Here is a 141,116-nt window from a genome sequence, read left to right on the forward strand (position 1 = left end):
CATTAATCTGCAGATTCTTGATCTCTATATCATGGATGTGGCTTCTTCGTCAGGTAAAACACTTGTATCTATGATCTTCATCTGCTTCTTTTCCTTTTTTTCTTTTTTTCTCTCTATGAAGATATTCAACATTCTTCTTCTTCTCCCCCAGAGGTTTTCCTGTTTCTTGACATCAACTTTCGAACAGATAATGAGCCTTTCAAGGTGTTCCTCCATCAATGAATGTAATTCCCACAATTCCTATGTTAATCTGAGTTTTGGTATTGACACTGAAAATGTAATGAATGAAGGCTGCAATGGAAAAATTCACCAAGAAGATAGTGGATATGATGAAAGATGAAGAGTTGTATGAGTCACAGGGGGCCCTATTCTGTCGTAGGTTCCTCCTTTGAGATAAAGATTAATTATAAATTCCTTTCAATTGGGATCTAGGCACTGTAGCTGATTTGAAAAGAGCCTAATGACAGATAGAAAATGAATACGGTCCCATGGAGTATGAAATTGGGGCGCCTGGTGTAGAATACACGAAATGGGCAGCAGAGATGGCGGTGGGGCTAGAGACTGACGTGCCTTGGGTAATGTGCAAGCAAGATGATGCACCTGATCCTGTTGTAAGTTTCTTGTCTTAAATGCTCTTATTTTTCCTCCCTGTTGAATCTGTCTTTGTCTAATAATGTATAAATTAACACTTGTAATGGATTTTATTGTGACTATTTCTCACCAAATAAAGCTTATAAACCCAAGATATGGACCGAAGCTTGGACTGGCTGTAATGTGCAAGCAAGATGATGCACCTGATCCTGTTGTAAGTTTCTTGTCTTAAATGCTCTTATTTTTCCTCCCTGTTGAATCTGTCTTTGTCTAATAATGTGCAGATTAACACTTGCAATGGATTTTATTGTGACTATTTCTCACCAAATAAAGCTTATAAACCCAAGATATGGACCGAAGCTTGGACTGGCTGTAATGTGCAAGCAAGATGATGCACCTGATCCTGTTGTAAGTTTCTTGTCTTAAATGCTCTTATTTTTCCTCCCTGTTGAATCTGTCTTTGTCTAATAATGTGCAGATTAACACTTGCAATGGATTTTATTGTGACTATTTCTCACCAAATAAAGCTTATAAACCCAAGATATGGACCGAAGCTTGGACTGGCTGTAATGTGCAAGCAAGATGATGCACATGATCATGTTGTAAGTTTCTTGTCTTAAATGCTCTTATTTTTCCTCCCTGTTGAATCTGTCTTTGTCTAATAATGTGCTGATTAACACTTGCAATGGATTTTATTGTGACTATTTCTCACCAAATAAAGCTTATAAACCCAAGATATGGACTGAAGCTTGGACTGACTGGTAATTAATTAGGGACTTTGCAGAGTTCTTCTCTTAAGATTTTTTGGTTTTTCATTTATGATTTTTTATTAAATATTTTTATTCGCAGGTTCACCGAATTTGGAGGTGCCGTCCCATACAGACTTGCAGAAGATTTGGCATTCTCGGTGGCAAGATTTATCCTTTCATTAACTATTACATGGTAATTTTTTACTAAATTACCAAAAATTGTGTTGTTGTTTCTTTAGTATAAATTCTACAAAATCCACTAATAACAACACCATGTTTTTTCTTTTTTTGGTATTCTCTCCAGGTAGTGGACAAATTCCAACTTCTTCCTGAATTTCTAAAGGTACAGTCTTTCACTACTTTTTTGTTTTACTAGAACTTGAAGTGACTTACAGTCGTAATGGGTATGATATTTCAAGTAATAGGTATGATATTAGATTAAGAGATTTTCATATTTGTGAGAAAGCAATATGCTGTCTTTGTTGGAGGTGATTACCATGGCATCGTTTCTTAACATTTAGTTTACATTAGTTAATAAAACTTGATACATTTTGGATTGTGAATGCTCTTGTGACTTGATGTTACCACTATAGGGAGGACAATGACCTACAGATTTTATCACCTTTTACATGCTTTTGTAATTGCCTGAAAATTAGAGAATGATTAAATGGGTTATGATTCCTATTAATTTTCCCAATGTGAGAGAATGAGAAGAAAATAGGAAGAGTGGGGAAAGAGAATTGATACTGTACATTATTCACTGTTCAATGAAGTCTATTGTGATTGTAAAATATTTCCCATGGCCTGATGAAATAAATGTGACAATGATTATGCATATGTTTGTTTGGATTTTAAGGGGAGAGGTTTGGTGAAGAAGCACTTGGATTCATATAACTACTTTGTCAAGATTGAATAAAAAATATCATTCGTGCAAAATGAGAAGATTGTGTCAAAAGTAGATCTTAATGTCTGTCTTAGGTAAGATTAGTATATATTCTTATGACATGGATTTAAGTCAATTCTTCTTACTTGACCTCATGGTTGAGATTTGATGTACCTGATGAAATAAATGTGACAATGATTATGCATATGTTTGTTTGGATTTTAAGGGGAGAGGTTTGGTGAAGCAGAACTTGGATTCATATAACTACTTTGTCAAAATTGAATAAAAAAGATCATTCGTGCAAATGAGAAGATTGTGTCAAAAGTATATCCTAATGTCTGTCTTAAATAAGATTAGTATATATTCTTATGACATGGATTTAAGTCCATTTTTCTTACTTGGCCTCATGGTTGAGATTTGATGCAATCTCATGGTCTCATGTTTAAGAATTGGTAAAGAAGATGATTTAAGCAAATACACACATTTGTAATTCGTTTTTAAGTGCAGATTTGTGATTCATCATAGACCTTAACAATTGAAAAAGTGTCCTTGTAATGTATCCTAACTTCTTATTGGTCCTTTCTCTGTATAGGTACAAAGATATATGGATTGGTGAACCTATTTTAAACGTCGATGGAGTGACAACTAAGCTTAGTCCACAAAATTGTCGACTTTTCTGATATGACGTAAGTTTACCTTATTATTAAGTTGTGATAACTGTTCATATGTTATTCTTATTGTTACCATGCTTTATGGAATGGATCAGTATGTTTGTCTAGCTCCATTTCAATCCTCCTTTACCAGTTGCTGGAGGGTTTTCTGTCGATGAAGTATTTTGATTGTGTTTATATGTATACTTTGTTTGATTTACTAGAAATATTGTATATTAATCAACACTCTCTTAAACAAATTTCAATTCGGTTCACTAAAGTTTTTTTTTTTTCCAAAAGCAGCTTCATTATTTGTTTGAATGAAAGTGTATCCTAATTGTGTTTATTGGGAAAATAAGAAATAACTTAATAAATATTATGATTTATAATTCAGGTTTTATAAGAATATATATATATATATATATATATGTTTTATAGGTGAATATTTATTGTATAGATTTAAGAATTTTGAACTTCATTTCATTTAAGTTCCTGCGTAAGAGAGAAGGATCAAGTTGGGAATGCAGTTTGTGATTTTGTAGGTTTCTTTTCATCATTCTTAAATTATGTCAGGAAAAGTATCAAACCTATTTAATATAAAAATAAAAATATAGTATTAATTTAATAAAAAATAAAATATTGTAATTTAGTAAATTACATTATAAATTTTAATTACTCTTTATCATTTAACAGGAAAGGTTTATAATTTTTATTTATATACAAATTTATAATTTATTATATATATATATATTTATATAATAGACTTATGTCAACTTAATCACATTAAATATTTATAACTCTCAAAAAAAAAATATAGTAATTTAGTAAATTATATTATAAATTATAATTACTGTTTATCATTTAATTAAAGATTTGTAACTCTCATTATTAATAAATTTATAATTTATTATCAACCTCATTTATAACTCTCATATACATATTTCCTTATGGGTTTTATAAATTTCTTCATTCTTAAACTTGTTATTGTTAAAAGATTGGATCTTGAACTCATAAAAATAATTTTGAGACAGGTGCGAATGGACACTCTCGATTACATTATTAGGGAGGAGCATCAATTTCAAACAAAGCTGTTAAAGAGGTACTTTTTCAATTTTTTGTGATCAAATAAATTGTTTTTTTTATTATCTATTTTAATATCTTATTTAGGTTTTTGAAATGTGTTCTATATGTTAATTAAATTTTATTAGGGAGGAGGAGCAGCAGACAAAGTTGTTGAAGAGATAGGACGAAAAAGACAAAAAAAAATTAGTTTTTATTTTTTAATTTTTTAATTTCATTTTATGGAAGTTGTTTTTTTATTAGTATACATTATTAACCATTATTATAATATAGGATATCTTAAATTATACTAGAGTTATACATTTTTTTTTATGAATGTTTGTTTAATATTGTGTTAACTTAAATTTTTATTTTACTTTCAGTAGTTTAAATTAAATCAAGCCTTTTGGTTTGTATTGTATTATTATTATTTTCAGTTTTAATCAATCATTCTTTTTTTCTCACATCATGTATATATTTCATAATTAATTTTATATAAATATATTTTTCCTTACATAATTTTTCTACAATTATTTATATATTATTTGTTTATTATTTATTTTTATACAATTTACTTATATTATGAAACAATTAATAATAATTAATTAATTTTTTCTATTTTTTCTCTAATTATATATATATATATTATATTTTCTCTTCATATAAATATATTCTCTTTTATTAAATTAAATATTTTATAAAAATTTCGTTTATATTTTTTCGTACAATGTAGGATTTCATAGTAGTGTAATGTAATACAATATATTTATAATATAGGATATCTTAAAATATACTAGAGTTATACATTTTTTTTTTTTATAAATGTTTGTTTAATATTGTGTTAACTTAAATTTTTATTTTACTTTCAGTAGTTTAAATTAAATCAAGCCTTTTGGTATTATTATTATTTTCAGTTTTAATCAATCATTCTTTTTTTCTCACATCATGTATATATTTCATAATTAATTTTATATAAATATATTTTTCCTTACATAATTTTTCTACAATTATTTATATATTATTTGTTTATTATTTATTTTTATACAATTTACTTATATTATGAAACAATTAATAATAATTAATTAATTTTTTCTATTTTTTCTCTAATTATATATATATATTATATTTTCTCTTCATATAAATATATTCTCTTTTATTAAATTAAATATTTTATAAAAATTTCGTTTATATTTTTTCGTACAACGTAGGGTTTCATAGTAGTGTAATGTAATACAATATATTTATAATATAGGATATCTTAAATTATACTAGAGTTATACATTTTTTTTTTATAAATGTTTGTTTAATATTGTGTTAACTTAAATTTTTATTTTACTTTCAGTAGTTTAAATTAAATCAAGCCTTTTGGTATTATTATTATTTTCAGTTTTAATTAATCATTCTTTTTTTCTCACATCATGTATATATTTCATAATTAATTTTATATAAATATATTTTTTCTTACATAATTTTTCTACAATTATTTATATATTATTTGTTTATTATTTATTTTTATACAATTTACTTATATTATGAAACAATTAATAATAATTAATTAATTTTTTCTATTTTTTCTCTAATTATATATATATATATATATATATATTATATTTTCTCTTCATATAAATATATTCTCTTTTATTAAATTAAATATTTTATAAAAATTTCGTTTATATTTTTTCGTACAACATAGGGTTTCATAGTAGTGTAATGTAATATAATATATTTAAATTGTCTTAATATGTGAGAAGATGCTAATTGGAGTCCATTTGAAATTTTAATATCCACTAGCATGTATCCCGTGCACGAATAATAATATAAAAAACCGTGAAAAAAATATTACGTTAGAATTTTTATGGACGGGTCAACCCACAATCCGACCCAAGTATCCATTTACTTTCACACATATCCAAATTAACCACAGCTCTCGACCCGGCAATCCGGACACTTTAAAAATTAAGCATCATTATATATATATATATATATATATATATATATATATATATATATATATATATATATATATATATATATATATATATATATATATATATATATATATATATATATATATATATATATATATATATGTGGATTAGTTAGTTAAAAAGTTGAACTTATATTGTTAAAATGTCACGCGTTTATCAAATTTTGAGTTGAATTTAAAAAATAAAGTGTTAATAGCCTAGTTGGTTAAAAGATTGTACTTGTTTTATTAGGTTGCAAGTTCGAATTAACCACAGCTCTCAACTCGGCAATCCGGACACTTTAAAAATTAAGCATCATTATATATATAGATACCATTTAATATGTCAAAAATAGTAGTTTAAATATTGTATTGCATAAAAGTGATCATATATTTAAGCATTTTTTATCTTGTCTTATGAAGTGTTTTAATTTATTTTCACCTATATCGTATCATCTTAAAAACAAATTTTAAAATGGTGTCCTAAAATTTTAAAATTGCTCTGGCAACTTCTAAATTGTTTTATTTTATTTTGGATTTTGAGTTCCCAAATTAACACGGTTAAAATCGAGAGTTTATTCGAGAGTTTATGTAAAATTATTTCTAAGTTATTACGAGTTTAATTTTAAAAAAAAAGATTAGTTATATATTATTATTATTTATATAATTATGTATTTCTTACTTCGTCAATTTTAAATTTATATATTTAAATATAAAATTAATTTAATAATAATAAATAAATAACATTATAAAAAATTCTAGGTATAGAATTAATTATATTAATTTATTTATTTGAATAAATAATAAGTTTTTTTAATTTATAAATTGATTTTTTTCATGTAAAATCTTATAAAAATAATGTAAAATTAAAAATTTGTATATGAAATTTTTTTTAAAAAAAAAAACTCGTCAATCTTTTTTAAAATTATAAAATTTAACACAAATTTCATAGGCCCAGTAGCCCTAGCCCACTTTTTTCTTCTGTATCATTCATTCAGATTCGCGCCTTATTCTCTAAACCAGACTAATTTCTTCTTCAATTCTTCCATTTTCAGGTTTTTCTTTCTTAAAATCTTGCTTATTGCCTACGTGATTGATCTGAAAGTTCACATGAACATCAATTTGATTTGTGAATTCTAATCGAAACGTTGGATTTTTGTTGTTTAATTAGCGATTCATAAGTTTTTTTATGACGCTTGTGAAAATCATTATTTGGTAATTCAAGATCGTTTTGATCTGTAGTTTATAATCGATCTAAATTCTACATCATCTGGAAATGTAATGAACAGGACGAATAGTCATATGTGCTTAGAAGATACTCACTAAGTGTATTATTCTTGGAAGAATATTGTTCTAAAACCTGAAATGGTTACCTATCAGTTGATATTTTATATTGAAATGCAAATATGGAAAAAATGATTGTTTTGTTTATCATCAACTGTTGAAAGCCAACCTAGGTTTACTTAGATTATGTCTTATCATGTTATCCTTATAACTTTGCAATATCAAATAGCTTCAATTTAGTTCATAGGCTTTGAAATCAATTTTGAATCCAGAGTAGTCTTAGGTTTGATTCTCACTCAGAACGCTTTAATTTGAAGTGTAATAGCTTCAATTTAGTTCATAGGCTTTGAAATCAATTTGAATCCAGAATAGTCTTAGGTTTGATTCCCACTGAGAAGTTGAAGTGTGGCATACCTGCGGGTTTTAGAAGTGGAAAAATAGTTCTTTTCTTCTTGAGAATGCCTTTGAGTGGTTTACTTCGTCCAAAGCTTCAATCAAACAAGCTGATTCAAATAAATAAATTTGATTATTTTTCTTTGTTTGTCAAAATCTGAAAATTGATTCAAACTTATACTATAGAGTATTTGAGGAAATTACTCTAGAAACACATTATATGATTGATACATGACTACTCTGTTTTATTTGGTCAGTTTTTATGGCTTTATAAATGCAATTTTTTGTGATATGATTTACACATTATAAGCTTGTTTTCTTCTTCTGTTTAAAGGAGATAATGGCTGAACAAATAAACATGGGTATTCTCAGCGACATTGTTGATCAAGAATGGATGAGTGATACACTTCCTGATGATGGTAATAAACTATATGAAAATACTAGCTGTATATATGCCTCATTTTGATGACATCTCTCTCTTTCAAACATCTACAGATCTTCCATTGCCGCCTGTCCTCCTACCACAGAACGATGACACTGAAGATGCAAGTATGTATCTTAGGCTCTCACTTCTCATATCATGCACCAACAACTTGTAGATATTATTTGTGTATGCTGATGGTTGGTTGAGTTTATACCTTATATAGTGTCCAGCATTCCAAGGAAGTTCTTTTATGCAATCTAGAGTCATTTACATAATGCATAATTCCTATATACTTTTGATACACAACCTATTTCGCTTCTCCTTTGTGCAAAATGTAGTTATTTTGCTAAGTAGAGTCAGCCAATAATCAATGCAATAGAAATCATTTTCATCTAAAACACCAAAATCATTGAGTTGTGATCTTACCATTATAGGCACATTCCCATTGGAAAACACCTTAATACAAAAATTATGGATCCAGAAATGTATCTGGTTAAGATTCCCATTTGAAAACTAAACATAGTTAGTGACAGATCAAAGAATTAGTGGTTGTTTCTGGTCAGGAACCCAAATGCAAAAACATAATCTTTAAATGTTTCTAAATCATTATATAAACCCTAATAAATCATTGTCATAAGTTTGGAGTTGAGATCTTCTTCTTGACCATTATGGACACATGTGAAGTATATAGGTGACCATCTAGAATTTATGCTGCTTAATTTTTGTTTGTTTCAATTATGATAAAAATGAAGCAAAACACTTTGATCTTCCTGTCTTTGCTTCTTCTTTGACTGAAAAAACATGTCTTTCTTCAATCGATTCTTTTAATGTTTAACATTAGAGTTTCTTCTTGTATTGATGTTATCTTGTGTTTTGATATATGTGTTTGTGATGTGTTCATCATCGATATTATCTTGTATTTTTGATATATCTACTTGTGATGTGTTTATTAGATCAAGACGTCAAACTACCTAATGATGATAGTTGGCATGACCTTGCTTTGGGAACTCACTAAAATGATTTGAACATCGATTGAAGAACATGTTTTGTAACTTCTCAACAAGGTTATTTGAACTTATAATTGATATCTGAATTGCACAAAACTCTAGAGTATAGTATGTATATTAACATCTATATTCAATTGAATAGTCGGTTTGAACTCAAAATTCTATTTTTATTTTTTGGAAAATGACAATTACAACTTGCACATAAAATGGAGAAGAAGATAAATTTTAAAAAGAAAAAATTATTTATAATTCAAACTAAAGTTTGAACAAACTTAAACAAACACTTTTCCATGAATATTAAATTTATCTTTTTGCATAATGAATATTTTTTTATGTTTGATTTGTGGTATAAGAAATTAGTAAAAAAATATAAAATACTATTTTAAAAATTACATTGGTTTGGTGGCACTTCAATTAGAACAGTTTCCCAAACTAACCTTGTTTGGTGTTCACTTTCCCAAACTAACCTAGTTTGTTCATTTATTCCCAAACTAACCTAGTTTACTATTCAAATTCAGTTGTTTTTTTTTTTTTTTTTTTTTTTTTTACATTTCAAATTTATTATATATATATATTTAAATTATTATTTATATAAACTAAATTATTTATATTTTGATATATATTTTAAATTATTGTTTTTATAAATTTAATTATTTATATTTTAATATAAATATTTAATAGTTCATTAACTTAAGACATATTTTTAGAAAGACAACACAATAAAAATTGATAAAATTTTTATTGTGAAATTATATCACAATGAAAAATTGTTAAAATTATTTTAATAAAAGATAACCCAATAAATATAAATAATAATTTGAATGAAAAGTTGTCAAAATTATTTTAATAAAAGACAACCTAATAAATATAAATAATAATTTAAATAGTAAAAAAAATAAATTTATGGGGATGAAAATTATACTGCCACATATATATTGTCACATATATATATGTAAATATATATATAATAAATTGTCACATATATATATATATATGTAAATATATATATAATAAATTTGAAATGTAAATATATATATATATATATTAAATTATAAATAATTAAATTTATAAAAAAATAATTTAAATTATATATCAAAATATAAATAATCAAATTTATAAAAATAATAATTTAAAATATATATCAAAATATAAATAATTTAGTTTATATAAATAATAATTTAAATATATATATATATAATAAATTTGAAATGTAAAATAAAATAAAAAATAAAAAATAAAAAAATTGAGTTTGAATAGTAAACTAGGTTAGTTTGGGAATAAATGAAAAAACTAGGTTAGTTTGGGAAAGTGAACGTCAAACAAGGTTAGTTTGAGAACTGTTCCTTCAATTACTAAACTTATAGCACTTCAATTTCTGAGGTATAACTTTAACAGAGGATGCACAGTTGTATCACAATTTACTAAATATCAAATTAATTATATCTTTTATTACCTTGGAAGTTGGGACAAGTAGTAAATAATAAAGTGATAAATAGTGTTACATGTTAAAAGGTCTATCTGATCTAATAATACAATTTAAGGCCCTAAGAAAAAAAACATTCAGATCCATTGGGCTTTTTATTGGCTGTATTGGTCCAATCAAAGCTTTTTGCTGTAAGTTGGATGAAAACAATTTCATTTTTTTAAATAATAATTATTAATTTAATCAAATAAATATATATATATATATATATATATATATATATATAATTTTAGTAATGATATAGAGCTAAAATTTAGTGTCCTGAATATATTGTCCATATATGACAATATGCGAATGAAATTAAAAATAAAAATTTTCTTTTCTATTAAATTTAAGTTCAATTATATTGTTGTCACATCATTCATTACACAACACCAAATTTTCGATTTCTATCATTAATATTAATATCTGAAAAATCAAAACAACTAGACGAGAACTTATATGTTAAATAATATAAAATTATAATTATATTAAAAAATTCAACAATTCCATCTTTTATATATATTTTTCAAATAAATATTCACAAATATTAATAGGATTTTTTTTGTTTGAATAATCCGTTCACTCTTAAAAAGACCCCAAATCTCACCACCAAATAAAAATAAAGAAGATTGTCACAAGTGTAATTAAGGATTCTTTAAAAAAATCATAACTCTCGTGTTTGAATCTTCTTTTCTAAAGTTCTAAAGGAAAATAAAATTTAATCCAGTGAAAAATGAATAATTAAAAAACAGTTTATAAATTTACGATAAGATTTATCATAAATGTTTAGAAACAAAACTCAAAAGATATGAAAATAATCACCTATATCTCTTTTAAAACTATTTTTTAAAAGTGTTGTTACGATAATAAACTAGTAAGTAACTATTCCAACAATAACACCCGATAAATATTCTTATATTCAACAATGATTAAGAACATTATCTTTGCAACTCACATCACTTTTTTGAAATACTTTACATGCAGTCGTCGAATCTTTAGACACTATATATGCCATACATTGGTCATAATTCATACAGTTATCATTGCGATCTCATTATAATCTTATTCATAAAAATATCTTAATAAAGATGATTTAAATCTAATAAATATTTAGATGCCAAGAAGATTGCCTTTAGAAAGTTGATAGGTAATAATCATGAATTTGATTTTTTCTTGGAATTTTTTTTACATAGCATGCAAACAGAAGTAAAACAGTAATTTTCCAATAGTGAATGTAAAAAGAGAGATATTCTTTAACAGGGAATGAATCTACAGGTAAATTTTCAAAAGGAAAGCGTGCTTCATTGGTTCTTCTAAAGGCTGCTATATTTCAAAAATGAACTTCTTTTTTTCTACCTTTGCATATTTCCACCATGCATGTACCATCCAATTGCATTATTTTGTCATTCATAACATTCATTTTCCCCTCTAATTTATTCCATATTTAAATTTCACCCTTAAATTATTTTTATTTTTTATTGCTACCGTCTTTTTATTGTTGGGCACGACCCATTTAAGATTGTTTGTTACTTAAACTATCTTAGTAGATTGATAGTTCGGTTTTAATGCTAAATTACCTTTTAGTGCGACATTAAAAGTTTTACAATATAAATAAGTTTTACCATGCATGAGAAAAATCAATATTGTAAGAAGAATTATAACATTAGTAGTCATAAAATTCATGTCTAACATCAAAATATAAACACTCGATCAACATTAAAAAACTTGTAAATGAAAAAGTAATAAAAAAGAAAATGACATAATGGAGTTAATAATCATGCGTCTAAAACAAAGTCGACAATTATAGTTAAATAATGGAAAAAAAAAAAAACTCACAATAATAGTTTAAGTGGCGATAAATGTCACAGTAAAACATCAAAAGTCTTAATTTCGAATCTTACTACAAATAAATTCTTTAATTTAAAGAAAATTCGTGTTAGTAATTCCAGGAATAAACTGAAATAATAAAAGTTGGTAGTAAGGGTGAGGAACTATTGGATACACCTGAAAATGAAATTATAGTGGAACTAGGTTTGAAAGAAAAAAACCTTATATTTTCGAACATTATTCATCTAAATCAATACTAAAATGAGACATTTAAAAAAATTATTCAAACTCAGATCTGATTCGGGTTTAGACATTTTCAAACAAGACAATAAGTTCTTGTAATGGGTACAGGTCTGCGTCGGGCTTTCTTTATGATTCTCTCCGGTAGCATTTTAGAACAATTAATGTACCACTTTTTTTAATTTTTTTATTAAAATGGTAGATTTTAAATTCAAAAGCAATTTCATTTTGAGTATAAAAAGGACGTCACGGGAATTAATACACTTTCTGAATATATTGATCAAAACCATATTTATTCATTTCTTAAAGTACTTCACAGACCTACAATTGTAATCTTTTTTTAATTTTACAAAAAATAAAATAAAAAAGTGAGATTCTTTGTATGTTTTGATTATACTTTAGTGTATTTATTACATATTAAATAAACTAGGTGTAACGGTAACGAAAATTAATCAAATTGTAAAAACTCAAAATACAAATTGTATATATAGTAGACTATTATAGAACCTCATTTTAGTGGTTCGGACAAAAAATTTAAAAAATATATGTAATAATTTAATTAAATCCAAGTATTGATATATAAATGTCTCAGATGGTTTGATCTGGGGTTCTTATTTGATTTGATTTTTCAGTAAAAAAATATTTTACTTTATTTTTATAAAACTTATTTAATTTAGATAGATGAGACAGAATATGAGAGAGAAGATATAAAGTATTTTAATAAAAAAAAAATTTTTTTTTGATAAAATGAGTGTTATAATAGATGAATTGAAAAAAAAAAGTGTTGGGGTAAAATATAATATAGTATAAATAATAATAAAATAAATTGTTCTTTTTTTTTAGTAAAATTAAATAAATCAATTCATATGCATGATAATTATTATATTTTGTAAATAAATTTTATATCTACTGAAATTTAGGGATATAATTAAAGCCTAGTCGAATTGAATACTACTAAGTCTTACGCTCGACTCGTTTAATATTATGCGAGGTCGAGCCAAGCTCGAGCTTTTAAGGCTCGTTTAGCATATATTCGAGCTCGAGCCGAATTTGAACCTTTTATAGTTGAGCTCACAAGTTTTTGATTTAACTTTAATTTAAAATAATAATATATGCATTTTTTATTTTTAATATAAATTATTTAGTTATTAACACTATATACAGACTCATTTTAATCTAAATTCATTAAAAAAATTATTTAATATAATATTTACAAGTTGCATTTAAACGAGTCTTTAAATGAGTTTGTAAACAAAACATGTTCGCGAACCTATAAACGAGTCTTTAAGCGAGCTTATAAACAAACATGTTTGCGAGCCATAAACGAGTTTTTAAACGAACATGTCCGCGAACTAATAAGCCGAATGTTTAAAAGCTCAAGCTCGGCTTTCAAGCTTTTTAAATGAGCACAATACATTTTTGTGATATCTTGTTATGCTTTATTGCACTTGTGATAAATTAAATTTTTCTCCATTTTTTTAAACAAAACAATAATTTATTCGTGTTTAAGAAAGTTAAAAAGGACACAATTTAGTTGGTAAGAAATAAGATAGAATTCAAATTGTTAAGAGAGTTTTAATTCACAAGTTAATTTATAAACATGAATTATTATGGATTTAATTAAGAAATGGGAACCAATCTAGCTAAGATCTACTTGATGTGATTTTGCAAGCTATATTTAAACCATTGGATCTAAGATTTCTGAAAGAGAACATTATGATAATTTAGTATTAGATATATTCATGAGTGTAAACATTCTCAATCTGGATTTGAATGAAAACATAATTTTAACTTTAAAAAAAAAAATTCTAATTTAAATATTTATTTATAGATGTGATAGTATTTTAAAACACATGCACATTAATTATACATATATTCATGCATCAAATAATATTTTTTAGTTCAAATCCAAATCCAACTTCAAATGTAATCCATTAGTTAATGCTCAACCAAAAAATAAGATGAAAAAAAACCAAAAATTCAAAACATTTATAACAAGTTTGCCAAGAATGACTCATTTAAATACAAAACAAATAATGAATTAAATAAATATGTAAATCTAACATAAAAAAAATATATTGCAAGTTATACATAATGTGAAGTGCTATCATCCTTGCAATGTTTTTTTTCACAATGATATTGCCATGAAATAAGAAAAGATTATATATTATTGATTTATTTTACTATTTTTCAGTATTTTCTTCCCCGCGTACCTATATTTATTTAATATAAACAATAAGTTAAAAATAGTTTGAAAAAACATTCAAAATCAAAATGAAAGTAAAATCAACTATATAATCAAATAGAAATTAGTGATAAAGATCAACCAGTATTCAAATCTTTGTTATTGTATTTAATCTCGTGTAATCGCTAAAATCATAACAAAAAACTATGAACCCATAAATTATGACATGATTTATAATAAATTAATTAGGAAGAACTTAAACAACAATCTATCAAAAGATCATCATTTATAATCACTAGACAATTAAACACTCATAACCAATTAGTATCAAGATCTAATTTTGCATTATAACTAGATCTTAAAAGTTCATCAATAAATGTTTAGAGCAATATTAACCCACTACCCACTTATGATAACATAGATTTGTAGGAGAAAGACTAACCATAGCTCGAATTGTATGGTTGATTGAAAATTGGCTGACAAAAGTAACAAAGAACAAAGAAAGAACAGTATATCCTTCTTATCTTATGATCTTTTCATGATGATTATCATCTACTATACATGTTAAAGTTATGCACTTTTCTTTAAAGATTCAAAAATGTCTTTAACTGAAAAAAGCACTCTCTGAGGATCTTATAAAATATCTCTCGATTCATTCCAAGAATGATTGATCATACATATACATATTTCTTTCTTCTCTTCAAATCTAACTACTATACTGTGTCTTTCCTCAGCGTGCATGATTTCTGAGAAAGAAACATACCAAAAAGTGTAAAGCTTTAATGAATTCCTCCAAGTTGGAATTACTTCTTTTCTTTTTCTATACAATTACAACTTTTCAAATAATCAACATTTGTTTTGTAGAAACAAATCTGGACTCTAACAATTCACACAACATTATTTTAGATTATGTTAAATCTAAACATGGACCATTAATTGAAATATTTTATCTTATAAAGTAAAGGTTGAGATCGAGTTTAGATTGAAAAAATTATTTCTATTATTAGATTTTTTTTTTTAAAGAAACAAATTATTTCAGGCGTGATATAAAAATTATTATTTACAATTAAAGAGAAATCAAATATGAAATGGTCTCAACTTCATGATAATACTAATTTTAACTTCATGATAACACTAATTTTAAGTAAACAATAGATTAAGATATATCAAATAATGGGCATATAGATGGAATGTTTTGTCCTAGCTAGAAAGTCAAAGTTGAGGATGAGTTTCACACTAGAGAAGATCCCAATATGTATTTTATAATGTGAAACATAGAAAAATGGACAATACCCAACAAAAATAAAAACAAGACCATTGTGGTTAAGAGTGAACTTTGGACGATTCGAATTGGGCATGCTTGATCATGGCTAACTTTTATTTATCTCCGACAAGACGAGTCACTAAATGATAACGGGTGTTAGATGTTGTTTATTCTCAAGGAGGAGAACCTTGTATAAAATCGATCCATCCGGACCTCACAAAAAGTTTAAGGTAGACTTTAGCATAAAACAATTCATTTTCAAATAAATTCACTGCATGTCTCAGATGGGTCACAAATAGAGTAATGAAAGAGGATATGATGGTATTTTTTCTCGCTAAAAAAAATTATGAAAACAACTCACTAAGACGTTATTAATCCTACAATTGGTTAGACAATCGAGTTTAATAGTGAACTAATAGTCTTTTTTTTTTATTAAATTGACTCTTAATTTGTCATAGATTCACTACACTAGGAAGGTCACAATGACCCGCGAAAAAAACATAGACCCGACCCGATTCATAAGGTTTATTTGTTTTTTTATGGTTAAGAGTGATTCAATTTAAAATAAATATAAACTAAAATATAAAACAACTGTAAAATTATTCAAAGATAAAGTGTCCATAAATAGAACCAAGACAGATAGAAATAATTGATTATATTTAGAGGGATTTGAGGGAAATGGAATCAAATATTGAATGCTTTGCATTATCAATTAACCAAATTTGGTAAAAATGAGTTGTGTGGGTATAATTATGAAAATAAGTATAATGACATGTCCACAAAAATGATGAACAAGATAAGATCTTAAGGACATAAGATCTTGGGAGGATTTAAAGCATATCATGCAAAATTGACATATGATCTTCATAGAGTGTAATATTATAAGATTAATCATTCCAATAAATACTTTTGTAAATGAACATCAAGGTGGAGTAAGATTTATAGGCCTATTTGTGACAACATAGCTTTGTATTATCATCTTTCCTTATACCCTCGTTCTCTTTTTCTTTTTTCCCACAAACTTTTGTATAATCAGTTTCTAGAATTAGAAGAAAGAATGAGTGACCAATAGAGACTATATACTCAACTCAAAGGGGCAAGTAGTGGTTGAGAAGTCGCAATCAAAGAGTTTTGAGTTATCTCGTGTCCTACTGGCATTTGTGCAATCTAAATCAATGGAAGAGGGCACAACGATACTATAAAGTTATTCGAGTGGAGAAAAAAGTTTTTAAAATGAATAACGTGGCTTAGTTGAAAGTCGTTGAATCCTTTTATTAATATATGTGTTTGACTTATGAAAGTCGTCCACTTTAAAATATTTATAAAAATGGTTAAACATAAAGTCAAGATGTTCAAATAAACATAGGAATGACATATTAGCTTTTGCAATATCATATAATGGTCTTTTCAAATTGTTTATTTCCTTCTTTGATTCAAAGTAATTTTTTTATTTATATATATTAGATTAATCTTGATTAGACTTACCTAGCTATTTGACATGTGTTATTGTACTACTTAAAAACATCTTTCCTTATGTGAGTAAATTTTCATTTTATAGTAATGGTTTTTTCTTAAAAGATGATAGCTAGACATACATAAAAATTAGAACTCTTTCATCTAGTTCTAAGGAAAATGATTAATCAATATGTCTTTTTAAAATTGTTTTATGATTAATATTTAAGTATTTTCTTCGTCTTCTTTGGGAGATAGTAGGTTATTGTGACAAGGCTTTTAGACCTAGTCGGGAGGAATAAGATGTTGGACACAAGTAAAGGATGATGATGACTTTTTTTTTTTGTTGGAAGGGCATACTAACATTTTCACTTGAGTAAATATGATACATGTTTTGTTTTATTATGATATAATATGTTATTAACATTTTTCCGCCACTTAAAACAACTTATACTAAAGTAAATAATATATGAAAAAGAGACCCACAATATAAAACCATGTGATTAGTAATCAAATTTGCATCATAACAAATGATGTGACATAAGCACATGAGCATATAAGAGAAAGCATGTTTGAGTGATGTGACTAATTTTATGATTCTTTTTTTCGTATGTAACTAAGTATATGAAAAAGACATCAAATGTAAGGGCTTGTTGGTAGGGATATGGGAAACCTTCAAACGCATCTTAATGAATCGACCAAATTTTAGGCAAAAGAGTGTATTTATTCATGTAAGGAATCATCAATTAACTACCTTTCCTTTGAGACATGTTTGTCACATTATATGCTGCAATGATTGAAGTCTAAACAATAAGGATTATAGAATTTTTGTGGAGATCTACCTTGTTCGTATTACATTTCATAATACAATAGTGTAAAATCAGAAAATACTAAACATATTTTGGTGATCTCATTTGGACTTGTGTAATATACTAAGTAAAGTGACATTATTAGACTTGATATAGGGGAAATAACACCATGACAAATAGTAACCATTATATATTTGCCCAACTAATGCATTCTTAACAACAATGCTGAGTTAATAATATGTAACATAATGATTACCACATTTTCAGATAAGACATTTGATTATACCAGTAATTGACAACTAAATACCTATTTTAAAGCAACATTTTGTGATAATCTCAAATATACCCACATGAGAAAAAAAAATGGGCATATTCTCCCTAAGATACCTATGCAATTCGTGTGGACCATCTACCCACTATCAAACATTGCAGATTGACTCTCATTTTGAACACTAGAGTCCATGCCTAAGATGGTTAGTGTTGATGCTCAAGATGTTGTTCTTGATCAAGATACATAATTCTCATGACTTTGTTGTACTTAAGATTATTTGTAAAATAAAAATGGTTAAATAGAACAATGAAAATGAAATACAATTTCTTCAAAAGTTTGCAAATGATCTTATTTATTAGTAAACAATTATAAATGTGAAACAAGAAATATGGATAGAAATTCGAATAACATCTGTAACCACCGGAAAACCCTTGTTTCGGAAAAGTTCGAAGTTCGAAAAATCCTACATCGGTTTGCGTGTCAGAATATTTTTTAAAAAATACATAATTTTAAAAAAATTATTAATTAAAATATCCTGACTTTTGGAAATTTATTACAAACAAGTAATTGAAATCAAATTTCAAATAATTTTTTTAATTTAAATTAATCAAATTAAATTTTATTTTTTAAAATATTTTGTTTAAATTAATTTAAAAGATTATTAATTTGATAGAGATTTGTCAATTGATTTTCAGTTTAAAATCAATAAAAAAACATACGTATACAAACATATTTTTAACTAGAATTTTATTTTGATTCGTAATTTGGTGATACACGTGAAAGGACTTTCGTGCTTCATCTTACGTACCCGTTTTAAAAACGGTCAAGTCTTTTAAAAAATTAGTTGCATAAAGTTTTATGTTAACCAATTATTTTTCCAGTCTTATGTGTGTTTTATTGAAATTAAAAGTGCAACAAAATAGACCCTATGACCTGTGTCCTCGGTCCTATGTGTGTTTTTATTGGTCGGGGCTAAAACCCTCGGTCATAAATCGGAACTCCCTTGGTCGAGGTCGGAGGGTTCTCGATTGGGGTGTTAGCATCCTCGGTCGGGTGCATATGTCCTTCGGTCGAGGTTTGGGAATTCTCGGTCGGGTGCGAGAATTATTGGTCAAGCCTCTTAATCCTAGGTTCAAAGATCCTCGATCGGGCCTTGAAAATTCTCGGTCGGACCTCTCAGTCCTCACCGAGCCTAGGCTAGGGTCCTCGGTCCTCAAGAACACCAAAATTGCGAATTTTGCAATTTTGATTAAGGCTCGGATCCTTTGATCTAAGGGCATGTAAGCTTCACAAAGCTCCTAGGAGTATTATGAATATCATCTTAAAGTGTCATTCGATCGATATGATGATCCATTCAACCAAAACAGTTTTGATGTAAAAATCGGGTTTTTGGTATTAGATTTATTGAAGTGTAAAGAGATTGTCAATAACTTTCTTATGTTTCATATGATTGATTAGAACTAAAACGTGAACAGTGACGATTCGTTTTAACCAATTCAAAAACTTGAAATTTTTAATTTTTATGAAAAATTTTATTTTGATCAAACATGATCCAATTAGACTTCCAACATTATTAGAAACATGTTGGAAAACTTTTTGGATTCCTGCTTTTTGAGCTCAAGAATAGAAAACCCAATTTTGAATATTTTTAAATTCAAATTTGTTTTTTTTAATTTAGATCGATTGATTGTGTTTGACTTCAACAGAAAGCTCACAAATGATCCTAATATCATTTCCCAATCAATAAATTGAATAACCAGACAGTATACAAAATTGTCAAAACTAAAATGTAAAAATTTCACTTTAAATTGGTAATTCGATATAAAGGATGATTGGAAGCTTACAAATGACTGGAAAACATTCCTTAGACCTTAGAGAAGTTTTAGGAATGTTTGAATTCAAGTTTTACTGCCTTATAGAGAATTTCCTAAAATTCAGAAGTTTGAAGCTTTTTTGGCGGAGAAAAATTGATTGAGGGCTTGAGAGTGGATCTCTTGCCTTCAGATCAATCAAGGGAGGCTATTTGTAGCCTCCTGAAGTCGGTTTGTGAAGCAAGTGGATCATATTTAGTCAAAAGATATCAATGACATTTTGGTTGTTCTTGATCAAACTTGCCCAATCAGGCCATGATGAGGCCTATGATAGTAGGGTGATCATTTCAGCTTTCGAATCAGCCGTTTTGATGGACTATCGACGGAGTTCCATCTTTATTAACAAATCAAAAATGAGATACGTTCTTAACATATTCGTCGTCGCGAGAAAGAAGACAAATTAGGAGCGAAACGATGTCGTTTCGGGCGTAATTCCAAACGCAAGACGCTCCATTGGCGTTTCGTTTGGGTTCTGTCCGCAGTTGGGCATTCGTTGCGTTTCAGCTAACGACGTTGGGGCGCTCGTTAGTTAATCCCCTACTTTGCGAGCGCGCCTTTGCTCCGTTCTAGTGGGCAACGCGGACAGTTCATAGGCGTTGGATGCAAATCCAGTGCTTATCCGATGGTTGTGACTCCTGCTGCAGTAATTCCTTCGGGTTTCAGCTTTACTAGATTACAACTTGATTTATTTTATTTAACCTTAAAGGTTTATTTGAAATTGATTTTTTTTTCATCTTTTTGACTTTATTTTTAAATCTTGAAAAATATACAAAATATTTAAAATAAATATGACATATATTTTACCAATTTATTTTATTTTTATATATTTTTGAGTTAAATAAATAATTTATTTGGAATAAAATGGATAAAACATTTATCCTAAATTATTTATTTTAATTCCTTTGATTTTTTAAAATTAATTTGAGATAAAATGAGTATAACATTTATCTTAAATTAATTTATTTATTTTTCTTTGGCAATTATCCTTAATTGATTTAAGATTAAATTATCACAATAATCTCCTATTCTAACGTAACGACAATAAGACGTGGTCTGAGCCCGTCATGCGGCAAGTTATGCACATAGTTAAATGGTTAAGTGTGTTTGCGGATTATGTGTTTAATCTGTTGTCTCATTTTTTTTAAATTATCACAATAATTAATTTAATTATTTATTTATTTAGATTTTGCCCTTAATTTTAATTATTATTATTTTTATTTATTTTTATTTTATTTATTCAAAATAATTATTTTAACATTCATAAACTCTCAAGAAATTTACATCATTTAAATTCTAAATCAATCATACAAATTACAAGTATACTGCATATAAAAAAATTATCAAAATATTTAAATTAAGAAAGTTATAGTATAATTTAAAATGTATTAAGTTGTTGAATTAAAAAAAAAAAACAATATTTTTTTTCAGTTGAAATTGACTTGTGTCATCTCGTGCCTAAATAAGAAATATTGCGATATTTCTGGTAGCTCTGTGCGTATGTGTGATAATGAGCTAGTTCGATTCAGTTTATTCGTTTCACCTTATTTAATAAATGTTAATTACATTTAATTAATATTCGACTTATTCGAAACACTAACATTGAAAATGATTTATTCACTTCATAGTTCCAACTTATTATTTTTTATTTATTTCAGATTATCGAATTTATTCGCTAACATTTATGTTTTATTTATACTCAGGTAGCTTAATTATTTGTTAAAATTAGCCTACTTAACTTTATAATCAAACAAGCATATTCTATATTTTAAAATGAATCAAATTAATTTATGTAATTGAGAAATTATTGAGCCTGTACTTTGATATTCTCGATGTTTTTTGAGCAGAAATATTTGAGAAGAATTTCAGTTTTTGATGGACGGAATTTAATGCTGGATTTTGCCCATTGCTCGCAAGTCACAGCAGCGCGAGGCCCCAATTTATTTCTGCAGACTGATAGAGAAAAAACAAATCATTTCCTTAATCTTCACGCCTCCATTCAACAAATAGGAGTCCTTTTTATTACAATTTTGGTCAATTTTATCTGGATATAATTTGAATTTTTCTATCATTTTTTATTTTATAAAATAGATATTTATAATATTATCTAAAAATAACCTATAAAATTAACTTCATCATCAATTAGGTCATGGTGGTGAGAATTTTATCTAAAAACTCAACAATTAAATTTTTTATCTTTTTATTTATTAAATTAATTAATTCATTAAATAAAATATTAAACTATTTTTATTTAAATATTTTATTATTTATTAAATATAAGGGTATTTATATAATATATACTTAAAAACCCATTTTTTCAAATTATAACAAACTGTTTTTTTTAACCCAATATTTATCCCCAAGATCAAACAAGCTCCATCTGTTTTCATTTTTTTTGCTTGTTAAATTCACATCAAATGTTATATATTTTCTTAACTTGAAAATTAAGATAAATCATTGGTTTGCATGAAGGTCTCAAATTATAATAAAATATATTAATGCAAGAAAAATATATTTTTTTAATAAAGTAAAATATTAAAGTATTAAAATGTTGAGAAAATATTTGAATATATATTGAATGTAATAAATATTAGGATCTAAATAAAATCATAACTTTGTTTTTTTACATTTTAAAGTTAGTTATTTGATATTATTTTATAAACAAAACTTTTTAAGGGGTTATTAAGATAAAATAAGAAGGTTTTTATTATATTAAAATATTTATTATTTAAATTTTAAATTTTAAATTTATTTTGAAAAAATAGATGTATTTTAATTTTATTTTTTAATTAAGTAATTTAATGATTGAAAAGACAATTGATGTATTTTCTTTTTAAATTAACTTAATATTATCCATGTTTTTAAAATGTATAAATATATAATAAAAAAAGTATTTTTTTAAAGAAAATATATATGTTATAATGATAAAAAAAAATTTACAGAAAATATATATATATATGTTATAATGATAAAATTTTTAAAATAATTTTGAGATAATCAAATCAAATATATATATATAAATATATATATATATAAAATTATTAATTCAACTTATTCGTTTTACCTTATTTTCAGATTCGTTACATATAATTTATACTCAGTTTATTCGTTTCAGTTTATTAGTAAAAAGAAATAGACAAAGAAAAAATTGTGTTTAAATAAAAAAATATGTTTAATTATAATTTGTTGTTATCTAATTATTACACAAATTAGTGTTACCTTATTACACAAATTAGTGTAACATATTATTATGCAAATATTATATGCCCAAATTAAAAGCCAAATCAAACCCGTCTAAATAAAGATATAATCACTTAACATCAACATTAAAAAAAAACTCACTTAATATAAGCCAAACTAACAAATTAATTGAAAATGGGGTTTTACAGATTATTGGCATATCTATAGTTATAGTTGTTATGTGTTCAATTTGATTTATTTATAATTTTTCAATAAAATCGTTTAACCCCATTTAATTCTAAATATTTGCAATATTTATTTATCTAAATTATCATAAACAACTTAGATGCAAATTGGAAGAAAAAAAAATGGAGATAGAAACAATGATTAAGTTTATGGGCTAAACATTCTACTCTAACATGTGAGTATTAACTTATTCAAGTAATTTAAATTTGAAATGTTTAATCACTTTATTTAATCATTTGTTTTTGTTATAGATTATCATTTTAATTCTTAAACTCTTTTTTTATTTAATTTTGGATAAATTTATTCAGCTTATACTTAACTTATTTGTTCCAGTTTATTCTTAAAATTTTCGATAAAATAGAGATAAAATTACGTTTAAAAGTAAAAATATGTTTAATTATAATTTTTTACGTTAACTTATACCAAATCAACGCAAACGCTATACATCCGAACTAAATGCCGAACCAAACGCGTCCATCACTTTAGTTTATCAATTTTATTTGTTCTAAATTATTATTTATTCTTAAACTCATATATATATATATATATATATATATATATATATATATATATATATATATATATTTATTTATTTATTTGTATTTACTCAAATCCACTTATTACCCAATTAAGACTATTTGAGATTAAATAGAAGACCACTCTCTTATAATTTTTATGATTATAAAATATTTAATTTTTTTATTTATCTAGGAGACTAGGTATAGGTTTTAGGTTGACACAACATAATCACAAGATGGCACTCCATTTTATGTATTTAAAAGCTTCTCAAACCACACTCATCTTCTCCAAACAAAACATTCTATCAAAAAAACAGGGGAGATCTAAAAAAACACAGTTTTCTTCTTCTCTCTGTTTTGTTTATCTTCAGATGGGTTCTCTCAAAGAAGAAGAAAATCAAACAAACATTCAATGGGTTAAAGGACCCATCATCATCGGCGCCGGACCTTCTGGTTTAGCCGTTTCTGCTTGTCTGAAAAACATCGGAATCCCCACTCTAATCCTCGAAAGAGACGATTGTATTGCCTCCCTATGGAAGAAAAAAACATACGATCGTCTCAAACTTCATCTCCCCAAGAAATTCTGTCAACTACCCTTCCTTAATTTCCCCAAAACCTTTCCAAAATACCCAACAAAGAAACAGTTCATCTCCTACTTAGAATCCTACGCAACCCATTTCTCCATTTCTCCTAAATTCAATCAGGAAGTTCAGAATGCTGAATTCGATTCCAAGTTTGGGGTTTGGAGGGTGAAAACCCAGGATTCAGAATACGTTTCCAGGTGGTTGATTGTCGCCGCCGGCGAGAATGCTGAGCCGGCGGTGCCGGATATTCAAGGGATTGAGAATTTTGAAGGGAATGTTATTCATACAAGTGGGTATAGTTCTGGTTTGGATTTCAAAGGGAAAAGGATTTTGGTTGTTGGTTGTGGAAATTCTGGAATGGAAGTTAGCTTGGATCTTTGTAGATTTAATGCAATTCCTCATATGGTTGTTAGAAATACTGTAAGTATTATTAGGTTTAAAAATTGAATCTTTTTCATTTCTTAATCTGGGTTATGTTTTTATGTGTCAGTTTTTGGGTTTTAGATGAAGTTCATGATCTGGGCCGTAAGTACATCTGGATAATTCTGATCACTTTTTTTTTGTGATTTTCAGGTGCACGTATTACCTAGGGAGATGTTTGGTTTCTCGACATTCGGAATAGCTATGACAATCCTTAAATGGCTACCCATTAGAATAGTAGACAAGTTTCTTCTTCTAATGTCAAACGTTATTTTAGGAAACACAGAAAGATTAGGTCTAAAACGACCTAAAACTGGTCCTCTTGAGCTCAAGAATGCCACAGGAAAGACACCGGTTCTTGATGTTGGAGCTCTCTCTCATATTAAAAGTGGCAAAATCAAGGTTAGTTCTTTAAGTTGGTGAAAATATGATTATTTTGATGTAAATATGTAATATAAAGTATCAATATTATTAACCCAGTTGAAATAAGAAGAATTTAAGCTAACCCATGTTATTTTTAATTTTTTTAATATTTTTTTTAAAATAGGTGATGGAAGGAGTGAGAGAAATAACAAGAAATGGAGCAAAATTTGTAGATGGTCAAGAGAGAGAATTTGATTCAATCATCTTTGCAACTGGCTACAAAAGCAATGTCCTTTGTTGGCTCAAGGTAAACACAAACTCCATTATTAGAAAAAAAAAAAAAAAAAACATAAAATGCCATGGCTCAAACTGTCTTTTTCTATCTCTCCTCATTTAGTTTCTTGTTCTATCCTTATTCTCAATCTCATGTCCCTTTCCTTGATACAAGCAAGCTAGCCTGTACCCTACAAAATGAATTTTTAATATATATTTCTTTATTTTTTCACATGTTAGAAAAAATTAAAAAAAATTGGACAGTACCTTTCTTCATCCATCCTGTCTTTTGGGTAAAAACCCTGAAATTATAAATTGATGACATGTTGCTTTCATCACTTATTCCCATTTGCTTGAACTTATTATAAACCTTAACCTAGAAAGTACCCTCTTTGGTCTTTTTTTTTTCAATGTCAATAAAAGCCAATGTTTACAATTTTTTCATGTTTATACTATAAATTTATTGATATTTTTCGATGATGAAATGGTTAGGGGAGTGATTTATTCACGAATGAAGGACGACCCATGATGCCATTTGCGGATTGTTGGAAAGGGGAAAAGAGATTGTATTGTGTCGGATTCAATGGGAAAGGTCTTTTGGGATCTGTATCGAATTCGATTAATATTGCGAATGATATTGCTGATCAATGGAGAATGTCGAAAGATTGTATGGAGAAATTCACATGTTGAATTAGAAAATTGGAGTGGGTATGAAAAAAGGGGTATATTATTGACATCTAGGGGTGAAATTGGGTTTTCCTTTTTTTCTAGGGGTTTGTTTGTAAGTAACTCAATTTTGAGGTGTTTATTATGTAATGTTTTCCTTGATTTGTCAATTTAGTATGTGACTTAGCATTTTGCATTTTCAAATTATCTTGTTTAAACTTAATTATTATAATATATGATCTATTTAATTGGACATGAAACTAATGAGACTTGGTTACATTTACAAAATAAAAAAAATTACCATATTTTTTTAAACTTCCTTCTACTAATCTTTAGAGCAAATTAACACAACAATAATAATTAGGTTACTCAAGATGGGTGATGGATGATGTGATTATATTGCCTCATTTTAAATTACATTTAAAAATTTCAATTTTTGATACAAATATATAAATAAAGGTATACCAAGTAAAATAATATAAAATGATAGGAAGGATTATTCCTTTTATTGATTTACATGTAATTATAATTTATAACATCATATATAAAGACCATATATAAGATCAATACTTAAAGGTAATAATATATTAATACTATATAATAAATTTGAAGAAAATTAATTAAAACAATTTTGTTTTATAAAAATGATCACTCATAAGCTACTTAAAGAGACTTAGTCCTAATAAATTTATTTGTTAAAAGTTTAGTAATAGTTAATGTTGAATATGAAACTTCTAACTCTTTTTTTATAATTATTATATACAATAATATTCTCACTAAAACTAGCTTATAAATTACTAAATCAAACTAATCCAAAATTTATAATCATAATTTGGTAATGTCAAATATTTTAACATAATTTTTATACATTTGTGTTTTGTGTATCTAAGTATATAGAAACATAAATAAATAATAAATTTATGAAAATAGGTCATTATTAGTGAATTATGACTTATGTTGTTTGGATAAAAATAGCTAAATTATTAATGTGGAGTACACCAGATATAAAGAAAATAAAGGGTAGTTAGTGGGGCCCATTCGAAAATAATAATAAAATTTAAAAATATATGAATCAATAATTTTCTTTAAATCTATATGGGAATAAGATATTTGATAAAAAAAAAATGTTTGTAAATAAATTATTAATTTTTTTAAATTTATATTAAAATAAATAACAATAAAATATTTACAAAAGTACCCACTGTATTTAGTGACGTGTTTGGTGTCAATCGAATTTAAAGATGGCGAAAGAATCTTCTTTGAAAGCTCCTCTTCAAGACACTGACGTCATTACTGACCTTATATGACATCACTTTTTTCTCTATTCAGTCTTTCGTCTGCATGGTTTGTTTCTGTCCAACTGTGAATTTATTGGAAATAAATTAAATTAATGAATTATTTTTTAATAAATAAAATAAAATGTAAATATCTATAAAAATTAATAAAGAAAGTGGATACAGTTTTTATGGGCTTTGTCCAACCAACAAAATATTTTATTTGAAATTGGATAAAAACTATTACTAAAATATTATATATATATATATATATATATATATATATATATAAATTTAATAAAATTAAAGAAAAAATATTTTGTGGTTTGTTCTGTATAGGTTAGATTTATTTGAATAAATTTTTAATTTTTTAATTATTTTTTTAATGATATTGATTTTGAGAAAATAGTTCTTTTATAATGATAAAATATTTATAAAAAATATATATAATATATTTTTGTTAAGGAATTGTGAAATTATTGATAAAATAGTGGATGAATATTTTTTATAAATTGATACGGTGTGAAGTTTCAAACCATGAGAATATTAGTTTTGTGATGTATCTCTAAATTAGCGCTTAGCGTGAGAAAATCATGAGTTTAATATAAATGGTTAGCGAAAAAAATTAGTTTGTGAGTCTCAAAATAATGTTTAATTATATAGTGATTTTGTTTTTTAATTCAATTGTATAAAATTTTTATATTTTAAAATAAATAATTTAATAATTAAAATAATATTGACGTAATTAAAAGAATTATAATAATAATAAATAAATAATGCAAGATCAAACTCATTTAAGATTTCAAACAAATATATTATTATTCAGCTTAATTATTCAAAATAATTTTTATTTGTTGTAATTATTCAGTTTATTGGTTAAATACTTGTGTATGTTAAATTTATTTAATAAAATTACTATAGGAAACTCAATGCCTAATCACAATTTATTCCAATTTATAAATTAACTCAAACTGATACAAATTGGTAATAATTGAGACAATGATGGGGCTGTGATTGTACTAGTATTACAACTGAATTTCACTCTCCAATAATATCCCTATTTTTTTTATATAATATATATAATATATGATGCAAGCAAGCAACCTATTTCTCAGATTTTTCAAATGTCGTACTAACAACTCTAATTAAAAATACAGTTGTTATAGAGATTCATTATACAATTATCATTTTTTTTTATAAGTAGAGTTTATAACAATTTAATGTTATAATTCAATGAAAAATAATATAATAAAAAAAATGGGATAATAGGTATAATCAAGATCGACCAGAAGTTTGGGCTCTATATTTTTATATTTTATTTAATTTATATATTATAAACATTAATAATTTTATCTTAAATTTAAAATGAGTAATTTAGTTTAATTAGTTAAATCAGTTAAATATTATATTAATTTGAGTTAGGTCTTAGATTCAAAATTTTGTTAGTAATTTTTTAACTTTTTTTTTAGTGGGAGGACTATTAGCGATTATCCAGCTAGAATCACTTTAGAGACTTATAAGATTCTATATACATTGAATTAAGTTTGAAATAATTTTTTATAATATTGTTTTAAATTGTTACTTATATATTTATTTTTGTTTAAAATAGTTCTTTATACAATATTTTATTTGACGTACATAATGATGAATCTAATTTAAAGTATAAACAAAATTCTTATTTTAGGTAACTTTTGATATTTTAGAAACCGTTTTTGTCACACATTGAGTTATCGAATAACTTATTAATAGTTATTTTGATACAATTAATAGTTTACTTATCTATAGCTAATGTTTAATTTAGTTTATTAGTTGAATTATTTGTTTATTGTAATTTGTAATAATTTATTTAATGTTGTGAGTGGCTTATATGAATTTTCATCCACCTTGTTTCATACTTTATTTAGTTTTCATGAATAAATATATTATTTGGACTAAATTATTTTTAAAAATTGTAGATTTTATAAAATAATTAAAACTAAAATAATTTGATAGGTAATTAAATAATTATAAGTGATTTAACCGTTAAATAATTTATATTCTATAATTAAGACCCATATAGTATATTTACTAATTGAGTTGTATATGTATGAAGAATAGGATTTCAATCTAAATTGTTAGGTATATTTTGAATTATTATATATTTTTTTTAATACAAACTTGCCATAGTAGAGATTAAATAGTTTTTTTATACTTAAAAAAGAGTTTCAACATTTTCATAAGAGTGAAATATATATACATTTTTCTTTAAATCTTGGTATTTTATTTACAAATAAATTTGGTAGGATTAAACAAAAAAAATTAAAATAGATACATACGAGTATATACATCATACTATATTGTTAATGATTAATGAAAAATCTCATATTCACCGACAAAATGTAAGTGTAGATAGATATAAGTAACTCGTTGGTTAATATATAAATTAATTCGCATGTCAAAATTTACTTACAAAATATTTCTACACAAATTATAAATGTAATTCAATAATCGCAATTAAATTAATAGTTAAAGTGTTCGAATTTTAAACTCGTACAATTTGATATTTTTCATTTGAAAAGGTGTTCTATTGTAATTCACATATATCATTATATATAATAGAATAGTTAATAATTCTACATTATTAAATACATTAGAATAGTTAGCGAATAAGTTGAGCAAATAAACTAAACAACAAGTTAACTTAATAATTGTATCGATCAAAACAATTAATAAATCAAATCAAATGTAAATAAATGCATTAAAAATATGGTCTTAATTTCTTCCATATCACACAAATCTCTAGAGTGAGTAGTAATTATTTCTACTGCCAAACCTTAAATTCCATCTCCTAGAAGTCACGTCTTCATCTTATCCATTCATTTAAAATATTGCCAGATCAATTATTTATACATATATTTACTTATTTTAAATTATAATTATATATTAATACTTTTTTTTTAATATTTTATAAAAAAAAAAACAAAAAAAACAAATCATGGACAGAAGGATTATGTCACTACTTTCCAATCTCACAAGCTTACTGATCATTCCTGCAGCAACACACAAAGCCAAATTGCCTTATTCTTTCTCAACCATCTCTCTTGTGCTGTCACTATTCTTAAATATATATATGTATTTTTATACTTATAATAATCTAAAATCTAAAAAAAATACTTAATTTTTTTTAGCTAAAGTGTGAAACATATAATTGGTAAGACAAAATTTTACTAAGAAAACAAAACAATTGTGATGTTAGTTGTAACAAATTAAATCTACGAAAAACTTACAATATTAAAAACATTAAATTCCAATTAATCATAAGTAAAACGCATGTTGCATACATATATCTGAAAAAGTTGTATAAAGAAATCACAAAAATGTATGATAATGATGAAATTTTTGGACATGATAAAGATATTGATAATGAAATCGCCTTTCAAGAAGAAACAAGTTATATATGGTTAGCAAAACGAAAAAATAAATAAACTTTATTCTTAAAATGAGTATATATATGTTAAGTCTTCTCCTTTTCTATGGCCTTGAAAGGCCTTTCTAGGCCTTCAAATACAGTCTTTTATGGTAAAAAAATAAAATTAATAGTTGAAAATGAGATACATAGTAACATTATTTACTAGGATATATAATTTAAAGCAGATCATATATAATATAGTCATACTCACTCAATAAAGAGAGTTCATTTATGTTTTATTGAACATACTTTTTTTTTGTTAATAATAATTTTCAAATAATATCATAATGGTATATGTTTGATTTTGTCTAAGCTAATTGTGATCTAGGTGGTAAAGTACATTGAATCAATAAAAATAATTTTATATTGTCAGCTAACAAAAGTTTGTAAAAATACAATTTTGAAGTTACAAAATAAATTAACACCATTTAAACCATTTTTTCCAACAAAGTTTGCGAAAAAGTTTCTCAAATAACTCGACTATCTCACTTTAAATATGTATTATATATAAATCAAAAATACATTTTTTTTATTAATTGTTTGTTTATGGTAATAAATGTGTGTATAACAAATTTATGAATTTTGATCAAATTAATTTAATAATTCTCATAATATATATATATATATATATATATAATATAATATAGGTAGGGTTACATATATTTTGTCATCTTATGGCATGCAAATGTACTGTACATTAGAAAAATGACAAATGTGTGCATGCATGCCATTGTTGATGCAGAGGACAAAATTGACCTTTTGTTTTTATTATCTCTATTCTTTTGGAATTTTCTTCTTACAGTTAAACTTCATTTTTCCTATTTATTCTTTTTGCTATGCATCATATGAACATTTAAACAAAAAATAATGTTTGTTTCCTACATGTAAAGTAACTCATCTACAAGTTAAATTTGAAACAACAACAAAAATAAATAAAAAAATTTATTTACAAGTTAATTTATTAGATGTTTATTAATTGTAATTATCAAACACTATAGATAGTTTAATTATCTCTTAATGATAATTAATTACTATTGTTTTATGCATTTTTAACTTACAAAAGAGCTATATATTAATTACTTCGTCTTTTATCCAAATAATTGAGTTACATGGTAACGATAGATTATGATTTTGAATCGACCATTTTTTTTTTTTTTTTGTAAGAAAATGATGATTACTTGTTTTTGTTCATTCTTTAACTAATCTCATATCTAAATAGTTTCATTTTTGTTATATTAATTTAATCAATCAAAAACCTAAATAATTATTCAGCAATATTTAAAGAAAAACAGCAATATTCTTAAATAACCGAACATCAAACAAGCTTTTAGAGTGCCCCGTCAACAAAATAAGAATAAACTACTAACAGTTTCCTCGTTGAAACGAATAAGCTCTTGTAAATAAGCTAAATCAAATTGGTCTCAAATTTTTTCTAATTTTGTATTCTCTCAATAAACAAATAGATTAGCCAAATTGAATAAATTAAAAGCTATCATCGGCGATTAGCGAATAAGTAACTCAATTGAATGCGATCATAGCAATTAACGAATAAGTTATGAATAGATTATACATGTCTCTTTTAAGCCTATTTAGAAACATTTATTTTGTATAATCACAATACATGTAAATAGAAATTGACATTTTCTTGTTTAGTATAGGGTTGTTTTTAATTATGATGTTGTAGGTGATACTTTAATTGTTTCAAATAAGATCGTGAATTTTTAAAAATGTAACAAATGAATATTCAAATAAATTATTATTTTTTTATTTTGTTCACACCAAAATGGACCATTATAGCCCAATTTAGACATCATTTATGGGCTTGGGCTATTGCTCTTTATCTTAAGCCCAAAAAAAATAAAGTAGACCCATTTCAAAAACTTTTGATGAAAATTTATCATTTTTTTATATCAAGTGTTCAACTAATTTTTATTTCTAAATATGATATCATTTAAAATCGATAAAATACTTCACAAAAATAATAATTTATAATTTCTTATCTAGATCTTAATAAAGACCAGGACCAAAAAAGTGTTTATAAAGGCTGAAATTTGATTCTAAAACCCTAGATTAAAATAAGAAATCATGATTGTACTAACTTTTTAAATTAAAAAAATATATTAAACATACCATTTAATGATTGCAAACAAAACCAAATGTAAAGCATTTACTCAAACTTAAAGAATTTGATTATATTCTTATGTATATTTGTTTACTTTTTAAAGAGGAATAAAAATAAGTTGAATTTTTAATTTTAAAGCTTGTATTAATAAAATTATAATAAAAATTATTTTAATAAATACAAATATTATATATATATATATATATACACTAAATTTTGAATAAACATTAAAAGTTTTTAACAAAATTTCAACTAATTTATCTAGAAATATTTTTTTTAAGAAATTAAGAAAAAAAATCTTATTCTTATAATGTTTTTAGTAAAAATAATTTTTTATAATTTTTTAAAATAATTATTTATTTCTTATTTTAATTTACAAAATAATAAGTCTAACTCTTCAGCTTTAATAGACTCTATAATTTGACCATAAAACTATCACAAACTTATTTTCTATTATCTTACAAATTGTACTTGAATGTAATAAAATCTTGATTAATCCAATTTACAATTTATTTGTCACAATATTGCACAATTTTTTTTTTATCAAATTATAAATTAATGTCTTTTTTTTATAATATAATCAATAATTATTATAATCAAAAATGCATTTCTCAAGCAGATGTGACATTTTAACCCTTTTGTAAAAACAAAACTGTATATATTTTCTAAAAGTAAATTAACAGTTTTTTTCTTAAAATTAAAGACAATCTTTGTTTTCAAATGAGCTTATTTCTGTTTTATTTTTTTAATTGAAATAAAACATGAATCTGTACTAACTTTTCAAATCTAAATAAATAAAATATTAAATAGGTGGCCTTATTTAAACACACAAATTTTTAATATATTTGTATTTGATTTGAATGATAAATATTAGTTTTTTATTTGAAATAGTTATATTTATATTTTTAAATATAAAGATAGAGACAAAATTGATTAATAAATTAAAAAAAAAGTATCACTTTTAAAAGGGTGGGATAAGGCTAAAAATGCTTTGGGAGACGGTTTTTAACAACTAGGGGCATAACAGTAATTTCACATGCCTGAACATAGCCGACCCAAATTAGCCAATCAGGTAAACATACAGCCAAAAAATATAAACTTTTTTAAAATTTCAATAAAATTAAGGCGGTTAGTTTTTTTTATTTATTTTTTAATTTAAGGGTAGTTTGGGTAATTGGAGAATACTAAACATAAAAGTTTGAACACTAGAGGTGTGTTTTTATTATTATTATTATTATTTATTTTTAAGTTTGTTTATGTGTTATTTTAGTTAATTGGAATTATTTTAAAATAATTTTATTTATTTAAATTTAAATAAAAAGACATATCGGGTTAATAATTATATAACAATAATAATAATACCTTTTAAAATATAAAATATTTTATTAACAATTTAAATAATAAAATAATTATATAAAACATGATAATAAATTATTTAAAATTATTTTCAAATAATTCAAAAATAAAAAATACATTAGGTAAAAGAAAGTCAAATTATGTAACTTTTATATGGCTTCATTTTTAGTTAGTCTGGAAAACATTATGCAAAAGAACAAATGTTTTTAAAAAGATTAAATGATTTAGTTCTTCTAGTGATTAGAGAAGAATAAAATTAAGAAATTAATAAATCTTAATTGTAGCTTGTTATCATAAGGACTAATATTTAATAGAAATATTATGTGGTATTTTATTTATGAAATATATTTAGAATAAGGTGAGATTGACCAATAATTAATAATTACTAATAATTATTACACCAATTTATAATAATTAACTAAGACACAAAGAAAACCATTTCAAAATTTCTCTATCCAAAATTTTGACTCTCTTAGAACTTATTTATGTTGGAGTTATTTGAGATTTTTATTGAATTTTTTGAAAATAATTATTCGATGAAAAGTTAAATTATTTAGAAATTTATTGGTTGGATTAGTATAAGTCTTTTATATTTAAAATTTAAATTTAATAAAAATAAAATATAAGTATATATTTTTATTTATTAAATTGAATTGTATTTTATTTTATTTTATTAAAAAAATATCTCCACTAAGAATTGAGACTAAACAATTCTAATAATTGCATATATGTTATTTAATAACTTAACAAAACTGACCAAAATAAGATAAAAATAATTTATAAAGTTCAAAATCAGAGCCCAACACATATTTAAGAAGTTAAAAATATTTTTTAAAGTTAAAAGAGAACTAAAAGAACTTATTGCCTTTTCAAAATATAGTAACAACACATAGTTCATAATTAACATTTGAAGAAATAAATTTACATACTACAATTTTAATTAAGATTTTATTGAGTACAAAGACATTTTTATATTGAAAAATGACATCTTGTCATATTCAAAATTTTATTTTACAAAAACAAATCAAATATAAAATTGAAAGTAATTTTGTTTGGTTTGATATTAAAGTTATGACTAATTTTTTTTTATAATAATTCAAATTAATTTTTAGGTTATTATGATGGTTGAAAAAATAATATATGTAGATATTTAATACATGATAATCCAAATCATAATAAGTGATAATTTTGTTTTCATTAACCACTAACAACTCCATTTGATAAGAGCCCATATGTATGTTTTTCTTTTATAAATAAATAAATGGAGTTATATGATAATATAAAATAGTTATATTTCATTATAAAATACAATTATTTAAATTATGAAAATATAATCAAAATAAATTTTAAAAATAAATTATAATAATATATATTCCATGTTTAATTTTTTTAATAAATTACGAATAATATATTAAAATAAAAGATAGAATACTCTCATTTCACATTTTATTCACTTCGGTAAAACAACTCATCTTCTCACATATCTTATCATTTTTTTTCCAATAAACCTCTAATCCCGTGACCTTACCTTTCACTCTGGTCTATCAAATATCTAAATAAGATGTTTTAATATTTAGCATCGTCACCTCACACACTTTGGTTAATCAAAATTTAATTTAAATTTCTTAACCACTCTCAATTGTTACCGACCAATTATCCCTCGGCAAACCACATCCCAATTACAATTAGTTAAAATGTTGTACTTGTTTTTGTTAGGTTGCAAATTTGAAACATACATAATCGTTTTAAGTTTATGGACGAGTCAACTCACAACTCGACCCAAGTATCCATCAAATAGTTATATTTCAGTATAAAAGACAATTATTTAAACTATGAAAAATCTCGTGCGATGAACACGAAAAAAATATAAACAAAATAAATTTAAAAAAAATTATAATAATATGTATTTAATGTTTAAAATTCTTAATAAATCACGAATAATATATTAAAATAAAAAATAAAATACTCTCATTTCACATTTTATTCATTTCGGCAAAACAACTCATCTTCTCACTTTTTTTTCAATGAACCTCTAATCTCGTGACCTTACCTTTCACTTTGGTCTATCAAATATCTTAATCATATTTTTTAATATTTAGTATAGTCACCTCACACACTTTGGTCAATCAAATATTTAATTTATATTTTTTTAACCATTTTCAATTGTTACCGATCTATTATCCCTCGGCATACAACATTTCAATTATACTTGGTTAAAAGATTGTACTTATTTTATTAGGTTGCAAATTTGAAACATACATAACCGTTTTAAGTTTATGGGCGAGTCAACCTACAATCCGACCCAAGTATCCATTAAATAGTTATATTTCAGTATAAAAACAATTATTTAAACAATGAAAATTCTCGTGCGATGAACACGAAAAAAAAAGATAAACAAAATAAATTTTAAAACAATTATAATAATATGTATTCAATGTTTAAAATTCTTAATAAATCACGAATAATATATTAAACTAAAAAATAGAACACTCTTATTTCACATTTTATTCACTTGAGTAAAACAACTCATTTTCTAACATATCTTATCACTTTTTTTTCCAATGAACCTCTCATCCTGTGAGTGTGACCTTACTTTTCACTTTGATCTATCAAATATCTGAATCATATTTTTTAATATTTAGCATCGTCATCTCATAAACTTTGGTCAATCAAATATTTGATTTATATTTTTTAACCACTTTCAATTGTTACCGACATATTATCCCTCGGCAAACCACATTCCAATTACACTTGATTAAAGGGTTGTAGTTGTTTTGTTAGGTTGCAAATTTGAAACATACATAACTATTTTAAGTTTATGGGCGAGTCAACCCACAATCCGACCAAAGTATCCATCAAATAGTTATATTTCAGTATAAAAGACGATTATTTAAACTATGAAAATTCTCGTACGATGAATACAGAAAAAAAATATAAACAAAATAAATATTAAAAAAAATTATAATAATATTTATTCAATAGTTAAAAATCTTAATAAATCACGAATGATATATTAAAATAAAAAATAGAACATTCTCATTTCACATTTTATTCATTTCGATAAAATAACTTATCTTCTCACATATCTTATCATTTTTTCCCCAATAAACCTCTAATCCCGTGACCTTATCTTTCACTTTGGTCTATCAAATATCTGAATCATATTTTTTAATATTTAGCATCGTCACCTCACACACTTTGGTCAATCAAATATTTGATTTATATTTTTTAATCACTTCCAATTGTTATCGACATATTATCCCTCGACAAACCACATCCCAATTATGCTTGGTTAAAAGGTTGTACTTGTTTTGTTAGGTTGCTAATTTGAAACATACATAACCGTTTTAAGTTTATGAGCGAGTCAACCCACAATTCGACCCAAGTATCCATTTATTCTCACATATATATCCAAATTAACCATAACTCTCGACCTGACAATCCGAATACTTTGAAAATGAAGCATCATTATATATGTATTAATTAGTTAAAAAGTTAAACTTATATTATTAAGAATGTCACGCGTTCATCAAATTTAGTGTTGAATTTAAAATATAAATTTTTATTAGCCTAGTTGGTTAAAAAATTGTACTTGTTTTGTTATATTGCAAGTTCGAAACATACATATAACATTTTTAATTTTATTTTTAACCGTTTTAAGTTTATGGGCGGGTCAACCCACAATCCGACTCAAGTATCCATTTATTCTCACATATATATCCAAATTAACCACAACTCTCGACACGACAATTCGGTCACTTTAAAAATTAAGCATCATTATATATATAGATTAGTTAGTTAAAAAGTTGAACTTATATTTTTAAAAATGTCCCGCGTTTATTAAATTTAGTATTAAATTTAAAATATAAAGTTTTATTAGCTTAGTTGGTTAGAGAGTTTACTTGTTTTATTATGTTATAATTTCGAAATATACATATAGCATTTTTAATTTATTTTTAACCATTTTAAGTTTTGGGCGAGTCAACCCACAATCCGACTCAAATATCCATTTACTTTCACATATATCCAAATTAACCACAATTTTCCACCTGCCAATCCAAATACATTGAAAATTAAACATCATTATATATATTTTTAGATTTGTAGTAAATGTTTTTTAATTAATAAAAAGTATAATTATTTAGATAAACACGGATTGATTGACACTTACTAAGAAAAAAAACTAATAAACATTGATGATGTGGTTGAAATAAAGATTTTAGAGAATGTAATATATTATATTTATTGTTTGGTAAAAAGTAATTGAATACTTTATTTTTTTATATCACTACTGAATTATCTGACTCACAAAATATTCTAAAAATACTGATTATGAATTAGGTTTATATCAAAATAAATTATTCTTTCCCTTTTATCTACATGAAAAAGTTATATAGAAGTTAAAAAAGATATCTTCTTGGTCCCTTAGATAGCTTTTATAGCGGAAGAGGGTGTTATGATTTTTTCCCAACTTAGATTTGAGTTAGTGTTGTATTATGTTCGATGTGGTATCTTATTTAGTCAAATTGATTTTTTATCTCGAATTTTTGTGATACGAATAATTTTCTTAAACTTCGCTGGATCGTTTGTTGTTCATATCCTCTAATTGTGTTGGTGATGCTTTATCAAGTTCATGTTCGTTCCATTTTTAGCAGTAAAGGAGATGGAGTTACCGAATCTGGAGTTGATTTTTATTTTTTCAATAAAGAGTCACCGAATAAGATCTTTCAGTCGAAGACCCCTCTTATAGGTATCCTCCCATTATTTCTACGGGTTTCTCACTTTTTTGATTATATATGTAGATAATCATTTATCATTTTGCATGTCATTTTTCGGCACTGCTTACCAACCATCGGTTAATGACACAATTCAGTGTCGCTCAAAATATTTTGTATAGATTTTTACAACACCGTTTGATTGGTTTGTTCGACTTGCTCTACTTCATCACTCATCCTTACAGATTTTTGAAGTCACCCTAAAAAAATTACAAGATTATTCAATTTTTATCATTATAATTTTAATTATTGCAAATATGTCATATTATTTAACACATATATTTTATTTAGTTGTTTTGTTTTTGTTGACATTATTATGCAATTTAGTTTTTGACAAGTAACTCGTTATTTCAATTAATGATAAATAATTTCTTTTTGAAAAAAAAAGTTTATATCTTCTTATTTTTATTTTATTTAATATAAAAAACTAGCATTATGGACAGATCTACGTTGGAGTTGAGGTGGACTCCCACTTTGTAACACTTGAGAATGTCCATAGTCCTTAGATTATGAAATGTGGCAGTACGGGGAATCTAAAGTGAATCGAGGTTCGATGCATTTCAATATTGGTTTGTGTTAGATATTTTTTAAAAATAAAAGATTTATTTTTAAAAATGTTGACAGTAGTTACTGCTTTTAAAATTAATTATATAAAAATAATTAATTTTATTCAAATTTTAATAATATGTGAATTTGTTATAATCAAAATGATAATCTAATTAAAATTCAGTTTAAACTAATTAAACATAATTAATATAATAAAAGATTATTTATTTGAAAACAAAGTCACCAAATAATTTTAGAAAAATCAGTAAAATATACGTATATAAACGTACTTTATACCAGAGTTTCTATAAGGGGTTTGTTATTTAGTTATGTTCGGGAAAGAGTTTTTGAGCTATGTCCTACGCTCCCGTGGAAGACCATTTTATTTTTTAAAAGTGGCTATCAAAAGATTTATATTTTAACATTTATTTCATTTAATTAGTAGTTAGTGAGTCCTAAATAAAGATATGTTTATATTACGCAAATAATTATACAAAATTATTTAGAAGTGCATAAATGCGATTGTGTTGATATAAGATTGAGTAAAAGACCTGAAAAATATTAGAAAAAATATTAGAATTTAAAAATAAATTCTAAATGGGGCCTTAATTAAAATATTTGTTTGGAAAATACTCCGAAAATATTAAAAATCATTTTATGACCTCTTGGGATTATTTGAAAATAGATTTGGGTTCAAAAATTACAAAAATAAATTGGATTTTAAAAAGTGGAACCAAACAGACTTTAAGACTGGAGTCCTAAAGCTTGGGTCTGTTTTTATTGGTCTAAGCTTAGATGGGCTTGGTCTAGATCGAGAGTGGTTTGGATCGGGGCTCGGGACACTCGTTCAAGGGAATGGATGGGTCAACCCTAGGGTTCAGTAGGCTCGGTTTTGAACTCAGATTGCTCAGTCCTAGATCTAGGAGTCTCGATCCTAGATTTAACTTCCTTGATCATGGGACCTAAGAGTCTCAGTCCCTAGTTAGACCTCTCGGTCATAGGTTATAATCCTCTGTCAGATTCCTCGGTCCTTGCTCAAGAACACTAGTCCTATATAACTCAAGAACATCGGTTATTGGTCTCAGTTTGGTCTCGGTCCTACTTCTCGGTCCTACAAGACTCGGTCCAAGAGGACCGAGTGGTCTTCATTTGGTAAGAAGATTGCAGGTTTGTATTTTTTGATACAGATCATGAAAACATGATATTTATGTTGCTAACAACTCATATGGATATAGGGATCATCTTTGATTGCAGTTTCTACGAGCTGTCTTCTATGTAGAGGAAATGAAGAAACCATAGATCACCTATTCGGGAGCTGCTGTATTGATTCGGAACTTTGGGACAGATTCTATAAATGCTGGAGCTGATCAGTTTCCCGAGCGAATGGAATGAAATCAAAGATGCAACACTACTCAAAGCCAAGTGAAATATATTTGCAACAAGCGTGTTCAAGTGCGGCTTTGGAGCAGTGGTGTATAACATTTGACAAGAACGGAATGCAAGGGTATATGGCAGAACCCGCATGAGCGTTGAAGAGTTATGGAAAGATATTGTATCGGATTGTAGCGCCCTCGCGGGAACGTGGAGAAGAATTCCAAGCACGGAGCAAAATTGGAATATCTGTAGGAATTGGAATTTACCATTTTTTAAACTCACTAGAATTGAAAGCATTGTAATCAGATAATTCATTTACGTTTTTAGCTTTTTAACTTTTATTCAGAATGTTACGTCTTCAAAATCATTATAGGCCTGTCTAGAATGGTCTCTTAAACTCGTGGTTTTTTTTCCCATTTTTGGGATTTTTAATGAAATGACGCTAAGTCGTTTTTCCAAAAAAAAAACACAATCAATCGAGCTTTAAGATGATCAATTTCCCAGCCCGATTTTTAGGACAAGAATTGTGAACTTTTGATTTATGCAATCTCATGGCATAATTCTTGTTCCAACAACTTTGAAATGATGTTTATCGTCGAACACAACTAAATCAAAGATATCAATCAAGCTCTGTAACAATTTTTAAAAATTGAAATTCAAACTTATTTTTAAAAAAAATTCAGTTGGATCAAACATGATCGGAATGATTGTTTTATGATTTGGAAATCATCCTAACATATTTAGAAACATGTCATGCAACTAATTGAATCAAAATTCCACCTTAAAAGCTCAAGAACATGAAATTCAATATTTCTAAATTTTCAAATCAAATTTGGGTTTTTTCGATTGAGATTGAATTGATGAAATCTCTTTCGACATAAAACTTATAAATCATCTAGAGATTGGTTTCCACTAAAGAAAATACAAAATTGAACCCTAAATAAGATTAACCCGATCAAACTTGGAAAAATCTAATTTTAAATCATAACTTGAATTAAAGTGGGTCTGGAGTTTACAAGTGATTGAAGAACACTTCATCAAAAAGACAATCGCCTTATTTTTTTTTTGTAGATCTTCAATCAAGCTGTAATGTTCGGATTTTGTTTGATGGATTGAGAGAACAACATTGAGGGACTATTTATACCCGAGCTAAGTCGGTTTTATAGTCGAATTCAACTTCAATTTTACATCTGAAATGATTTCTTCTTCGTTCTGTTTTGTCCTCGCCAGCCCATTCTAAGATAAGATTTGAAATCTTATCTTAGGGGTAATGATGGTGAGGGAGGGGCGTGCACGAGGGCAAAATCTAAGAGGATAAGGACGAGCAACGAGGGAGATGGAGCTTCTAGAAGATCGTCGATGTCGGGTGCATTTCTCCAGTCTCATGAAGAAGATGAATAAAACGACGTCGTTTTGTTTAAAAAAACGTACATTTGCGTTCCGTTGGTTGCTGAAGCATCTAGGCTAACGGGGGTTAGCGTCCAGTTAGCTGATCTCGTGCAGACCTGGTGCGCGCTTCCTTCATTGAATCTAGATGCGTGGAAGCATCTAAGGCGTTGGATGATGCCTAGGCACTCATTTGTTGGCCACGAATTCTGGTGCAACAGTTAAACGTAATTTCTGTCACACTAGATCGTCAATTTAGTTTTTTAATAAAAGAGTTATTTGAAATCGAATTTTTAATTATTTCTTGCGTTTTTTTTCACAAAATTAATACACAAAATATTTTTTAATAACATAATCAAAATTATGTTTATTTATTTTATTTTTGGATATTTTGAGATATTTATTTAATTGTTTAAAATAATAAATTATACATAATTTGTGTTTAAAATCATCATTAAATTATTTCAATCCCTTTTTGAGTTTAATTTGGATAAAGTAAATACAATATTTTAACCTCAAATTATTTTATATTTAATTAATTTTCTAATTAGGAATTAATTATTATAATAATTAATCATATTTTAATTTTAACCTTCTCTTCTATTTATTTTGAGTTGAAAATTTCAAAATATTATTTTAATATTTTTATAAATTGGGGTATGTTAATTTTTTATGCTTACACATTTTAAAAGTTTTTTTCGTTTACACTAAAAGTGTGACCTAACCCCTTAATTATTTAATTTAATTTATTATTTAATTTTCTAATTTAAAAAAATAAAAATAAAAACAAAAACTAAATTGATCTGCCTATTTTATTCATAATTTTTCCAAATATATTTTTGAAGTACATCCCAACTCCAATTTATAAATTTGTTCTTAACTAGCATGATCAATAACTAATACTTCCATTTTCATTTAAGGTTACCCATTAATTCATGTTAATAGGATTATGGTATCGAGTCTCTACCCAATATCATTTAAAAAAATAATAAAATTGTTAAATAATAATGAATAAAAAGAATTGGGTTGTTATCTATTTAAAGAAAAATGATACATAAAATAATGTTATTATGTTCAAATATATATACATATATTCTTTCATAAAGATGTACCTTATTTAGAAACACTTTTTTTACATGTTTTTTTTATATGAATTTGAATGTAGATAAAAATTAAAATTAAATTTATAAATCAACTTACCTAAATTTAATTTCAAAACATTTCTATATTAACTAAATAAAAATGTTTTATAATGTAGTAATATCTTTTAATTTTTGAATGATATAAACTAGCCTAACTTCTGCTATCACGATTATTATCTTAAGAATTACTCGTCACTTAGATATGTTAATGAGTAAACAAAAGTAATAATATCTCAAAATTTTATAATTTTATATGTAAAAAATAATGATTTGAAATCAACTTCATTACTCAACTTATGCAAAGCCAATTTTGTTTGGTATGGAGTTCTTGTAAGACCAAAATAATAATATTGAGCATTTTAAAAATATTAGTTAATGAAGTTGAATTTAAACAAAAATATAAATAAATATTAATATCTATAATTAATTAAATTATATATTATAATATTATCTCATTCAAAATTATAGTTATTATATTTGTTTAATTCTCACTAAAATATATAAAAAGATTAATAAAGAGTTGTCACCAATTACCCAAACTTAAAAATAAACTTAAGGCATGGTTGGTTCGAGTGTTATTTATATAACTCACGGTAATCAAATATCATTTCGCAATATGTTTTATCATTATGTCTAACTCGTTTCATTAACCAAAATTCTAGAATATCATTTATTTAAAAATTTATTTTATCATTATATTTTAAAACAATTTAAATATTTTTACTAAAAAAAATCCACGGATTCTTAAAACTATCGTAAATCATTACTTTATAAATAACTCGAATTCGAGGTAAAACATTACCAAAAACTTATTAAATAAATCTTAAAATTTAATAAAAAAAAAAACCAATTCCCAATAATTTTAATAATTTTAAATAGAAGAAAAATGAAAGTCATATACCCCTAGATTGTGATAAAAACCACCTGTTAAACCAAACAAGGCTTTAATTTGCCCATTTTTGCCAGAGGGAAAAAAGCTTTTGTTCCCTTTCTCTTAGATTTATACTTTCTCCCTCTTCTATCTACCAACCCTCATCTCTCTCTCTTTCTCTCTACACCCTGTAAATGTTCATCTCTGAATCTACTCTTCTCTAGTTCACTACTTGTTTCCATGAAATGTTCTTTCTTTTAACCTTCTTCTTGAGCTCATCTTCAGAGGTGAAACAACCAGAAGTTGAAGAAACATCTTCTTCTTCTTTCCTTTTTCTCTCATCGATTTGAGAGTTTCTTGATCAATAAACATGTCTCAGACCAACTGGGAAGCTGATAAAATGTAAACATTTTTTTTTTTTTCTTTCTTTCTTTCTCAATCTACCTAGTTTCTATCAAACATTAGTAATAGTACATTAATCTGATTGATTTTGTTCTGGGTTTTCCTTTATTTTCTTTCATTTTTCTTCTATAATGAAGTTATTGTCTTCTTTTACTTATTTTTCAGTCTTTGTGAAGTTTTAGATTCCAGTTTTTTTGATGGGTTCTGAGCAAGTTTTACTTGTCTTCTTAGGGTTTTCATGTTTTAGCTCACTGTTTCATTTGCATGTCCTTCAATTTGTGTTTTTAGGGTTTTAATCTTCTTGAATTCCATTATTACAGGCTTGATGTGTACATCCATGACTACATGGTGAAAAGAAATTTGAAAGCATCTGCACAAGCATTTCAAGCTGAAGGAAAAGTATCATCTGACCCAGTTGGTAATAAGAAATGAAACCCACAAAGTTACAAACCCTATATTGATTCAGAGTTCATTTTTTTTTATGTTTTCCTTTTCAGCTATAGATGCGCCTGGTGGGTTTCTATTTGAATGGTGGTCTGTTTTCTGGGATATATTTATAGCCAGGACTAATGAGAAACACTCTGATGTTGCTGCATCTTATATTGAGGTTTTTTAAATCGAAACAATATAGATTTGTTTAGAGATTTGAAGATTTTGATCTGTTTTTCTTTTTTTTTTTAATTTGGAAACTTCAGACTCAGTTGATTAAAGCCCGAGAACAGCAACAACAACAGCAACACCAACAATCCCAGCAACCTCAGCATTCACAACAACAGCAGCAGCAGTTACAAATGCAACAAATTTTGTTACATCGACAAGCTCAAGCACAGCAACAACAGCAACAGCAGCAACAACAACAACACGCTCAGGCTCAACAGCAACAGCAGCAACAACAACAACAACAGGCTCAACAACAACAAGCTCAACAGCAGCAACAACAACAACAACAACAACAACAACAACAACGAAGAGATGGGAGCCACCTTCTAAATGGAACGAGTACTGCTAATGCTTTGGCTACAAAGATGTATGAGGAAAGATTGAAATTGCCGATCCAAAGGGATTCTTTAGAAGATAATGCAATGAAGGTAGCATTTTCCCCCTTCATTTGAAAGCTTGTTTGATGTGGTTTTTTTGAAGGTTATGAAAATAAAACCTTGTTTGATGAAAAAGTTGGAGTTTTTGGCATTATTTGGGTTAAATTACTAAAAGTTTTCATTTGTAAAAATAAAAATAAAGTTAAGGGTATTTTGGTTGATGTATTAAGTGATTTGATTGTTAAAATGATAGGTGGTGTGATAAAGTTTTTTTTGATAAAACCCAAGATCAAGCAAGCTCTAAGCTTTAAGTTTTGATTTGTGCATTTCAGCAAAGATTCGGAGAGAATATGGGACAGCTTTTGGATCCAAGTCAGTCGTCGTTGCTGAAATCTGCTTCAGCTGCTGGTCAGACATCGGGAGGGTATCCACATTTATTTGTTTTCGATTAATTTAATGGAAATATCATTTTCAAGTATATATTTTTTTTCTCGCTTAATGATTGGTGCATGGATTGACACTTACCCTTTTTTTATGTAATGGAACTCTTATTTCTTAGGCAAGTTCTTCATGGTACAGCTGGTGGAATGTCTCCTCAAGTTCAGTCTCGGAATCAACAACTTCCAGGGTCAACACCGGTTAGAGATTAATTGTTCCTATTGAAGAGAACATATTTTATTTTATTTTTCTTTGATTCTAATGCAATTTCCCCCCATCTTATTTAGGATATAAAGACGGAGATGAATCCAAGGGCTAATGGACCTGAGGGATCGTTAATTGGAATGTCAGGTACCCATTTGTAAACACTTATAGTTTATGTTTTTGTATCCATATCCGGAATCAGATGAGATACAAACCAGTGCCTTTTCTGTTATAGGGTTCTTTGAATATCCAAGGGGTTATTTCCAAATAATCTTGTTTGATGCACATTATTGAAAACCTAAAGTTATTTGGGTAAACATATAATTATTTTTTGAAATAAAGGGTACTTTGGTTGATGATTTAAATGATATTATTGATGAGTATATCCTTAGATCAGATAGAGTTATTTGAAATAAATTTCAAATAATCAAACATCAAACACAGTCTAATAAATTTCTGAATCTGTCTCGAACTAAAAGTTATAGTTTCCAAACATAATCTCGTCCTGAAGAAATAGTTCAAGTAAATATCTGTGAATCTCTCCTTATTCTCTCTTTCTCTAAACTGAAGGTTCCAATCAAGGAGGCAGCAACTTGACATTGAAGGGATGGCCTTTAACGCCTTTGTCAGTAAGTCTGTCAAATTACAAACTTCTAATAATACAAACAATGTTTATATCAAGGATTTCATATTTGATAATTATTTCCATTTACTAGGGCTTAGAGCAGCTACGATCTGGGCTACTCCAGCAGCCGAAGTCTTTTATGCAAGGGTCACACCCTTTTAACCAACTTCAGATGTTGACGCCTCAGCATCAACAACAGCTTATGCTTGCACAGCAGAATATGACTTCTCCATCAGCAAGTGAGATGGAAACAAGGAGGTTAAGGATGCTTCTTAATAACCGAAGTATGAATCTAGGAAAAGATGGCCTTCCAAATTCTATGGGAGATGTGGTTTCTAATGTTGGATCGCCATTACAAGCCGGTTGTGGTGTTTTGCCTCGAGGAGACCATGATATGTTGATCAAGGTTCTTTTTTTAGGCGGATTTTCTCTTTATACTATTAATTGATCGGTTTTTTAATGGTTTTTGATTACTTTTTTTTATAGTTAAAAATGGCTCAGTTACAGCAGCAGCAACAACAGAACAATAACCAACTTCAGCAACATGCTCTCTCTGGTCCACAACAGTCCCAGAGTTCTAATCATAGTCTTCATCCCCAAGATAAAATCGTTGGGTCGGGAAGCTTAACTGCAGATGGTAGCATGTCTAATTCCTTTCGAGGAAATGATCAGGTGTTTAATTGTACCCTTGCCTTTATTTGATGAAAAAGTGAACGAATTATTTAGAGCTTGTTTGATGGTAGTTTTTGTTATATATTAAATAATCTAACTTTTTAATAAAAAGTGGATTATTTGGGGGTAAGTGACTAAAATATCTTTTGCAATTACTATTTTAAATTATTATAAAAAGTAAAGTAAGGTTACTTTTTCATTTTAGCTGATTATTTGAATGATTTTTTGATGATGTAAAGGTTATTTAGGTGGCTTGTTGAGCTTGGTTTATTTGAATAACCAATTGGAGCTTGTTTGATCATTTAAAAAAATCTTTATCATATCACCTATCACCTATCAAATCATTTGATTCTTCAATCAAAATTCTAAAATACCTTAATTTTTTTTACAAGTTTTATTTTAAATACAAAAGTTCATTTTAGTAATGTAACTAAAATGATCCTACTTTTCATCAAAAGAAATTTTGATTTCATAACCAAGATTTTTTCAAATAATCCCACATCATGCAAGCTTCAATGGTTATTTCAACTAATTTCGTTTGATGCAGGTTATTGAAAGTTAGTTATTTGGGTAAAAATGACATGGTATAAATGTATAATGAGTTTTTAAAAATAAAGGGTAATTTAGTATTTTTGTTGATAATTTGAATAACTATGTGATAGTGGGTTATATGAGATTATTAAAAGAAAAAAACGAGGGTACTTTAGTGTTTCTATTGACGATTTGAATGATGTGATACAAAAAAGTATTCATATTCCAAATATACTTATATCTAACACATCTGGTGATTCATTTCAAGACTTCAAAAACCCAGACTGGTCGAAAAAGGAAGCAGCCTGTATCATCATCGGGTCCTGCCAATAGTTCGGGGACTGCCAACACTGCTGGCCCTTCACCAAGTTCAGCCCCATCAACTCCCTCAAACAATACTCCCGGTGATGTGATTTCAATGCCTGCCTTACCACATAGTGGTGGTACTTCTTCGAAACCAGTGATGATGTTTGGGAATGACGGTTCTGGAACTCTCACATCTCCGTCTAATCAGTTGGTAAGTTTAAATTCAATTGAATTCTTTTTTTTTTTGTGCAGAAGGATTCTCATCATTGACTAATTGAGTCCTTCATATGTTGGCAGTGGGATGAAAAAGATCTAGTGCAGGCTGAGATGGATCGGTTTGTGGAAGATGGATCTCTTGATGATAATGTTGAGTCTTTTTTATCGCATGATGAAGGCGACCACAGAGATATGGTTGGACGATGCATGGATGCAAGCAAAGGTGTGTGTGTGTGTTTCTAGTTTCTACCTTTTTGTTCTTATCTCAGTTAGCTTCTTTGTGCTCTATTATAGGATTTGCGTTTACAGAAGTCAGCTCTGTTCGAGCTAGTGCGAGCAAAGTTGTTTGCTGCCATTTTTCATCAGATGGGAAACTACTAGCAACCGGTGGCCACGATAAAAAGGTGTGGTTATTTTTCTTCACTTTTAACTGCTTGTGTTTAAAAGTTAATACAATTTTTTTGCAGGCTGTATTATGGTACACTGATACCCTAAAGCAAAAGAGTACACTTGAAGAACATTCAGGGTTGATTACCGATGTTCGTTTCAGTCCCGGGATGTCTCGACTTGCAACATCGTCTTTTGATAAAACTGTCAGAGTTTGGGATGCTGACAATGTTGGTCAATTTATTAGTTATTTTTCCTGATTTTTATAACTTGTCATGGGCCATTGGGATTTTATTTACTAGATTTATCTGTTATATGCAGCCCAGTTATTCTCTTCGAAATTTCAATGGACATTCTGGTTCTGTTATGTCTCTGGACTTCCATCCAAACAAAGATGATCTCATATGCTCTTGCGATGGAGATGGCGAAATAAGATATTGGAGCATTACTAATGGCAGTTGTTTGAGAGTATTCAAGGTATGGTTTAGAAGTTTAAGTCAAACCAAACCCGAGAAAAACTAATAACCAATCTTTTGCCAGACTGTACGGTTAAAAAAAAAAAGACAAACCAGATACTTGCGGTTTGGATGTAGATTTTTTAAACATATTATTCCACAGAGGGTATATGGTTGTATATTTAGGAAATCATCAAAGAACTTGTTTGATGTTGGGTTATTTGAAAAAATATGTTTTAATGAATTTAAGTCTTAGGTTTGGATGAAAAATAAAAGAAATACTTTTGACTGAACCAACTGCTCACACTTTGAATCTTGAGTGTAGGGTGGAACGACACAGATAAGATTTCAACCTCGTCTTGGAAGGTATCTAGCGGCAGCTGCTGAGAATGTGGTCTCTATACTAGACACGGAAACTCAAGTTAGTCGGCTTACATTGAAGGTAATATTAGTATTTTAGTTAAGGCTCAAACATATTCTTATAAAAAAATCTTTCTTTATTATTTTTTGTTAAGAGTTGGACTTTAGAGACTGAGGATTGTAAGTTTGATTCACGGTATAAACCATAATAAATCCAAAATTATCAGAATCCACATCCAAATTACTTGACAAAAGAAAAATTCCCTAGGTTCAATTTTGTTGGTTAGTGCTTGAATCGTTATTTTATTTGAATTGCATCTTAGAAGTTGATTATTATTTTTTATTGGTATGATGAATGAATAGGGGCATTCAAAACTAATTGATTCCATCTGCTGGGATCCAACTGGTGAATACCTTGCATCGGTGAGTGAGGACTCGGTTAGGGTATGGAATCTCGGTTCAGGGGGAGATGGAGAGTGCATGCACGAGCTGAGCTGTAATGGAAACAAGTTCCATTCTTGTGTATTCCATCCTGCATTTTCCTCTTTGCTGGTCATTGGCTGTTACCAGGCAAGTTTCTTTCTTTCCTATTTTTTCTTAGTAATAAAAGAATCAGGTTAGATAATTTGTCTTATCTATTAATGGGCAGAGTATGGAACTATGGAACATGTCCGAGAACAAGACGATGACACTAGGGGCTCATGATGGACTGATTGCTGGATTGGCTGTTTCGACTGTGACCGGTTTGGTTGCTTCTGCTAGCCATGATAAAATTGTCAAGTTATGGAAATGATTTGACTTCTTTTCAACTAGTTAGTAGTTAGCTCTCTGTTGTTCTTATGTATCTATTTTTAACTCTCTTTTGATCATCTCTGCTTTTCTAACATGTGTTGTTAGTTAACTTGAGAGACTAAGAACAAATACTCCAAGTCTTAATCTCCAGACATCTCAATTGTTTTTGGTCTCCCGTTTTTCTCATCAATTTAATATCTTGATACTTTCTTGATTCAGTTTGTTTTCATTGGTCTGGGTTATTTGGATGATATCCAGCACTCTTAGGTTATTTTGGTCAATTTAGATATCAAACAATTTCTTTCAAATATCACTCTCTACATCAAATAAGCCTATCTTAGTTGCTAATAACTGTTGCATAAGGAGTGACAGTTTGATATTTAGAGAACATCTATTTGAGTGTTATATTCCAACATTCAATAAATGACTTGTATAAAAAGTCAAGCTGTTTCTCCCAATATATAGACATAGTTTTGATATTTGAGTGTTATATTCCTAAGAAAGAAAGAAAAAATGACCTTTCATCTCCTCTGAAAGTTGAAGGCTTTCATGGAATAAGCAAACGAGACAGCAAAGATGAAGCAGAAACCGATTACTACACCAGCTGCAACTCCGACGAACTCGTGCCTATATCCAAACTGTTGTTTCAGCAACTGTTTGATTGAAATGTAGTTATAATCAGATAGCTTCACTTGTTCATCATTCATGTCTCCATATTGTGATGCCAACATTCCGTACAAGCTCCATGCTACTGGATTTCCCCAATAGTACCATCTCCACCATATAGGTATTCTCTGCCAAATCAGAAATAAAATAAAATTAATACCTATTTTCAAAGATTAATTTTTTTAATGTTTTAAGTCGCGCACCATCCTGGGAATCATGAATCCGCTAAAGAGGTTCCACAGCATGTAGAATGGGGAAGCGATTATGACAGCGATGTTGTGATTAGGCGAGATGGCAATGGTCATCATACCGAAAAATGTGAAGTAGAGCAGAGTGAAGTACATGAAGAACATATACCAAATGAACTTGGAACAGCTCCATTCAAATTCCGCCATGTAGTAGAAAATCGTGCTGTAAATAACCGATTGGACTAGTACATATGGGAACTCAATAACAACCTAATAAGAACACATAATTTGGCTTAAAACTAAAATATGATGAAAATGTGTGGGCATTATTAAATGCCCAAAAGGATATTTACATATTCAATTCCATTTGAAGAAGGGAAAAAAAGCATACCTGTGAAAATGCCAATGGCAAAGCTGAATACATCCCTGCAGCTCTTTCTCTATATGAAACTGACCTCTCGACATAAACAACCGGTTGAACGGAAGTGGCGTTGGTGATTCCGATGAATAGAACCGCCGCATACATTGATCCCATGGCATTGAAGATATCCTGCTGTGTTTCCCTACAGAAAAGTAGATAATATAAAGAAGAGATGAAACCAATTTCATTTTAAATTCATCTCAAGTGGAAAGAATCTTACTATAGATTTCAAGTTCGATTCTCACAATATTTTAGTGAGAATCGAGTATGAGACCTCAATATCCTAGTTACACTTAAAGTTGCACTGACTGAGTAGATAAAATCATATTTTTTTACAACCAAGGTTTATTCTGTGGAATAGGCTAGCACAACATTGAATGGACATCAAACTTCTGCCTCTAGTTCAACACTTTTACAGTTTCAATAACCTTGGGTGGGTAGAAAAGAAAAAGCAATTTTGATAAATAGAGAAAGTGGATGAAGAAGACCTTTTAGAACCGAATCTCCAGCAGATTGTTCCAAACATCAAGGAGATTATAACGGTATAAAAGAACCGTACTGCAGTATACTGCGGATTCCGCCAGTACGACAGCCATTGCTTCCAAAGACAGCCTAGAAACTGGCTAAAATATGTCTGTGAGTATATTGACGGGAAACATAATTCTTTATCATCAAGATCTGGCCGGCTTAGGATTTCAACAAGTTCTTCATTTTTTCTATAACCAGAAGAAAAAAGAATACAATTTAATTGGAGAGCAGAATGAAGAATTATATCACATGGAGACTGGAGAGACAATGTTGATGGTGACATACTGAAAGAGAGACGATTCACGGTAAATTTCAGCAAAATCGACGCCAAGTCTGGTTTCTTCTGATGGAGAAGTAACTTCTAGAATCCAGGAAGCTGGGTTATAGCCTGGTCTAATCCTTGGAACTCCGTTAACAGCCTGAAAAATTCATTATATTTAAAGGTTGTAACAAAACAATTGTCTGTAAATTGATCGTTCTTTAAAATCCCACCTCGAAAAACCGAATAACATTACAAGACCTTTTGCCCAATGAACCAGCATAGATAAGTTGGCCTCCACGTTTCATGAGCACAAGCTGAAACAAAGATAACAGTTCAACTTTCAAAGAAAATCATACTTTCTTTTATAGGAATTCATATATGGTAGGGAGGAAGAGTAAACCTCATCAAAGGATTCGAATATATCAATGCTGGGCTGGTGAATTGTGCAAACAATTGTCCTACCAGTGTTCACGATATTCCTTACGGTTCTCATGACAATGGCAGCAGATCTGGCATCAAGTCCTGAAGTAGGTTCATCCATGAAAACTATGGAAGGATTGGCCACCAGCTCAACTGCAATTGTCAACCTTTTCCTCTGTTCGGTTGACAACCCATCTACGCCGGGTAAACCCACTAAAGCATCTCCAATAGAAGTGAGCTCAACAAGTTCCATAATCTCATCCACAAATTCCTGCATACTCATTTGTTATTATCAACAATTTTGTTTTTCCAAGTAAAACATGTTGAATACTGAATTTTAAGGATATAATTAGTCAAGTGTCAAAATAAATGCTCTATGTTTTAAAATTCGTGGTGTGCTTTGGATTCCCTATGATTAAATAAACAAAGATTTACTATGGCTACAATGTTAGGATGCAAAAGAAAAACCTATGGGGTCGCTTTTGTAACTGATATCCAGCACCAAAAAACTGCCTTTGCATGACATGGTTTAGTGTTTTATTGAATGCAACTTTTCTATATATTAACATCTTTATTGCTGACCCTCCTGCAGATATTGATGAAATTTATGATTTTGTCTCTAAATCTCTACACATTACTTCAGGTGGCATTATTCCTATTCCAAAACCTATAGGTTTGCACACTTACTCGACATGGGAAAAGGGAAGTGGCATCCGTTGATGAAAGGTTATACAACGGCAGTCCTTATAAACTAATTGTAAGTTGAGTGTGAAACTAATGTCGAGAAGCTACTTAAACACTATTTGGCCCTTATAATAAGGTAATTTGATGGATAATATGGACTAAGACGTTGATTTTAAGTAAGATTTTCTACCTATGTAAATAATTAACTGATTTTAAATAAGTGATATCAAATGAAGTTCATTCAAAGTAAGTGAGTACTGAAGTTGAAATTTGAAAGAAAGCAAAAAAAAAGATACCTTTTTAACTGTTGAATCGATATGAGAACCCAATCGAAGCCAGGATGAGAAAATAAGCGACTCGTGGACAGTTAAACATGGAGAATGGACATCACTCTGTTCACAATAACCCGATACCCGAGCAAAAGTTTCTTGTTTCTTAAGGTAACCGGAGATATATACGCTCCCTTCAATATATCCACCAGTTTTCCTGCCAGATAAAACATCCAATAGAGTAGTCTTTCCAGCTCCACTAACACCAACTAGAGCAGTTAACACGCCTGGACGAAATGCAAAAGTCACATCCACCAACAATCTCAGCCGGTCAGACACAACACCTTGTTGTCTCAATTCTATTGGGACATCAACATAGTAATTAAGGTTTTTGAAACACATTGAGATTGGTTCAAAAGGAAGAACCATCCCTCTCTTCCTTCTAACTTTATTGCCTGAAAAAAAAAAGTATCCAAGATTTTTGTTTAATTTTATCAGAATTTATGAAACATAAGCATTAATGGCAAATGGCACATACTCATGAATGAGTGAGAATGTTCTAAGTATTCTCTCAGCTCAATAATTGTGGTTCCTTTATCATCGACTTTCTCTTCTTTGTTTTTGTTTCTTTTCTTAGAAGAAGAATCAATGAATTGATGATTTCCATGTGCTGACAAATCAAGAAGAAAGAATGATTTCCCTTTCATAATCATATTTATTGATGTTATAAGGATTTTAAGCTTACGGTTAAGATAAGTCAAGGCAAGTGTGAAAAGGACGTTTAACAAGATTATGTAACCTATCAAGGCACCTATTCCAATCCAGTACCAATAGCCTTCAGGGAACAAACTTCGGTCTTTCAATAACATTTTTCCAACAGATAATGTTGTGTAATTCCCTGCACTCTGAAAAATCAACGAAAAATATGAAAACCTTTTAAATGGACATTAAGTAATTTCTTTTACCCGAGTTTATTCTCTGGGATGGCTAACATGGCCCCTTAAATCATAGCATTCTTAATGGAAATCGAAGCTGAGGCCTTTGGTCTCTTAGGTAAGACATGAAGTAACATTATTATTACCTTATCCCAAGAATGGCCAAGAAATTCATTAACTGAAGCTGCATTTTGAGCATACATAAGAGGAGAAACCCAATAACCCCAAATCCACCAAGAAGGAATTCTATCTGTTAAGGTTATAAACGATAAATAGATACCAATGAATCAGAATGTTAAAAAAAAAACTCTGAGCAAACTAAACGGTTCAAACCTCTTGACAGTATAAATCCTCCAAGAATCATGACAACCAACAGAGCAAAAGATCCAAACGTATTGGCCACAACCAGATTACGACCCAGAGAGGCCATAACCCGAAAAAGTGCAATGGACATTTGGTGGAGAAAAAAGTATAACAAAAACTGCTGAAGGAATCTGCAAACAATAGTGTTAAAAACAATAGTTGAAAACAGAAGTAATGGTGAAACCTTGTACCTAGTAATCTCAGGATCAAAGCCGACAACATAGTATGTTCCTCCCACCCACATAGCGGATTCAAGAAACGATGAAGGAATGCTCAAAAGCCAAGAAGGAAGTGTATAAACCCAACACGGATAAAAATGTGAGTCACGATGCTTGTACAATACAGGAAGCTTTGATATCAACATAGGGACTTCCATAAATCCATTGTAGAGAATCATAACCATTGTAAAGTAGAGTGCTCCAAGGAAAACTCCAGCATCTTCCAGAGTATCGTGATGCATTGTTGTTCGAAGAAATACAGTCATCGTGATCAAGATATTCAACACAAGCTGCAAAAATAAATACAGTACCATCTATGAATCCACAAGCATCATATGACTAATATAATTAACAAAAGCGGCTTGGATTCAGGCGAGGAAGTGTTTCCAAATGGGTATTTTGTATTTCAACTGAAAATAACTGTTTTTGAGCAGGAATTCTTTTATCTATGAATTTGGATGACAAACAAAAGAATTCCTGCACAAATATGATCCCCTGGTATTTTTTTTATCAATGAATCTCACAAGCAGCTAAAAATCAAATAAGAAGATACCTGCACAAATTTGAAGATATAGACAAAAGAATTCCGCTTCATTAGAAGCATCTGCCAAGAAAAGCTGATCTTGAGAAGATCTAACCTAGATCTGCCATATGTGGATGTTGATAAAGCTGCTGGATGATTACATTTCTTATCAAAAGGAACGGCAAGATCCTTCAACAAGGCATTTCCAACTCGAAATCTCCCAAAGGCTTCTGAAAACTTCTCCAAAGGTACATATTGATAATGAGTATCACTAAACCAATATTGTTCTTGATCTTTCTCTGATATAACCTGCCCATTAGCAATGGAAAGATTAATTTCATATAGTTTTTTAAAACATGTATAATTAGGATCATTAGTTCATTAATTCTACCTCCTGCAGAAAATCAGCCACATTTTTCCTATCAGGACAATGAAACCCCATAAACTGAAAAAAATCAAGAGCAGCTTCACGTGGTCCTTGGTATACTATCTGACCATCAGACAGAAGGATAATTTCGTCGAAGAGTTGGTAGGTCTCAGGATCTGGTTGCAGAAGTGAGATGACGGTTGTTCCATTAAGAGTGTGAGTTGCGTATCTCAGATATTTGATCATTTGATAGGTTGTTGAACTATCAAGTCCAGTTGATATTTCGTCCATCAACATCACTCTAGCCGGACCGACTAGTACTTCAGCTGCAACCATATATCATTCGGAATTTTCATCTATTTCTCACCTTTGGAAAGAAGAATTAACAATGTAAACAACATTGAATACTTTTTGTTACCAGTTGTAAGACGCTTCTTCTGTCCTCCGGAGATTCCTTTAAGCATTTCATCCCCAACTAATGTATCTGCACAAATATCCAATCCCAATACCTTCATGATATAGTCCACAACCAAGCTTGTTTGAAATTCTCCAAGAGCTAATGCCTAAACATGAATAATAATAAGAGAGTAAGTACAAATAAAAAAAAGTCTCAACACCACAAAAGCAAGTTAAAATAAAAACCAGAACATCAAAATAACAATTTTAACCTGAAGAAAGACAACTTCAATGTTTTTTTAACCTACCAAATCTTGTCCCCAAGGTAAGGGAGAATGCTCAACCTTATTCAAGAGGGCTTAACAATTTTTGACACTAAAATATTCATTAGAGTTCCACCATCATGATTCACCCGAACTCAAGCTTCCTAAATCAAAATAACAAAGAAGTTTAAAACTTACCTTAATGAATATATCAAGATCTTCATCGGGTATTATCCTGCTATCCTTTTCTCGATTCAAAAGCTCAGAAAGCATATCTGAATCCAATTTTCACAATTTTAGAGAACAAACAAAAATAAAATTCCAATGAAATGTAAATTCAATGAATACCAAGCTTGAATCCAACACCCTGGCAGGAGCCTGCAAACTGAAGTGTTTCTTTCACTGTCATCTCGGCTATATGCCAGTCCTGCTGGCTTACATAAGCTGAAGTAGTTTGAGGTACAAATTCCTTTAGCCCATTACCGTTGTATGTAATTCTCCCAGACATCTTAACAGTTAATTAATTAACTGCATTAATCAATATTTCTTTTTTCAATGATAAATTTCAATCAAAGATCATAAACAATCTCAGATACCTTCACTCCATGATCAAGTCTTCCAGCCAGGGCCCGAAGTAGTGTTGTCTTTCCAGAACTTGGCGGACCCAACAGCAACGTCATTCTACACAACATAATTACTCAGATAAATAGCTAAAGTTTGTATTACAAAAATTGTCTCACTCTTAGTTCACCATCCAAATATTAATTTGGATGTCGACTGATCAGAACAAAAAGGAGAAGAACATTCACCAAATCAAGTTAAATTCAAAGATGAGTTGAGTTAAAGTTTGTATTAACAGAGTTGTCTCGTGAAAATAGTTCTAATAATACAAACAATGTCTATATCAAGAATTGAACACGTATTTGTTTGATGTTCATTAAATTACTCTACCATCCATGTTGAATTCTGGTAATTGATACCTTGAGGGTCTAATGATTCCACTGATGCCATTCAAGATTGAGAATTTTTTCCTTTGATTAGGGAAAACCCTCAATTTCCCCAAGAAAGCCTTTAAGAAGATGAATTTACATCGTTAGAAACCTAAACAGAATTGTATGAGCTAGGGAAATAAGCATATATCTATGGAGAATTTTACTTACTTCAGCCTTATTAAGAATGAAATTGGGAATTGTAGGCAAAGCTCTCCCTCCAACATGAACAAATGTATCTATCCATAAGTCCTGAAATCGAACCTCAACTTCTGGAAAATCTAAATCAACCCTAGAATCATAATACCCAAAACAACCATTAATATCAAAATACATTTTCTATAAACTTGACAATAATTCTCTTAACACTTACGCATTAAACCTCTGTTTGATTCTATTGAAAAAATTCTCAATATCATTGTTAACTGATGTGATCAATTTCTCCAATATCAGTTTCTGCTTTTGATCTTCCATCTTCCCAATGTCCACAACTGATACCTCTCCATTAAGATTTCTGAAAAATGACGTTCGTACCTGAACATGAGTTGGCGAACGCTGCAACGCCGCCCACCGGATAGCTGCGTCTTCACCGTCTCTTCCATTTTCACTTGTTCCTGGGAAAATACTGCCAGAAGATTCCCACATTGAGGGTTTACGTGAGAAAGAGTAATGGCTCTAAATTGAAAAGTTTGAATATGAATATAAAGAAGAAATAGAGTGTAATGATGTAGCCATTCAACCACTTAGTTGGCAAAGTAGTTGTGAAGATCGTCGTTATTAATTGGTGCCCTAATTCTCTCTCTTTCTCTCTCTCTACAGTATTCACGAAGGCCATAAATTACAGAGTTCTTACCTTTCTCGTGTATGAAATCAGATGATTTCTCACCAGACGCATCAACATTCACAGAGAAAGAGAAAAGAAAAGTGGAATTTAAGCTTTGTAGTTGAGATTTTTGAGAGATGAATTGTTTATTTCTGGAAGTAGTTAATATGGTTGATGAGACTTTCTTGCTATCACCTGCTCCCACCATCTTCTTCTTCCTCACTTAGAGCTTGTTTGATCTATGGATTGTTTAAAAATCACTTATTATATTTTATATGATTTCAATAATCTTATAACCTTATTTATTAATTAAATATATATATTTTTTAAAATTTATAATACTATTTTCTTAAGTATATCAAATTTTGGCCTCCGAAATTGTCCGTAATGATTGTGACTTGAAACCTATTTAAGAACATGAATAACATTGAGTGAGTGATATTAAGTCAATTGTCGGTTGATGAGAAGTTTGGATTATCTTTTGGTGGTGGAATATTTGGCTCGAATGGATAAATATGACGTTCATTGATCGCGGTCGACCGATACGTTAATTCCACAATCGCTTGATTAGAAGTTAAGCGCCTTATCCATTATGCCACGGGTGTTTGTGTTTGTTTATCTTAGTTATAATCTAGTAGATTATTTGACTCGAAAGGATATGAAGTTCAGTGATCGCGGTCGACCGATGTGTTTATTGAACAACGATATTATTATCGGAGAGTCTCTACAGACGGTAAATTCATTGATCTTCTTGAGTATCTTTGAGTTCGTTAACGCTAGTTTTTATGTTTGTTTGTTGGTAATCATTTTTTATTTATGTTTTCAATATTGTTCCCCCAAATATTTCGATACACCTACACCTAAACCTACAATCGCTTGATTAGAAGTCAAGCGCCTTATCTATTAGGCCATTATATTCTAACGCTAGTTTTTTATGTCTGTTGGTGGTGATTATCTCGAACCTGATTAGAAGTCAAGCGCCTTATCCATTAGGCACGGGTGCTTGCTAAACCTACAATCGTTTGATTAGAAGTCAAGCGCCTTATCCATTAGGCGATTATATTATAATGCTAGTTTTTATGTTTGTTGTTGGTGATTATCTCGAACCCACAATCGCTTGATTAGAAGTCAAACGCCTTATCCCTTAGGCTATTATATTCTAACGCTAGTTTTTATGTTTGTTGTTGGCGATTATCTCGAACCTGATTAGAAGTCAAGCGCCTTATCCATTAGGCATAGGTACTTCATTACTTGTGTTATATTGTTCCCCAAATTTTGACATTATCATATTGAATTACTTTTTTTAGACGGTGCATTTCAACGTTTAAAAATTCACACCCGGAGGGACTCAAACCCACAATCGCTTGATTAGAAGTCAAGCGCCTTATCCATTAGGCCACAGGTGCTTATGTTTTGTAATCTCATTATATTCTAACGCTAGTTTTTATGTTTGTTGTTGGTGAATATTTTTTTATTCCGCAACGTTTAAAAACACACATGGTGGAACTCGAACCCACAATCGCTTGATTAGAAGTCAAGCGCCTTATGCATTAGGCCACGGGTGCTTGTATTTTGTAAACTCAGTTATATTCTAATGCTAGTTTTAATGTTTGTTGTTGGTAAATTTAAAAATACACACACGGTGGGACTCAAACGCACAATCACTTGATTAAAAGTCAAGCACCTTATCCATTAGGACAAAATTGCTTCTGATTTTTAATCTCTGTTATATTATAACACTAGTTTTTATGTTTGTTGTTGGTGATTATTGTTTATTTATGTTTTCAGTATTGTTCTTCAAATTTTGACATTATAGTACTGAGTTACCTTTTTTAGATTGTGTATTTGGTGCTTGTATTTTGTAATCTCAGTTATATTCTAACGCTAGTTTTTATGTTTGTTGTTGGTGATTATTTTTTATTTATGTTTTAAGTATTGTTCCCAAAATTTTGACATTATAACCCACAATCGCTTGATTAGAAGTCAATCACCTTAGGCCACGGGTGCTTGTGTTTTTTAATCTCTGTTATATTATAACTCTAGTTTTTATGTTTGTTGTTGGTGATTATTTTTTATTTATGTTTCGGTATTGTTCCCCAAATTTTGACATTATAGTATTGAGTTATCTTTTTTAGATTGTGCATTTCAACGTTTAAAAATACACACCCGGTGAGACTCAAACCCACAATCGATTGATTAGAAGTCAAGCACCTTATCCATTAGGCCACAAATGCTTGTATTTTGTAATCTCAGTTATTTTGCAATCACCTTATTCATTATGCCACAAATGCGTTTAAAAATACACCGGTGGGACTCGAACCCACAATCGCTTGATTAGAAGTCAAGCGCCTTATCCATTAGGCCACAGGTGCTTGTGCCTTATAATCTCTGTTATATTCTAACCCTAATTTTTATGTTTGTTGTTGGTGATTATTTTTTTATTTATGTTTTTAGTATTTTTTCCCAAATTTTGACATTATAGAATTGAATTACCTTTTTCAGATTGTGCATATCAACGTTTAAAAATACACAGCTGGTTTGGTGGGACTCAAACCCACAATCGCTTATCCATTAGGCCACATGTGCTTGTATTTTGTAATCTCTGGGACTCAAACCCACAATCGCTTGATTGAAGTCAAGCGCCTTATCCATTAGGCCACGGGTGCTTGTGTTTTTTAATCTCTGTTAAATTTTAACGCTAGTTTTTATGTTTGTAGTTAGTGATTATTTTTTATTTATGTTTTTAGTATTGTTCCCCAAATTTTGAAATTATAGTATTGAGTTACCTTTTTTAGATTGTGCATTTCAACGTTTAAAGCGCCTTATCCATAGGCCACAATGTTTGTATTTTGTAATCTTAGTTATATTCTAACGCTAGTTTTTTATGTTTGTTGCTGGTGATTATTTTTTATTTATGTTTTAGTATTGTTCGCCAAATTTTGACATTATAGTATTGGATTATCTTTTTTAGTTTGTGCATTTCAACGTTTAAAGCGCCTTATCCATAGGCCACAATGTTTGTATTTTGTAATCTCAGTTATATTCTAACGCTAGTTTTTTATGTTTGTTGCTGGTGATTATTTTTTATTTATGTTTTAGTATTGTTCGCCAAATTTTGACATTATAGTATTGGATTATCTTTTTTAGTTTGTGCATTTCAACGTTTAAAAATACACAAGCGGTGGGACTCGAACCCACAATCGCTTGATTAGAAGTCAAGCGCCTTATCCATTAGGCAACGGGTGCTTGTGTTTATTAATCTCTGTTATATTCTAACCCTAGTTTTTATGTTTGTTGTTGGTGATTATTTTTTATATATGTTTTCAGTATTGTTCCCCAAATATTGACATTATTGTATTGAATTACCTTTTTTAGATTGTGCATTTCAACGTTTAAAAATACACAGCTGGTGGGACTCAAACCCACAATCGCTTATCCATTAGGCCACAGGTGCTTGTATTTTGTAATCTCAGTTATATTTTAACGCTAGTTTTTATGTTTGTTGTTGGTGATTATTTTATTTTATTTATGTTTTTAGTATTGTTCCTCAAATTTTGACATTATAGTATTGAATTACCTTTTTTAGATTGTGCATTTGAACGTACCCACAATCGCTTGATTAAAAGTCAAGCGCCTTATTTATTAGGCCACAGGTGCTTGTATTTTGTAATCTCAGTTATATTCTAACGCTAGTTTTTATGTCGGTGGGACTCGAACCCACAATCGCTTGATTAGAAGTCAAGCACCTTATCTATTAGGCCACGGGTGCTTGTTTTTTGTAATCTCAGTTATATGAATTATTTGGCTCAAAAGAATTGTATGTCTTTTAAAGAGCCTTTTCGAGAAACCTGTGGAATCAATTAGTAAGTTTATTAATCTTCTTGAGTATCTCTGAGTTCGTTAATGTTAGGATTTATGTTTTTTTAAAAACAATTTAGCATCATTTAATTAAAAAGCTCAAAAGTGGGAGAAATGGACAAAATCAAAGTTAGATAGTCACTAACTTTAATTAAAGGATGATAAACAACGACCTTAAAGTATCTGATTGGAAACAAACAAACAAACAAACAGAGATTACAATAACAAACAACAAAGGTATACAAAACCTACAGTTTTAAATTTCTGATTCTATTGTAAATTTCTAGTTTAATTTGGCTACTCTTACTCTAGTTTATAAACCCAATCTACATTCCTCAAATCCCAATTTGTATTTCACGAATCTCAGCGATTATATTCACGTTGCATCCTCACATGTTTAGCTATAGACTTTACTATTGGTGATTGAATGGTTGTATATGATGATGTCTGTTTGTGAGTTGTGTTTACGTCATTACCTTGGGTTAACTTTGATTTAGTTGAGCCATCACTTATATAATAGAAGGAGTTATGTTTTAGTATTTCATAAACTTCACATTTACCTACGCATTCTTTGACTTTAACTTTGTCTGAGTTGTTTCGATCTACTTTCTTAGTCTCTTCTTTACTTTCTCCACTGCTTTTCTATCACTTCCATATTTTAATTTCCATTGTCTTCATTCCTTGATTCTTCACATTTTTCTTCCTCTAATGCTTCTTCATTTTCATCATCTAATTCTTTTTCTTTATTTGATTTTTCATCTTCTCTTTCCTCTAATTCTTCATCTTCTCACTCCTCTAAATCTTCGACATTTTCATCCTCTATTTCTTCATCTTTAGTTTTTCTCTAAATGTCTTCCAATTCCTAATTCTTTAGTTTCATTTTCTTGGGTTTTCTTATTCTGTTTCTAAACTTTCAGGCTTTCCTTTTGCTCATGGACTTTCAGGTTTTTCTACTGTTCTTTAATTACTTTTGCACATTTATTACTAACATGTTCAAAAGTATTGCAGAACATACATATGTTTTGTCTTCATTCATATGAAATGTCCATGACTGTGTGCTTACCTTTTTTTGTCAATAATTATCATTTTTGCTGGTAGAGTACTTCTAGAATGCACTTCAATGTTTATCCTAACATTTGTGATGTGTTCTCTTTCATCTGTGATTGAGTTCAAATACAATGGTTTTCCCATGAGGCTAGCAAAATGACTAAGTGTTTTTGCATTGTACATATGAGCCGAGATGTTCATCAGTTTGAACCAAATTTGAGATGTTTCTTTTGGTTTGATAAATAGGTTTATTCATTTAGACCAACTTTCTAGATTCATGCAGTTTGACGCAACATAAGTATGTCTCAACTTCAAAATATTCTCTAGATTTGTTCTCTGCTTGAACTTCAGGAAATAATGATCATTGATATTCGTAGATACATTTTACAGTCCAATGTGCTCTCATTGTTTTAGCAAGGTATCCTTAGTGACCAGGAAAGATACACGTTTTTTTCCTATGTAGTTCCCAACGACTACATATTCTCACTCTTTAATGCACATCTCTTAAACTTAATGAGGTAATTTAAACTCAAAAGGAGATTTGAGAACCTCAACCTTTGGTTTAAAATTCTCAAATAAGTATTGCCTTTTTATTGTACCTGAGTTTCAACTTTCTATTTAGTGTTTTTCTTCTAGACTTCATTACTTTTCAACTAGAGTTACTTCTAATAGTGTAAGTCTTGTTTTTTTTGGTATTTTATTAGCTCCCGCATTGTTTCTACGGACCAACTAACTATCTTATCATATTCTCCTTTTCGAGTAAATTCCAATCCTAAAGATATTGAATATTAAGTTGGGCTACGTACTATTGGGTTTTTTCTTTGCTAAGAACAATAACTCATTTTTTTCGCTTGAGACAACAGTTTCGTAATTTGATTTTTTAGTCCGTAGCATCCTCTATTTTCCATCTTTGTTGACTTATGTCTAAACACTTTCTGTCTTTTTAGTTTTATTCTGAGATTTTTCTTTGTTTTCCTTCTATTCTATTTCATCATTCTTAGAACTCTATTTCTGTTTTGTTTCAACAATTGTTTTCTTGTTTGTATCAATTTTTCCAAATTATATTACTTCTTTCGCCTTATTTTTGTAAACCCGAAGAAATTTATTTTACTTCCAACAAATCTGTAGAATTATAGCCTCCAACAATACTGTAGCAATAGGCGAAATCCAACGACGGAGATTCTATATTTCAGAAGAAACGGCACGACGAACACACAATAGCACGACGTGCTAGCTTTTATGTTTGTTTGTTAGTGATTATTTTTTATATATTTTTTCAGCATTGTTCCCCAAATATTTATAGTTATCAAATTACATGAATCTTTTTCAAATTGTGCATTTCGACGTTTAAAAATACACACCGGTGGGACTCAAACCCACAATCGCTTGATTAAAAGTCAATCGCCTTATCCATTAGGCCAAGGGTGCTTTTGTTTGTTTATCTCAGTTATATTCTAGAGATTTATTTAGTTCGAAAGAATTATACGATATTTAGAGAGTCTCTTCGGGAAAATCGGTGGAAGCAATTGATAAATTCATTGATCTTCTTAAGTATATCTGAATTCGTTAACACCCTAAATTTTGTCATAATCATATTGCATTAACCTTTTTTTAGATTTGTGCATTTTGACATTTAAAAATACACACCCGGTGGGACTCAAACCCACAATCGCTTGATTAGAAGTCAAGCGCCTTATCCATTAGGCCACGGGTGCTTATGTTTATTTATCTCAGTTATATTCTAGTGGAACATTTGGCTCGAAATGATAGTATGATGTTTAGAGAGTCACTTTGAGAAAACTAGTGGAAGTTAGAGAGTCTCTTCGAGAAAACCAGTGGAAGTTAAAGCTAGTTTTATGTTTGTTTATTGGTGATCATTTTTAATTTATGTTTTCAGTACCCCAAATATTTGTAGTTGTCAAATTACATAAATCTTTTTCAGATTATGCATTTTGACGTTTAAAAATACACACCGATGAGACTCAAACCCACAATCTCTTGATTATAAGTCAAGCAATTTATCTATTATGCCACAAGTGCTTGTGTTTGTTTAACTCACTTATATTCTATTGGGTTATTTAACTCGAAAGGATAATATGACGTTCATAAAGTCTCTTTGGGAAAACTGGTGGAAGTTAAAGCTAGTTTTTATGTTTGTTTATCAGCGATCATTTCTTATTTATGTTTTCAGTATGGTTTCCCCAAATATCTATAATATATAGAATGATGCTTAATTTTCAAACTGTCCAGATTGTTGGGTCGAAAGTTGTGGTTAATTTGGATATAAGAGTAAATGGATACTTGGATCGGATTGTGGGTTGACCCACCCATAAACTTTAAACGGTTAACAATAAAATAAAAAATGTTATATATATGTTTCGAACTTGCAACCTAACAAAACAAGTAGAATTCTTTAATCAACTAGGCTAATAAGACTTTTTATTTTAAATTCAACACCAAATTTGATGAACGTGGGACATTTAAACCATATGAGTTCAACTTTTTAACTAACTAATATACATATATATATAATGATGCTTAATTTTCAAAGTTTCTAAATTATTGGATCGAGAGTTGTGGTTAATTTGGATATATATGTTAAGGTAATTTGATACTTGGGTCAGATTGTGGGTTGACCCATCCATAAACTTTAAACGGTTAAAAATAAAATTTAAAATGTTATATGTATGTTTCGAACTTAAAACCTAACAAAATAAGTATAACCTTTAACCAACTATGCTAATAAGACTTTATATTTTAAATTAACACCAAATTTAATGAACATGAGATATTTTAACAATATAAGTTCAACTTTTTAACTAACTAATATATAAATTTATATATAATGATGCTTAATTTTTAAAGTGTTCAGATTATCGGGTCGAGAGTTGTGGTTAATTTGGATATATATGTGAGAGTAATTGGATACTTGGGTCGAATTTGTGGGTTGACCCGCCCATAAACTTCAAACAGTTAAAAATAAAATTAAAAATGATATATGTATGTTTTGAACTTGCACCTAATAAAACAAGTACAACATTTTAACCAAATATATATATATAATGATGCTTAATTTTCAAAGTGTCCGGATTGTCGGGTCGAAAGCTCTAGCTAATTTGGATATATATGTGAGAGTAAATGGATATTTGAGTCGGATGTTGACCCGTCCATAAACTTCAAACGGATAAAAATAAAATTAAAAATGTTATATGTATGTTTCGAACTTGCAACATAACAAAACAAGTACAACTATTTAACCAACTAGGCTAATAAGACTTTATATTTTAAATTCAACACCAAATTTTATGAACGTGTGACATTTTAACAATATATATATAATGATACTTAATTTTCAAATTGTTCGGATTGTCGGGTCGAGAGTTGTGGTTAATTTGGTTATATTTGTGACAGTAAATGGATATTTGGGTCGGATTATGGGTTGACCCACCCATAAACTTTAAATAATTAAAAATAAAATTGGAAATGATATATTTATGTTTCGAACTTGTAACATAACAAAACAAGTACAACACTATAACCAAATTTGATTGACATGTGGTTTGCCGAGGGATAATAGGCGGGTATCAATTGAAAGTGGTTAAAACTATGAATCAAATATTTGATTGACCAAAATATGAGGTCACAATGCTAAATATTAAAAAATATAAATCAAATATTTAATTGACCAAAGTGAAAGTGTATAGTCACGAGATGAGATTCATTCGGAAAAAAATATGTAATGAGATGTGAGAAAATAATTTATTTTATCGAATTGAATAAAATGTGAAATGTGAGTGTTTTATTTTAATATAGTATTCGTGATTTATTAAGAATTTTAAACATTGAATACATATTATTATTATTATTTTAAATTTATATTTTAATCTTTCTAGTTTGTTTAAAAATATACACCCGATGTACTCGAACTCACAATCGCTTGATTAAAAGTCAAGTGCCTTATCCATTAGGCCACGTTTGCTCTTGTTTGTTTATCTCAGTTATATTCTAGAGGATTATTTGGTTCGAAAGAATTGTATGACATTTAGAGAGTCTCTTCGGAAAAATTGGTGGAAGTAATTGATAAATTCATTGATCTTCTTGAGTATATCTGAGTTCGTTAACACTAATTTTTATGTTTGTTGGTGATATTTTTTATTTATGTTTTCAGTATTGTTCCCCAAATTTTGTCATAATCATATTGGATTAACCTTTTTTAGATGTACATTTTGACATTTAAAAATACACACCCGGTGGGACTCGAACCCACAATCGCTTGATTAGAAGTCAAACGCCTTATCCATTAGGCCACGGGTGCTAGTATTTCTTTAACTTAGTTATTCTCTAGTGGATTATTTGACTCGCAAGAGAATCTCTTCAGGAAAACTAGTTTTTATGTTTGTTTATTTTTTAATTATACTTTAGTATTGTTCCCCAAAATTTGTCATAATCATATTGCATTAACCTTTTCAGATTTTGCATTTTGACATTTAAAAATACACACTCGATGGGACTAGAACCCACAATCGCTTGATTAGAAGTAAAACGCCTTATCATTTAGGCCACGCGTGCTAGTGTTTCTTAATCTTAGTTATTTTCTAGTGGATTATTAACTCGAAATGACAGTATGATATTTAGAGAATCTCTTCGGAAAACTAATTTTATGTTTGTTTATTTTTTATTTATGTTTTTATTATTGTTTCCAAAATTTTTAATAATCATATTGCATTAACCTTTTTCAGATTGTGCATTTTGACATTTAAAAATACACATCCAGTGGGACTCGAACCCACGAGTTTCTTCATCTCAGTTATATTCTAGTGGATCATTTGGCTCGAAGTGATAGTGTATGAAGTTTAGAGAGTCTATCCGAGAAAACAAGTGGAAGTTAGAGAGTCTCTTCGGGAAAACTTGTTTAAGTGAAAGCTAGTTTTTATATTTGTTTATTGGTGATCATTTTATATTTATGTTTTCAGTATTGTTACCCAAATATTTGTCATTATCATAGTGCATGAACCTTTTTCTGATTATGCATTTTGACATTTAAAAATAAACACCCGGTGGGACTCAAACCCACAATCACTTTATTAGAAGTCAAGCACCTTATCCCGGTGGTTGTGTTTTGTAATCTCAGTTATATTCTAGTGGATTATTTAGCTCGAAAGAATTGTATGACGTTTAGAGAGTCTTGTCAGAAAAAACGGTGGAATCAATCAGTAAATTCTTGAGTATCTCTAAGTTCGTTAATGCTAGTTTTTATGTTTATTTAAGTGATAATTTTTTATTTTTGTTTTCAGTATTATTCCCCAAATATTTGTCGTTATCAAATTACATGAACCTTTTTCAAATTGTGCATCTCGACTTTTAAAAATACACACCGTGTAATCGAACCCACAATCGCTTGATTAAAAGTCAAGTAGTTTATCCATTAGGCCGCATGTGCTTGTGTTTGTTTAACTTAGTTAATTCTAGTGGGTTATTTGGTTCGGAAGGACAATATGATGTTCAATGATCGCAGTCGACTTATGTTTTTACTCTACAATACTATATTATGACGATTGGAGAGGTCTCTTCAAGAAAATTGGTGGAAGTAGTCGGTAAATTTAATGATTTTCTTGAGTATCTCTCAGGTCTTTAAAGCTAGTTTTTTTGTTTGTGGGTGAGCATTTTTATTTATGTTTTCAATATTGTTTCTTATATGTTTAATCATGGTTACACTTAAGAAAATAGGGTCTTTGTATTTTTTATCGTTATCATATTGCATTACCTTTTTTGGATTGTGCATTCCGACGTATAAATTGTCAAACAAAACTGCTTACACATTAACAAATTCACACCCAATGGGACTCAAATCCACAATCGCTTGATTAGAAGTCAAACACCTTATCCATTAGGCCATATGTACTTGTGTTTGTATATCCTAGTTATTTTCTAGTGGATCATTTAGTTCAAAAGGATAATATAGTGTTCAGTAATCACAGTCGACCGATGTGTTTACTCCACAACGATATTATTATGATAATGGGGGAGATCTCTTCGGGAAAATCGATGGAAGTAGTCGGTGAATTCATTAATCTTTTAGAGTATTTCTGAACTCGTTAATACTAGTTCTTATGTTTATTTGTTAGTGAACGTTTTTTATTTATGTTTTCAGTATTGTTCCCTAAATGGTTAATCATGTAATGTTTCACATGTGTTTGGTGACACTTTGGAAACTAGTGTCTTTGTATTTTTTTGTCGTTATCATATTGCATTACCTTTTTCAGATTATGCATTTAGAAGTATAAACTGTTAAACCAAACCATTATATTCACTAATTGATCATTAATTTAAATAATCGACAAAAAAAAATACACTTCTCGAGTATCTTCGAGTTCGTTAACGCTAGTTTTTGTTGGTAACAAGAGGGCAAAATATATTTATTCTTCTTCATCTCAAATGGATTTTTACAAGTCTTTATAAGAAAACATAAACTTTTCATATGTTTGATTCTTTATATGACAAAATAAATTATTCTGCATATTGAATAGGTCTCTCACTCAAATCTATTGGTTATCCCACTCACCCCTAAATCGTTATTATTAATCTAGGAATATTAAACATCAAAAACCAAAAAACTTATTAATTTAAGTTTACTCAATAAATTTCCCCCTTAATATTAAATACTCTTCCAATCTCTTATTCCAATCAGCCTTTTACAACTCTCCAATAGTGTTATCGGTAGTGGCTTGTTGAAAACGTCAGCGACTTGAGCTCGACTTTCAACATGCTCCAACTCAATATTTCCTTCTTTGACGTGTTCTCGGATAAATAAAATCGGACGTTGATGTGCTTTCACTTTCCGTGATTAACCGGGTTCTTTACCAACTCGATCGCCGACTTGTTATCAACTCGGATCACAGTTCCTTCATCTCGGATCACTCTCAAATGTCTTAGTAAATTTGAAAGCTAGAGTGCATGACACATGCTCTAAGAGGCCGCCACATACTTGGCCTCGCATGCTGACAAAGTTACAATAGGTTACTTTTTTGACAGCCAAGTAAAAGTTGTATTCATGAGTAGGAATACATAACCTGAAGTACTTTTCCGGTTATCAACACCACCACATAAATCACTATCCGAGTAACCCACTAATCGGTAGTCATCTGATTTTGAATAGAAAAGACCAAGTGAAAAGGTTTTTTGAACATATCTTAGAATTCTCTTCAAGGTCTTCCAATGTGTATAGCTTGGATTCTACATGAATCTGATTGTCATCCCAACACTCAATATTAGGTCGGGTCTCGTGCTTCTAAGATACCTTAGACTACCGAATAAGCTTTAATATCTGTCAACATCAGCTCGTTCTCCTCCATCAAGCTTTGAAAGTTTAATGCATTGTTCCATTGGAGTATAAACCGGGTTGCAGTTTTCCATTTTAAACTTCTTTAAAATTTTAAGTGCATACCTCTCTTGGGATATAAAAATTCATTCATCCGACTACTTCACTTCTATGCCAAGAAAATATTTCATCAGACCTAAGTTTGTCATCTCGAACTCCTTCTTCATTACCTCCTTAAACTCCTTAATCAGTTTTGTGTTGCTTCCGGTGAATATGAGGTCGTCGACATAATTCTGATTTCTTTGAGCATAGAGCACATTCTCCTCTTTTATTGTTGCCTTCTCCTAGAGAGCCTGTTCCAGGGACTCCCCTTCTTATGTTTTTTTCTTTGCTCATGCGCTTCTAGGGACCCAATAAGCTCTTCAATAGTGAGCGTTAATTGATCCTAGATTCCTCTATTGTGCACACAGTATTTTCGAAACTATCTGTCAATGACATTAGAATCTTTTCAACAACTCGATTTGATGAAAGACTTTCACCATTCCGATTTAGTTTGTTCACCACGGTCTCCACCCGAGTAATGAACTCAGATACGCTTTCAGACTCTTTCATTCTCATATTTTCCCGGTCGTCCCTTAGGGTTTGAAGTCAAGCTTGCTTCACCCGTTCGTCTCCTTTGTTTGCTATTTTGAGTGTATCTCATGCCACTTTAGAAGATTTTGTGTCAACTATCTTCTTAAAACCAGATTCGTCGATAGATCGGTATAGTAGATACTAAGTCGCCCTTTCTTTAGCTTGAACGGCCTTTAACGTGTTTAGTTGGGCATTTGAATACCCATATGTGTTCGTCGGTTCCTCATACCCAGTCTCGACCACATCCTAGTTATCTTGGGAGTTGAAAAGGGCATTCATCTACACCTTTCAGTTTTCGTAGTTGATACCTTTTGTCAACTTGGGTAGCGAGATGTCATTGGTTAGACATGTCATTTCTCTCAAGTGTTTACACTCAACACACACACCTCACAAAGCTCTCGATCGCTCTTTTTTCTCTCTCGGTCAGCGCACACCGCGACTTTCTCTTTAGAGACTGGTAGGTTCTCCCACGCTCACCTCACACACACTAGCTCTAATGCCAATTTGTTGATAATAAGAGGGTAAAATATATTTATTTCATCTCAAATGAATTCTTAAAAATCAGACTTTTCATATGACAAAATAAATTATTGTGCATATTGAATAGGTCTCCACCAAAATCTCTTGGTTATCTGACTCACCCCTAAATCATTATTATTATGTTTATTTGTTAGTGAACATTTTTTTATTTATATTTTTAGTATTTGATGGGACTTGAACCCAAAATCGCTTGATTAGAAGTCAAGTGATTTATCATTAGGCCATAAATGCTTATGTTTGTTTATCATAGTTATCTTATAGTGAATCATTTGGCTTGAAAGGACAGTATGACGTTCAATGACCGCGGTCGACCGATGTGTTTACTCCACAACGATATTATTATGACGATCGGAGAGATCTCTTTGAGAAAACTTGTGGATGCAATTAGTGAATTTATTTTATTTATGTTTTCAGTATTGTTCCCCCCACTTACATCCTTAATTATATTCTCTAAATGATCATTAATTTAAATAATCGATAAAAAATACACGATGTGGGACTCGAACCTACAATCGCTTGATTAAAAATCAAATACCTTATCCATTAGGCCATGGGTGCTTGTGTTTGCTTATTCCATTTATCTTTTGGTGGATCATTTGACTTGACAAGACAATATGATGTCCAGTGATCACATGTCTCACAAATCTGAGAGATAAAAATATTGGGGAACTAGAGGATACCTCTGTCATCTTTGTATGTTTGTCTTTTTGCTCTCTCTATTTTTGTCGTAGCTAACATCTCTATTAATTTTGTAAGTTTCTATGTTAGTGGACATTTCATAGCCCTCTCACATTCTCAAATGCACTTGATCTCATTCTCAACATAGTTTTGTTTTAAAGTAATCCAGTTGTGTATGGCACGAGACCAAATCCCTCAAAACAACAAGAATTTTTGTCTCAGACTTTTACGCAAGTCATGCCTCAACTTCTTCGGTCGATACTCTTAATACATCATCAAATGGAAAAGACAAACTCGATGTTCTAAACATTTTCGATCATTTCTCTTTTCCCTCTCTTTCCTAATAAGATCATCAAGCAATTAGATTAGTATTTGATGATCATGCTCATCCACCTCCCCTAGTCCTCTTGATCCAATTTTTGTTCCACCTCCCCTAGTCCTCTTGATCCAATTTTTGTTGCACAAATTGTATCCCTTATTATTGTGATAATGCACAACTTTGTTAATGTGTTATCATATTTTATTTTAGATGATACTTTCATTTTTAACAATTTTTCAATGATATTTGAGAAAAAAAATACACACCCGGTGGGACTCGAACCCACAATCGCTTGATTAGAAGTCAAGCGCCTTATCCATTAGGCCACGGGTGCTTTTATTTATGATTTCTCTCTATTTATTTAAATTAGAAAATAAACATGTTTTCACATTGAGTTAATGCCTTTCTACACTTGTCATTATTCCTCTTTGGCTCATTATCAATATTTCGTTAAAAGTTTTCTTATTTTAACAGTTTTTTAATAAATTGAAAATATTATTTAATATATATATTATTATTTGAAGTTGATAATTAGAAAACAATAATTAAAAAGAAGTCAAATAAAAATACAATATAATAGACAAAAACATTAATATTTTATTATCATCACGAAATATGAATGTCCGACTGCTAGAGTCTTACAACCACTTTCTGATCATAAAATTTACTTGTGACTTATGAACTGGCACATTTTTATTATTATTTCATTATAAGTTGAGCTTTTCTAAATATATATTAAAATCAGCCACGATTAATATAAACTTTTTTTTTTCTTCTCGGATAAAAAAATTAGCAACCGAGGTTGATTCGTTTCTTTTTTTTACTAATCAAATTTAAGTTATTGTTATAAATAATAACCTCAACCATTCGGAGGATAGTTTACTCCTCATTTCTGATAAAGTTGGTGATTTTTCTTAAGTTTGTGTTTTTTCCTTCTTAGTAACAAATAACACGAAATTATTGAATATGAAATTATTTTTCATATATATATATATACATAATAATGCTTAATTTTTAAAATGTTTGGATTGCCGGGGGTCGAGAGTTGTGGTTAATTTAGATATATATATATATATATATATATATATATATATATATATATATATATATATATATATATATATATATATATATATATATATATATATATATATATATATATATATATATTTGGATCGGATTGTGGGTTGACCCCCCTAAACTTAAAACGGTTAAAAATAAAATTAAAAATGATAATAGTATGTTTCGAACTTACAACCTAACAAAAATAAGTACTACTTTTTAACCAACTAGACCAATAAGACTTTATATTTTAAATTCAACACCAAATTTGATGAACGCGAGACGTTTTAATCATATAAGTTCAACTTTTTAAGTAACTAATATATATATATATATATATATATATAATGATGTTTAATTTTCAAAGTGTTTGGATTGCCGAGTCGAGTGTTGTGGTTAATTTGGATATATATGTGAGAGTAAATTTAAAATGCTCACGTTTTAATCGTAATTTTTTTTCTCAATTTTTATATCATTACTCGTGCAAATGCACAGGCTACCCACTAGTTTTCAATAATGAGTTATATCATATAATATTTTTGTATGTAGACGTTCTTAAATGTATACTCTTATTATTTGTACATTTTTTATTATTATTTACTATTTAGGTTATTTAGTATTTATATATAGATGATCAATTGTTAGAAAAAAAATTTGTCCGCTCAGAATATTTGGTAGAAACTATTTCGATATTGTTTCATTGATTTGTTCGGTTTGCTTTCGTTCTAATCATATAAGTTCAACTTTTTAAGTAACTAATATATATATATATATATAATGATGTTTAATTTTCAAAGTGTTCGGATTGCCGAGTCGAGTGTTGTGGTTAATTTGGATATATATGTGAGAGTAAATTTAAAATGCTCACGTTTTAATCGTAATTTTTTTTTCTCAATTTTTATATCATTACTCGTGCAAATGCACAGGCTACCCACTAGTTTTCAATAATGAGTTATATCATATAATATTTTTGTATGTAGACGTTCTTAAATGTATACTCTTATTATTTGTACATTTTTTATTATTATTTACTATTTAGGTTATTTAGTATTTATATATAGATGATCAATTGTTAGAAAAAAAATTTGTCCGCTCAGAATATTTGGTAGAAACTATTTCGATATTGTTTCATTGATTTGTTCGGTTTGTTTTTCTTCAACACTTATCGTTTATGAACTCAAATGAGTTCGTCGTTGAAGTGATCTCGACAATTTATATAATTGTTAAATTTTTTATTAAAATTTTTAATTTTTGTAAATTACTCCCACAAATAAAATTAACAATTGCAGGAATGTTAATTGATTGTAATACTTTATTGTAGGTTTAAGCATTTTTTATTATTATTATCGGTTTTACCTTTCTTTATCATTGTGTTAGGAAGGACTGAGAAAAACAGAAAAACACAAGTGGAAGCCTATTTTATAAGTTTATCTTTTCATATGAGAATTTTCCGAAATTATATACTCAACTAGATTTCTCACAATTTGGTCAGGTTTAATGTTAAATAACAGTAGTTCATTTTATGTTCCTATATCTCTTTGTCAAGTCCAAGACTTACTTCGTTTTCTTCGGCGAAGTGTCGCCCTCTCTTCTCATATCTTCAACCATTTTTACGACTTTGAAAATATCAATGTTTCATATGTTCTTGTGTAGTTCGTTTTTCACTTAAAATACCGTGTCTAAGAGAACAAAGGGATTGAATTCTTCCTTAAAACACTCTAAGTTTAAATTTGGATCAGGTCATAACATAAATTAAAAAAAAAACATTGGTCTTAGTGTCTTACTAATAAAACAATGTTAAAAATGAACTATATTCCAACAAAAATGATGAAGAACATATCTTCTCCCAACATTTTTAGTTGATAATTTGTAGCTACTAAATTTTGTTGGGTTAAAACAAATCCATTGCGAATTTCGAATGATTTTTCCAAGTCCCTTATACAGTGTCTTGAAATAATTCATTAATTTTTCATTTATTATGCCTTGAAATATATTAATTACATATTGAAATTAACTTGTATCTAGAATCATGTTTAATATTTATTCTTTTCTTCTTGTTGTTTTGGAAAATGTCGAAGGATACAAAAACATGAGAATGAAGAAAATATATCAAAAATCAAGAAGAGTAAAAAATAATAAGGTAAAAATACCAAACATGTTCAACAAGCACTAGGTCCTTGTCCGAAACATTGACATTTATCCAGTTTTTTAAACTGCAATGTGTTGAAATGATTGGCATATGTTTTTTTTTTTATAAATATGATGTATTGAAATGATTGAAAGTTACTATGTTTTGATATCTATATTTTTCTAAATATTATTCATTTATAGATGCACCAACGATACCTTACAGTTGCAACATCGTGTGGAGTGGATGTGACAGTCTCTCGTTGTTGCTAGCACTCATGTTGTCTAACGAGGCATCTCACCGATTGAGCAACTTGTTGTGTGATGCTCTCACCTTTCAGCCTACGAGTAAGTCATATAGGGAGAACCCGCAAATCAACTAATAGAGTTTGAGAGGTTGTGTGATAGACCCACTTAGGTGCATCTACCGTAGTCACCTCGTAAGCTGCAGGTTTTTGGTCCGATTGCTCGGTAATTGGCCTTGACTGGCCAACTGAAATAGACCATCGAGACTATTGTCTATTGGTCCCCGACCACACTGGAGCCAAAAGGAAAGATGGCTTGGAAGATGTATGGTAGAAGAGCCGTGTCTCAAAAGCTGTAAAAAAAATGTGCTGCCAAAAAAGGACTAACTTTTTACCCAAATAACTTTTCCTAACCTATACCAATAAAGATTATTTGAAAACAACCTGGTCATCCAAATAACCCATAACCAGACAAATCGAAACTGATTTTAAAAAATCGATGCCAAACGGTTCAGATAATTGTTTTGGTGAATAAAAAATAAACTCAACCGAATGGGTTACACTATAAAAATTATAGCACACGATTTCTAAAAGTGAGATCTAAAAAGGGATAGAGAGAAACTGATAATACATTTCAAAAAATCTTGACCCCTCCCAAGAATGCAGAAAAAGAAAAACATAATCAAAACCAATTCATCAGATAAAAGTATCCTCGTTTGCAAACAAGCACAACGACATAAAAATCTCTAGTCCAACATAGAAAATCTTGAAGAAGACTATAATATAGCAAGTTTGCAGTCATAAATAGTCAAAGGAAACCGATACAGTCATACAGCTAAAGTTACAACAAATTCTGTAACTAATTTAACTCTTACATTTCGCCATTATCTCCAAGCAGAATGGCGATTCCTTAGCAGTCACTGGCTCAGCTTTAAAACAGCGATTCAACTGGCCTTGTTGAAGATAAGCTTGATACACATTTGAACTGTCAGTCACAACAACAACAGCTTCCATTAGACTCTCATCCAAAAAAATTAAAACATTCAAATCATCAACTAAAATACTAAGATATCCAAATCATAATATTAAATATCAGATACTATGGGTATTGTGGTCATTTTAGTCAAGATATCGCAAATGTCACACTAGTTTCATTACACATTTTATTTTTGTATGAAAATTAAACTTAGTTAAACACAAATTCAAATATTTATTTATGTTTCAATATCTAGATCAAGTGTTTCCAAAAATAGTCATTTATGATACTTTCTAATATGCCCAAACCAATGAGATTTTTTTTTCGTTTGAAATGTTGCAGTTTGTATTAACAGAGTCAACTTTTGATAATACAAACATTGTATATACCCAAGTTTTGAACATGCGACATAACATTGTTCGTTAAACAACTCGTCATTCATGTCACATTGAATTGGTAGACTGAGAAATTTCATTGAAGTATCTTATAACAAATACCCAAGTATATAATTGATGAAATGATTTCCTATGTTCAAGTATGTAGTCACAGATCCAGCACATTACATGCTTCAAAATAAATCAGATAAATAGTATTTTTAGATGTGTTAAGGATTATTACCTTCTCTTGATTGTATTTATGACTAATAGCCTCCAGAGTTTCACCATCAATATTCAATTGCAAACCTTGCAGTGCAATAACTGTTACTTTCAAATCTGATGTCTTGTAGCCAGTATAGTGCTCAAGAGTTGGATTCTGAAATAAAATTAATTAGGAATTATTCTTTAAATGTGATGATATTTTCAAGATACAGAGATGTAAAAGGCACAAACCCATGGATGGTCGATCTGATTAAGAGTCCATCTGGCTAGAAAAACGGCAGATGCAGCTATTCGTGATGGAAGGAACTTCAGGAAGCCATATTCAGCTAGCGATAATTCTGCTAAATAATTTGCCAGAAATTCCAGCTCAACAGAAGGAACCTGGAAGAAAGAAAATAAAGTATTTATTGTGTAAATAGATTTCTTCCCATTCTAGATCTTCTAAAAAAAATTAACAAACCTTGTACAACATTTGTGCTGCTTGAATAAATCTCCTGAAACAATCAAGGGGACAGCAAAATTAAGATACTTTTTGAGTTTTGGATAATGAGATAATAAACCAGTTGAAGGATAGCCTATTCGAAAACAGCTATTTTGTCACAATCATGGTCTCATCGAAAAATTGCCAAAGTGAAATTGAAAGTGATTATTTTTTATTTTTGGTTTAACATTGTTTTATGAATCATTATATATATCCAGAACAAAGTGTAATTTTTTATTTAAATTGGTATAAGAATCATGATCTATGTTATTCTAGATGATTGTGATTTAAAAAAAAAAAATCAAATGTAGATTTTCTAGATCATTATCAAAATGAAAAATCATGATATCAAATAGACTCTAATAATGTGTGGTAAGTACCTCAGGAACGTTTTTGTGGTTGGAACAGAAAGTCGGAAGCATAAAAGGTTCAATACTTCAATCTCCATTTCCAACACCTGCCATGAGGAACCCCATCATGAATACTTAAAATTATAGGTCAAGATGCACATTGAACTGTTAATAGTATCTTTTTCCAGGTACATAGTTTATATATATGGGGGAGGGGGAGTTTGAAATTATGAAAATGTGTGTTGTTTTTAACTTTGAAACTTCTTTTATCTTAAGCCATTTTTTATATGAGAATATTTTCAAATAATCTTGTTTGGTGTAAGAAGTGGGTTATTTGGACAAAAGGACCAAAAACTCCTTATTATTTAATACTTTAAAATATTAAGAAAACAAAGTTAATGTAATTTAGTTGATGATTTGAATAATGTGATTGTAGATTGGATGCAAAGGATATTTTAGTGACTTTAACACATAATCCCAAATAATCCAATTTTTCTTCAAACAAGTTTTTTCGTTAAAAAATAAACTACGTCAAACAAGTTAAAGATGTCACTTGCTAAAACTTACCTCTTCTTTAGTGTAGGAATCAGCTGTAATGGAGCAAAAGTCTTCCACACGCAGTGCATTCATTTCTTCAAATTTCCTTTCAAGAAAACAACCGAAAATTTATCAAATATAGGGATCGAAAGTACATAATGGAGTGCTTTGATTTCTTAAGATGTTTCATTTACATCTTTCTTGATATACAATCAATTGCAAACATGAAAAATCTACAATACATGAAGAAATGCATACATATAAATGATCATATCATAATTCAATCCATCAAATACAAAGTGTATAAATGCCCCAGCATTTGTAATAAAAATCTATGACCATATTGACCTGAAACGAAGAAGAAGCATCAGAGGGGAAGGGCTTATGAATGTGCGTCCCTTATAGGAATGAGAACCATGTAAGGCCCCTATTGGAGAAAAAAAAAAAGAACAAGAATAGAAGTTCAAATTTGAACTGAGTTTGTGATTAAAAAATATTTAGTATCATATAATAAAAAAAAATTATTCAATATATAAACCGTCTAAAAAAACAAATTCAAAAAGATACTCTTATTCCTGATCCTCCTTATAGGGACACTTGTTTGGGGATTAGTGGTGGTGGCACTTCAAATATAATACTAGATGAAAGGAAAAATTGAATCCAAACAGAATCTACAAGACCGGGGTGGAGAGAGGCCTTACATAGCAATTAGCATACAGGTTACACCAAGCAACTGGAGATCCTTTCTTTCAATTGAATTACGGGAGAGATATCGATCAATAAGATCTATGGTCAGATAGAGTGTGTCTGGAACTAGCATGTATTCTTCAGAAACCTGAAACAAATTCAACCTCCGATAAAGAAACAATATTGCCCAAGAAAATGGTCATTTAACATTTACTTTGGAAGAACACTCAAGGGTCTTGTTTGATGTGAGTTACTTAGGATTGATTCCAAATAACTCACTATTCAATCAATAATTTACTCAATAATTACATTACTCAAACTATCAACCAAAATACCACATTTAAAAAAAATTATAAACTCTAATATCCTTTTACCCAAATAATCAAACAAAAGCAAACAAAAGCCATCAGAATGAAGAAGAGAGAATTCTTGTGCTCGGGTTCTAGTTTTTCAAATTCAGATTTTTAGGAAATCACATAAGTTTTCCCAAAAATAAGAAAAGGACAGGACAAAATCGAAGACAAAACAAACCTCCACCAGCCAATCAACCAGAATTCTTCGCATGTTTGGACTAATATCTTTCTGTATCACTTCCATGTAATTGAACAGTGGTCTCCAATCAAGCTGACAAAGAAAAAGATCTTTGTCAATAAGAAAACACTTCAGAAATGTACATCAAGCTTCAATTAAAAAGATTCATGTCATCGGTTTACTTACTTCCTTAGCCCGTAAATTAGTGTAGATTATTGGAGCATATTGACTGCACATTAGAGGATCCTTATAGTTAAAATCAAGATCAACCACCTTCTGGTCATTTGAACCTTCTGAAACCAAAAACAAAATAGAATCATGCTTACGAATTCTGAAAATAATTGTTTCCCATGATTATATACCTTTCTTCTCTGGGCCATGAATTCGAGCATGCTTGTTCGAAGATTCAGAAACCAGAGTAAAGTTAACTGCATGATCTTCTCTCTGGTCAGTAACCTCGTTTGATCTATAAACCCCATTATCCTCTAACCCTAATGCAACAAAACTCTGAACCGATTCATCATCCTGATAAATACTCAATGGTGCTTTCCCCCCTACCTTCTCTGCAATTCCCTTCTTCTGCAGCTTACCCGCCTGTTAAAAAACCAAACCCAATGTGTTAACACTTAAGAATAAGCTAATACGATACCCATCTGATTAAAAGAAAATGGAACCTGAAAGCTTGGTTTGAGATTATCCTTTACATCGTTTGTTACATCCTTAAGGGCAGCTCTTTTCTTTTGCTGAGGACGTGCGGCGGCGATATCTTTGGGAAGTTGATTCTCATCTGAAGCTACTCGTTTTAAATTATGATGAACTGGCTCGCCTAAAGATTTAGCCCTAGCTCGGGTTAGTCGAATGGAAGGAACCTCAACTCTTACAGAGTTGTTTCTTCTTCCTTTATTCATTTCTGACAAAACATCAGACAAACAATATTTTCATTACAGTCTATTTGAGTGAAAATTATATATTAATTAATTTTAATAAAATATAAATAAATAATTTATAATAAATATTAATCTAATCATACACATTAAATAGTATATATTTTTCTTATTTAATATTGGGTAAATTAATTATAAATTATATAATATTGAGAAATTCATATTATTCATTACAGTGTATATAACTTCTCATTTTGTAAAAATAAATAAATAAATAAATAAAATTATAATTAGTCAAGCAACTTAAAAAAAAATTACACAATCATCTATTGTTAAATCTTTTGTGATTGATATGAATTGAAACTTGACCCACAAAACCTAAAAATGATAATCAATTCACTTAATTATTTTCTGGTTTTAGATCTATTTGATCTACCATCGAAATTTGTTTAAATTAATTAACTAAAGATGACAGAAATTGAGAAAAATGAATAAATAAAGCAATGATGCATATCAAAATTGCATAAGAATGATCTGAAAGTGCAAACTAATTGAAAAACGACCTAAAGTCAATAAGAATGATTTGTTAAAGAATCGAACAATTTGTACATTTAGTTTGAGTGATAAACGACAAAAGACTTACTTAGCATTTGAGAGCTTCGAGATAAAAATGAGACTCCGAATCTAGAGAAAAATCAAGAAGACTTTGATAGCTTTATAAGCGAAGTGCAAAAGACTGCGGAGAGGATTTTGATGGCTTTATAGGCGAAGTACTAGACCGAAAAATGATGGTATGAAAAGAGCGGGAAATTAATAATTCAAATTTAACAAAAATAAAATAAATAATTTGTAATTTGTTGTCTCCACCCAACTATTTCAATTGTTAGTCCATATAATAAAATCTATATTAATACTTTCCTAATTTTATCTTATTTTTTTTCCTAAAACTAGCATAAATAATATCCAAATAAATTATCATAAATAGTCATAAGAAAATTCATTGAGTCCATATGAATATATTGTGTCATAACTTTTGGTAATGAAATGATGGTCAAATGTTAAAATTGAGAATGATTTTCCTTTTTAGTTGTGATGAGATTGTTTTCTAAATTCAAATAAATTTATTTTATGGATCTCTTCAATATATTATAATATGTTTTTTACAAAATATTATGTCATCTTTTAACCTTAATAATTATATTTAAATTTATTTGATCTTTTATTTTAATTTGTTCATGAACTATAATCTAACTCTTAAAAGTTATTCACTATATTTGTGTGGCGCCGCAACTCACTAAGTAATTTAAGAAAAATAAATGAACGAAGAACACCAACATAATCATTATGTTATTAGTTTATAAATTAAATTTGTAATTTTTTTTAACGGAATCAACCTTCTAAATTAATGCAACTATAGATCTATCGTGTCTTATAAAATTTTAAAAAGGTGTTGCGCCGACTTTCTCATTTCAAGATTAAATTTACTCCGAGACAAGATTTTAGAAAGGTGTTGCGCCGACTTTCTCATTTCAAGATTAAGTTTAATCTGAGACATGTAACAATTGAACAACTATTATTACACATTAAACTTGTTTAGCGTGATTCTTTTATTTCCTATTTTTTTAATTAAATTATATTCTAAACAAAGAATTCACCCGTTTAAAATATTTATTTTATGTGCTTCTAATTAGTTATATTTAAAAATACTAATATATATTTAAAAAATAGTTATTATTATATAATAGATTTTATTATTTTATTAATAATAGTTATTATTATATAACTTGGTAATTTTTTAATTAGTATGGTCATAATTAATATATCTTAATTTAATTTTCTAATAATTATTATTATCAATGGTTAGTGTAGTTATGGAGCTATAAAAAATTAATAAATAAAAAAGTCAAGAGAGAAATATATTATATATTTTGTTGATTGTGCATGTTTGTGACAAATAAATCAAAATGAAAATGGGGCAAATTTTGTGTAGTATTTAGTTGGATGTCTTTATTATTACATTTCAAACTTTGGAGAATGTGGCTGTCTTTTATATAAATTTGTTGGTTAAGATAGTAATTTTTATTTATATTAAAGATGAATTACAAAATATATTGTCTATATAATAAAAGTTCACTAAAAAGGGAAAACAATGAATGGAAAGAATAAAAATTGAAAGGAAAGAAATTGGATTTCATATGGTGTCCATTTAGTTTTTAAGTGTTTTATAAATCCAATTCTAAAAGGTTTGAAGTTGAATGTGTTGATATTTGAGTCTATTTAAAAATACATTTTAGTCTATTTTTATATCCTAATTTTGATTTAAATACATAAATAATAACACTTATTAATATTTTTCAAATAGAGAGAAGTTTGTCACAGTTTTATTGGCAAAGTTGTGGAGGGCTGTTTGAAGAAAAAATAGTTCAAATATAACTAATTAATATAAGTAAATCATTTGTATTTTGTTTTCTCCTCACATTTAGTCCTCATAATAAATTTCATATTAATATTTTACTAAGTTTGTCTTATTTCTTCTTAAAAAATTGTCACAAATATTGTGATATGATAAATTATTCAGTTTATTTTAATATTATATTTTGTCACAATTTTTTGTAATGAAAAAATGGTCAAAAGTTAAAATTGAGAATAATTTCATTTTTTATTTAAGTATAAGATTGTTTTCTAAATTAATTCAATTATTGTATAGATCTCATTCAAATTATAATATGTTCTTAATTCATATTTTTTTTTTTATAAAATATTATATTGTCTTGTAACTAATAATAATGTTTAAATTTATTTTATCAGTTAGGTAAATGTATTTACTATTCAATTATATTTTCTAGTTCTAAAAATTTATTGGCCAATAACTATGTGACCATCTGACCACAATAATTTCTTCTTTGAAGTTTTAATGAAATACAACATAATTATGTCATTAGTCTTATAAATTAAATGTGGTAGTTTTTTTTATAAATAAAATGAATAAACCAACCTTTTAAATAGATGTTGCGCCGACTTCCTCGTTCCGGTACAAACTTCAACAATTATATTTTAAATAGATGTTGCGCCGACTTCCTCGTTTCGGTACAAAGTTCAACAAATAGATTTTAAATAAATGTTGCGCGGACTTTCTTGTTTCGGTACAAAGTTCAACAATTAGATTTTAAATATATGTTGCGCCGAACTCCTCGTTTCGTACCACTTCGAGAGACGTAATAATTGAATAGTTATTGTTACAACATTTATTTAATTTTATTATGGAACTTTCATTTTTCGATTCTTCAAATAAATTATATTCTAAATAAAAAAAATTCACTATGCAATTTTATGTGCATATGAATAACTAAATTTAAAAATATGAATGTATCTTTTTACACATTTTCTTAATATTATTAAATTTTTATTATCTTAATATTAATAATAATAATAATAATAATAATAATAATAATAATAATAATATATAACTAGTAGTTACTTAATTACTATGTTCATAATCAATATATCTTAATTTAATTTTTCAATAATATTATAATTATTATTATAGTGGCTAGTATAAATAGTAATAGTTATAGATAGATATATAATATTTATATTTTCCTTATAAAAATTTTTATTAAAAAAAGTCATAAAGAAATATATATATTATTCATTTTATTTTATTGTGCATATTGTGACAAATAAATCCAAATAAGAATGGGACAAATTTAGTGTGGTCTTTAGTTGGATGTTTCTATAATCATATTTCAATCTTTGTAGAATGTCACATTATTATTATAAATTGTTTTTCAAATATTTTCTAAGAAAAAAAAAGTTATACTATCACTTTAAGAAGGTAATCAAGACGTTATGGCTAAAGATAGTAAATTTTTTATTGATAGTAAATATGAATTACATGATATTGTCCATATAATAAAAAAAATATTAAGGAAAATGTAACACATCATATGGTTTGATAAAACCAATTTCACTCTCTATAAAAAATTTAGTCCTCATAATAAATATTAATATTTTACTAATTTTATCTTATTGTTTCCTTAAAAAAATATCATAAATATTATCATATGAAAAATTATTAAGTCTTTTTTAATATTATATTTTGTCATAATTTTTTGTAATGAAAAGATTGTAAGAAGTTAAAATTAAGATTATTTTTCGTTTTTTAGATTGCATTAAATTATTTTATAAATTTAAATTAAATTATTTTATGGATCTCATTCATGTTATAATATGTTTTTCTAATTATTTTTTTTTTATAAAATTAAGTCATATTTTAACTTTAATAACCTAGTATAAATTGATTTATCTTTTAGTTAATTTATTCACTATTCAAATTATATTAATGTTTAATTTTGTAAACATCTCTTAATAAAATTATTTTATGTCACAACACGACTTTTCACACTAAAACTTTTTTTCAAGTTTTAAGAAAGTACAATATAATTATTATATGATTAGTCTTATAAATAGTGTTTTTTTTAAGTAATGAAAAAAATGAACCTATTGCGGTTATAATATTATATTTTAATATTTATAAAAAAGTGTTGCGTCAACTTTCTAATTTTCAAGATTTTCATTTCGAAGATAACAATACAATAGATAATAATTGGATTATTAATCAGTACACTTATTCAACTATTTTGAATTCAATTTTAAAAACTTTGTTGACATTGTTAAATGACTAAGAGATGATGGATGTCAATAACAATATTACAATTGTGTAGTTTCTATTATTCTTAATTACTATGTCATACTATTTTATTTTTAACTTTTTTATTAAAATTTATTTTAAAATTTTGATATTGGTTAATTAGAATAATAATAATTATTACAAAAATATCATATAATGGGTTTGGGTTCGGGTTCGGGTTCGATTCCAACTAAAAAAATATCTTATAATTATATAAATTAAATTAGGGACATTTTTTTTAACTTGACTATTCACACTTGAACTGCCATATTAAATAGTTTTGTTTGAGAGTAGATGTCATACTTATACATTTGTGTTAAAAAAAATTAAAATTAAAATAGATTTTATAAAAAAATAAAAAATAATAACAGTAACGGTGACATATTATAATAGTTATGTTTGACCTTATTCATGAATCATTAAGACATTTTGTGACAAATATGAATAATGAAAACAAATATAACAAACAGCTGTCCGCAGAAGTGACGTGTGGTTTTTATTTTTTTTAATTATTGATGCATCCGCTCTAAACAAAAAAATAAAAATATATAATATTTGAATATTATGTATTAATAAAATTCTCTAAGTAGAAGTAGCCTATGTTGCCTTACCTTACTATTATTATGGAATATAATTCATGGTTTTCTTTAACATAATTTTTTTCTAGTAGAATTATTCTTGTTTTTTTTTAATTTTCATAAAATGGGTCAAAGAAAAATGGTTGGATTGGATATAACCTAAGTGGTTCAGAAATAGAAATGAAAGTTTATTTATTTTTAAATATTAGAAATAATATCATTATATTTACTTTAATTTAAAACGTTTTAAATGAGAATTTATATGTGACATTTGGTTTCTTAAAAACTACTCTTTATACTTGAATTATTTTATTGATCCCCTGTTCTAATTTAGCGGCAACCAGAGATGTATATTCTCAATTTTTTGAGGTCTTGGATTCGAGCTTGCAAACGGTAAGTTCTGCGTTTAAATGGTTAAATGTGTCTGTGAATATGTACTTAACCGGTTGTCCTATTTTTTATTTAAAATTTATTTTACTGAGTTATTAAAAATAATTATAATATAAAAGATTTACTATCACATTTTAATTTTTCAGATGGAATTTGTTTCTTCATTTATTTTTACTTTTTAATTTTATTTAGTGTAATAATTAGTAATCATATATATTAGTATATCAGATGTTAGTATATAAGGAAAAGATTGTATTAGAATATTATTATAGTTTATCTATATTATATAAATATTATATTAAATTTATAAGAAAATTAAAAAAAATAGGACAATTTTATAAGAAAACTAATATTTATAATAAATTAATAATGATATTATCACAATTTATAATATTGTGATAATATTTTATAAATATATTATTTTATATTCAAGATGAAAAATATTTGAACAATCTTAGGCTGAAGATGAAATAGTAAATATTAATGTTATGTATTCAAAATTCATAAACTCTTGAGTAGTAAGATCCATCAAATAATAGGATAACAATGTATTGATTAAAAAGAACGATTAAAAAGAACAAACGAAATAAAATCAAATCACATGGACATTAAATGATAGGTGAAACAACAATCGAAAAGAAACTTTGAAGTTACTCATGAATCTCGACCTCCATCAAACGACGAGATTACATCGTGTTGCCTAAAAAGAAAACCATTGAAGAATGTATAATCTCATGGGCATAGAATACTAGGATGAAACAACACCTGAAAAAAAAAAATATATCCTAACGAAATAATGACAGTCTATTAATTAAATAACCAATAAAAAAACACATATAATTGTTATAGGCATTAATTACTAGGATATAACAACAATTGAAAATAAAATTCAGAGAATATGATTATCTTAGAAAATAAGAAAATTAACAAAAATATTTAAAAGAAAAATAAATTATTAAAAAATATAATAATAATTATTAGAGCTTTCGAAAAAAAAAAAAAAAAACTAGATTTTGTAGCTTAAGTTATATCATATTAGGATAGAGAAAAGAAATTGTATTAGAGGTTATTATTGAGTTACAAAAATTATAATTATTATACAGATATTATAGTAAACTTATAAGGAAATAAATATAAAATAATAAAATTATTATCACAATTTATAATATTGTGATAATATTTTATACGTATATTATTTTATATTTTAATCGTGTATAGATTAATAAACACAAATACAATTATCTTATTATAAAGTATTAACAAATTAGAGTTCTATAAATCATGCAATAAGGTTATCCTTAACCCATTCATAGTTTGTTTTACCTTTCTAATACACAAAATCCATCTTTTTAGTGATCCCATAAAGTTATTATAAGACATGTTAACAATATTTTTTTTAAGAGTAAATTATAGTTATGTTCAATCCTTCAATAATAATGTGTCATCTATGATAGAAAAAATAATTGAAGAGATGATAAATAATAATTGAGTTGACTCGGGTCAACTCGACATGTCTTGACCTAAAGTATGGATCGAACACAAATTTGTCGCCAAACAAATAGAGTAGTTTGCAACTCTAGCCATCTTACATTAAAAATTTGTTATGTAGAAAATAGGGATGGATGATTGGAGAAACTTTTGTCCAGTGTTTGCGATGATATTCTTTGTTTATGAGGTAATGCCGAATTTATATGTTCCGTCAATTAATAAAATTGGGGATATTTAGTGTAACTGAATCGAGTGCTGTCGAGGAGAATTGTGATGATCTTTTGTGGGTAGACAATTTGAGTAGTTTGGAGTTCTAACTTCAACCCTAATCATAACCTTAACGATAACCCTAACCCTAATAAAAGATAGGTAAAAGATGAATTTGCGGTGAAGTACATTTTGAGCCAATGTCAAATTCATTTATGTTTTGTGCATTATTAAAATTGACAATGTTGAGCGTATCTGAAATCATACAACCCAGAAGAATTATGACGTTTTCAAATAGACAACTCGAGAAGTTTGTCACTCTAGTTAGATAATATAGAATAAATGATAAGTAGAGATAGGTGAATGAGAGAGATAGAAGGAAAATTATACTTTCTATATGTTTCTTTGATATTACATAAACATTATTTATATACAAGATTCAATGTATTGGGAAACAACATCATTTATTAATTGGCAGACTCTTGGTATGTGTTGACGTTTCCTTGGGAATGAATGAGACTTTATGTTTTCTAGTCTCCTTGGAATGTATAAGGACATCCTTATCTTTAACAGCCTCAATATCTTTAATACCCTCCCGCAAGCGAAACGGGGAGGCACACACCGTGAGCTTGTCACGGAGAAAAATGAACCGATGTGATGACAATCCTTTTGTAAATATGTCAGCAATTTGATCATGAGTCGGGACATACTGAATAAGTAAAGATTTTTGAGCCACTTTCTCCCTAACAAAATGGAAATCAATCTCAATATGTTTTGTACGAGCGTGAAATACTGGATTTGCAGAGAGAAATGTTGCGCCGATATTATCACACCACAAAGTCGGTGGATGGATTGATGAAATTCGTAATTCACTCAAAAGAGATTGAAGCCAACAAAGTTCGGCAGTGGCATGAGCTAAGGCTCGAAATTCAGATTCAGTACTTGATCGAGCAACAACATGCTGCTTTTTGGAGTTCCACGAGATGAGGTTATTACCAAGAAAGATACAATAACCTGTAGTGGATCGGCGATCATCAGGACAACCTGCCCAATCAGCATCAGAATAGGCCTCAAGGGAGAGGGATGCCGATGGACGAAAGACAAGCCCATGGTGTGGAGTATGACGAAGATATCGTAATATACGTTTGACCGCAACCCAATGGGTGGATGTTGGAGCGTGCATGAATTGACAAGCACGATTGACCGCAAATGCTAATTCAGGACGAGTGAGAGTTAAATATTGTAGAGCTCCCACAATACTTCTATATAAGAAGGGATCAGAAAGGGGATCACCATCATATTTAGAAAGTGAAGAACTAGTAGAGACGGGAGAATGAAGTGGTTTGGAGTATTGCATGTCAGCCCTAATAAGAAGGTCCTGAATATATTGTGACTGACTCAGAAAGAGCCCATCAGATGAGCGAGAAGCTTCAACACCGAGAAAATAATGGAGTTGTCCAAGGTCTTTAAGTGGGAAGCTGTCTTGTAGGCGAGAAATGATTGTAGACAGATGTGAGGCTGAGTTTCCCGTAAAGATAATGTCATCTACGTACACAAGGATATATGCAGTGATTGTAGATGTATGATAGAGGAATAAGGAGGAGTCAGACTTAGCTTCAAAGAATCCAAGCGACAAGAGTGAGGATCGCAGCGTAGAGTACCATTCACGAGGTGCTTGTTTTAGACCATATAGGGCTTTATGGAGCTGACACACATGATTAGGGAATTCAGGATGAACAAAACCAGGAGGTTGAGTCATATATACCTCGCTGTGTAATTTTCCATGAAGAAAGGCGTTGCTAACATCAAGTTGGTGAATAGGCCAATTTCGGGACACAGCAAGTGCAAGAATGGTCCTTATTGTTGTTGGCTTAATAACTGGACTAAAAGTCTCAACATAGTCAACACCAAGTTGTTGATGAAAGCCTTTCGCCACAAGACGAGCTTTATGACGCTCAATTGAGCCATCCGCTTTTCGTTTGAGTTTGTAAACCCATTTGCAACCCACAATATTTTGTCCAGATTTAGGAGGAACTAGAGACCATGTCTGATTCTGAATAAGAGCATTATATTCGGAGGTCATGGCTGAACGCCAAGAGGGATCTTTATTGGCAGAGGAGAAGCATGTCGGCTCAAGGGTGATGGCTGTGAAAAGGGCGGAAGAAGAAGGGAGACGGGACTTGGCACGGGTGCGCATAGGATGATTGGAGCAAGCAGGGGCTTTGAGGATTGGAGTATGACGTTGATTGATGATGGGTGAGGGGGTAGTAGGTGGTGAAGAATATGAAGTGGGCGATGAAACATTTGAAGTAGAGGGTGAACTGCTTGGGTTGGGTGAAGGTGGAGGTGATGAAAAGGGTGAACCGCTTGGGTTAAGTGAAGATGGAGGTGATGAAGAAGGTGAACCGTTTGGGTTAGGTGAAGGTAGAGATGATGAAGAGGGTGATGTGGTTTCAGGTGGACTAGGGAAAGTAGATGTGATAGGTAATAAAGAATGGGGATTTGTTGTTGGTGATGTATATATAGGTTGTGGGTTTTGTGGGGGAGAGGATGAGTTGTAGGGAAATGTGGTTTCATCAAAAATGACATGGCGTGAAATAAATATGCGTCCCGTGGGGATGTGAAAACATCGATAGCCTTTATGTGAGGGACTATAACCCAAAAATAAGCACTTTTGGGATCGAAAGTCAAGTTTGTGCTTGTTGTAAGCTCGAATAAGAGGATAGCAATGACATCTAAAAGTGCGCAAAAAGTTGTAATTGGGAGTTTGATTGAACAATACTTCATAGGGAGATCGATTACCCAAGACAGGAGTAGGTAATCGATTGATAAGATAGGTACCTGTGGAGAAGGCTTCATCCCAAAAATACAGGGGCATAGATGCATGAGCAAGTAGAGTAAGAGATGTTTCAGTAAGATGACGAATTTTCCGTTCGGCTACCCCATTTTGCTCGCTTGTATGAGGGCATGTGAGTCAATGATGTATACCATTAAGAGAGGTAATATGTCCAAAGGTGCGATATTCGCCTCCCCCATCAGTTTGTAGAGTTTTTATCTTTTTACTGAATTGGTTTTCAACTAATGCTTTAAATTGAATAAATACTGTCAACACATCAGATTTGCGTTTGAGCGGATAGAGCCAAGTAAATCGACTATAATCATCAATAAAAATAATAAAGTACCGAAAACCATTAGAGGAAAAAATTGGAGCAGGTCCCCAAACATCTGAGTGAATAAGCTCTAAAGGTGCAGAAGAGCACGTTTTGGATGATACAAAAGGAAGTTTATGAGCTTTCCCAAATTGACAAGCATCACAAAATTCAGTATGCATATTACCTAACAAAGGTAACTTAAAATGAGACATAATATAAGTAGAAGTTGCAGGAGACGGGTGACCCAATCGAGAGTGCCAAACTGATGCAGTTGATCGGGAACTAATAAATGCTTGTTTGGGTGCACTATTTGGACTAAGTAGTCGATATAATCCATTATGCAAGGTTCCTCGAAGAATTTCCTTCTTCGTGACCTGATCCTTCACAACACAAAAGGTTGGATAAAATTCAAAGAATACATTATTGTCGGCTGTAAATCGAGCCACACTAAGCAAGTTCTTCGTAATCATGGGAACATGCAAAATATTTTTAAGATGCATAGATCTGTGCGTACCAGTAAATGACGAATGTCCAATATTAGAAATATTTAGCCCATCTCCATTCCCAACTAGAATTTGTTGCTCACCATTGTAAGGAGAATGAATGGAGAGATTGTCCAACTTAGCAGTCAAATGATCAGTTGCTCCAGAATCAGGGTACCAAGCTGAGTCAGATACAATAGATGGAGTTGCCATCATAGCTGCCGATGAGGAAGATGAACAAAAGTTCTGGTCGAATCTGCGTCGACAAGTTCCTACAGAATGTCCTGGAATATTACAAAGTTGACAAATTAAACCAGAACGACACATATTAGAGAGATGTCCAAAACGACCACATGTTTGACATTTAGGCCGATTTTGATTTTGAGAACCACGATAGGGACGATGAGGGCGAGATGGGTCAGTCCTTGAATTAAAGAAATTTGATGGCTGACCTAAAATAGAAGATGTAGTAGAGGCACTCTGTTGTGAGTGAAAAGAGCCACCTGGTGTCGATGGACGAGTAGCAGATCCAAAAGAGGGAGAAAATACACCTTTATTAGTATGATTCGTAGTCGCTGAAGTTCCGCGACGGCTATATACAACATTAGCAGTTGGCGAGTTGGCATAGAGAGACTCAAGTCTGATTTCATGTGTGAGAAGTAATCCAGAAAGATCGTCGACATTAATAGAATCTGGACGTGTAGTAACTGCGACTAGAAGGGATTCATACTCGGGTCCAAGGCCACCAAGAACGTAGAGAATAAGATCTTCGTCTGCAACTTTTTGCCCGGCAGCCGCAAGGTTATCAGTTATGACCTTGATAGCTTGGAGATAAGACTCCATGGATGATTCTCCTTTTTTGATAGTTTGAAGTTGAAGGCGGAGCTGCATTAGTCTAGCTTTGGATTGAGTAGCGAAACATCGTTCAAGTGTTTCCCAGAGGTATTGAGATGAAATACAGTTTTCACCTGCGACCTGTGCAAACACTGATTCAGATAGTGTTCCGAGAAGCCAACTTAACAAACGTTGATCTTGTTGTTCCCAGGCCTGAAGCTCAGTGGAAGTCGATGCTTCTTCGGTTTTAATAGGAGCTGGGAGATCTCCATTGACAAATCCAAAGAATCTGTATCCTTTGAGAGCAGGTACAACTTGAGAACGCCATAGAACAAAGTTCTTTTGGTCGAGTTTGATAATAGATGTATTTTGAAGAGAGTAAGCATTATTTTGAGCCATTTGAGAAGGGGATCGATGTAAGAGGGGTTTCCCTGTTGATTGCTCTGATACCAAGTTAGATAATATAGAATAAATGATAAGTAGAGATAGGTGAATGAGAGAGATAGAAGGAAAATTATACTTTCTATATGTTTCTTTGATATTACATAAACATTATTTATATACAAGATTCAATGTATTGGGAAACAACATCATTTATTAATTGGCAGACTCTTGGTATGTGTTGACGTTTCCTTGGGAATGAATGAGACTTTATGTTTTCTAGTCTCCTTGGAATGTAAAAGGACATCCTTATCTTTAACAGCCTCAATATCTTTAATAACTCTAATTCAAACACGGCGAAGATCTGTTCTATGGAGGAAAAAGAATAGGGATTCGCAATAAAAAAACACTTTTGTCAAGTGTATACGAAATCAATCTAATGCCAATTTCGTATATTAATCAAATGAAAGCATTTAACATCCGAAGTCCGAGAAATTAAGAAATTTCGTATATTAATCGAATCGACAGCATTTAACGTATCCGAAGTTAGAGGAATCGAGAGGAATTAATAAGTTGTCGTAAAAGAAAACCGCGATTTATATCTCAAATCTTGTTATTTATTTTTAATATATATATAAAGAAAATTTTAATTACTTTTTCCATTTAAAAATTGGCATGTTCTTCGAAATGTCAATGTAAGAGGAAGAAATGCGCCAGTATTATGACTCGGTGGGAAGAAGGGGGGGATGCATGAAGAAGCCCTAATCCTTTGACGTTGGAGCGGTCGAATCTCTGTTAGATTTCACCTATAAATTCTTCCATGGATGTTCTCTCGCTTGCAGTCGGAACTAACTGAGAGCTTGTTCAATTTTCAAATCTCGATTCTCATGTTTCTATGCATGTATGCTGCAGATTGATATATAGAGAGAGAGCCCTAAGTTTTTTTGCAGGACTTGCCAAATTCCTGCAAGATTTGAGCTGAAAAAGGTCCAATTTGATGCTTTCCTTCTCCAATTCCACTCGTCAGTCGACTGTCGCGGCGGAAAGGTCGGTTGATTTTCTGTTTTCTGAATTTTGATATCTGCTTGGATGCATGTGTCTGTTCGTAGTTTTTCTGTTGGATACAATTGAAACTTTACATTACAGGTGTAATTAAGAACTTTCTCAGGGACTTATGAATACGAACTGATTTGTTATACGCAGACAATGATTATATATTGATTAGGATATTAAACCTAGACGATTTCTTGGAAAACGAGCTGAATTTGCCTTAAATTAAGATAAAATCTGTGCGTTGACTAGTTAGACTCAATTTCTCTCGATTGAATACTTTACTGGATGCGTTTAGTTTGATGAAAATCACTTGATCCCGTTTAAAATCAACAGATGGAGATAATATTTGGCTTATTTCTTAGTTGTTCTTCGTTTGACTTAAACTGTTAGATTTTGGTTTGAGTATTTGCAGCTATACGAACTGCTTAGGTCATAACTTGTCTGCAAAACGATGGCAGTCATGTATGTTCAATTCATAACTGCTGTAACAATGGTTTTGTGGATGACAGGATGGATCTTCTTGACCAAAGCTCTAACATAACTTCTCAAGCAATTACTACGAGAAAGAGGAAAACCCGAAGTAGATCCGACGGTTCGAAGACTGTAGCAGATATCCTAGCAAAATGGAGAACACATAACGCTGAAAATATTTCTTTGGGAATTGGTATTACATCCCCACATGGTAAGATTCCAGCCAAGGGGTCTAAGAAAGGATGTATGAAAGGTAAAGGTGGACCGGAAAATTCAATTTGTAATTATAGAGGTGTTAGGCAAAGAACATGGGGTAAATGGGTTGCTGAAATTAGGGAGCCAAATAAAGGAAGCAGGCTTTGGTTAGGTACTTTCGCTACAGCTCAAGAAGCTGCACTTGCTTATGATACAGCTGCTAAGGCAATGTATGGTCCTCATGCCCGTCTCAACTTCATGCATGAATCTCCTCCCACAACTTCAGCTTCTGATTCCAATAAACCAACTGCTGAAAACCCAATACCCCTGCCTTTTGATGGGTTCATTGTCCCTCGCGAGAATGAGATGGAACACGAGGAAATGCTAGACAAGGAAAGGAAGACATCTATAAAATTGCTTCATATTGTATGTCTTCTTTCCTCCTCCCTTTATTACATGATTCTGTTGAGTTTGATGAAACTGAAAATTAAGTGTTAGAATGTTGAATACTGATTTTTTGTGCTGAATAAGTTTAGTATCTGAAAAATAAATTGTGAAGAAACCAAATGAATATATCTTGATTTTATGTACTTGATATGCACTTAATTTTCAGTTTTGTGAAATGCATCCTAATTGATAAGATGGATTATCAAACATCGCCTAACTCTATTTGGCATGTAGATAGCTTAATCTTTAAATTATTTTCAAAATTTATAACAAAGTTGAAGGGTTATGTTTCCAATTCGGTTATTTGTGTTTAATCTCAAATAAACCATCATCCAGTGATACAACTCTCATCTGTCATATCATTCAAATCATCATCCAAAATACTCTTTATTTCTTTTTAAAAAAGTTAATTTTCTATTATATATTTATACCCATAATGTTTTTTTTACTTAAATAACCCAATTTTCTATAACTTACATCCAACTACGATATTTGAAAATAACCCAAGTTCGAACAAGGCTATATTTGTCAACTAACTTACTTCTGCTATTGTCTTTAAAAGGAGATAGGTTCTTCCCAAAATTCTCGACTTCAGAACGAAAATCAGTTGTTGATAACTCCGGAATCTTCTGCTGCGAGAGCTTTCAATCTGGACTTAAACCCCGAGGATGTGGCATCCCAAGTTGAATTCATGGACGATGCATCAAAAGTCAACTTAGACTTGATGAAAGAAACATCCAAAGTTGATCTAAACTTGATGGATGAAGAAACCGTATCGCCATTTCCTACTCCCTCCAGTTTTTCAGATGATGTAAATAAAAATATCGTGAAATTCTATTTTTTTAAACCTCAAACCCGTCTAATCTATAGCTTTTTCTTTTGTTTATGTTTTTTTTCAGGTTGATAATCCAGGCACTAAGTTAACTCTCGAGATGTTTTCCTCATCGTCTATTGTTAAGCCCGACATATCAGCTCTCCTTGCCCGTGTTAGTGAAGTGCTTCAAAATGATTCAAACTCTCCCAGTCTTTCATCAGTTAACAAAGAGTCAATACTTGTTGAGAAGGCAGTTATCAGAACCGATTACGAAATTCTCCTCAAACTGAGCTCTTTAAGTCACGAAACAATTCTCGAGTACAACTACGAAAGTCTCCAGTCTTCCCTTTCCTCAGTACTAAAAGCCAACTATATTTCAGAAACAGTGAGGACTCAACTCACCATCTTCAACAAAAATCTCCCTTCCATCTTCAAACGGTTCAATAAAGCTACTCGATTCAAGAAAGATATCGAGCAAAGAGACATCGCGATTAAGGACGTCACTTTGAAGCTAGCGCACGATAAGGAGAATCTCGAGAATCTCAAAATTGGTTTAGATGAACTCCATAGAAAAGATTACGAGCTGAATGAGAAGCTGAGGTGTCTGCAGGTGGAGATCGAAGAGGTTATGTTGAAGAAGGCGATGGTTACGAGGAGTTCAAATGAATTGGCATCTTCTTGTGAGGCGAAGCTGAAACTGCTCGAGAATTTGAAGAATGATGGGCCAGTTATTGAGCAGAAATGGAGGAAGGCTGAGAAAGAACTTCATGCTATAGAGATGGAGTTTGGAAGTTTTACTAAAAATATTGAACTTCTATCGGGTGAGATAAAATAAGGGTATTTTGGTATTTTAACTTTCTTCGAGGGACGACTACATGCTCCATAAGTTAATTAGAAATATAGGAGCTAATAATAGTTTGTTTGTTGTAATTTTGATTTTTCAGGTTATTTTGATTAGTTTCCTAAAACTTGACTGTGAATGATATAAGTGGAGTTTGGATTAGTTTATGTGACATGATTAAATGTTGTGTAATTGTTTGACTGATGTTATGTTTCTTAATATGTCTCATGCAGGTCAAAAGCAGGTTAAATTGAAGAAAAATGACAGTTTGATTTGATTAAACATCATAGGATTATAGTTTTAGATGAGAAAGAATATAAATTTATCCAATTTTGGGTAAGTCATCATAGTTATGTATAGTAAAGACATGAATGTTGTTAAAGTATTCCATTTTTTTTTTTTAAGTTTTTCTCTTTTAACATAGTTATATCGAACGGAATTTCCTCACAGTACATCGAACTAAAAAACAATTTAAATTTAAAATATAAATAATAAAAAAATTTATATATTTATAATTATAAATTATTAAAATATCAAAAACAAAACATTCAATAACAATCATTAATAATAATGAAAAATATTAATAAAAAATGAAGTCTTTTTTAATAGATAATAATTATTTAATTAATTTTTTAAGTGTATATATTAATTATTACTAAAGAAGAGATAAAAAATAAATTTAGTGAAAAAGAAAAAAAAGAGTAATTATTGTATTAAATAAAAAATATTAATTATTTTAATTAACTATCATTAAAAATAAAATTAATTGTATTTTTTCGGTTAAAGATATATAAATATCATCCCTATCTCGAAATTCGGTCAGCATATTTCCATTTTTTTCTGACTGATCCTTCTCGGTCTAAGAGAAAAAAAAAACATATTAATCAGTATCGCTTAATTTAATGTAAGACTAAAAATTTACTAAGTTTCTATAATAATAGTTTTTAAAAATAATTATTTTTTTTATTAAATTTAATATTCAAATATTATATATCTTCAAATTATTTTAAAAAAATGTAAAAAATAAAATTGATAGATTTATAAGGATTAAAAGGAATGAGTTAATAAAATTAAAAAATTAAAAAATATCTACTTAAAATTTTATCATTTCACGAATTTAAAGATGAAATAAACTATTATTATTTTAAATCTATAATTTTAAGATTTTTATAAATTATTTTAATTTTATAAGAATAAAGTAAATTTATATTTATAAATTAAAAAAAATTACTTATTGAACTCATATATTTGAATTTATAATTATAATTTTTTTAAAATGAATTATATATATAATAACTCTTCTAAAACTTATATGGAGAAGATTGAAAATGGAAGAAGTAATTTCACATTGAAAAGGAATGAAAAAGAGATTTAGGTTTTCTAACTGCCATTTGTATTTCTGGCTTTCCCCGCCAATACAGGCAACTTTCTCTCTCAGATCGATCATCTCCATACCCGAATGTCTCTCTCTCGAATTCTGTTCTATCAATTATCTACATTCTACGCGTATTTCCTTCCTTCCTGTTGCAATTTTCATATCGATTTTCATTTTGATGTATCTATCACCGGAAGATCAAGGAAAAAGCAAAGATAAACAACTCCTTTGGTAAGATCGGTTTACTTACCGCATTTGAGTATAATGTTGTTTTGATTATGTTGAATTTTGTTGTTTAGATCTTGGAGTTTATGAATCAAAGAGGAAAAAATGTCGAAACTGAAGGAAGAAGAGAGAATTGAAAGAATCATCCGTAATCTTTTGAGGATGCCAGAGAATAAACGATGCATTAACTGCAACAGTTTGGTAATATTTGACCTAAAAAAGTTGTTTATATGCATTGTTTTTCCAACTCTTGTCAGTTTAGCTACTTGTAAGAGTTATAAGATAAAATCAGAGGGAAAAATATATTCTCTTTATTTTAATGGTTTATATGCCTAACTAGTTAAATTAGGTGATGAAATATTGGTTATTGTCATCTTCGAACAATTTGATTAGATTGATTGGATAAGGAATGATGATCCACCTTATTATCGAAGCAAATGAAGTTGATGTTTCTCAGTTAGATTTTTGTACCAGTTGGCATAACAGACGAGCAAATGAAATGTTTAATCTTGTGACAAACTGGGTATTTTATATAGAAGAGAAATGTCTTTTTTCAGCTCATGCTATTGATTGTGGATGTGGATATTTCAGATAATTGAGTTGATATTGGTGTTTGTGCAGTACAGATGAACAGACAATAAATGATACTGGTCTTTTTCACTTAACAATTAAAATGTTGATAAGTTTGAACATGTGAAACCACTTCAATCTACTTTGAGCTTGATTGGAGGAGGTATTAGTAAATTTCAGTGTCCTTTTCTGATTTTCTAGTTTTTATGTGAATATAAAATGCTGGTCCTTAAACTGCCTGTTAAGGAAGCTCTTTGACATGTGTATGAACCCAAAAATGTAGATTATGACATTTCCAATAACCTGAGTGCCCTCAATTATCAGGGTTTTACATGACTATAGTTATACAATTGCGATGCTGTGCACGAGTATTTGACAGATTTTTTATGCAATAAGAGACTGACAATGTTTTCATTATCCAGGGACCCCAATATGTCTGCACAACTTTCTGGACATTTGTTTGCACAAACTGCAGTGGGATACAGTATGCTCTAGTTCCATTTTCTATTTGATATTCTTTTTCACTTTCATCTATGTAATGTATTGCATGCTCAACTTTGATATTTTTGTCTAGTGTCTAGACACATATTTTTAGTACAAATTAACCATGCTCTCAACTTATTTAATGTTTTATCGATCAATATTTCAATGTCTGGAACACTAATAACAGTCGGGAATTCATGCACCGAGTGAAATCAGTATCTGTGGCTAAATTCAATGCGGAGGAAATTGATGCCCTCCAAGCTGGGGGAAATGAGGTCTGCAACCAATTCAAATGTATTTGGCCTTTTCTCTCCCTTTTCAACTATATTTCTCTTCCAAATATACTGATCAAGCATTTTTTTTTCCTTATAACTGGAAAATGCACATGTTCATACTAGCGTGCAAGGCAGATTTATTTCAAGGAATGGGATCTTCAGCGTTTTCCTCTACCAGATGGCACGTATGTGTTTCATTCACAATGAGCTATTTGGAAACTAGTATTCTGTCACAATCACATTGAAAAATAGCCAAAGTTAAAATTGGAAGTGATATTTTTTTTTTTTGGTATATACGATTTTCTTTTTTTATCATGATAAGATTTTTTTTTGGATCATAATCCAGATTATAGAATATTTGTTGTTGTTTCGTTTGGTATACAAATTATTATCTTGATCATGATCCAAAGTGTATTTTTTTGCAAACATAAAAAATGTGGATTTTTCAGATCATGATCAACATGAAAAAAACTTGGTACAGCCCAATGTTTCTTGAGAAACCTCACAAAATGATTGTGACTTTATTTCCTTAAATTTGTCTTTCAATCAGCCAAAACAGAATCCGGGATTTTATCAAGCAAGTTTATGTGGATAGAAAGTTTACTGGTGAGCGGATTATGGGGAGGCAAATGCTAAAAGAGGTAAGCATGCATTAATATTTGTCCACGATACAACATTTTAAAGAGAGATCCCGTATTTCACCATATTCATATTTCTATGCCTTCTCGGGATTTATGTACTGCAGAATATCATGGAGGAACTATCAGGGTGGCCTTATAATGAAAAACCTGGTAGAAGGGAGAGGTTTGGAGACAGAAGTGATGTTTGCTACCTTGACCAAGGAAGAAATCATTATGAAAATGTTCCACGTGTAAGACCTAATGTGCTTAGGACCCACTCTTGTAACTTTGAGATAGTAGATGATAGGGTTCGAGATGACAAGAGATCTGAAATCCGTAGGATCTCTAATTTGGAGTCCACTAAGAATAGTATAGGAAGCAAATCAATAGGTTCTCAAACAAACAGGAAAAAATCCAATCCTTCAATAGTAGTGCGCCCTTTCAAAGATGTTCTAGGGGAAACATATGAACCTCGTAGGTTGGTCAAGCCGGATGATAGTATCTCATCCAAAGGCCAGGTGAGAACAAGTTACCCAACTACTCTGTTATGACTATTACAATTATTCTTCCATATGAGTAAACTGTTTTAAACCATGTTATAATTGCAGACAAGGGTAACGTCAAGTAGTTGTTCTGGATCAGTTGGTGGGAAGCAATCTCCACAAATGATAGTTAACTTGATGGATTTTGGTTTTGAACCAGAAACTGTTGGTCCACAAACACAAGAAGAAACTAAATCAAGTGACGCTGACAATGGAGCATCCGGTTCAAGTAATTTTGAATCCCTATTGTTTGCATTCTCCGATCCTCTTACTCCTGCAGATACAACATATGCTTTACATAATGCTTGTGATGATACTGCTACTACTTCTAACGCAACCAACATCACTGCCACCAAGTCTATGCCCTGTTTCCAGGTCTGAGCATTGACATTTGCATTAGGTGCCCCTATTTCTTTTTTTTAGATGAGAAGTATGAATATTCTCCATTGTCAAAAAGAGTATAAAACTCTATTGATACTCATTCATTAATTTCATCTTTCAGCTAGGTCACCCTATTTATAACAATAGGGTGCCTGCCACCTATTAAAACAACTAACAACCCCTAACAACTTGGGAGGATTAATACTAACTAATATAATAAAATTCAGGGCCTCTTCACTATTTAGAGACCTAACTAATAACCCTAACCCTACTATAACTTACAGATTTATGTCCTATGAATGGGTCCTTTGTTTATGGATTTCTAATTTAAAATGGATATTTTAGAATGGGGTAAGTGAGTAAACAACTTACTAGGTTTTCATTTTAAGCATGCAAATCAGGCAAATTTGCTAAGATAATCTTTGCAGATCAGTTAAGCAAGATATATATCAGTTATTTTTCTTTTTCTGAATATTTTGAGATTTTTCTCTCGCACCCAAAGCTCAAGCTTTACTATTTCCATCTACTGACGGGCTATCTCTGAAATCACCCAGAGTGCGAATTGGGTTTCACCAGATCTTCCAGCCAAATCAAATACCATTTCCCGCCAAGAACTCCCAGAGGTAATCTTCTAAAACAGATCTGTGTCATGTTTGATGAACTAGTTTCGTAAGTTTTTGTTCTGGATATTTATCTTTGCAGGACCTTTTTTCTTCAAGCTATAACTGGCAAGGAGTGAACACACATAATAATTATACAATGGTATGATACACTCTCAAATGACTAATCAAATGGTTTCTAACCTGACGTGACATATCCAAACTGATATTTATATTTATTTTAAGCATGTAGCAACTTCTTCCAATTCAACCGAATCAAGAAATCCCTTTGACCTAGATGATGACGACATATTAGCCTATAATTCAATGGTATGTAAAATTCTCATTTCATTGTGATGAAGTGGTTATTTTTTATGCACCCATACAAAAATTTCTAAAGTCTTTGGAAACCGGATAAGAGAATTTTTTTTTGGGTGAAACTATGAGAAATTTTCATCATAAGGCCATGCTCAGTGAGGTACTTAAGTTTAAATATCTAAGACATCTGTGTTTCTGAATTTGTGCTTAAAGAAAAAGATGCCCCGAAAACTTTTTCAGTTTTAACTATAATAAGAACTTGCACAATAAAACCAAGTATAGCTCAAGTGATAAGAGTTTTGAACTTAAGAGGTTCTATTTGTACTACAAGCACCTTGATTGAAATGCCAAAAAACCTTGGTCTAAAAACAAAAAGCTTGCACAATAACATTATCCACGAATTAACTGAAGTGAAAATTTATCAAACTTGGCTGTGATATACTCCTGGCGTATCTGAGGCTTGAAATTTGTTTTAAATGAGGTTAAAGTCTCAAATATCAGTAATTCAATATTCAATTATAAGATTCCTGTATCTAAAGTTGCAATGGGTGCAGCACACTTCGGCGCCAACATCCTCCCAGTTTATGCAACACCAATACTATTCGGCTCCACAGTTGTCTTATTCAGAAATGCAATCATCTTCAGGCAAAAATCTAATATAATCTTTTAGTTTCATTAAACTCTCAGCTTTATATCATTTGGTTGATGGGATTGAATGTATAATCATCTGATTCTGTGTTGTTGTACTTCCAGTAACAGTTAATGAGCAACAATCACCCAGTGGCACTATGTTTTCGAGGTAAGACAATTCCTTGTTTGGAAAATCTTCCTTATTAATGATTCTTCTTCCTCTCTCTTTGTATAAAAATGTGTGACTTGGTGATCATAGTTTCATTTTGCATATGAATTGATAAAAGAATAAGATCACAAGTTGGATTTTAGGTTGGATCAAAGAAATCTCCATGCATTCAATGGATCTTCATTCTAAACGAAAATGAGCTGTCAAAATATTCATATCAAATTTTCCTTGATTTGATCACACCCGGACCATTTAGGGAAAAAGAAAAAACAGTTGACTTAGAATGTGGCGGGGATGGTATTTTCATGATCCGTCCCATGTCCACTTGATTAGATATAATCACGTCATCTTAACTTGTATATTTATGACGTCACCAGTATTTTATTTTATATTTTTTTTAAGTGCTAAAGTTTATATTAATAGAGTTATTGAAAATATGACTTGTGGTTACATAGACAATGTGTTGAATTTCTTTTGTTACTCTATATATTTGAATAGTTTGTTAGTGTTACCAATATTACTATTTATACGTATATTTGTAGTTAGAATAATAAATTTAACAAGTTTAAATTTATTTCTGATTGTTTCTTTATTATATCAATATTTAATTTAATAAATTATTTAGATTATAAATAAATTTAGTTAATAGATAAATAGTATTATTTGTAATGAGTTTAGTATAACCAGCGCGGGCACCCTGAATCCGATGATTGTGGGAATGATTCAGATAAGAAATCTCCCAAGGGAATGGGGTGGGTCACCATTTATTATTTTAGTGAACAAATTGAGACTTTTATACAGAATTTAGAGGCTTATTTGAACTTTTTTTCATAAAATTTTACTCCCACATATTCTATTTGTGGCAGTGGTGGTGAAGCTGCTTTTGGTTCTTGGAACTTAACTCAACCATTCGCCGGGGACTACCAACTGAGTTCAGCTAATCCGACTTCATATTCATCAACAAAAGGAAACCCATTCACGTAAAGGCAAGAAATTGACTTTTCTTTTCAGCCTATGAAGATATAATGTACAAAACCAAACCAATCAATCAAGTCCTTGTTTACTACCTGGTTTGATGAAAGATCAAATGATACCAACCATTTCAGTCCATTCTTAGGGATTCTTTGTTTAAATTTTTGTTACCATATTTAAACCAATGGTCACTGAAAAAATATTAGAATTGTAGTTCTTTGCAAAACTGTATATTTTTCATTTTCCTTTTTATTCTTTGTGTTGAATCGGGCAGGAGTGGAAAACATATGCACAACTGGACACCATGCCACATTGTTTGTATTGTTCATGGGTACTAATTCATTTCTCTTGTCATGCCCCTGGTTCGGAGTGAAAAATACACTCCCTTACTGTGTTGTTGACGGGTAATGGAGTGTTAAGTGATCTTCCTCCGGTTAATTAGACCTTCACTCGTGTGTTGTGTCCGAGAATGGAAAAAAGCCCTAGTTGGTACAAGACCATACTGGGCATGAGAATGGAAAAATATACATGTCAAGCACAATTAACACCACACTAACTTTGTCCTTCAGATAATAAACACTAGTCTAAAAAAATTAATTAAACCACACTAACTATGTAGTTTGATGGTCTATGCCCAACATTGACCATGTCTAACCAAGCCTAATATTGAAAATGTATGCCCAACACAATACAAGACTATAGGGACCGTATTGTTGACTACCCGGGTTTGAACCAGTTTCGATTTGGCATGTGCCACACTGGATTGGACGTAGGTTCAAGACATATGTAAGACCACGATGACCATGTTTTTAACCTGTCATGAGTCATTAATCGGAGTATATGTGTAGATGGAGATATGAAGAGATTGAAACAAAATTAGAAATGTAATTCTACTAAGTGAAAAATGGAATTTGGATGAAAGGAAATATAGGAACCCCCCTTAATCTTGGATAGCTTGGTGACAACAGGCTTGGATTAAGGGGCTTACTACTATCTTGAGGTCTCAGTTTCGAATTCTCAATAAAAACAACATATTGAAGTGGGAGGTCATAACTGACTTTGATTTGTTGTCTCCAGGGATTGGTCGAGGTGCGCAAAAAGCTGACCCGAACACCCTGGTTACAAAAAAAAACAAAATCTATAGGAACCCCCAATTTCAACAAACTTGCCTCAATACAGGAACCTCAAACTCGGGTGGAAGATCTCAAACATCATGGAAATATCCCTTGATGAGTGATCACCTTCAAAAAATTTATAGCTAATCTATTAGAGTTAGTGTATGTCTGGTCAAGTGTGATTCTAATCTTCAATTGAGAAGTCAAGTATACACACCAACAGTTTATTGTTTGTGAAAGAAGGAAGCTATATGACGGATTCACAGCTTTTGAGCGTATCAACTAGCTTTCTTGGTATCTTCTTTCTCTTCTTCATGATCTTTGTTATAGTAGTTCTTTATATATTACAGTTAACAGTCTTAGAGGATAAACAAATTGTCATCCTCCCTTACAACTCTCAAGTCTTCCACTTGTGAACCATCTGCCATGAGGATTCTTGATCCTCTTTTTCCGAACTTCTTTTCTGCGAATCAAATAAAAAAAAACTGTAAAAATCGTATCTGTCTAGTTGGTTAATCTTATAAGCTAAATAAGAGCAACATCAATGGCTTTATATACCTGCTATATTAAGGAGTTCATCAATTGAACCTGGAAGATAAATTAGTTTTCCTCTCTTTATTATTCCTTCAGTTTTCTTGTCATTTGGATGATGACCGTGTATTACAACCCTTAGGAGATGTGAGTTTGATCCTGCAAAAATTGTCCGAATGTAAATAATAAAAGGTGGAATGTCTGAACTATAAAAAAACATGACGGTTGATCTTTGAAAGGAGATTGAAGAATGTGCAATTTCTAGATGTGGAATATGGAAACTTCACTCAGGATTTGTTACTTTGCATGAAATGGGATATGGACACTTAAAAAATGTTTGTTTGACTAGTTTTGTTGTATGCGTTTAGTTTGTAGTGTTATTTCGCTTTATTTGAGAAATGTAATTAGTTCTTTGTTCACAACATTTATTTATAATAGAAAGGTTAATCCTTCTCTAAAAAAAAAATGATTGATCTTGTACTGACTAACCTTGAGGGTTGGCATCTGGTCCTACATGATGATCTTCAACTGGTGAAGTGGTCTGCATAAGAACAAATATTCATTTGAGGTTATAAACTATTTACTTTGCATCTTCTACTCAAAGCTTTGATATTTGTTTTTCGAGACCAGGGTTTATTTCAGAAGTTAGCACAACATTCTACCGCCACAACATCTGAGGTTCAAGACTCTTACCAGTTGAGAAACCCTAAGTGAGTAAAAATAAACCAAATATTTTTTTCTGAACGAAAATTGAATATTACCCTGAGAGGTACATCCAGGCCTAGAGAAGATGGAATTTACCTCTTCATTGGTATCACCTATAACCATTTTTATTAATGGTATTTCGTCTTTCATATCTTGGGGCATGGCTCTCAAATACTGTGGAATAGTAAAAAAAAGTAAAATCAGAGATATGAATGCATGTAAAATCTCTGTAATGGCCTGCTATTATTTACTAATATATCCCTACTAAGAATATGTTTGAGACCCTTACCTGTTTAAAGTTCGAGACAGCTATCTTTTTATCACTGTTGTTCTGTAGGATATCCCTGAAATGGTGATGGCTAAAACGAATCACCTGAGAAAGCCTCTTAGTTCTCACAGTAAAAGGCTGAGGGATATTGAACATAACTCCTATTTCTCCCGCCATATCTGCAGCTCCTAGCTTTGAAATGAACTGCAAAAATCAAACACGATAGATCATCCATTTGGTAACCGCCAATGAATTTCTGAATACATATTCTTGTACATATAACTTCTTTTTTATTATTTTCTCGAATCTGATTTGAAGCATCAAAGAAGGAAAAAATCACCTGATCCATTCCATTCTTTTGTGTCAGCACATCCTGCACATCAAAACAATTAAGCTTCCAATTTTTTCAATTGTTCTTATAATTCTATTAGATATTATTGTTATTACCACTGCTCCTGATACTATGATATAGAAATCTGTAGGTATCTCGTTTTGTAAAATGATATCAACCTTAGGTGGGAAGTATTCAGCTTTTATCTCTGATACCTGTTAAAAAGTAAATTATGAGCCATTTACAATTTTCAGCAGGGTTATTAAATGAAAAAGACCATTTTAATTTTAAATACCATTTGTATGATAAGATCTTCAGAGACTCCTTTGAACAGGTAAGAATTTTCCACAGTTGTCTGAAATAAATGTTGAGAAATACTTGATCTAATAGCCTTTGGTAATTCTTCAAGCACTTGTTCTTGTTGGAGCTCGGTTGTCTTAAATTTCAGTTGCATATGAGCCAAAATCTGCTGTTTCAAAACGTCTGGAAGATGGTTCTTGCTTGCATACCTCAAAAGCTCATTAATTGAATCCCTCTATATAAAAACCAGCAAGCAATCCATCCATGTTTGAGTTTATAATTGAATCCCTCTATAAATTTCTGTTATTGTTTGTCTCTAACTAACCCATTTGGAAACACCGGATCTAGATAATAAACCGTCAACAGATTTTTGAATATATTATGTTTTCAAATGTGAACTCATTTGGATCCACATCTAGATATGTTATTTTATGTACTAGGGTTTTGATATTAATCGGTTGGGCTGGTTAACCTAGTTAGTTAGGTATTATTAGTATAAATAGAGTAGTTAGCTAACATAACCATTTAGAAACATTTTTCCCAAAAAAAAACCATTTAGAAACACTTTTTGGAGCTGGATCTGAGTCTAGATGAAAACAGTCGATAAATTTTCTTGGAAACCTTATTATTGTCAAGTATCTCGTCTAAATGTTGATCTCGTTTAACTCAGATCAATCTCCAAAAAGTGTTTTTAAATAGGCCACAAGTTAGATACTTAATTCTAGTTTCTCATCTATAATATCTTTGTTATTTTTTTTTTTTTTTGTGTAATATTATAATTGACATTGAAATTCTAATTCCAATTTAATAAGAATTAGAATTGAATTACCTATAAAATTGCAATTCAATTCCAATTCCTATGTTTGAATTAAAATATAATCAAAGTAATTTGAATATATATAATCTATATTATTAAAACAATTGAATTATACCCCATTCCAAGTCTAATTCTAATTCCAATTTCATGGTTACCAGACACACCCTTAGGGTTAAGTATTTGATAGAAAATAAGTGTTTTCAAATAAATTTATTGACGGTTTTATCTAGACTCAGACCCCAAAAATGTTTCAAATATCTAAAGGACAGCTATGGAATACGTGTGTTTGCTTACTTACCATGAGGAAAGTTTTCACTGCACTATGGACAATGAGATTGGTCATATTACCAATCAAATAAGCTGTTAAGCCAATGTTGAATAACATGTAGAAAATGGTGAATATCTTCTCCATTGTGTTTACTGCATGCAGGTCCCCATAACCAACTGTCGTTAAAGTCACGATCGACCAGTAAATGGCGTAGGTGTATCCTAACCAAATGCTTCGGTGTTCGAAGTTGGGAATTTGCACTCCAATCCAAGTGTTATCTACATCTTTGTGATGCGTGGCTAACCAGAAGTAGAAGCAGCCTGCTGAGTGAACTGCAAAGAGTGTCACCTGGAAAACAAAATGCGTGTGAATAGGAAGACAAACGATAGGAAGTCGAAAGAAAGAGGTTTGCTTACGCATATCAATTTGCAATATCTCGTCCAAAAGTAGCTGAATCGCGTATCTTTCTCTAATCTGGATTATAAAAAAGAAATGAGTTCATGAGTTTTTGTTCTGTTTTTCTATGTTTATTTGATAGATCCAAGTTGTCTTGTGAGTTCTATTATTGTCATATATGAATCCTTAAGTAAGGAAGTTATTATAACACATTAGACTCACATTCATTAGAAAAGAAACTATATTTCTTATGATAACTCACATTATGTTCATTATTCCAACACTACTTATCCTATTTAATTTTGTTGACGAAACATATTAGAAAAAGAAAATCAAAACGACGAAGAAGTAAGATCAATTTTTGGTCTGAAATGTACCTTGAGAAGAGTTCACTAACACGACGCAACCTCCATAACCGGAGTAAATTGAGGAAACCAAAAACAGTACCCTGGTGCATTTTTCCGGTTATGATAGAATATATGATTTGAAATGGAAGAGTCGAAGCCACATCCATAGTAAACCATGGGTGTGTCAAGTACCTAATCATTTCCACAACAACTCATTATCACATGTTTAGTTTAATTTAATTATGCATTTATCTCGAAAATAAATTTTGGCCATATAAAAAAAAATAACTACATTCTGTGTGGGATGTGGGATTACCTAATGGCAATACTGCGATGATTGTCGACAAGGAGATAGGTGGATTTGTCGAGGTAAGCAACAAAGAAAGTGAGGATAATGTCAATAGCAAAGAAACCATCAACCACCAAGTCACCGGGCATCAACGATGACATCGCGGTTGCCTTTCTAAATGCAAACTCAAACGGCGAGGACCAGGCCGAGTAACCAACTAACACCACCAAAAACGCTTGCCACAACCTGAAAGAAAACACGGGGTTTTATATTTTAAATAGGTCATACAACCAATATTTTTCTTCATCAAACCTAAACAAAAACTTGAGCTATCCTAATAAGTTATGTGAAACTAATATCTTAATAATATAGATAATATATATTAAATTGTATTTATTATATTTTTCAAAATTTTAAATATTTAAATTAAATTACAATTATATAATTTTTCTAAATATAAGAATTAAGTTTAATTTAATTTAAATTATGATATTTTAATATAAATTCTAATTTAAATTCAATTTTAATAAGAAATAAGTGTTATTACAAAGAAAATCGAGTTTATTTCGTATAATAAATTCTAATTTAAAAATTAAATAAAAATATTTACCCACTCCGGTTCAATCTTATGAGAAATATATGGTGAATTTTCAACTAAATAACATACATGGAGGACTTTGACTAATATTTACCAATTCAATGAGTGGAGATTTACCAATTCATTGAGTGAGTGGAGAAATTAAATATTTTATTTTGCATTCAATAATTAATAGGGGAAAACGAGATTTCACTTTATTATTTTTTTTAACTTTTCTAAAAACTAGTTAACAATAAAGACAATAAATAATTCAGAAAATAAACAAATACAATAAATATATTTCAATAATTATGAATCTAGTTATCAATTTTAATGAAGTAAATCACAATAAATTATAAATTCAATAAATATTTTGCATTTTTTGACTAAATCTCAAATCTCTCTCGATAAATTATAGAGATGTAGCTAAAATTATAAATTTATAAAAAAATATCTATTTATTATCATATTTTATATCTTGTGCATTATATAATAAAAATTAGTTGTCATTGTCTCCTAAAAAATAATTTTTATTTTTTTATTTTAAAATGTTAATTTATGACTTTTTAATGCAAATTGAATAGAATATTAAATATATCTTTTTCCACTCCATCTATGAGATAATATTATATCAAATAGAAATTTAAATATTCTGTCATTTTTTTTTTTTTTTTTTTTTTTTTTTTTTTTTTTTTTGGTAAACTTCATGTTTTCTTTACTTTTCTTAATTTGTTGACTTTATGAATTTGAAGAATAAATGGAATTTTGGAAATATATATATATAATAAATTACTACTAAGGACTTGTAATCCAACCATCAAATTTTCTATAAATAAGGATATTTATGTAATATATAAATAAAAACCAATTTTTTTCCAAATGATATTCAAAACCCAGTTTTTATCACCCAAATAATTCAATAATCAAATGGGTTTAAGAGAAAAAAAAGAATAGAAAAAATAGATAATAATTAACTTGTTTGATCTTATAACATTTTTGGTTTTCTGTATTTATTCAAATTCCAACCATATTTCAAATAATCTCATTTTCATCAATAAACACTCAAAATACTGATAAAACCCATAAAAAACCATCAAAGAGGCATAATTAAAGAGTAAATATTAAATAAACTGACCGATATCTTCTATCATATGGGGCTATAATAAATCTTTTAAGTTTGGGAGTTCCGTCGCCGACGACCGTGCCAAACGCCGGCAATAAACTGCTTGAAACCGTCGCCAAATTATTTACATTCTGACTTGACCGCCTCTTCTTCCCTAACAGACCCGCCGGAGAAGAACGAGAAGCCATCGATAATGGAGATCGATTGTCCGAAGCCATTTCTTATGTTACCTGTTAGAGAGAGAGAGAGAGAATGGATGATCTTATATATATATATAAAAAGAAATCAGAGCTAAAAGTAAATTGCTGTAATTTTAATATTAATTAAATTTCTAATAAAGTCCTATACGCGTTTATACTTATTTAAAAAAAAAATATGGAAAAAAATGAAATTTTTAAGAGATATTATATATATTGAAAATTATTATATTCATATATTCTGTAAATTTTTGAAAATATTATATATAAATTCCCTCAAATTTTTAAAATTACAATTTTCTCTTTCTAGATATTTTTTTTTATTATATTATAGAGGAGTTTAATAATTATAGGCTTTGTTTCGGATTGAGATTTTTGAAAAAATTTAGACAGGGAAAAAAATAATGATTTTAAGGAGGTAATGATTATTTTTGATAAAAAGACTTACAGAGTATGAATATATATGAATAAAATAAAAAATAATAATTTAAAATAGAAAGTATTTTAGTATTTTGGTTAATTAAATGAGTGATTTGATTGTTAAAAAGTGATTGATTGGAAAATTGATTTTAGATATGTTTTAAAAAAACCCCAAAGAGAACAAGACATTAGTGTGTTTTTTTAGTAGGGCAGGGGTCTTGTTTTTATTTTTATTACTCATATTTGAGTTCGTGTTTTGTTTGATACGACACTTTATTTAAGCGGATTGAACTTGTAATTTTGAATTTTTATAATCTGAATAATAATCTTAATCTTTGGTGGGTCGTCTACTGCTAGAGATGGTAATAGGGCGGTTCGGGAATGTATTTATCATTCCCGCCCCGTTTTTATTTCGGAGATTTTTTTAATACCAACACCGCCCCGTTCAGTTTTAAGAATCCCCGCTCGCGGGGCACCGTTTATACCATATTCTCTAAAAAAAACAAAAAATTATATAAACGGATTTTTTAATATAATATATTTTGTAATATATTAAAATTTTATATTATTATAAAGAAATAAACTTAAAACTCTATAAAATATAATGAATAAATAAATATATTGAGGGCAATCAGTATTTATTCCTAAACACTTTATTCCATTAACATCCTACTCATGCAGAGTTTATTAAATGGATATACTCATGCAGAGCTTATTAAATGGATATGACAAGAAAAACATATCGCCACGTGTGATTTTCAGAATTGATATTAGAAAAGTTTTTAACTTGATCAGATAAGGATCAATCCACGAATTCCTTCATGCTATAGGTTTTCCAATCATTTTCACTAATTGGATTATGCAATGTGTTTCCACTTCTCACTTTGTTGTGAGTGTGAATGATATTCATGGAGGCTTTTTCAAGGTGAAAGGAGAGTAAGGCAGGGAGACCCTATATCTCCTTGCCTATTCGTCTTAACAATAGAAATTCTTGAATGTATTTTAAAAATGTTTCTGAAAAGTTATCATTTCAAATTTCACCTGTACTGCAAAGAAGAAGCAATAACCCATATATGTTTTGCAGATGATCTATTTTTTTTGACTTATGCGGATGTTGAATATGTTAGTATAATTAGAAAAGCTCTAACAATCTTTTCGAGTATTACAGGTTTATACATCAATGAGGACAAAAATCAGGCTTTCTATGGAGGGGTTAATGAAAAAATGAATGAAAACATATTCAATATTATGGGAATCAAGGAATGTGAACTACCAGTGAAATACCTTGGAGTACCCCTATCATCAAAACAACACTGATATAATCATTTTAGACAACTGGTAGGAAATGTTAGAAATTATATCTTAGGTTGGGCTACAAAAAACTGTCTTATGTAGGTATAATTGGGCTCGTTAAAAGAGTAATCTTTGGAATTATTGGCTACTAGGCACAACAGATAGTCATCCCAAAGAAGGTAATGATTGAACTGGATATAATCATGAGAGATTATGTTTGAGGAACACAAGGCAGAGGAGGCAAAAATATCAAATGGGAGGATGTTTGCACTCCCATAGAAGAAAGCAGACTAGGAATAAAAGGTTGTGTTTAATGGAAAAAAAACCTCACCATCAAGAACCTATGGACGTTGGAGCAGAAAACGGAATCCTTGTGGGTCAAATTGGTGCATATAAGATTTAGGAAAGAAGAGTAAAGTATCTGGACACAAAACATCAATGAAAGAATGCCATGGTCATTGAAGAAGATTCTAAAAACAAGAAAAATATGTCTTTCAAATGGTGAAAACCACAATTGGAAATGGAAGAGAGGTACTATTTTGGCATTATCATTGACTGGATAATATTCTCATTTTGTTCATAAATACAAGGAAGCAGAGTTAAAAGAGAATGCATCAAGTACTCACTTAGAGACGTCTATAAAGATAAACGTGTTTCACTTTTGAGGCGTATTCCAAAAGGTGATAGAATCCTAAACCTAATGAGGCAAAAACAACTCAATGAAAGAAATGATAAATATGCTGAAAAATAAAAAGCAACGAAAAGTTCATTATATGAAAGACATTAGAAATGGTTAGGATAAGAGGACAGGAGGTAGATTGACATAATGTGGTATGGTCTCCAAAGATTATTCTTCATCACCAATTTATTCTCTGACTGGTATACAGGAAAAAGTTGAAAACAAAAGACAAAATTCAAAAATACATGAACATTTCTAATAGGGAAAATTACCTGGGTGGCTCTCTAATTACTCCGACCGCTCACTTTTAGCCCTCAAATTAATTTTTAAAACAAATCGCCCTTCAACTTTTAAAAAGGTCACCAATGGCCCTTTCATTAACTTTTTTTTTTTTTTTTTTTTTGTTAAACATAACGGGTTAAACTTAAAATATTATTTTTTTATATTTATATATATAATTATTAAATTGCTTTATATATATATATATATATAATATTTGGAATATAGTGGATGGATCAGTGCCGCCGTCAAATCAATTTTTTATTTTATTTGATTTTCTTTGGATTGGACTAAAGATAATAAAAAAGAATAAAGTAATGCTATAATTATTTTGATATTTTAATTATGAACCTTAATTTTTTTAGATAAATGATAGGTAGAAGAAATAATTAGAAAAGAAATGACTGATTGACGAAAAAATTAAATAATTTAGGGATAGATATGTATAGATAAAAAATAAATAATATATATATATATATATATTGTATATATAAATAAGATTTAATAATTATTTAAATATAAAAATTAATGATAAAAGATATATATATATATAATAATATATATAAGCGATTTAATAATTATATATATAAATATATAAAATAATTATTACAGATAATATATATAAAAAATATTTTAATTTTAAACCGTTATGTTTAACAAAAAAAAAAATAACGGAAGGACCATTGATGACTTTTCTAAAAGTTGAAAGGGCAATTTGTTTTAAAATTTAATTTGAGAGCTAAAAGTGAGCGATCAGAGTAATTAGAGGGCCACTCAGGTAATTTGTCATTCCTGATATCAACTATGTTCTATGTTCGGGAGTTGATGAAAGCATAAATCATGTATTTAGGGAATGCTCTATTGTACTACAAATTTGGAGGAGGTATGTTGCAAAAATGAACATCATCAACTTTCTAGGAACGTGAGAAGAAATCTAAGAGTGGATGAAGAATAAAGCAAAATAAAGATTCTTCTATGTAAGTATGTTGAAATGATACTTTGGAGCAGTAATCTACAATATCTGGAAGTAGAACTGCTGAAGATATTTGGGAAGATATAACTTCAGATAGAAATACACTCATTCAATCCTGAAGAGGAATCGAAAGGAATGTAGAGAATAAAAAACTCTGTCAGATATGGGATATTTCATTTGAAAAAGTCACAAGTAGAATCAAAGTAAAAAACGCTATAGGCGTTAATTGATTGATGTTGTTGTTAATGTCTATAATTCAATTCTTGTTTCACTTGTCAAAGCTAAAAATTATCTAGATCTGATCTTAAACTTTTGTAATTTTTTTCTCTATTTTGGGTTTTTTTAATGAAATGGCACTAAGTTGTTTTTTCAAAAAAAAAATATATATATTGATGATTTTATATATTCAATTGTTTTTATAGTGATAAGGGCGAGGACATAAATATTATTTCCGTCTCATCCTCGGTCAACTACTAGTTAAACGGGGAAAAACCGCACCAAACGGGGCAATTTGGTTTAGTTACCGTGGTGCTATTTTAAATTGACATTCTTATTTGCTGCTCATACCCTTCAATCGTGTTGATGACAATTTCTCGAGTTCGTATTCATCTCCTTTTTTTGCAGCAAAAGAGATGATGTTGTCGGATCTAAAGTTCTTTTTTATTTTTCTTATAAGAAGTTTTTGAAATTTATCTATCATCTAGAGACCCTTTACATATATCTTCTAATGATTTATATGAGTTTATCGTTATTTTGACATATTTGTAGATAGTTAGTTGTTATTTGCCAGAACTTTTTTTGGCGTTGGTTACTAACCCTCGGACAAAAAAATCATTTTTATTGCCGCTCAGAATTCTGGGTAAAGATTTTTTCGACACTACTTAATTGATTTGTTTGATTTGCTCGCATTCATTACTCATTATTATTAAATTAAATGAGTTCGTGTTAGAGTTATCTTCAAGAAATTTTGCAATTAATGGATAGTTAATTTATATATATATATATATATATATTATATAAATACAAATTAAAGAAAAGAAAAAGTTTATTTTTTTTCTTTTTCTTTTTTAATTTAGAAAATTATGGTTATAATATCAATTCCCTTTTATATATATATATATATATATATTGAGAAAAAGGATTATATATAAATATATTTTTTTTTGTTTATAGATATAGTGATATATATATTATATATTAAAAAATAAATATTTTTTATTTTTTTTCATAGAGATATAATTTTTTTATTATATATATATATATATATATATATTTATATATAATTATGAAGATATATAATTATTTTTTTTCATAGATATTTTAAAAAATAAATTAAGAAAAAAAATATCTATTTAAGTTAGATAATATATATATATATATATATATATTAATTTATGAGAAATGACCGAAGAACCCAAAGAAAATATAAAAAATAAAAATAAAAAATTAAGGATTGATGTGTATATATCTTTTAAAATTGAAAAATTGGATGGTTTGAAAATAATGAACTAAAAAAAATAAACCAAAACATCAATAAAATACAAATTTTAAATAAATTTTCTTATTAAATAAAAAATAAATAAAATAAATAAATTTTAAAAAAAATGTTAATTACAATATTAATTAATATAGTTGGAATACCACATCACGGCACGATCGGCACAACGACACAATAAGTACATACGACACGATCGTCATAGGTGATACGATATTGTCTTGAGTCGGAAGTCATCAAATCGGCACAAAAATCACCATTTATCAAAGGAAGTGCGATCGGCACTGGCGGCACGATTGGCACAGGCGACACAACCCGATCTACACGGACGACACGATATTGTCTTGCATCATAAATGAGGCATTAAGTTTCTCTAGTCTAGGGTTTCTTGTGCATTTGTAAACATTACTGGAATTTGCCATCGATTGCGGTTTATCTGTGATCATTTTTTAGGTTTCCTGCAATTACTCTGTTCTTTTTCTCTATTTCTGTCATCATGGGAAGGGAAAGAACAAAAGTAATAAATCTAAAGAAGTTAAGGATTTTGTGTTGAAATGAATCAAGGAAGCAACCGTCAAAGAAATTGAAAGAATTGCTGAAGAAGTTATCAAAGAACAACAAAATACCAACACAAGTAAGCAATATGCTCAAACTGTTACTAGGAAAATTCCTGTTGAAAATGATGCAGTAAAACAGGGGGATAATAAAGGAGTTTGGAAGATATGCTATAATGAAAGAGCTAATTTGTTTGGGCTCAAGAATCATATTACAAAGCTCCTTATGCATGCCAAAAGGGGAGAAATTGTCATCAATAAGGAGAAAGCACAACATATTACAATTCAACTCAACATCTACTATCTTCAAGACTGGAATCTGTTGAAAAAAGAAGAATATGAAGAAATTGTTCAATGGTCAGTTGCTACAATAAAGGAGCTGATGAAGGCTCCCAAATCTAAGTCATATACTATTATGAGCAACTCGACATGGAAAACTAATGAAGTCTGGAAGAACAACAATGCAAAAAAATCAGAAAATCATGTCTATAAAGGGAAAATTTGTGTGGAGAGTACATGTGATTAATAAATTATCAAAATAATGAATATATTTAAATAATATTACATTAGTTTTTCATTCATTTATGGTGAATATAGGTCAATAACTATGTGTAAGTCTTCTTCTATTAATAGTTTTATAATTTATATAATTATATATTAAATATATATATATATATATATATATATAACAACTTATTTAAAAATTAATTTATGATATATTTAAATAAAATAAATTAATTAATTAATTTATTTGAATATTTGTCTCTCTTTTATATTAATTTTTTTCTTCATTTGTTTTTATTATTATTTTTACTTTTTTCTTCAAATTTATTAGATAAGTTACTATGTTATTTTTTATTTTAAATTTTTAATCATGTATTTTTTCTTTACTTGAATTTTTTAAATAAATAATTATATATCAATAATATTATTTGTATTAATTTATACAATATAATTAAATTTTAAATTTTAAAAATATTCTTACCACTCTAATTAAAATTTTCAAATAAATTATTAACGAGTTTGTTAATACATAATGTTTTCAAGGTGAAGTTTATATGTGATGGTGGTATATGTGAGTGTGGATTTGAAAGATTAAAGAAATGATCGATAAAAATGTCTAAAATGATGGTATAATGTGGCCGAATATAACGAATTAGTGATGGTAGATGCAATTAATAATGACGTTAGTGTATATATAATGTTCAAAATGAGGGTAACTGTGTGATGAGGGATTAGATATCTCCATAGTGTGGTAAGTCTTCATGTATTAATAATTTTATAATTTATATATTTATATATTAAATATATATATAACAACCTATTTAAAAATTAATTTTTGATATATTTATATAAAATAAATTAATTTGTCCTTTTATATTAATTGTTTTTCTGTATTTATTTTTATTAGGTTAAAATATTTTTTTACTTTTTTCTTTCCATTTATTAGATATGTCATATATTATTTTTTAATTTTTAATTTTCAATCTTATATTTTTATTTACTTAAATTTTTCTTAATAAATAATTATATAAATATATATAAATAATTCTATTTGTATTAATTATTTTACACTATATAATTAAATTTTAAAAATATTCGTACGTACCTCTCTATTTAAAATTTTCAAATAAATTTAATGAGTTTGTTAATGCATGTTCAAAGTGAAGTTATGTGATGGTGATATATATGGGTGTTGATTGGTGAGATTAAGGAAATGATCGCTAAAAATACCTAAAATGATGGTATAATATGACTGATAATAACAAATTAGTGATGGTAGATGTGACTAATAATGAAAATTTTGTTAATGTATAATGTTCAAAATAAAGGTAAGTGTCGTGAGTGATTAGATATCTTTCAATGACCATTTCCGAATAGTATATCAAAAAAATACTGAATATATTTAGATAATATTACTTTAGTTTTTTCATTCATGTTGAATATATGCCATTAACCAGGTGTGTAAGTCTTCCTGGATTAATAATTTTATAGTTTATCTTATTATATATTAAATATATATATAACAACCTATTTAAAAATTAATTTGTGATATATTTAAATAAAAATAAATTAATTTGTTGAATTATTTGTCACCCTTTTATATTAACTTTTTTCTTTATTTATTTTTATTTGTTTAAATATTTTTTGTTTTTTTTTTCTTCATATTTATTAGATATGTCACTATATTATTTTTTTTTAATTTTAATTTTTAATTTTCTCTTTACTTGAATTTCTTTAATAAATAATTCTATTTGTATTAGGTATTTTATACTATATAATTTAAATTTAAATTATAAAAATATTCTTACCTCTCTAAATAAAGTTTCAAATAATTTATTAATTTTTTTTTTATATATTCAAGTTTATATACAAAATATATATCTATAAAAAATTTTAATTTAATTTAATAATCACTACTTGTATTAGTTAAAGTGTTCACATTTCAAACTTAAGATTATGTTTTGGGTCTTTTTTTTTTTTTTTTGAGAACGCTGGGTTCCGCTACTCCTATGGAGTGCGATTAATTCCCGCGGGTTAAATACATAGCCCGCAAACATACTTAACCAATTAACCAGGCGCAGAACTTGCCGCCTGACGGGCTCGAACCCAGGACCTCTTGGAGGCCTGAGGGATATCCACCTCTTGTTGCCACTAGGCTAGAAGAGGGGATTATGTTTTGTGTCTTAAGCTGTGCACATTTTAAAGGGTGTATTATAAAGATTAAAATGATTATAAATTTATGATAATGATATATGTGAGTGTAAATTTGAGAGATTCAAAGAATTATCAGATTTAAATGGGATGGGTACGAATTTGAATTTGAGGGATTAAGAGAATTGTGGTTCGAATTGAATCAAATGCACAAAATGACGGTATAATGTGAATTATGTGATCGATAATGACGAACTAGTTTGATAAAAATACTCAAAATGAAGGTAAATGTTGGTCGATAATGAGATGGAACAAAATGTCCAATGTGTGAGTAGAAGGTAGTCACAAATGTAGCAAAATGTTAGCAAAATTTTTATTATTTGCTTATTTATGTATATGTTTTAGGATTGCAATTGCACCATATTTAAATGTCTATTTAATAGTTTCTTTTACTTATAATGGTGACTTTATTTGAAAATAATCTTACTTAGAACAAAATATTATTATTATTTTATAAAATATTATTTTTTTTTAATGTTTTATTTCAATTTAATTGAAGTTATAATTTAAAATATACTTTAATTATAAATATTAACAAATTTAATAATATTTTCTTAGTTTAAATATAATTTCAATTCTATCTATCTCTAAATAGATTCATATAAAATTAATTAATTAAATTAAAAATTTGTTATAATTAATTAAATTAAAAATTTGTTAGTACATATCATTTGAATTTGTTTAAACTTTATCAAATAATTCTGAAAAATGTGATCTTAATTATTAATTCTAAGATATATTTTTAAACTTTAATATAAATGATTGGTGTTTATAATAACGTTAATTTCTTATTGTTTAACTCTTTATTTTAATATATTTAATTAATTTTTATAAATTTTATCATATTTATATATATATAATGATGCTTAATTTTTAAAGTGTCCGAATTGCCGGGTCGAGAGCTGTGGTTAATTTGGATATATGTGAGAGTAAATGGATACTTGGGTCGGATGGTGGGTTGACCCGCCCATAAACATAAAACGGTTAAAAATAAAATTAAAAATAAATAAAATTAAAAATGTTATAAGTATGGTTCGAACTTGCAACCTAACAAAACAAGTACAACATTTTAACCAACTAGACTAATAAGACTTTATATTTTAAATTCAACCCAAAATTTGATAAACGCGTGACATTTTAACAATTTAAGTTCAACTTTTTAATCTCTCTATATATAATGATGCTTAATTTTTAAAGTGTCCTGATTGTCGGGTCGAGAATTGTGGTTAATTTGGATATATATAAGAGTAAATGGATACTTGGGTTGGATTGTGGGTTGACCCGCCCATAAAAATTTTACCGTAATATTTTTTTCACGGTTTTTTATATTATTACTCGTGCAAATGCACAGGATACATATTTAATTAATCTTTGCAACTCAATCGATTTTTGTTATGCTTGTTCATTTAATAATGTGTTTTTTTTATAACTTTAATCCATATTTATCAAATTAATTAATTCATATTTAATAAAATTAACAGATATAAATACTTAAAATTAATTAATATATAATAATTTAATTAATTATGTATTTATTGTTTAGACAATTTCATATTAATTATTCATTACGCATTAAAAATAACAAAGAAGAAAATAAGTTTTGAATTATAAAGTGAAAAATGATAAAATTTTGTATTGTTAATGAATTAGAGAAATAAAATTTTATATTGTTGAAAAAATAAACTTTTAATTAAAATCATTCATTGATACGGTCGACGTCGACATTGTTTGTCTCTAAATTTGTCTTAATATTTCTTCTTAGTTAAAGTTACAACATGTCTTTCTCTATAACAAAGTCGCCTCATTCTTGATATAATTTTTTTAATTGTTAATAATTATATTAAATTATCAAAAGTAATTGATAATAATAAACTCATTAAGTTACAACATGTCTTTCTCTATAACAATTCGACACTTACAAAATTTTTTGTTTTAATCTCTACTTTAGGCATTATTGCTCTTCTCCCTTACATTACATTAACAATTAACAATATTTTTTTATTGGTATTCAAAGCATTTTAAATCAGTTAATTCAAATTAATTTGTTCAAATTATAAATTTGAATAACGTTTGAATTTTATGTAATTTTTATTTAATTTTATTACATATATTCTAATTTTCATTTATTAATAGAATTTATATAATTTGTTTAAAATTCCAATAACTATTTTCAAACTAAAGACACCCCAATAGTAATAACCTTAGCCGAGAAAACAAAACATAGTTGGTTTCTTTTTGCTTGTCAATTCTACTCGGGCTTATCTTAATTTAATATTCTTTATTATTTAATATAACTTCGATACATTGAACTTACATTCCATGTATTGAAAAATGTATATTTTTTTTAACATTAGAGATTTTAATTATTTACACATTTTCATCCATCTTTATTATAAAATATTTAGAATAACTAACTAAAATACAAAGATATCAATAAAAAAATATTAAATCATTTTTTTGTTCAGATATAATTATTTGTTATGTTTAGAGTCCAAATAAATTGATATCTTGATTATACTATTATAGTATAATAAATTATTTAATAAACAAAAATTAAAACTCTTAAAATATAAGAGATGCCAATAGTTTTTTGAAATATTAGAGATAATAATATTAGATTTAATATATAAATATTAATCTAATGGCAAAACGCCTCTTTATCTGAAGATCTTAAAAAAAGTATTTATTATTATTTAAAAATATAATATTTATAAGTGTGAATACTCAAACTCATAATTAGAAAAAGTAAGTTTCTTAGCTTTTTTTAGAATATTGGATTCGCTTCTCCTATAGAGTGCGACTAATCCCCGCAGGTTAAACACACATATTACGCAAATACACTTTATCATTTGACTAGGCGCAGAACTTTCCGCCTGACGAGCTTGAACTCATGACCTTAAGAAGGCTGAGAATATCCACATCTTGTTACCGGTAGGCTAGAATAGAAAGTAGGGATGACAATGGACGGTTCGGGGCGGGGAATGCATTTATCATCCCTGTCCCATTTTTATTTCGGGAATTTTTTTACTACCTTCTCCGTCCCGTTCGGTTTCGGAGAATCCCCGCGGGCACCATTTATACCCTATTATTTAAAAAAATATTTTTTTATATAATAATATTTTATATAAACGGATTTTTTAATATAATATATATTGTAATATATTAAAAATTATATTATTATAATGAAATAAACTTAAAACTCTTATAAAATATAATTAACAAATAAATATATTGGTGATTTTATATATTTAATTGTGTTTATAGTGTTCGAGATGGAATCAAGATGAGATCCGGGCGGGGACACAAAAATCATCTTCGTTTCATCCCTGATCGATCAACTACCGATCAATCTAAGGAAAATCGTCACAAACAGGACAATTCGATTGGTTATCGCGGAGCGATTTTAAATTGTCATCCTTAATAGAAAGAATTAGTTCCATTATTTAAAAGATAAAAACAATTAATTATTATCGTTAATATCCATTTAATTCACAAATTACTAAATAATAATCTTAATATAATTCACAAAATCATAACTAGTTATAGTATTCATTTTATTATTATTTACAGATAATGAAAAATTATCTTTAATATATACCATATGAATAACCTACTTATAATGTTTGTTTTAATTCACAAAATCAACTTGAGTTATAGTATTCATTTAATAAATTGTTTTTTTACATTTAAAAAATTAATTATTCCATAGTTAATAAAATTGACATAAATAATATGAAACAATCACTTAATTGAAAGGGTTTAAGGTAGAGAGAAAAAAGCTATGTAGATCATAATTTGGAATCATCATGGATCAAAGAAAGCGTAACACGGAACGATCAACACGACGACACAATAGGCACAAACGATACGATACGAACGGCAGGGGAGGCTTGGTATTGTCTTGCGTCGTATATCATCAAATCGGCGCCAGCATCACCATTGATCAAAGGAAGCGCGATCGGCAAATGTGGCACTACACGATCGGCATGGGTGGCATGATAGACATAAGTGGCACAATATTGTCATGCCCCATAAATCAGCCATTAAGTGTCGTTAGTCTAGGGTTTCTTGTGCATTTGTAAGCGCCGCTGGAATTTGTCATTGATTGTAGTTTATTGTGATCATCTCTTAGGGTTTCTATAATTGCTTTGTTTCTGACATCATGGGGAAGAGAAGAAGAAAAGTAATTAATCTACAAAAGTCATGGAGTTTGTGCTAGAAGGAATTAAGGAAGCATCAGTCAAAGAAATTGAAAGAATTACTGAAGAAGTTAATAAAGAACAACAAGATAACAACACAAGTAAGCAATCTACTCCAACTGCTGCTGGGAAAATTAATTTAGAAAATGATGTAGAAAAATATGGGATAATGAAGTAGTTTGGAAGATAAACTATAATGAAAGAGTTAATTTGTTTGTGCTCAAGAATCAGATTACAAAGCTCCTTAAGAATGCCAAAATGGGAGAAGTTTTCATTAATAAGAAGAAAGCATAGCAGATTACAATTCAACTCAACATCCATTATCTTTAAGACCAGAATCTTCTGGAAAAAAGAAGAATATGAAGAAATTGTTCAATGGTCTTGCTACAATGAAGAAACTGGTGAAGGCTCTCAAATCTAAGTAATATACTATCAGGCAACTCGACATAAAAAACTAATGAAGTCTGGAAGAACAACAATACAAAAAAGACATAAGACCATGCCTATAAAGGGAAAATCTACTTGGACAATACACAAACAATATTGGATGTACTGAATTTTTCATTTGAATTTAAATTGCCTACTAAAGTAGAGAAAAACTGTATAAAGGAATGAGAAAATTTAGTTGTGGGAAACTATATAGAAAAAAATAGAGTATCATTCCCAATTACTAAAGAGACATTATTGAAGCAATTGGAAGGAAAAGGGATGGAGAAGATTTCAGCAAATGTCCATAGTTTATAATTCCTTAAATTTATGAATGGATCTAATCTAGAGGAAATTCTATGAAATGGACATACATATACAGGATCTAACTGTATGAAGTTGGAAAATTGTCTGAAGATTTGAACCTATTGAGTAAACCAAAAGAAACTAGACAAATATGGTTCAAGCTCTGAAATATACTTGCACATATGTACAATTCTGAAGCCCTTAGTCATTTTGCAGGTTTATTGGGTAGACAATTATAGATGGATCCAATTACTGAAGGAGGAGAGCACCTATCATTTACTATAATTAGAATTGAGGTGCATCCTAGAAGCACACTGCCGGAATGTATGACAATAGTAGGAAAAAAAACCCTACTATAATGGAAATTACTTATGAGTGGATGCCATACTGCTCTTTCTGCAATACATTTTAACATGGAAGCCCAAAATGTGATTTGACTAAGAAAGAAGATCAGAAAATTCATAAAGGCGGAAAAGTAAAGATGCAGGAAAATGAAACAGATGTGTGTATAATTAAAAAGAAAAATGTTGTTAAATAACAAGAAACAGAAGATAAAATTATGTACAAGAAGAAAACAGTAAAGGAATGAGGTGGAACTTCAGACTAATCATGTTGAAGAGATAGTTGAAAAATTGCAATCAAATTAAGTTGAAGTGGTTGCTGATGAAAACGGAGAGAAAGACACTCAAGTAATCTTGGAAGAAGAGAATTTTAAGGTTGATATAGAAGAATCTAAAGTTGTTGAGGATTCCAATGTCGAAGTTGAAGGAAATGAAGACAATGATCTAGAAATTTAAGTTGAGAACAATAAGGTGAAGAGCCTGAAAATCCTGAAAAATAATTTTTTTTATCAAATCAGAATGGGTTCATATAAAGAAAGAAATCAAAATGAAAATATGCAGTATTTATCAACCTTTTCATTTCATCTCCTTTTATTGCAAGAGGAATGAGAAGGGGAACAGAAAGACAACATGTCGATACAATAGGTTGATATGAAAATAAAATTCCTGATTGGAATAGTTAGGATTTGATTCCGTTTATAATTTTTATTTGTAATCTCTATTTGTATGTTTGATTGTTACTAATCAGGTTCTTTAGAGTTGTTTAATTGTCATCTTTTAATCATTGTTAGGGTTTGTCTAACTTTGATTCTTTACCTCCCATTTTAAAATTTTAATGAAATGATTTTAACCGTTTTCTAAAAAATATATATATAATACTTTAAATTATTTAAGATATTATAATTTAGTTAATTACATATTTATTCTCAAACAACTTAAAATTCATTATTCTAACACTTAGTTTTAAAATAAATATCTTCTATATCATTCATAAATTAATGTAATATGCATTTGATTCATTTCCATATCATTGAGATTCATATGAATTATCTTATCATTCATATTTAAAATTTAGGTAAATAATTCAAAATAAAATAAAAGAAACAACTAATTAAATATCGTGTGTATATATTATAAGGTATTAACTAGGAATCTCTATATATATCTCCCTTTAAATTTATTACATTATATAACACTTATACTTAAATAAAATGTTTATTACTATATCATTCAATAATACGTGTTTTGATTTATTTCCATATCATTTAGATTCATAAAATTATATGAATTATTTTATTATTTCGTGTTTAAAATTTAGGTAAGTCATTCATTATTGTAAAAGGAAACAAAGTTTAATAATTTAGAAAACTAAGTATTAATATTAAAATTAGATTAAATATTGTAGTGGCATATTAAACCACAAAGTTGTATTCACATATTATTTAATTCACATATTGTGCAATTGCACTTGTTTATTTAATATTTTTACTCAATTTTATGTATCTAAGTTTATTTTCTCAATCCTTTGTAATATATGTAAAAATAACTTACTATAATAATTAATACAACACAACATGGATCAGTATTTATATGAACCCGGGGATCTCACATCTCTATTCAATACTTAAAGAAGTTGATTTTCATTTACAATTTAATTAAGCGTTATGAAAACTAATCCAACATTTCGATTTAGTCTATTTTTTGTTTTTCTCAATCTCTTCATCTTCAACTTCTTAACATCCTCTATTAGCGCAAAAAGGCCAAGGAGTGAGGTCCATATAAAAAGTGATGTCGGAGGGCCGTTGCAAGTGAGATGTAAATCAGGGGACGGCTTCTTAAGCATTAACACTTTAAATCAAGGGCAAGATTTCATGTGGGATTTCCGCGTTAATTTTTGGGAGACAACACTTTACTTCTGTCATTTTCAATGGAAAACAAAAAAGATATCGATAGATACCTTTAATGTCAAATTAAGTAAAAAGTATTGTAGGGTTGATGTTGAGGTTTACCATTGTTTTTGGGTGACAAAAGCTGATGGTTTCTATGTAAGTAGAAACAATACCGACTTTAGTAAAGTTTATAATTGGTGATTATTTTTTTATGAAAAATATCACATTATAATAAGAGAACAGTTGATGTTTGCATTGGTATCCTATTCAAGGGCTTGTTTTGACCCTTCATCTTATTTCTGATTAATTTATTTATTTTCTTGGTTAATATTTAATTTTAATTTTATTTGAACTTATGATCATGAATTCTTGTCTTAACACTCAGTTAATTATCTTTTATGTTTCTAACTTAATATAATTGAAAGAATAATTATAACTTATATTAAGAACTTTTATATATCAAGATAATATTACAACTTAACAAATGAGCAGTAAGTAAGTGACATCTGATATTTGTAAACAATTAATATTTTGCCTTTTAGCCATCAGAAACAAAAACATGTTTGGTTTCTTTTTATGTGTATATTTTATTAGGAATTTATCTTAATTTAATATTATTTATGATGTGATATAACTTAAATGTTTTTTTAATTTATATGTTATATTGAAAACATATAATAATTTTATATTTAAATTAATAAAAAATAATAATCTAATCATATTTTTTTAAAATTGTTTTAATATCAGTATTAAGATCAATAATTCAAATCATAAATCAACTATTATTTTTAAGGAGACCATCGGTAGTGGGGCATAACTGGCTGATCTTAGATACAAAACTTACATTTATGTAGAAAAATGTTTGTTTTTTTAAACACTAGATATTTTAATTTTTATACTAACATGCTGATCCATCTTTATTATAAAATAATTCAAATAATTATCTAAAATACAAAAATATAATTTGTTTTATTGTATATCATTTGATTTATTTTTGTTCAAAGATAATTATTTTTTATATTTATATATATAATATCCATTTAATTATCAAATTAAACCAAATTATAATCTTCATCTAATTCACAAAATCACCTAACTAGTTATAATATCCATTTAATTATTATCTGCAAGATAATGAAACATTATTTTTAACATTTACCATATTAATCACCAATTAATCAATTACCATTGTCATTTTTTTTTAATAAAAGAAGAACTAACATGACACCCCACAGTTATAATTCCCGCTTAAACTCAAAGCGCTATAGATAGAATCGAAACCGTAATTTTTTTATTACCACTGAATTATCTTGGTGAGTGAAAATATAAAAAGATTAATTGTCCCCGAAAATTTAGATGGGCTACTCGCTTATAGGTTATTTGGAGGGTAATTTCTTAATTTACAAGAGATACCTAATTTTATGGAGAAAAAAAATTCCCACTTACTCACTTTAAAACCCAGCTGATAACTGATTATACCATCAATTCAATTATTTAAATATACACATACACTTGGTGACTTTTCATAAAGCATAAAATACGAATTAATAAATATTATATTCATGGTGGCACGTTCTATCAGTTCAGATCTTCTGCTACCGATTGCCGTGTTCCCCTGTGGCGGACCAATCAGATTGCAGCATTATTATTTTAATAATAAATCAATCTGGGTAGGAGACGGAGGGAGGGAGTATCCGGAATCCGGGTTTCGGCCCGGGTTCACACAAGACGCCGTTAACGGAAGCGCCTGTTAACGCCAGGAAATAATATAATAATCATATGATACCCAAATAAGATATCTTCGCTCCAGGCACCGTGTCAGAGGGAAGGGTGAGATGCGATGGGAGCGAAGATCTACACGCCCGTTGCCATGACCCTCATGTAAACCCCCCATACCCACCCATGAGAAGACCGCCTGCCGTTCATGAAAATACACTTACACATCTATGTAAAGACCAAAATGACAGGGATATTATATTTACGTTTATTAAATATTAATTTAATTTATTAAAAATCGAATGAAGCGATATAATATTCGCTTCAATTAATTCATTTATTTTTTTTCAAGGAATTTTTATTTAATTTTAGTATTTAATTTTTTTTGCCTCGAGACTCTCTAGAGCGAAGATATATTTGCTTCAATTAATTTTAATTAAAACCTCATGTAAACCCCCCAACCCACCCATGAGAAGACCGCCTGCCTGCCATGGAAAGACAATTACCCGTCTATGTGAAGACCAAAATGACATGGATTTTATATTTCCATTTATTAAATATTAATTCAATTAATTGAAGATGACATGCAGCAAACGAACAAATCTTCGCCTCAATTCCTTGTCTATTTGATTATTATTAATTTTATATTTCCGTTTATTAATAAATGTTAATTCAATTAATTTGAAATGACAATCAGTAAACGACCAAATATTCGCTTTAATTTTGTTTTTCGAGTAGACGATTGAAAGCGAAGATTTCTTTTTTTCAAATATTTTTAGCCTGACGTTCATGTAAAACCACCTCCCCTCCAATGAGAAGCCAACTTGCCTGTCATGTAAATTCACTTACCCGTGCATTTACATTCCGCGAATAAATCTTCGCTTCGATGAATAGTTTTTATTTTCAATTTATTTTTATTATTTTTTTAAGAAGTTACGATATCGAACGAATATTTATTCGCTTCCATGACTAGTTGATATAATTTCAATTTCCCGCTACAAGCCGACTCTCCCTCAATTTCATTTTCATAAGCAACTGTTCATATTCTTCTCTCTCTATCTCCCGGCGATAATCCAAACACTGAACGTCGAAACCCTAGATATTTCGTTTATACTACAAGGATTTCTTCTGAACATGTCGGGTAACCAAGGCAACAACATGGAAGTGGATCATCCCATCGACTCCCGAGAGGTCGTCTTGCAAGTTTGTAGGAGCATAACCGAAAACGAAACTGCACCCACTCCGGCATCCAACGTCAATCCCAGCACTAAACCAGAGAGGTATGTTCATCTTATTGTGTTTATACTAATTTTACACATGTTTATTCAATTTATTTCGTTGAATACTGATTTATGCTATCCCACCCAAAATAATGACTTCGAGGTTTAATAACTTTACATATGAAAGGAAGAGGAAGAGAAATCCGAAGACGAATACTAAGTCGTCGATGACTGCTGAATCAGTTTCCACAGTTGCTGTCGAAATTACTGATGTTGCTGCAGGTACTGATGAGATTTTACCACCACCTTTTCCCCCTAAAAAAAAAACGAAATGTTATTCATACCTCCACTCCAACAGTCGATGAAGAGTTACCAGAAGCACCCCCAGAAACCACTAATATTTCTCCGTCTACTACCCCATTCGATGAAGAGTTTCCCCCCTCTCCCCAAAAAACCAAAACCCGCAAGAAACGTCCAGTGACATTTCTAACCAGATCATCACCTCATGGCCTCGCTCAACTCATTCCTCAATTGAGCGTAGAACAGAGGGAAGCCGTTAAGGAAATCGGGTTTGGTTCTCTTCTTACAATGGGCGTCTCCAAGTGCCTTGCTCATTTTTCCAAACATGTAATCCAATCTTTTGACCCGGATAAGAGTTCTCTGGTATTGGCCAACGGTGATGAGATCCGTATCGATGAAGATCTCGTACAGCTCGTGATGAACCTCCCTAGAGGCTCAATGAACGTAGTCGAGTCCGTTGGGTTGGACAAGACTAAGGACCCTGCTTATTTTAATTTCTTGAGGGATTGGAAGACCAGATGGACCGGGGAAGACTCCAAAGCTCCCGAAACACTTTCTATGATCCCCAAGATATTAAGTAACACAAGTGCAGACAACGATTTCAAAATAGACTTCGTTGTCTTTGTTGTCTCTAGTTTTTTATGTCCTGTTCAAAATTCACGAGCCAGGTAAACATGTATTCAAACCTCTTATATATCTAATTGTATTTTTGAATACTGACAAATGTATTTTTTTCATTTCAGGTTCAAAATTCTCAAATCCTTAATGGAGGTTGATAACATAAAGGAACTAAACTGGTGCCACTTTACACTTCAACGATTGATTGACAGTGTAAGAAGTTGGAAAGAAAAAGCAAGTAAAAATAAAAATCCATATTTCGATGGACCTATAACCCTTTTATCGGTAAGTATTGTTGCCTCTCTTATATATGATTCATAGATATGTAATATTTTCTAACATGTCTCCCACTCCTTTACTCCAGATTTGCTACCTAGATGGTGTTTTTGTGGAAGGTGAACGTATCCCCTACGAAAGAAAATTTCCAATCATCTCCTGTTGGGATGACGTCAGCGTGTTGGAGTTTACCAACTTAGAAGGTCGTGCCGGTGGTTTTGGGCTTGGCAGGGCAAGGGCGCGCCTAGCAGTTAGACAACCCGAGAATCCAGTTGACTCGGTTGAAGTAAAAGAAGACGATAATGAGGTATGTGGAAACAATAAATTGACTCCCATTGTTCTTTATTATCCTGTTTTCAAGATTAATGAAGTATGTTTTTCATAATGTACAGTTGTTGACATCCAAAATCCTGCAAACTTTTAAAGATACAGCCCAACAGCTGAATTACCTATCAGGGGAGTTGGAGAAACGCAACATCGATCCGAAGCCCTTTTTTGAGGCCGGTTTCCTGAACCTCAGAGAGTCTGAAGGCTTCATGAAACACTTGAAGGTGGTGTTCGATGGTCCGGTTCATGTAGGTGTGGAAGATCCTACAAGGGAGGCACTTGTGGACACTTTACCGTGTGCGGGCTTGAAAGTCATTAGTCCCCGGGTTGATTACACATGTGAGACTGCATTGGAGGACCATGCAGACAATCCAACAACACGGGTTGAACAGAATGATTTAGAGGATGCAGTTATGCCCCATCAAGAAAATCGTTCAGATCAGGTAGAACCGAATGATCTCGATGATGCCGTTCTGCACAATGAAGATCAGTCACTCCCTGTTCAAACGAAAGATGTTGAGGATGTAGGTCATGACATTGACGATGAATCACTCCTTGTTGAACAGGAAGTTGTACAGGCTGCATTTCAGCCCATTCAAGCCCAGTCACCCCCTTTTCAACCGGACGAACCTGAGGGTGCAGTTATGCCCCCTGATGAAAATCGTTCGGATCACGTGGAACCGAATGATCTCGATGATGCAGTTCTGCACACTGAAGATCAGTCACTCCCTGTTCAAACGAAAGATTTTGAGGATGTAGGTGTGGACATTGACGATGAATCACTCCTTGTTGAACTGGAAGATGTACAGGCTGCAGTTCAGCCCATTCAAGCGAAGTCACCCCCTTTTCAACCGGACGAACCTGAGGATACAGTTCTTCCCAACAAAGATGCCTCACCCCGTGTTGAACCAACTGATCATGATGGCGAAGTCAAGGAACCGGATGAGGTACCCCCAGTGCAGACACCCACTCTTGAAGACGATGATCAGGGTGAAGGCAAGCAACAGGTTGAGGAACCCAAATCTCATCATTTAGAACCGAATGATCATGGTGCAGGGAAGGAAAATGTCGAGGAACCCCAAGCTCAGTCTGTTGCACCAACTGATCAGGGTGAGGGCAAGCAACAGGTTGAGGCTTCTAAGGCGGTTGAATCTTCTGAAGATGAAGATGAAGGTGATGGGGGGGGCCCATCAACATTAAAGAATATCCTAAGAGGAAGATCTCAAAAATTCCTGTGCACCTTCGATCCCCTTACATGCAACAGGTGGCTGATATGTTGGACCACAAAATAACCAACAAGGAACAGAGATTAGCCGATTTTGTGTTTGATGAAGACCTCCCTGGATCGTAAGTTATTTCGCCTTGTTTTAGAAATTTTAAAAATGAAATTATTTAGTTATGGTCTTCTAAATGAATGTATTTTGCAGTGACGTTCTGTACGTAGGTGCACCTGGTAATATCACCCGGGAATTACTTCGTTCAATGAAAATGGGTCGCGAAATTTCGAGCGAAGTGATTGACGCTTGGTCCATAATTGTGCACTTCAAATGCCGTAGGTTGCCAAGGCATGAACCAAGAATAATTTGTTTCTCATCATGTTCACATGTAAGTGCATCTCTTTTTTTTTGCTATGTATTGTTTGATGTTCATGACTTTGATGCTCTGCCCTTATTTTGCAGGTTAATATGCAGCATGATGCCACGTTATTTTCCCAATCCATTGAAGAAGACATGAGAAACTACCAAGTCACAAAAGAAGACCTCATCTTCGCTGACGTGGTCTGTACATATCCCTCAATTCCAAGTAAATAATATGCAATAATGTATTAAATGTTTGTGTTCTTTTTGCAGATATTCCTACCCGTTGTCGTTTCCCGACATTTCTTCCTTGTTTGTGTGAATATTAAGGACTCCAAAATCGTTGTAATAGACAACTCCGGCCGTCCTCATGGAATGAAAATTTTGGACAAGTATGTCACTTTGAGTAAACAACTCGATTGTTTTGTGCAATTCTTGTTAAGTCAAGGCATGGACAGAATGGCTGCCAAGGTTAAAAAATACAGGATAACGGCACCAAAGCTGGACTGGCAAGACAAAACAAACAAGACAGACTGTGGTGTATACTTAATGAGACATATGGAAACATATAGAGGAACGGCGAAGAATTGGTCTATTGACATCAACGAAAATAATGTAAGTATAACACCATATCTAATTTTTAGTAGATGACATTGAACAATTTTAGATGTTCTTATACTTTCTCTTGTTCTTTTGAAGGCCGAAGAAGCTTTGAGTACGTTGAGGATTAAATATTTATACAGAATTCTTATGTCTGAGCACAATGTCAATAGGTTCAAGTTAAAGACTGCAATTAGATCAAGATATTAGGGATTTGTATGTCTTATACGGAATTATACTTGTACAGTAATTCTTATGTTTACACAGGTCAATTCACATTTTTTAATGTATGGATGTTTGATAGTGAATTATAACTTATAATGCAATTCAGATCTTAATGTATGTACTGCAATTCAGATGTTAATGTATGGAGTTATAATGTATTGATGTTTGATGTGTCTTCTTGTACCGATTTTTTTAAAATCATAAACGAGGACATTTTCTTAACTGTGTGTTTTAATATTCTTAAACGAAGATATATTGTCAACATCATGAAACTGAAAAACTTGCAACCGTAATATCTTCTTCACTGAAAAGTACGAAATTCTTAAACGAAGATATCTTCTTATGTTAATTTTTGGTGAAATCCATATTTTGGAAATCCGAGACGAAGATATCTTCTTCACTATATGTTTTTAAATTCATAAACGAAGATATCCTCGCAACTATACATTTTGTAAATCATAAACGAAGATATCTTCTTATGTTAATTTTTGGTGCAATCCATATTTTTAATATCCGAGACGAAGATGTCTTCTTCACTATATGTTTGCCAATTCATAAACGAAGATATCCTCGCAACATGTAATGCAACCACCTGTGGTATGTATTGATTTCAATACAAGAATGAAAACTCATTTATTAACTTCAACTACTGCTGTATCAAGATCATCACTCTCATACGAAGCCTTCACTCTCACTCTCACTCTCACTTTACACTCTTACTCCTTCCCGAATCTCTATCTACCGTTGTCTTTCCTTAAGCGTAAAACTCATAAGATGGATGTAGAGATGGACCCAGACATGCTGGTTTTATCGCCGCAACAACTGGAGCGATACTTAAGTCTGATCAACGATGACCCTGTCCCTTTTAGTGTCTATCATGTAGATGAGATTCTTCCTCTAATACGAATAAACGTTAACGACGGACTGATGGCCCACATGCAAAGCAGATGGGATACGGACTCTCGTTCTTTTGTTATTGGGGAAATGCACATATGCCCGACGCTAGAGGACTTTGCTTCAATCCTTAGGTGTGGTACAAATGCACTCATGATCTTGCCTGTCCATCAAGATCCTCATATGGCCGTCCACATTTGCGACAGCTTCTATGGATGTACAATGCTTGATGCTCTCTTGTTTACCCTCCAACATGGATTTCTGAATATGACAAACATAGACGAGTACATTTGGCGTGTCCAGGGAGCTGAGAGGACCATCAGCCACACACAAAGCAAACTGATCATGCTTGTGGTTCTGGCTCATTTTTTTTTATGTCCGGCTGCAGGACGCCGGCCTTCGGAAAGGCTCCTGCGTGTAGTTCCTGCACTGATGGGAAACGCCCCAAACCTGGCTAGCCTGGTACTTGCTGAGACATTACTTGGTCTTAACGAATTTGTTCCCGTGGGAAAACAACTATTCTCGCCGTGGATCACCTTTGGTTCTATACCTCTGGTTGTTAGACAAGTTGCATTGGTTGCCCCGTCCTTCAATTCCCTACACTTCCTTTGCCAATCTACAAGTGCAAAGGGTCAATGGACTCGTGCCTCCGAATTTTATTTCGGATATTCACCCAATTAGGTTCATTGTTCCGTGGTATCTGTTTGCTGAAATGATGTACGAGATGAGGGGTTCTCCATTCATCATTTTGTTGGGCCTTCAGGGAACTACCTCCTACTGCACAAGTGTCATATACAGACAATTTGGCCTACGGAATCCCCTACCTTCAAATGGAGACAATCCTCCGGAGGACTTCATGTTTACTCCTCAACATCTTTACTTAGAGTACGCATCAATAATTGAAAATTCTTTGACGGTTTTCATCCCCAACCGATGGATCAATGCTGTGAACGAAGCCATTCAGCTATACATTCCACCCGTCATCGAACATGAGGTCGTGTCGCTGACAGGACCGATAGACGAGTCATCCTCTCATGAATCAGACTAGAGCTTCATTTGTATTGTTGAACATCTCTATTTTTGGTTAATCTGTGCAGTACTTATGTAAACGGATTATGGAATGTTTTTGTGTATTCATCAATATTATGAAGTTATGTTTGATTATAGTCTGAAGTTATATTTTACATTATGTAGTTCGTTTATTCTGTAGTGATATAAATCGACTCATTGTCGTTAGCTTTGATTCATTCTTTGATTGCAATTTGGATGTCATGATCAATTCAAAGTATAATGTAAAACAACTGATCTGTTCATGTAAACCCCTTCGATTGATCAATCGATTGGTTGCTCGCTTCCTTACACCATATCTATCCAGTAAATCGAACGGACATTTCTTCGCCTGTAAAACCCTTAAAAACGAAGATGATGTCGCATCCAATCTTTGAAGTTACATATTATTGTTGACACTTTCATGTCATACTGTAATGAATTGGAAAACGAAGATTCATTCGCCTGTAAGTTTCTATATGAAACAAAACATTGTTACGAAACGACATAATATTCGCTTGATCTTCATATTTCAGGTCGACCACATTCAACGGAAATGTATTGAAAATATCTTTCATCATTCAAAAAAGAAAAGAAGATTGTTTTCGTATAAAACCCTATAAAGAAATCATTTCATATCTCTGGATTACTGTATGTAGCCTGTAATGACATATCAAATCGGAACAGTGTGCCGTATTGTTGTCACATCAAAAAAATTAATAAATATTGTATTTTAATGAAGTTGCAAATTATGTTTTTTTTTCAATTTTTAAGCACATGACTTCATCTAATTATATTTGAAAAGAAGCGAACATATATTCGTGTGCAGAACTAATTTGAAGCGAATAAATATTCGCTTGAATGAAATCTAGGTTGACTTACATGTGAAACGCACAACCCCTACATGAGAATACCCTTTACACCTGATGTAAGTACACCAACGCTTGTATGTGAAGACCAAAATGATGAACGAATGTGGGAGGAAATTACACGCCGCGAATAAATCTTCGCTACAAACCATTTTCCAATTTCTTTCCGTTAATCACATATAATTTTTATTTATAATCATTACACATCGAATCGGACCAAAACTTACATTTAAAATTATGGCAATGATATGATAATACTTTATTATTTTTAACAATTTCGTTATTTTATTAATGTTTAATGACATTTGCATGAAAATATAAATAACAAATAAATATTATCATTCGACGTACAAATTTTCATTACAAGTTTCATAAACATTTCCCCGTTTCATAAACATTTGTACATTTTAACAATATTCATCTGCATCTCCAGCTTCAAGGCATCTCCATTGAAGCAACCACAGCGGATCTCTCACGCATAACTGGGGTCCTACACCTGTTGAGTTATCTCTTGAGATGTTTTCCATCCCAGGGAATCTCCCACAGTTGGCGCTTCCCACCAGCAGTGTACACGAATGATCTTCATTTGATCGGTAGTTTCTACTTGAGTTACCAAGCATTCGTGTACACTGAAGATGTTTTCCACCACTTGATCTTGATTGTACAAGTTTTCCATCACAGAGAATCTCCCAAATGATACATCCCAACAAACTATATGAAAAAAACACACACTCTCAACAAAAACGCTCAATAGATATTTCATGCTGCCGACGAAGATTGTTCATGTAATCCCTACATTTATAGCAAAAAGAAAATCTGTTCTCTTCATAAATTATTTAGATCTATTGATTCAGAAAAAGTAAATTTCCCGTGATGAAATATCAAATCCGAACAGTGTGTAGTCACTTTGTCACATCATGAAAAAGTAATTTCATTCACGAAAATGTAATAACACTTAATAATATTAAAAATAATACATTATTCAATATTGTCATTCACATTATATTAGATAATAAATTATTTCAACATGAATAAACACATTTTCATGAATAATTATAAAATTATATTCAATATAATACGTAGGATGTGTTTGGTAGACAGTAGTACACTGTTATAATTATTTCAATATAATTATAAAAGTATATTATCCCAATAGTAAAATTATAAGGGTGTTTGGTTGAACTGGTTTTATATGTATAGTAATTATTTAAATTTATTGTAAAATTTTTTAATCTTATTCTTTTAATATTAACATTAATTCTTTTTATTAAGTTTTAATTAAAGTTTAATTATTAAGGTTTATTATTTTAATTTAAGTTTAATTATTTATAATATTTGTTAATCTTATTCTTTTAATATTAACATTAATCCTTTGTTTTGTCACATCGTGCAGAAATTAGATGTCATCATTGAAAAAGAGGTGTGTTTTTGTATAAAACCCTATAAGAAATCATTTCATATCTATGGATTCAGTAAAAGTATTATGCATGTCATGACATGTCAAATCGGAACAGTGTGCAGTATTGTTGTCACATCACAAAAAGTAAGAAATATTATATTTTAATACAGTTTCCAATTGCACAACAGTTTTCTATTTTTAAAACACATGCAATCATCTAATTATACAAGAAAAGAAGCGAACATATATCCGTGTTCAGTGAAACTTGCAAATTATGAGAAACTAATCTGAAGCGAATAAATATTCGCTTCAATGGATTCTAGGTTGACTTACATGTGAAACACACAACCCCTACATGAGAATACCCTTTACACCTGATGTAAGTACAACAAAGCTTGTATGTGAATACCTAAATTATGAATGAATGTGGGTGGCAAAACACACTAACGCGAATAAATCTTCGCTACAAACCATTTCTCAATTTCTATCCCCTGGATCACATTTCATTTTTATTTATAATTCATTGCCGACATATTTTGTACGTTACATCATATCTTAAACTAATCATTATACATCGAATCGGACCAGTCTTCATTATTTTAGATAGGGAACATCAATCATAATTTATATATTGTTAATTAAAAAGTTTAGGTGATGTTTGATCTTATCTTGTTAGTTGTTACCTCATTATAGGAATCAAAAATTTATATTAAAAAAATGCTGAAGACTACGGTCATAAATTAAAATATTACATTTACTATAATTAACATTATATGAAATATTAAATTATTCATACTTAACAAACCTTATATTTATTATAAAAAAATTTAATTAGACAGCTCAATTAAAAAGGAAATTAGTACAATGAAGCGCCAAAAAAATTACCACATGTCAAGTCAACTGTCACAAAGTCTCAGACTTTGTGACGCCGGTCAGTGAATCGCTACCATCGAATCAAACGTCATTCCTTTAGATTGGATACGATCTGTTAGATTGGCAGATCGAAGATTTGTTCGCTTATTCAGCATTGAGAATCAAATAGTTGTTTCTTTTCTGGGAATTTTTTTTCAAATAAGGTGAAACATGAAAGACATGTACTAAGCGAAGATATATTCGTACAGTGCGGAGTTCTGCACGAATACATCCTCGTCTATTGACGTATGTTACTTTTCATAATGCATAATTACCTTTCACACTACAAAAGCGAATATCGCTTCGACTCGTACGAAGTTCATGAGAAACTCCTTATTCATGGTTGTGAAAACCGATACGGCCTCATGAAAATACATTCACACTAAGAGTGCACTTTGCATAGTAAAACTGTAAAACATCTGAAGCCCGAATTCGGCCGTAAGACACCCAGGTTATTCTACCATCTGACCTAGCGCTGTCGTCTCCGGCATTTCGACTACGAACCCATTTGTCTTCCGGTTAGTATCTTCGGCTCCAGCGAAAATGGTAAGAAGTATTTACGGTTGCATGCTTGTGTC

At 29.6% G+C, this 141,116-nt stretch overlaps 9 protein-coding genes, 1 long non-coding RNA gene, 5 other non-coding genes and 1 pseudogene across 16 annotated transcripts; 8 read left to right on the top strand and 8 right to left on the bottom strand.

Annotated features, from left to right (window-relative positions):
- Positions 1–31: 31 nt before the first annotated feature.
- On the top strand, positions 32–1,648 carry LOC124924300 (annotated as a pseudogene).
- Positions 1,649–7,903: 6,255 nt separating this feature from the next.
- On the top strand, positions 7,904–9,194 carry LOC124928125 (anaphase-promoting complex subunit 13-like). Its single transcript, XM_047468655.1, has 3 exons — positions 7,904–7,994; positions 8,071–8,124; positions 8,953–9,194. The coding sequence occupies exons 1-3, from the start codon at positions 7,916–7,918 to the stop codon at positions 9,012–9,014; spliced, it is 195 nt and encodes a 64-aa protein (XP_047324611.1). The 5' UTR covers positions 7,904–7,915; the 3' UTR covers positions 9,015–9,194.
- Positions 9,195–24,702: 15,508 nt separating this feature from the next.
- On the top strand, positions 24,703–26,698 carry LOC124927039 (probable indole-3-pyruvate monooxygenase YUCCA4). Its single transcript, XM_047467377.1, has 4 exons — positions 24,703–25,335; positions 25,489–25,737; positions 25,883–26,005; positions 26,464–26,698. The coding sequence occupies exons 1-4, from the start codon at positions 24,703–24,705 to the stop codon at positions 26,659–26,661; spliced, it is 1,203 nt and encodes a 400-aa protein (XP_047323333.1). The 3' UTR covers positions 26,662–26,698.
- Positions 26,699–45,058: 18,360 nt separating this feature from the next.
- LOC124925957 (transcriptional corepressor LEUNIG-like) lies at positions 45,059–51,570 on the top strand. Its single transcript, XM_047466106.1, has 18 exons — positions 45,059–45,333; positions 45,654–45,751; positions 45,831–45,940; positions 46,029–46,421; positions 46,703–46,794; positions 46,930–47,008; positions 47,096–47,159; positions 47,583–47,641; positions 47,729–48,043; positions 48,124–48,309; positions 49,109–49,357; positions 49,444–49,585; positions 49,657–49,766; positions 49,830–49,979; positions 50,071–50,226; positions 50,530–50,646; positions 50,928–51,134; positions 51,214–51,570. Exons 1-18 carry the CDS (start codon positions 45,302–45,304, stop codon positions 51,355–51,357), a joined length of 2,703 nt encoding a protein of 900 aa, XP_047322062.1. The 5' UTR covers positions 45,059–45,301; the 3' UTR covers positions 51,358–51,570.
- Positions 51,571–51,634: 64 nt separating this feature from the next.
- Positions 51,635–59,501, bottom strand: LOC124925956 (ABC transporter G family member 32-like). Of its 2 annotated transcripts, XM_047466103.1 has the most exons (22): positions 59,222–59,501; positions 59,020–59,140; positions 58,840–58,928; positions 58,456–58,540; positions 58,208–58,367; positions 58,058–58,134; positions 57,619–57,763; positions 57,225–57,526; positions 56,864–57,142; positions 56,284–56,600; positions 56,063–56,223; positions 55,876–55,979; positions 55,540–55,699; positions 55,333–55,464; positions 54,822–55,249; positions 53,822–54,112; positions 53,652–53,735; positions 53,445–53,578; positions 53,120–53,347; positions 52,602–52,773; positions 52,226–52,480; positions 51,635–52,150 (listed from the first exon to the last, which is right to left on the bottom strand). In XM_047466103.1, the coding sequence occupies exons 1-22, from the start codon at positions 59,491–59,493 to the stop codon at positions 51,878–51,880; spliced, it is 4,269 nt and encodes a 1,422-aa protein (XP_047322059.1). In that variant the 5' UTR covers positions 59,494–59,501; the 3' UTR covers positions 51,635–51,877. The 2 variants fall into 2 exon arrangements, with proteins under 2 accessions (XP_047322059.1, XP_047322060.1); XM_047466104.1 differs by lacking the exons at positions 59,020–59,140; positions 59,222–59,501 and having other exon boundaries at positions 58,208–58,387; positions 58,840–58,887.
- A 1,503-nt stretch (positions 59,502–61,004) lies between these two features.
- TRNAR-UCU lies at positions 61,005–61,077 on the bottom strand. The gene has a single exon. It is a non-coding gene; the product is annotated as a tRNA-Arg (tRNA).
- An 894-nt stretch (positions 61,078–61,971) lies between these two features.
- On the bottom strand, positions 61,972–62,043 carry TRNAR-UCU. The gene has a single exon. It is a non-coding gene; the product is annotated as a tRNA-Arg (tRNA).
- A 4,175-nt stretch (positions 62,044–66,218) lies between these two features.
- Positions 66,219–66,291, bottom strand: TRNAR-UCU. The gene has a single exon. It is a non-coding gene; the product is annotated as a tRNA-Arg (tRNA).
- Positions 66,292–68,818: 2,527 nt separating this feature from the next.
- TRNAR-UCU lies at positions 68,819–68,891 on the bottom strand. Its single transcript has one exon. It is a non-coding gene; the product is annotated as a tRNA-Arg (tRNA).
- Positions 68,892–74,325: 5,434 nt separating this feature from the next.
- TRNAR-UCU lies at positions 74,326–74,398 on the bottom strand. Its single transcript has one exon. It is a non-coding gene; the product is annotated as a tRNA-Arg (tRNA).
- Positions 74,399–78,177: 3,779 nt separating this feature from the next.
- LOC124924301 (cyclin-A2-2-like) lies at positions 78,178–82,567 on the bottom strand. The gene is made up of 11 exons (XM_047464359.1): positions 82,334–82,567; positions 82,022–82,253; positions 81,846–81,952; positions 81,660–81,752; positions 81,143–81,276; positions 80,472–80,547; positions 79,935–80,011; positions 79,534–79,567; positions 79,305–79,454; positions 79,093–79,227; positions 78,178–78,483 (listed from the first exon to the last, which is right to left on the bottom strand). The coding sequence occupies exons 1-11, from the start codon at positions 82,565–82,567 to the stop codon at positions 78,430–78,432; spliced, it is 1,326 nt and encodes a 441-aa protein (XP_047320315.1). The 3' UTR covers positions 78,178–78,429.
- Positions 82,568–95,438: 12,871 nt separating this feature from the next.
- LOC124925586 lies at positions 95,439–98,770 on the top strand. The gene is made up of 4 exons (XM_047465629.1): positions 95,439–95,792; positions 96,308–96,890; positions 97,474–97,722; positions 97,811–98,770. Exons 1-4 carry the CDS (start codon positions 95,743–95,745, stop codon positions 98,558–98,560), a joined length of 1,632 nt encoding a protein of 543 aa, XP_047321585.1. The 5' UTR covers positions 95,439–95,742; the 3' UTR covers positions 98,561–98,770.
- A 2,353-nt stretch (positions 98,771–101,123) lies between these two features.
- Positions 101,124–102,188, top strand: LOC124928085 (probable ADP-ribosylation factor GTPase-activating protein AGD14). Its single transcript, XM_047468617.1, has 4 exons — positions 101,124–101,220; positions 101,407–101,494; positions 101,618–101,679; positions 102,045–102,188. Exons 2-4 carry the CDS (start codon positions 101,417–101,419, stop codon positions 102,148–102,150), a joined length of 246 nt encoding a protein of 81 aa, XP_047324573.1. The 5' UTR covers positions 101,124–101,220; positions 101,407–101,416; the 3' UTR covers positions 102,151–102,188.
- Positions 102,189–102,245: 57 nt separating this feature from the next.
- LOC124924302 lies at positions 102,246–104,173 on the top strand. The gene is made up of 5 exons (XM_047464360.1): positions 102,246–102,632; positions 102,723–103,031; positions 103,592–103,660; positions 103,740–103,799; positions 103,883–104,173. The coding sequence occupies exons 1-5, from the start codon at positions 102,246–102,248 to the stop codon at positions 103,991–103,993; spliced, it is 936 nt and encodes a 311-aa protein (XP_047320316.1). The 3' UTR covers positions 103,994–104,173.
- Positions 104,174–104,704: 531 nt separating this feature from the next.
- LOC124927428 lies at positions 104,705–106,083 on the top strand. The gene is made up of 2 exons (XR_007098408.1): positions 104,705–104,753; positions 105,620–106,083. It is a non-coding gene; the product is annotated as an uncharacterized LOC124927428 (long non-coding RNA).
- Positions 106,084–106,927: 844 nt separating this feature from the next.
- LOC124927427 (potassium channel KAT3) lies at positions 106,928–113,010 on the bottom strand. The gene is made up of 13 exons (XM_047467830.1): positions 112,805–113,010; positions 111,120–111,338; positions 110,834–110,995; positions 110,477–110,534; positions 110,091–110,408; positions 108,971–109,210; positions 108,792–108,890; positions 108,685–108,717; positions 108,366–108,548; positions 108,173–108,250; positions 107,861–107,912; positions 107,399–107,530; positions 106,928–107,303 (listed from the first exon to the last, which is right to left on the bottom strand). Exons 1-13 carry the CDS (start codon positions 113,008–113,010, stop codon positions 107,200–107,202), a joined length of 1,884 nt encoding a protein of 627 aa, XP_047323786.1. The 3' UTR covers positions 106,928–107,199.
- Positions 113,011–141,116: the final 28,106 nt, after the last annotated feature.

Source organism: Impatiens glandulifera, chromosome 2 (genome assembly GCF_907164915.1).
Source record: "Impatiens glandulifera chromosome 2, dImpGla2.1, whole genome shotgun sequence".
NCBI lineage: Eukaryota > Viridiplantae > Streptophyta > Magnoliopsida > Ericales > Balsaminaceae > Impatiens > Impatiens glandulifera.

Excerpts from the sequence above, each read along its gene's own strand:
- LOC124928125 (XM_047468655.1), top strand. The coding sequence starts at position 7,916 with ATGGCTGAACAAATAAACATGGGTATTCTCAGCGACATTGTTGATCAA. Across the intron at positions 7,995-8,070 it reads TGATACACTTCCTGATGATG|ATCTTCCATTGCCGCCTGTC; the intron begins GTAATAAACTAT and ends AAACATCTACAG. Across the intron at positions 8,125-8,952 it reads CGATGACACTGAAGATGCAA|ATCAAGACGTCAAACTACCT; the intron begins GTATGTATCTTA and ends TGTGTTTATTAG.
- LOC124927039 (XM_047467377.1), top strand. The coding sequence starts at position 24,703 with ATGGGTTCTCTCAAAGAAGAAGAAAATCAAACAAACATTCAATGGGTT. Across the intron at positions 25,336-25,488 it reads ATATGGTTGTTAGAAATACT|GTGCACGTATTACCTAGGGA; the intron begins GTAAGTATTATT and ends TGTGATTTTCAG. Across the intron at positions 25,738-25,882 it reads TTAAAAGTGGCAAAATCAAG|GTGATGGAAGGAGTGAGAGA; the intron begins GTTAGTTCTTTA and ends TTTTTAAAATAG.
- LOC124925957 (XM_047466106.1), top strand. The coding sequence starts at position 45,302 with ATGTCTCAGACCAACTGGGAAGCTGATAAAAT. Across the intron at positions 49,358-49,443 it reads CATCTCCGTCTAATCAGTTG|TGGGATGAAAAAGATCTAGT; the intron begins GTAAGTTTAAAT and ends ATATGTTGGCAG. Across the intron at positions 50,647-50,927 it reads TTAGTCGGCTTACATTGAAG|GGGCATTCAAAACTAATTGA; the intron begins GTAATATTAGTA and ends ATGAATGAATAG.
- LOC124925956 (XM_047466103.1), bottom strand. The coding sequence starts at position 59,493 with ATGTGGGAATCTTCTGGCAGTATTTTCCCAGGAACAAGTGAAAATGGA. Across the intron at positions 59,141-59,221 it reads ATCAAACAGAGGTTTAATGC|GGTTGATTTAGATTTTCCAG; the intron begins GTAAGTGTTAAG and ends TTATGATTCTAG. Across the intron at positions 58,135-58,207 it reads GGGTGTTGGATTCAAGCTTG|ATATGCTTTCTGAGCTTTTG; the intron begins GTATTCATTGAA and ends AATTGGATTCAG.
- LOC124924301 (XM_047464359.1), bottom strand. The coding sequence starts at position 82,567 with ATGAATAAAGGAAGAAGAAACAACTCTGTAAGAGTTGAGGTTCCTTCC. Across the intron at positions 82,254-82,333 it reads ATCTCAAACCAAGCTTTCAG|GCGGGTAAGCTGCAGAAGAA; the intron begins GTTCCATTTTCT and ends GTTTTTTAACAG. Across the intron at positions 81,277-81,659 it reads TGGTTGATTGGCTGGTGGAG|GTTTCTGAAGAATACATGCT; the intron begins GTTTGTTTTGTC and ends AATTTGTTTCAG.
- LOC124925586 (XM_047465629.1), top strand. The coding sequence starts at position 95,743 with ATGCTTTCCTTCTCCAATTCCACTCGTCAGTCGACTGTCGCGGCGGAA. Across the intron at positions 95,793-96,307 it reads TCGACTGTCGCGGCGGAAAG|GATGGATCTTCTTGACCAAA; the intron begins GTCGGTTGATTT and ends TGTGGATGACAG. Across the intron at positions 97,723-97,810 it reads CCTCCAGTTTTTCAGATGAT|GTTGATAATCCAGGCACTAA; the intron begins GTAAATAAAAAT and ends GTTTTTTTTCAG.
- LOC124928085 (XM_047468617.1), top strand. The coding sequence starts at position 101,417 with ATGCACCGAGTGAAATCAGTATCTGTGGCTAAATTCAATGCGGAGGAA. Across the intron at positions 101,495-101,617 it reads TCCAAGCTGGGGGAAATGAG|CGTGCAAGGCAGATTTATTT; the intron begins GTCTGCAACCAA and ends TGTTCATACTAG. Across the intron at positions 101,680-102,044 it reads TTTCCTCTACCAGATGGCAC|CCAAAACAGAATCCGGGATT; the intron begins GTATGTGTTTCA and ends TCTTTCAATCAG.
- LOC124924302 (XM_047464360.1), top strand. The coding sequence starts at position 102,246 with ATGGAGGAACTATCAGGGTGGCCTTATAATGAAAAACCTGGTAGAAGG. Across the intron at positions 102,633-102,722 it reads GTATCTCATCCAAAGGCCAG|ACAAGGGTAACGTCAAGTAG; the intron begins GTGAGAACAAGT and ends TTATAATTGCAG. Across the intron at positions 103,032-103,591 it reads AGTCTATGCCCTGTTTCCAG|AGTGCGAATTGGGTTTCACC; the intron begins GTCTGAGCATTG and ends GAAATCACCCAG.
- LOC124927427 (XM_047467830.1), bottom strand. The coding sequence starts at position 113,010 with ATGGCTTCGGACAATCGATCTCCATTATCGATGGCTTCTCGTTCTTCT. Across the intron at positions 110,409-110,476 it reads GATATTGCAAATTGATATGC|GTGACACTCTTTGCAGTTCA; the intron begins GTAAGCAAACCT and ends TTTGTTTTCCAG. Across the intron at positions 108,718-108,791 it reads TCATAGTATCAGGAGCAGTG|GATGTGCTGACACAAAAGAA; the intron begins GTAATAACAATA and ends TTTGATGTGCAG.